General features: G+C 33.0%; 14 protein-coding genes, 2 long non-coding RNA genes and 1 other non-coding gene across 28 annotated transcripts; 9 read left to right on the top strand and 8 right to left on the bottom strand.

The window, feature by feature from the left end:
* Nucleotides 1-16,962: 16,962 nt before the first annotated feature.
* LOC118037627 (patatin-like protein 2) lies at nucleotides 16,963-19,470 on the bottom strand. The gene is made up of 7 exons (XM_035043676.2): nucleotides 19,173-19,470; nucleotides 18,590-18,771; nucleotides 18,281-18,467; nucleotides 18,011-18,172; nucleotides 17,618-17,920; nucleotides 17,335-17,507; nucleotides 16,963-17,246 (listed from the first exon to the last, which is right to left on the bottom strand). The coding sequence occupies exons 1-7, from the start codon at nucleotides 19,332-19,334 to the stop codon at nucleotides 17,174-17,176; spliced, it is 1,242 nt and encodes a 413-aa protein (XP_034899567.1). The 5' UTR covers nucleotides 19,335-19,470; the 3' UTR covers nucleotides 16,963-17,173.
* Nucleotides 19,471-27,313: 7,843 nt separating this feature from the next.
* LOC140954503 (uncharacterized) lies at nucleotides 27,314-29,555 on the top strand. The gene is made up of 2 exons (XR_012167833.1): nucleotides 27,314-27,433; nucleotides 28,463-29,555. It is a non-coding gene; the product is annotated as an uncharacterized lncRNA (long non-coding RNA).
* LOC118037617 (patatin-like protein 2) lies at nucleotides 27,803-31,538 on the bottom strand. 2 transcript variants are annotated; one of them, XM_073404320.1, is made up of 7 exons: nucleotides 31,421-31,538; nucleotides 29,420-29,601; nucleotides 29,108-29,294; nucleotides 28,830-28,991; nucleotides 28,437-28,739; nucleotides 28,154-28,326; nucleotides 27,803-28,064 (listed from the first exon to the last, which is right to left on the bottom strand). In XM_073404320.1, exons 1-7 carry the CDS (start codon nucleotides 31,487-31,489, stop codon nucleotides 27,986-27,988), a joined length of 1,155 nt encoding a protein of 384 aa, XP_073260421.1. In that variant the 5' UTR covers nucleotides 31,490-31,538; the 3' UTR covers nucleotides 27,803-27,985. The 2 variants fall into 2 exon arrangements, with proteins under 2 accessions (XP_073260421.1, XP_073260420.1); XM_073404319.1 differs by lacking the exon at nucleotides 31,421-31,538 and adding an exon at nucleotides 29,932-30,231.
* Nucleotides 31,539-37,894: 6,356 nt separating this feature from the next.
* Nucleotides 37,895-40,853, top strand: LOC118037574 (26S proteasome non-ATPase regulatory subunit 14 homolog). Its single transcript, XM_035043608.2, has 6 exons — nucleotides 37,895-38,130; nucleotides 38,334-38,511; nucleotides 38,598-38,679; nucleotides 39,578-39,754; nucleotides 39,842-40,009; nucleotides 40,472-40,853. Exons 1-6 carry the CDS (start codon nucleotides 37,989-37,991, stop codon nucleotides 40,661-40,663), a joined length of 939 nt encoding a protein of 312 aa, XP_034899499.1. The 5' UTR covers nucleotides 37,895-37,988; the 3' UTR covers nucleotides 40,664-40,853.
* Nucleotides 40,854-41,959: 1,106 nt separating this feature from the next.
* LOC118037634 (probable carboxylesterase 2) lies at nucleotides 41,960-43,211 on the bottom strand. The gene has a single exon (XM_035043687.2). The coding sequence runs from the start codon at nucleotides 43,065-43,067 to the stop codon at nucleotides 42,108-42,110; it is 960 nt and encodes a 319-aa protein (XP_034899578.1). The 5' UTR covers nucleotides 43,068-43,211; the 3' UTR covers nucleotides 41,960-42,107.
* A 7,782-nt stretch (nucleotides 43,212-50,993) lies between these two features.
* Nucleotides 50,994-52,358, bottom strand: LOC118037571 (probable carboxylesterase 2). Its single transcript, XM_035043579.2, has one exon. It carries the CDS (start codon nucleotides 52,223-52,225, stop codon nucleotides 51,251-51,253), a length of 975 nt encoding a protein of 324 aa, XP_034899470.1. The 5' UTR covers nucleotides 52,226-52,358; the 3' UTR covers nucleotides 50,994-51,250.
* A 5,080-nt stretch (nucleotides 52,359-57,438) lies between these two features.
* On the top strand, nucleotides 57,439-59,645 carry LOC118037503 (succinate dehydrogenase subunit 5, mitochondrial). The gene is made up of 4 exons (XM_035043494.2): nucleotides 57,439-57,693; nucleotides 58,287-58,597; nucleotides 58,682-58,867; nucleotides 59,296-59,645. The coding sequence occupies exons 1-4, from the start codon at nucleotides 57,528-57,530 to the stop codon at nucleotides 59,350-59,352; spliced, it is 720 nt and encodes a 239-aa protein (XP_034899385.1). The 5' UTR covers nucleotides 57,439-57,527; the 3' UTR covers nucleotides 59,353-59,645.
* Nucleotides 59,646-60,256: 611 nt separating this feature from the next.
* On the bottom strand, nucleotides 60,257-61,303 carry LOC118037511 (uncharacterized). Its single transcript, XM_035043505.2, has 2 exons — nucleotides 61,074-61,303; nucleotides 60,257-60,993 (listed from the first exon to the last, which is right to left on the bottom strand). The coding sequence occupies exons 1-2, from the start codon at nucleotides 61,239-61,241 to the stop codon at nucleotides 60,532-60,534; spliced, it is 630 nt and encodes a 209-aa protein (XP_034899396.1). The 5' UTR covers nucleotides 61,242-61,303; the 3' UTR covers nucleotides 60,257-60,531.
* A 4,138-nt stretch (nucleotides 61,304-65,441) lies between these two features.
* Nucleotides 65,442-67,234, bottom strand: LOC118037573 (uncharacterized). Its single transcript, XR_012167878.1, has 2 exons — nucleotides 66,886-67,234; nucleotides 65,442-66,158 (listed from the first exon to the last, which is right to left on the bottom strand). It is a non-coding gene; the product is annotated as an uncharacterized protein (transcript).
* A 752-nt stretch (nucleotides 67,235-67,986) lies between these two features.
* On the bottom strand, nucleotides 67,987-72,505 carry LOC118037537 (uncharacterized). 3 transcript variants are annotated; one of them, XR_004685627.2, is made up of 8 exons: nucleotides 72,004-72,505; nucleotides 71,811-71,899; nucleotides 71,565-71,703; nucleotides 69,406-69,504; nucleotides 69,136-69,318; nucleotides 68,634-68,896; nucleotides 68,303-68,543; nucleotides 67,987-68,216 (listed from the first exon to the last, which is right to left on the bottom strand). XR_004685627.2 is itself a non-coding variant. In XM_035043531.2 (7 exons), the coding sequence occupies exons 1-7, from the start codon at nucleotides 72,143-72,145 to the stop codon at nucleotides 68,433-68,435; spliced, it is 1,026 nt and encodes a 341-aa protein (XP_034899422.1). In that variant the 5' UTR covers nucleotides 72,146-72,505; the 3' UTR covers nucleotides 67,987-68,432. The 3 variants fall into 3 exon arrangements, 2 of the variants coding, with proteins under 2 accessions (XP_034899422.1, XP_034899434.1); XM_035043531.2 differs by having other exon boundaries at nucleotides 67,987-68,543; XM_035043543.2 differs by having other exon boundaries at nucleotides 67,987-68,543; nucleotides 69,136-69,258; nucleotides 72,004-72,503.
* Nucleotides 72,506-79,186: 6,681 nt separating this feature from the next.
* LOC118035526 (uncharacterized) lies at nucleotides 79,187-83,290 on the top strand. Its single transcript, XM_035041122.2, has 7 exons — nucleotides 79,187-79,602; nucleotides 80,319-80,376; nucleotides 80,668-80,748; nucleotides 80,871-80,906; nucleotides 81,049-81,288; nucleotides 81,374-81,515; nucleotides 82,233-83,290. The coding sequence occupies exons 1-7, from the start codon at nucleotides 79,430-79,432 to the stop codon at nucleotides 82,724-82,726; spliced, it is 1,224 nt and encodes a 407-aa protein (XP_034897013.1). The 5' UTR covers nucleotides 79,187-79,429; the 3' UTR covers nucleotides 82,727-83,290.
* Nucleotides 83,291-86,100: 2,810 nt separating this feature from the next.
* LOC118035557 (B3 domain-containing protein At5g42700) lies at nucleotides 86,101-88,703 on the top strand. 4 transcript variants are annotated; one of them, XM_035041163.2, is made up of 7 exons: nucleotides 86,101-86,479; nucleotides 86,560-86,655; nucleotides 86,750-86,781; nucleotides 86,872-87,034; nucleotides 87,521-87,730; nucleotides 87,865-87,953; nucleotides 88,381-88,703. In XM_035041163.2, the coding sequence occupies exons 1-6, from the start codon at nucleotides 86,345-86,347 to the stop codon at nucleotides 87,910-87,912; spliced, it is 684 nt and encodes a 227-aa protein (XP_034897054.1). In that variant the 5' UTR covers nucleotides 86,101-86,344; the 3' UTR covers nucleotides 87,913-87,953; nucleotides 88,381-88,703. The 4 variants fall into 4 exon arrangements, with proteins under 4 accessions (XP_034897054.1, XP_034897049.1, XP_034897066.1 ...); XM_035041175.2 differs by having other exon boundaries at nucleotides 86,108-86,479; nucleotides 87,521-87,727; nucleotides 88,381-88,694; XM_035041158.2 differs by lacking the exon at nucleotides 88,381-88,703 and having other exon boundaries at nucleotides 87,865-88,090.
* A 2,911-nt stretch (nucleotides 88,704-91,614) lies between these two features.
* LOC118035534 (B3 domain-containing protein At5g42700) lies at nucleotides 91,615-94,598 on the top strand. 2 transcript variants are annotated; one of them, XM_035041140.2, is made up of 7 exons: nucleotides 91,615-92,040; nucleotides 92,121-92,216; nucleotides 92,306-92,337; nucleotides 92,429-92,591; nucleotides 93,077-93,289; nucleotides 93,424-93,512; nucleotides 94,350-94,598. In XM_035041140.2, exons 1-6 carry the CDS (start codon nucleotides 91,906-91,908, stop codon nucleotides 93,469-93,471), a joined length of 687 nt encoding a protein of 228 aa, XP_034897031.1. In that variant the 5' UTR covers nucleotides 91,615-91,905; the 3' UTR covers nucleotides 93,472-93,512; nucleotides 94,350-94,598. The 2 variants fall into 2 exon arrangements, with proteins under 2 accessions (XP_034897031.1, XP_034897039.1); XM_035041148.2 differs by having other exon boundaries at nucleotides 91,616-92,040; nucleotides 93,077-93,286.
* A 3,770-nt stretch (nucleotides 94,599-98,368) lies between these two features.
* Nucleotides 98,369-103,105, top strand: LOC118035580 (probable protein phosphatase 2C 12). Its single transcript, XM_035041184.2, has 10 exons — nucleotides 98,369-98,527; nucleotides 98,673-98,986; nucleotides 99,112-99,283; nucleotides 100,191-100,344; nucleotides 100,424-100,487; nucleotides 100,834-100,941; nucleotides 101,575-101,700; nucleotides 101,866-102,101; nucleotides 102,327-102,529; nucleotides 102,622-103,105. Exons 2-10 carry the CDS (start codon nucleotides 98,786-98,788, stop codon nucleotides 102,645-102,647), a joined length of 1,290 nt encoding a protein of 429 aa, XP_034897075.1. The 5' UTR covers nucleotides 98,369-98,527; nucleotides 98,673-98,785; the 3' UTR covers nucleotides 102,648-103,105.
* A 4,560-nt stretch (nucleotides 103,106-107,665) lies between these two features.
* Nucleotides 107,666-109,066, top strand: LOC118035589 (BRI1 kinase inhibitor 1). Its single transcript, XM_035041191.2, has one exon. It carries the CDS (start codon nucleotides 107,913-107,915, stop codon nucleotides 108,876-108,878), a length of 966 nt encoding a protein of 321 aa, XP_034897082.1. The 5' UTR covers nucleotides 107,666-107,912; the 3' UTR covers nucleotides 108,879-109,066.
* An 8,876-nt stretch (nucleotides 109,067-117,942) lies between these two features.
* Nucleotides 117,943-128,232, top strand: LOC118035598 (phosphatidate phosphatase PAH2). Of its 5 annotated transcripts, none has more exons than XM_035041210.2 (14): nucleotides 117,943-118,179; nucleotides 118,357-118,435; nucleotides 118,590-120,083; nucleotides 120,557-121,496; nucleotides 122,205-122,512; nucleotides 122,642-122,715; nucleotides 123,153-123,237; nucleotides 123,599-123,685; nucleotides 123,808-123,880; nucleotides 124,094-124,137; nucleotides 124,743-124,871; nucleotides 124,967-125,065; nucleotides 125,416-125,550; nucleotides 127,198-127,482. In XM_035041210.2, the coding sequence occupies exons 3-13, from the start codon at nucleotides 118,758-118,760 to the stop codon at nucleotides 125,470-125,472; spliced, it is 3,222 nt and encodes a 1,073-aa protein (XP_034897101.1). In that variant the 5' UTR covers nucleotides 117,943-118,179; nucleotides 118,357-118,435; nucleotides 118,590-118,757; the 3' UTR covers nucleotides 125,473-125,550; nucleotides 127,198-127,482. The 5 variants fall into 5 exon arrangements, with proteins under 5 accessions (XP_034897101.1, XP_034897109.1, XP_034897125.1 ...); XM_035041218.2 differs by having other exon boundaries at nucleotides 117,944-118,109; XM_035041234.2 differs by lacking the exons at nucleotides 117,943-118,179; nucleotides 127,198-127,482 and adding an exon at nucleotides 127,560-128,232 and having other exon boundaries at nucleotides 118,232-118,435.
* Nucleotides 128,233-140,352: 12,120 nt separating this feature from the next.
* LOC118035649 (uncharacterized) lies at nucleotides 140,353-141,205 on the bottom strand. Its single transcript, XR_012167859.1, has 2 exons — nucleotides 141,090-141,205; nucleotides 140,353-140,925 (listed from the first exon to the last, which is right to left on the bottom strand). It is a non-coding gene; the product is annotated as an uncharacterized lncRNA (long non-coding RNA).
* Nucleotides 141,206-141,441: the final 236 nt, after the last annotated feature.

Genomic DNA, 141,441 nt, shown 5'->3' with positions numbered 1-141,441 from the left:
TGGGCTTTTAAATTTTGCAGCCTTAAAGGGCAACTCATAATTCCTGAGCCATTACAATATTCGATTCATCTTGCTCGAACCAAATACTAGTCTCCTTACTTAACCTTTTTACTTTCCGACAAATAAAAATGTTCAATATCAGTGCAATGTTAATTAAGGGGAAGATTCCATGTGTTGCCCTAACTCAAACATTTTGCATTTTATGATGGTAGTTGAGATAATACTCTACTTTTCAGCCAGCAAGAGAATTAAAATAGAGTAAAATATCATAAAATTATAGTGATTTTTCAAAAGTTTAATAATATTACAAAAATTCCTTCTCATATTCAAATTGTGTTTAATATTGAGGGAATAATCCACTTAAATTTGAAGAGAGATATTTTTTTATACAAAAATGGTTTTTGTAATATTATCTTAATTTAAAGAATTAGTTTATGTAATGTCTGCAACTTTTCAGATAATCACTACGATTTTGTTAATATGTTTAATAAGGTTTTGAAATTTATCTTCAGAAAATTAAAGGCTACCATTGTTACAATAAACTTTAATTTTATGGTTGTTTAAACTATAATTAGTGGATCCTATTATAGTTAATGAAAGCTCACTTTGAAAAAAAGAAAAAAGATAGACACAAGTGGTAAAATTTATGACCCACCAAAGTGATAAAAAAAAAATAATTAAAGTTGAAGGCAAAACACCATTCACTTTTTTTGGCCATAGATGGAAATTCCAAAGTCATAAAATTGAGTTGTAAAGATGAATTGGAAGGGCTACAATTTTTCTAGAAATAGAGAATTTGCAATTCCAAGTTTACTTCCTCAATTCAGCTCAAACCCATGCAAAAATACTAGCAGATAAGGAAAATAGTTCCATGTCTTAAAGGATACACTCAAGGTATATAAACTCATTATAATAAGTGCTTAGACGGGAATAAAAAAGAACAGAAACATGCTAGACACAATATTGTTATACCTATTTTCACCCACTTGTTTTTACTTAATTTTTAAGGAGGGTAAGTCTTGAAATTAAAAGATCAGGGCTTGAATTCAAATTTCGAACTTTTTAGGACCAAATTGAAAATAAGCATTTAAGGACAAAACGACGCTATTTCAAACATGCACTGTTCTTCTTCTTCTTCCTCCAAACGGCTGAAATCCGCCTGCAAAGAAGTGAAAGAAAATGAAATTCAGCATACTAGTCCTACCAAACACAAAGATTCAATCCATATCTTCATGAAGAATACAATCCGGAAGATAAGGATAGAATCTCGGTCCAAGTCCCAGCAAAAAACTAACATCCCCAAGATTTATCCTCCTACTAGGAAAGAAGAGACGTACTGGGGAACAACCATTTGTTCTGGCCCTATAAAAAGCTAGCAATAGGCAGACTAGGGATCCAGAAAAAAAAAATATTGAGAGAACAGAACAATGGAGAGAAGGGGAGAACAAAGGAGAGAATAGGGGAGAAAAACAAAACCCAAAAATAGAGAAAAACCCTGAAAGCAAAGATGAACCAGAGAAGCCATTACAAGAAACTAGAAAAGAAGAGAAGAACACAAAAGGGGGGGGTATTCCACTTTCTACTTTAATGCTTTCTCTAGCACCCTCCTTCAACTTCAAAAGCACCATAATAGGCTTTCGTTCGATGTGCAGAGAGTCCTTCATCTCCTCTTTCCCCAATCCAGCAAGAACTTCTTCTCTGCACCACAGCAACAACATCATCCCTGTCCCTCAGGGCTAAGCTCCCTTTTATGAGAAATACGGCAACAAAGCTAGTTCATGTTGACAACGCAGGGACTTCTTCTCTTGCGCTAGCTATTGTCCTGCCACCGATCGTGGAAACAATAGGCAAGTTGCACCTCCAACGAGTGATCAACCTTCTCTATACTGCACCATGAGCAAACACAATTGAAACAGCAACTCTCTCCTTAGTCGTAGCCTTCAGCAGCCATCCACCGTCCAAAGTAGCATCCTCTTCTGCGTCAGCAAAACCCAATCGAAACCAGTAGAGAGAGAGCGCTCGATCAGACAGTGTACCAGCACAATTGGCCTCGTCTCCAGTATGTAAGTTCTTCATTTCCTTCCTTTCCTTTGCATTATAATTTTACTCGCTGTCGCACCAACATACGACGACCTTAAAAATTAATCTAGTAATGAAAAAAGAATGGATTCTGGCATTGGTGATCTTTTTAGGAAAAAAAGTTTTTGTTTAAAGAGATCGTCACACTAATATTCAAGGTCATGAAACCTCTAACTAGTTAACAGAGATCCTAATGGGTAATGGGACTAGTTAACGTAAAAGAAAAGATTTAATTATTGATGATCATCATTCCCACTGTTACGGTTATTTGCCCGAGGAGACAGACCTGGGCATTGGCTCGTGAGATTTTTGTATTAATTGCTAAAATATTTATTTGGTTGTTATGCTATGGGTATCCGGTGTTTCCTTACAATTATTCCTGACGTGACCCAGAAGTGAATTATTTTCAACTAGGCGAGATTAATGTCAACTCTGACCGTTGGGTAAATATCACAGTAGCTATCAAAATAATTAGATCAGTAATTTTTTTTAATTTCCGACTACTAGAGCTAGTGAATAAATAAATAATAAAATAAATTATTTTTGACCGCATGCACATAATTTTTTTTGTTTTTGGATTCTAAATCCTGATTAAAATACAAATACAACGGAATAAAATAATATAAATTTAATACTGGTATTTTTTTATTCCTGAACGACTTGTTAGACTGCACATGCTTTGGGCGAGAGTGGGAAATTTAAACTGAATACCCAAGTTTAGAATGTGGTCGGCATTTATTTTTATTTGTGTCATAGCATATATTTTTTTAGTTGTTGTTTTCTACCCTGTTCTATTTTTCTGTATTTTTATTTTTTTTTATTTTTGGGCTAGGGCTGCGGGGGCTGGAGCTGGACCCAGCTCACACCCTGGGCCACTGCTGCCGAGGCATGCGTAGAATTACTCATACGTGATTGTGGAGTAAGTGGCAATTAGCGTCAGCCTAGTGGCAATTAAAAAAGGAACGATGGGGAAAGAGTGATGAATTGCTACTGCCACGGATTGGCACCTTCAACCTACGCAAGACTTGATAGCACGGAAGATTCTGCTGACTGAGCCCTGGCCGAGGCGACGTACCTACTTCCTTTCTTTTCTTCACGGGCTTTACTTCTCTTGCTGCTTCGGGTTGTCTGCTTCTCAGATTGCTCGTCTCTCTCTCTGTAGTGTGGATAATCTGTTTTTCGTCTTCACTTAGTAACGTTGGGTTTATTAATTTTTTTTCTCTAGTGTTTTTCTTTTGTTAGTTCCCAGTCTTCTCATTTTTAAAAACTGGTCTTGTTGGAGCAACGAAGAAGGTGCGAAGCTGAAGGGATTTGATTGATCTTAGAAAACGATTGCTGCCTAATTCTACGGAGACATGTAGAATTAGGCAACTGAGGATTGTCATTTTGGAGAACTTGAATTTTGGAAGTTTTTGATAATTTAAACTCCCTATATTAAAGTTTGTAATTGGCCCCTGCATTTCGGTGTCTTTTAAAAGTTAGTCTTTAGATTTTAATCTGTTTACAATTGTGCTCCCAATAACCCCAAAATTTGCTATTTCTCCGTTATTAAGTCTCTGCTTTATTAATTAAATTAAATCTAAGTCTAATTAAAGTCTCAATTTATCAACTTCCAATTAAACCCTTATTTTGATTATTAAATTAATTTCAAAAATCATTAGTCTCAAAACTTATCATTCTCCAATTAAGCCTGATTAATTAATTAAACTGTCAGAGTTTAATAATTTAACTTCCAATATGTTGCCTTAACCTAAATTTTCAATGTCATTCTTTCATTTATTTTAATTTTTTACTTGTTTTTTTTTCATCATTTTTTATGTAATAAAATTATTAAATAAAAAAGATCAAAATTGGGTTATGACACTCGCTACAATAGCTGTGAATTTATAATTCATTTGGTTGTTAGCAGGCTACTTTGTCACACACGCCTGTACTGTCCGGGTCACTGGTTAGCCAGTGATAAGGTAGGACTGTTTGGGTCAGCCTAGCTGTACGGGTAGAGCTAGGCTAGATCCAATCCAATAAAATAAAATAATAAACATGTTTTTTTAATCCAAAAATTTACAAATTTATTTACTGGTATCAAGAGCTAGAATACTAATACTTTTTGGGTTATTCAATATTATCAAGCCAGAATTGGAAATATTCGTAGGTAATATTCACAACGCTTAGTCATGAATATTATAGGAAGACCATAAGAACATAACAAATTAAACTAACCTTTAGCTTGGTAGAGCAAAACCGAGCACATGCAAACACTGTATTTAAGTTAGGAATACTTAAAGGGGTGCTAATAGTCTTTTCTTTTTGCGTGAACCCAATTCGTAGCGATTAGAATGTTCCGTACCAGATTAGGGTTCAAATTAGTGACTACTATATATAGGTGAGACTGACTCTTTAAAATAGAGACTTTTTCCCCCGCCCAAAGAAGAGATGTTCGAATATCGTGTTTTTTTTACCATCGCATTATAGAATAATTTTAATCGGTCGCGCCGCAATATAGTCCTATAGTGTGGACAAAGTACAATAAGACGAAGGAGCGCAAACACCTTGAAGAGAAAAAAAAAATCCAGAACAAATTTAATGCAAGTAGACAAATACCCTTTCAAGAGTCAATTTTCCTTCAAAATCTAGAGTGAATATTTTATTATCCACAATATTAATTCTTTGTAAAATTTTACGGAGAATATGTTCAAATTCTTCTAAGATTTTTTATCAGTGTAGCCTAATTATGCATCGATCATATAAATATAATCGTATTGAATTGAATATTTAGATATTTGTTGAGTATTTCTTCATGAACCTTTAAATTGGTTGTATTGCTTTCTACGCAATTACATGAATATATATTAGTTTTTGAGATATGAAGAGTGGAAAATTGTTTATTCTTTGTTTTGATATACCACAAGGAATCTAAAAGAGTAATAAATGCATATCCGAGGTGGGTTGGACGGTTTTTGAGATTTTTGGACACTCAATCAACACAAACCCCCGACCAACCCCGTATTACCCTTAATACTGCCTTTTTGTTTATATATTGTTAATTGTTTATGAAATTTGATGTTTCATAGTACGTGCAGGTATGGAAATTACACATACAATGACGGGTGTTCCCATGACCACGTGGCAGTATTGAATAAGGTCGCGTTTCTACAATAATGAATACATGACATTGCATATAAACTTAGATTCGCAGATATAATATAATACCATAAAATAATTTAGTTTTGACACGAAACATCAACTTGCTTGAGTCCAAAAAAAATTGAATAGGTTCAGTTTATAAAAAATTTGTAAAATATTATAAAGTTTGAGTTTTAATACAATTACAAGAGCTTTTAGAAGGTTTGGGTTTTCTCCGTAAATATCATTGCCAATATTATTTTGTATTAATTTTCTCATTCATGCTGAATAATAATATTGAAATTAACTGTTTATGTCTTTTTTCTTATAATATTTTATATTGAATTAAGTTTTCAACCCAAAGTTTTAACTTTGTTGTTGCTCTTTTTTGGTTTTTCACTTTGTATTTGTTCTCTGGGCTTTTGTATCTCCATCGATATTAAATTTGATGGGTGCTTGCTTTATATATAATTCTACTATTAGCTTAAAAAACACAAACAAGTTTTATTTTTAAAATGAAAATAGATCTCCTTTTTTTTAATTTTAAGGTACTTTACTCTTAATTGGTTGAATTTGAATAAACATATCCATGTCGCACCGTGGGTGGCGTCGCGGCGAAAATATAGTTCCACCGACTTTAATCAGAAGTGTATATTTATCTAAATCTCCTGGCAATGTTGGGCGAGAACAAGAGAAAATATTGGTCTTTTTGGTGGATGGAAAATGAATAGGAAGTCGCCACCGGGTGACTATAGAGCTAATTTCGTGCATTCATACGTGCGACTCGGAACTAGGACGCTATGGAGTAGAGATCGAGCAGGGCGGAAGTGTATATTATCTAGTATCTTTCTCACTAGGAACCCTAACTAGTCTTGGGGAGACAGAATCGAGCATCGGTGAAAATGGAATAGGAGTTCACTAGTATAATGGTCAATAGGATCCTAAATAGTTGGCTAAACTTTTATGAGTACATCAGATGAAATAATGAGCACGGGAAGACAGAAATCGTTGGTGGTAAAGGGATATTAAGCACGCCCCAATAATAGGAGTCGCCCTAGGGTAAGATGATGTTCTATTGGTGACTTGATTTAAAATACTAAGGTAACTTTTTCGGTGTTTGTCTTGAGCACACGGTGATCCTGATACTAATGGTATCATAGACCCAAAAGTCCACCTTTTCAAGGCTGCCATTGTTTATTGTCGTTTACATTCGAGACGGGAAATCTAGTGTTGCGTTATTTCCAAGTGTGTTGACATATGGTAAAATCAAGAATAAAGTATCCCCCTCTGGTATAGGAGATCCTTATCTATATGGAGACGCATAACCCGTTTTTTGATCAGATTAAACAAAAGATAATTTTAAATATCCGAAATACATCTTCGTATAGGATGTACCCAGTTAAAAGAAAACAAAATAATTTTTTTAGATTTTTGAAATATTGGCCTAGTTCCATGGCTTGGAATCAACTGGTTATTAAGGCCAAAATGCATGTTAATACAATTATTTGTTTTTCTCTCCTTTGTTTTTCACAGACTCCACTCTCTCTTAAACCTCAAAAAGACGCCGACCTAGTAATGGCCTTACCACCCCCAGCTGGCACCCCCATCTACCCTGCCTTGTCCCCTGACCGGACAAGGGGAGGGCATTTACCGCCTTTCTTGCTATAAATACAGAGGCAGAGAGAGGCATATAGAGAAAAAAAAGACCGAGAGGGAGGGGGGAGAACGGAGGAGAGAGGGAGGAGGAGAGAGAGAGAGAGAGAGAAACACAACAAAGAGGAAAAGGAAGAGAAGAAGAAAGAGAAAGAAAGAAGAAAAGAAAAAGAAAAACAGAAAGAAAAGAAGGCAGGAGAAGAAAAAAACAGAGGAAGAAGGGGGAGAAAACCGCCGGCCATCGTGCCTCACCGCCAGCAGCGCCACCTCGACACATACCGCAGGGTAACCTCCCCCTGCCCTGTCTCTTTCTCCTTTGCTCGGCCGCCATCTGCATCTTCTTGCAGAACGTGAATTAATTCACGTTCTGCAACTAATAGAGGGCTGGTTACTGTGCTTAGACACAGTAACCAGGGCCGGGTTTGGCCCAGCCCACTGATATGGGCTGAGTCCGACCCATTTCAAAAAAAAATATTTTTTTCCCTTCAAAATGTTATAATTTTCCAGCACATTTTCATTTATCAATCTTGCTTGATATCAGTCTGTATTTTACATCGTAAAAATATAAATCCGGTATTAAAATACCTGGTTTTCGGCAAAAACTTCCAAAAGTACAAAAAAAATAAAAAATAAAAAAGAGAAAAAAAAATGTTTTTGTGCATACGGCCAAGTGTCTCAAAGCTAAAAAATCATATTGTATTTTTCATACACCAAAAAACAGTGTTTTAGCATGCATTTTGACTTTAATAATAGTTTATTAAAGTCAAGAGAACATTGGCCAAAAATTTGAAACAACAAAAATTTTATTTGTTTGATTTTAGTATCAGGGATTATGACACTACCAGCGCTAAATACCAACGGGACACCGACGGAATTTTTTATGTCGGTATTTTTCGGTCGAAATCACCGACGGACTATTTTCATCGGTAATTTGGTCTGTAATTACCGACGGATATAGTCCGTCGGTATTTACCGACCGAATTACCGACAGAAAATTCAAAATTAATGAAAAAAGGGCGGGTAGGTGGCGCGGAGGTTTTGGCGGGTGATTTTTCCGACGGAATCACCGACGGAATGAAAACCGAGGAGCCGTACGCGTGATGGGACCTGTTCACCGTCATAATACGACGAAATCACGCGATGGATTTGAAATGCCAGATCCGTACCGGTGACGTGACCGGTGCACCCGTTAAAAATATTATTTCTCAAACAAACCTTGTAGTATATGAATGTATAATTTTATACTTGTTATGGTTTGTTTTAGATTTTGTAAGATTGTATTTGTTTGTAAATTGTTAAAACTTAATTTGTAGAATTACCGAATTACATGTTATGTTTTGAAATAATTAAGAGCTTGCTTAATGGGTCCTTTTTATAGAGGTTCGATAGAAGTCATGGATGATCGTTCATGGATGTATCTAGATTCACCCCAAGGATTGCGGAGGATGGATTATTGTAACGGGGTTCAGGGTTTTATTAATTTCGCAACATCTATTCCCAGAAATTTTACTAGAGGCGGTATTAGGTGCCCATGCAGGAAGTGTCAAAATAAAAAGTATCTGCATCCAGATGTTGTAATGATGCATCTTCTACACAAAGGGTTTGTGGAGGATTACGAGTGTTGGTATGCCATGGAGAGGTATTTGTTAGTAATAGAGATGGGAGAAACGGTGGTTGGGTCAACTTCTAGTGCTAGCAACGTGCATGAAGCAGCAAATGACAACACTAACCCTTACAAAAACATGGTTATGGATGCAATGAGAATGAATCAAGATAATGTCATCAATGTCCAATCGTAGAAGAAGCCTAATGCAGAGGCAACTAGGTTTTTTGATTTTTTTGAAAAGATTCTGACGAACCATTATGGGATGGTGCACAAACCACAGTAAATTATCGGCCGTGGCACAGGTGTTCACCATCAAGTCAGATCACGGGTTGAGTGAGGCCGGGTATGACAAAAATTATTGATTGGGCAAGAAGCATTTTACCTGAAGGGAACAAGCTCAAAGAGAACTTCTATGCTGCGAAGTCCATGATGAAACCCTCAGGTTTAGGATACCAGAAAATTGACATGTGCCCTAACTTCTGCATGTTAAACTACTTGAAAATGCTGAGATGACGAGTGCATGACATGGGGCATTCCCGTTACAACCCAGAACTGGCAGGGGGAAGACTCTGTGGCATATAAAAACTTAGATATTTCCCGAATCACACCTAGACTGCAGAGGTTATTTATGTCACCAAGGACTGCTGAGCACATGACATGGCACTAAACACACGATAACGTTGATGGTATGATGGTGCATCCTTCTGACGGCGAAGCGTGGAAACGCTTTAACAATGTGCATCCTGAATTTTCTGTTGAATCAAGGAATGTCCGACTTGGGTTGTGTACAGACGGGTTCAACCCATTTGGGTCATTTGCTGCTCTCTATTCTTATTGGCCGGTCATTCTCACAGTTTATAACTTGCCACCGGGAATGTGTATGAGGCCGGAGTTCATGTTTCTATCTACCCGGTCCAAGCAGCCCAGGGGCGGAATATAGATGTTTGTCTTTGACCGTTGATAGATGAGCTTGGCGCAGTTGTGGTCTCCGGATCTCTGACTTATGATATATCGAGGAAAACAAATTTCCCTTATGAGGGCGGCTTTGATGTGGACTATCAGTGATTTTCCAGCTTATGGAAATGCTTTCTGGTTGGCACGCATGGGAAACTCGCATGTCCATACTGCATGGAAAACAACAAGGCATTCATGCTAGCAAACGAGGTAAAGCTTCTTTTTTTTTACTGTCACCGTCGCTTTCTTACCACTTAATCACAAGTTCCGAAAGAACAGAAAAGATTGCTTTATTGGCAGAGTTGAAAAAGATGTTGCATCCCCGCGTCTTTCTGGTGAAGAATTGCATCATGTTGTATCAGAGTACGGTGACATTGTGTTTGGCCTTCAATCAGGTAAGCAAAAGTTTCCTGGTTTTGGTTTGACCCATAATTGGGTAAAGCGAAGTATCTTTTGGGAGCTTCCGTATTGGAAGATCAATCTTCTCCGCCATAACCTTGACGTCATGCACATCGAAAAGAACGTGTATGAGAATATTTTCAACACCGTCATGGATGTGAAGGGGAAGACAAAGGACAACATGAAGGCTACATTGGATATAGCTTTATACTGTAACCGTAAAAATATGGAGTTGGTTTATGAGGAGTCACGGGTTGCAAAACCAAGGGCAAGCTTCGTGTTAGAGAAAAACGCACAACTGCTAGTCTACAAATGGCTTAAGAATCTGTGTTTTTCGGATGGACATGCATCGAACATATCAAGGCTTGTTAACATAGAGGACTGCAGATTGTATGGAATGAAGAGTTATGACTGCCACGTGTTTATGCAAACACTCATCCCATTAGCTTTTCGTGATTTGTTGCCAAAGGGAATATGGGATGCACTGACGGAGATCAGTCATTTCTTCAGAGATATATGCTCCAGCAAGATGAATGTTGAGCACATTAAGAGGTTTCAAACGAATATCATCGAGACACTATGCAAACTTGAGATGATATTCCCTCCTTCATTTTTTGACTCAATGGAGCATCTCCCTATACATCTACCGTTTGAGGCAAAAGATGGAGGACCGGTCCAGTATAGATGGATGTGCCCATTCAACAGTGAGATATTACAGTTGCAAATGGATTCATATCTTAAAAATATTTTCTATGTTTTTCTTAATTGAAAATACTTGAATTGTACTTCAATGCAGATACTTGTTTAATCTAAAAAAAAAGTTAAGAACAAGGCGCATGTTGAGGCTTCGATATCTGAGGCCTATATTGTTGAAGAGATATCAACATTTATCTTGTACTATTTCGAACCTCATCTGAGAACAAGAATCAATCGCGTTCCACGGCATGACGATGGAGGTGAAGTGCCTTCCAGTGGGAACTTGTCAATATTCTTCAATACTGGACGACCCACACCTAAAAATGCTGTAAGAGGAAGATATTTGTCGGAAATAGAATTCAAACAAGCACACAACTATGTTTTATTTAACTGTGATGAGCTGAGACCATTTATTCAATAAGTCTATATATGTGTAATACTAATTAAACTTTGTCAGTAATATACTGTTAATTATATATTGTAATATCATACACTCATTATCACTTGCAGGCAACATCGACAATATTTGCTCTCCAATAACTCGCAGCTGACCGAATCCCAGATCTTTCAATTACAAGATGAACAATTTGCCACATGGTTCAGAACACATGTAAGCACTATCACAAACTCATTCTAACGTATGCATGTCATTACGAGATTCTAGTTCATTTACTGTTTATTGATGTACATTTAATTACATATATTTACAAGGTTTATCAAATTGGAAGGAGTGCGCCTAAGTCATTGTCTTCACTAAGCCTCGGCCCTGAAAGAAAAGTTAAGTGCTACAACGGGTATTTTGTCAATGGATATGTTTTCCATACTGAAGAATACGGGCAAGGAAGAAAGACATACAACTGCGGGTATTTTGTCAATGGATTGTTTTATGTGATGGACAGTTTATCAGTTAAGTTTTTGCAGAAAAGTAAACAGGCAATACAAAGACAACCTTTCCTGCATAATGCAAACTTACCGACGTTAATACCGACGGATAACCATCCGTCGGTATCGTCACAGAGAATTCGAAATTAATTAAACGCGAAATGCCATCAACACGACGACATTACCGACGGATTCTAGTCCGTTGGTATCTCACAGAGAATTCGAAAATAATTACAACAAAATGCCATATTCACCGACAGGTATACCGACGGAATTAAATCCGTCGACATTTCACAGAGAGTTCGAAAACATTTACAACAAAATGCCACAATCATCGACGGGTATACCGACGGATTCTAGTCCGTCAGTATCTCACAGAGAGTTCGAAAATATTTACAACAAAATGCCACAATCACCGACGGATTCACCGATAGATTTTTCAACGCTAATACCGACGAAATATTTCCGTCGGTAATTTGTCGGTCACACATATTACCGACAGAAATACCGACGGACCGCACGATTTCCAAAGTGTGTGAATTAATGCGCCTCTGAACTTGTCATATTACCGACGGAATCATCGACGGACGTCGAAAAATATGGAGGGCTTTTAAAAATTCAGTGTGAAATTCAAAAATTATCGATGAATTTTTGACCTGTTACCGACGGATATTAAGTCCATCGGTGATTCCGTCGGTAAAACTGCCCTATAAGTTCCAGCCCCCGCCGCTTCGCCTCATTTTTTCTTCTTCTCCCCGCGCCGCTTCTCTTCTCTTCTCCTCTGTTTTGCACCTCAGATTTTTTATTTTTTTGCCCTCAATCCTTCAAGAATTTCACCTTCAATCTCTAGCAAGATTTAGTGTTGTGAATCTTCCTCATATTAAAAGGTATGTGTTTTTTTCCAATTTATTTTATTTACTTTTAATTTATTTTTAGTTGTTTTTATTTTTTGTTATTTTGTTTGTTTTGGTGTTTTTTTTTTTTGTAATGTAGATAAAGTTTTGAATTTTTCACATTATTAAGGTATGTATATTTCGTTTCTTTTCTTGATGTAGGTTTTTTTTTTTTATTTTTTTGAATATTTTTTTATTGTTTTGTTGTCATAATAACATATTAGTTAATTTATTGAATATTTGTTGTTAAAGTTGAATTTAACTTAGAATTAGTAATTGAATATGTTAGAATAATTATTAATTTTACTCTATTATTGCATGATTTGTGTTTAATTATTTTCATTGATTTTAATTGTTAGTCTATATATTTTTTTTAATTTATTGAATATAATTTATTGTTGTATTGCCATATATAATTATTGATTAATTTGTTGAATTATAATTGTTAATGTTGAATTTACCTTAGAATTAATAATTGGATATGTTGGAATAATTAGTATTTTTTTATATATTATTGCATGATTTGTGTTTAATTGTTTCCATTGATTTTAATTGTTAGGCTATAATTCTTTTTTATTTTATTGAATATATTTTATTGTTGTATTGCCATAATTATTTAATAATTTGTTGAATTAATATTGTTAATGTTGAATTTATCTTAGATTTAATAATTGAATATGTTGGAAGAATTATTAATTTTACTCTAACTTGATGATTTGTGTTTAATTGTTTCTATTTATTTTGAATTTATAGTTTTGTTGTATTAACATAATTATTGAATAATTTGTGAATTGTAATTGTTAACGTTGAATTTATCTTAGGATTAATAGTTGAATATGTTGGAATAATTAGTATAGATTGGGTCAATTGGTTATGGCTATTGTTAATATTTACAGGTTTGTGGATTTGGGTAGTATCCAGTATAGGGGAGGTGCTGCCGATTTTTTTTAACTTTTGAATTTTTTTATACAATTATTTATATAAAATTGTTTAGATGCACAGAATGAAAACCAGAGCTAGTCGTTCACGTCCAGTCGAATCAAGTTCATCTAGCAGCGATGCTGATGTTTCCTTAGGTGCCTCTCAAGAAGAGGCACCTACACCACCTGCGTCGTCAACCGATGCTGCCTCTTCCAGCGATGTTTCACATCGCAGAAGCGGCGTGCCTTCGCAGCGGAATCAATTTACCCGCAAGTACGAGGCACAGTGGAAGGGCGATCTTTCAATGTAAGTTTGTTAAGGTTTTAGTTTTTTTTATATATAAAAAAAAAAAATTTAAAACATAATTTATGAAGTAATCACTATTTCATTAATTTCATTTCTTTTTAGGTTCACAAACATTGAGGCCGCCCGAGTAATATCATCGGCGTTTAAAGCGTCGATGGAGATTCCATTGTTTCAATGGAGTCAAATATCTTCAGGATGCCTCAAATCAATGCATGGTTTCGTAGATTTGAGGTTCGTGTTAATATATAATTTTCAGCTTATTTCTAATAAATTCTAGTTATAATTGTAAATAAATTATTAACATTTTAAAAAATTATTTTTTTATACACAGCATCGATTCAGCTGGGACGATGAACATGACACTGTTGTGAGGAGGGTGTGGGAAAATCACGCGGCAATTAGGTAACATCGAAAACAATACGACTTTTTTTTACATAATTATTTATGTTTCGAAATGTAATTTTTTCGTGCGTGAATTAGGTTGTGTGATTTTTGGTATGAAACCCAGAAAAAGGCCAAAAAAACAGCGAGGGATAAGGGGTTCCAAGGCTGGAACGATGTTGCGGTTTGAAGGGATTTCAAACCGATATACATCCCGGAAGATATATGGCCGCACTATCTTCAGCACGTGACATCTGAGCGGTTCACTCGACGCTCACAGTCCGATGCTGGCAACCGGAATCGGCCAATTCATGACTCGGTGACAATGCACACCGGCGGCTCCGTTTCGTTTGCTGCACATGCGAAACGGATGGTAAGATTAATTTAAATGAAATATATCGTTCAATTAATTTGTTGTTAATAAATTTTTTTCATTATAGGCTACATCTCTTGGACGTGAGCCGAGCCCTATGGAGCTATTTGTGGAGACGCACGTGCGGAGTCATGACCGCCAAAAGGGGATGCAATAGTTCGTTGACAACCGTGCTCAACAGTTTGTGGTATGTTTGTTCAACCATTTTATTTTGTAAGTTATTATTATGTTTATTGAATTGAATATGATTATTATTTTTATTTTTTCAGGAGACCTATAATAATCGGTTGAGGGAGAGACACGGGGACGATCCTTTAACCCATCCGGAATTCGATCCGGATTTGTGGATGGAGGCTGGATCGTCAGGTGGACCCAATAAAAATCGGGTTTACGGGCTCTCCAACACTACCGCTGCCAACTTGCGGTCGACCGGTACTGCTTCAACCATTGGGAGCTCCCAATCTGTATCGAGCTCCCAATCTAAGGAGTTCGTGGCCTTGCAGTAAAGGTGCGACCACCTATCAGAGGCGTACACACAACTCAAAGAAGAGCAAAGATTGGCGAACGAACAACACAGAGCAGAGTATGAACAACAAAGAGCGGCCTATGAAGAGCTTCGTCAAATGGTCATAAACATGACACAAGGTGGAACATGTGCGCGTAATCCTTTTTGGTCGCCTAACCCTCAGCCTCCTCCTCCTCCTCCTCCACCTTTATATTAATTTTTAATAAACATTATTTACATTTAAAATTTCGTTTAATGTTTTTTTGAAACACATTCATTTTGTAATGAATATTATTTAACTTTGAGTTTTTGTTGCTTAATATAAATTTTATTTGCATAATTGGTTTGTATTACCATTAATTTATATTATTTTTTCTAAATAATTAAAAAAAATTAAAAAAAAAAAATTACACAGGGATTTACCGACGGAATAACTCCGTCGGCATTGGACAGTGTCTGCCACCATCACCGCTGAATATTCAGACGGACAGATTCGGTCGGTATTCCATCCCATCACCGACATATTCACCGACGGAAATAATCCATCGGTATAAACTTACCGATGAATTTACAGACGAAAATATTCGGTCGGTATGAAATATCACCGACACTTTTACCGACGGATTTAGTCCGTCGGTATTTACATAACACCTACGGAATATTTTCCGTCGATATATTCCAAGCGGGAAACTTTTTTTTTTTGCGCGCACGGTCTGTCGGTAAAACCGTCAGTAAATATTTTGTTTGTATTTTCGACCGATATAGCGACGGAATGTGGAATCACCGACAAAAGGTATTCCGACGGGCGTATTCCGTCGGTAATATAGTCGATAAATAATTTACTGACAAACTTTCTGTCACACACCGACAGAATATTTCCATCGGTAAAACTGTGAAATCTTGTAGTGTGAATTTATACGTAAAATGTATTCCCGATATTAAAAATACATTTTCTTTTGACAACTTAGAATAGTTAGGTTTTTACCCGATAAGATAAGGATCTCCTTACAGAGGAGGACTTTTCTTAAACCGTAAACGGTCCGACAATTAGAAACCACAATAAGACTTTAGATTTTATCAGACAAAACAATGCAACTTACCTTAGATAGGGCGTAGTTGGGGTGCTAATACATTTCCTTTACACAATCAGTCTCCATGCCCCAATTAGGGTTCCTAGTGACCAGAATACTAGGTGGCGACTCTCAGTCTATATTTTACTAATAAGAAACAAGAATTCCTTGTCTCTACACATTTGCCAAGAATATTCCATGTTTTTCCTTGAGGGTGGACGATCACCGCGACGCCGCACACATGCGACACATTACATTGCCATCCGTTTTAGCCTCTAATAAGGTTTACCTCTTAATGATGTCGTCGACTTCCTTGCTTCATTTTGTTTGCGTCCCTACACACACAACACCATGCCTAAAAGATGCTTTCAATCGATCGATCCAGTAAAACTGTCTTAATATATATGGTCAATTGCATTTTGTTCCTTCCTCTCGTGATTACTTCACCTAGCTACTTCTTCTAAACCTACAATTCACGTGAAGTCTCACCTGCAAGTCTTTCCTACTTACATTATACTTATATTTCTATCCATTTTCTCAAGAAAACTATTTAATTTAATTTAATTTTCTCCCTCCAGGGTCTTTGCGATCTCTCTCTCACCTGTATATATGCTGCCAAAGACATCAAGGATTTTTGCCTGAACCAGTGTCCGAAGATCTTTCGACAACCCAGGTAAAATTCGTTTCTCTGGCTGGCTATCCAATTCGGAGAAACAATTTCTGGGTGAAATATGTGTTATTTTTATCTATTGGATACTAGTTGACACTTTCGCTCGTTTTCTTTTATCTTTCGGGTAGCTTCTCACTATTTCCTTATGTGACAAAGGTAATCCAAGCATTGTCGGAAAAAATACGAGGAAAATATCTACATGGTCTTGATAAGGAAAAACTAGGAAACAGCAAATTGAACCATCTAATTTCGACAAAGATTCTATGTAAGAATCAATGGATATGATCATAATTCATATCCAAGGTTAGAAAGAATAAGTAGGTTTGGATATGTGTGTGTTTTGATGTATGTATGTATAGCCAAAACAACGATTAACACGTTGAGTTGTCAGACCACAAGGCAAGAAGAACAAAAGGTAAACAAAATTATAGGAAGATAGCGAGCAAAAATATATTTAAAAGTGCAACAGCATTCTGCGATGATTCATATTTAACGACGGAAAGAATTACATATTATTCATTTCTTGTAACAAAAAAAAAAAAAAAAAAAAACAGCAGAATTACATAATGCAGATAATCTCCTTAGTGTTTCTTCCAAATTTATTAATTTGCTTCTAATTAATTTTCTGGACAATCTAGTGTACGAATCATATTCACTTCGAATTAAGTAGCAACTTTTCCAACTGGTGACCTAGAATCACGAAGATGCTTCTCCCTTGACAGTAATTTAGCCATCCTATACAGTCAAACAAAAAAAAAATCAGCAAGATGAAATAAAATGCCATAGAAATCACTATAATATATAGACTTGAGGAGATATATACTTTATGAGAGCCTCTTCATTTGTCATCTTATCAACAGGTGTAAAGACTCCAGTGCCTAAATCCACCCTTGATACTGGTTTTTTCAACAAGTTCTCACCCACTTTCACAAGATTCTCCAAATTCTCTTTCGTGGCAACATCCACGGACGAAAGTGTTGCGGTCAGCGTGTCATCCTGCATTTCACACATATCTTATAGTCAGGGTTCATCGTTTTCTAGTTTTAATGACTTCGTGGGAGAATATAATTTAGTATCTTGAATAACCACATGAGCGTGATATATACCTGAATTCGAAGATAATTTTCCTCACAGTGGAGGGCTTGGAAAACAGTGGAAATATGAAGATCAACCATGTCGCCACTAGCTTCTGTAAACACATCCACTAACGGAGTAGAATTGTCACTAGTCAACCATCCCAAGATACCCCACTTGGCCGCTTCATCTGCATCATACTTTTCTTCAGATTTTGCCGTACCAGTCCCCAAGGACAGGACTAGGAATCGACCATAATCCATAGGCGCTGTGGGGAAGAAGTCAGGATTCTTCCGAGTGATTTCCTTGGAAACTTCGCTCACGGCAACTAAAGTCTGGAAATTCAAAAGGAAATTAATGATAGGATTCATCAATATGTTACGAGTTATGCAAGTTCAAGAGCTGAAGATAAATGACGAACATACTGGATTATTTGCTGCCACACCACCATCAATCAGATTGAACTCTCTGACTTTGCCTGACGGGTCCTTGGTTTCAAAATAATGGGCAGGGAGGTATGTTGGGGCAGCTGAAGTACCGATGCATATATCATATAAAAGGGCATCCGTGGATGGGTCGTTCTTCACCTAAAGAAAAAAGCGGTACGTCTTGTAAGGACATATATTTTGCAGTGTGAAGCGATTCTTTTATCAACACATAGAATTTTAAGAGTTGTGTTTGTATATATAACGAACCTGATAGCTTGAAAAGATTGTTGGCTGAAGGCGCTTGATGTCAAAAGTTGGGATCACAATGTTTGTCATGGTCTGGTGCAGGCGTTTTTCTCCCAATTTTTCCTTCACAATGCTATGCAGAAATTTGCCATCGTATTTTGGTCCTCTCAAACTCTTTATCAGTTTTCCAGCAGAAGCCAATGGAGACCTATTGCCAGAGAGTATACAGTTAGTATCTAGACATTTGAAGGACAAAACAAAAGTAGTTTCAAAGCACTGGATATACTATATTTAACTCATTATTATGGCATTCATATATGGGATTATTACCCGTCCTGGGGAAAGATTTTAGGGCAGTTCTCAAGGTAAAAGTCATTAATGTCTTTGGCGGCAAATAAAGGCCGGTTTTGCTCATTAGGGGTAGCTAGCATAGCAGTCACGAGGCCACCCGTGCTGGTGCCTGAAATCACATCGAAGTAGTCTGCAAGTCTTGCGTCTGCACCATCCAGCTTCTACAATTTGAATAGCAAAACACACTAGTCAGTGATAGGAGATGAAATTACGGAGTATTTTATGCCTGGAGAAAGTAATTAAACATTACAATTATATACCGATAAAAATAAACTATTATCCTGCATGAGAGTGTGATGTATTGTTTTGATGAAACTATTAATAAAAAGGCAAAAGCAAAAGCATAAAACTACAAAACAAACAGCCTCCGTGGTAGGTGGGCAAAGGCTGCATGCATAATAAAATGACCTCAAGTGGACCAAGGAATCGTTCCCTGGAGTTTCTTATTCTACTCTATTTTTTTTATCATCATGAGCTAGCACAGGCATAAGAAAATGCATGATCTTGCAGGTCTATTTGACATGCAACAATACGTCCTTAAAGAGACCGATTTCTAGACTACCTGAAGCTCGGACTCTAGAAAGGCTAGGATAGTTCCTGGTATGATTCCTCTTATTCCACCTCCATCGATACTAAGAACAGTGATTTGGTTTCCAAAAGTTGGGGGTTGAATGGGTGATCTTAAAGTCTCGATATGAGAGATTGAGGAGGAGTTTAGAGGCATTGCTAGCTAGTAGTACTGATCGAGAGCCTAGAAGCGGAATTGTTAGAGGTGTTTAGCTTAAACTTTCTGAGAGCCTTGGGAGATGTATATAGCTAGTGCTGAAATCTAATCTAGTTTTGAAACTTGTAATTTCCCAAAGGGAGTGTGGAGGTATTTATAGACTTCTGTGCTTCATGAAGCATGGAATTTTCAATAAAGTTGAAAGATTTTAATCACCCAAATTTGACCTTGTGTAATTTTCCTGGACACGGTTCAAGTTGGACCATAAATTTAAGGACGAGAGATTAATAATTGAATATTTCAATTTATTAATCAAACAAAGATGACAACGAAATGGGAATGGTAGGTTTTCTTCCACACAGCGAAATAAATTAATTCAAAACCTTGTTAACAAGTCAATTACAAAGAAGCCACTCTAGTTGCTTTCATGATTGAAAGAGTCATGGAGGCATATATATATATGCCTCCATGACTCTTTCAATCATGAAAGCAACTAGAGTGGCTTATATGCATGCGTGTGTATATTATTTTCAAAAGGAAACATTTTCGAGGTGATAATCCACAATAAACATGAAATTTGAAGAAACATGTGTTTGGAAAATTTTGCAACCGAAGTTTCGTCATTATAGCTAAAGAAAAAAACAAAGAAAAAAAAACCTTTTCTTCATTTTTAATTGAAAGAAGATTGAATAATCTATGAAGAATAGCATGAAAATATAGTTTTCGTAATTGTTTTGTCAACGACAATACATGCCTTGGAAAATGGGTTATCCTTGTAATTGTTAGTTTCTTCGAAACAGAATGATATATCATTTACTTAAGAATTATTAGATGAGTTTTTAATATATAATTTATATTATTTTTTAATATATTTTTTAAATAAATATTTTTTTTGCTTAAAATTTATATATACTAATATTATTTTATATTTAATTTTTATTAAATAGAATGAAAGTGGTAGGATTTGAACTTGTAATCGCTTAGTCAATAAAACTCTGATACCAAGTGAAATGATCATCTCAACTCAATAGTTAAAACAATTAGTGAGGTTCTTATGTATGATTTATATTATTCTTTAACTTACTTCCTCAAGTAAAAACTCTTTCAGCTTGAAATTTATACGAGCACATATTACAATGTGCTTAATTTTTTATTAAATAGAATGAGATTAGTGAGATTTAAATTCGTGACCACTTGATTAATAAGGTTCTGATATCATATTAAATAATTATCTCAACCTAATAATTTAAGTTATTAAATGAAGATTTAAAATATAATTTATATTATTTTGTAACAGAAAATCATGTTGAATATCAACTTGGTTAAAGAGCTAAGAAGAAAATTGTTATTACACGGGTAATGATCTGCTAGATTCATGTTTGCTGATGTTCTTAGATAGATTGTTCACTTATGTAAATTTTTACTTTTCCTTCTTCTATGCTATTGTTTTATTTGAAATCCCTTTGTTTTTCTTTCCTGTTCATCCTCTAAATGGCTATTTTTTCATCAATAATATTTGTTGTAACCCATTTTTGGGTCCCCGCAAAAAAATAAAATAAATAGCCAAAGAAGGTTAGAAAAATAACAGGAGGCAGAAGCGCTCGGAAAATGGTCAGAAAATTGGTCAAGGAGTATAAAGATACAAAGATTGGATTTTTGACAATATATTCTTGAAGGATGAGAACCCTATTGAGAAGGAAATTTTGAATTTTGAGGAGAGAAGCCCAAATTTGGATGTTTGTGGGTTTAATTGATTTTTTAATTGGATTTATAGGGGATTTGATTGCAAAAAAAATTGATTTTTAAGTCAATTTGGGCTTTAAATTGAAGAAATTTAAGTTCTGGGGCCAAATTATAATTTTTAGGATTTTATTAAGTCAAATCAGGGGCTTAATTGCATAAATATTGAAGTTTAATGGCCAATTAGGGGTTTAATTGTGAAAATCCAAAACCAGGGACCAATTTGGAAAAGGCGCAAAGATAGGGGGGCTGTTTGGAATTGATTGAGGGACCTAATTGAAAAAATTGGAAATTTATTGATCAATTGAGGGCTAAATTGCATAAACCAGAGGCCAAGGACCAAAGTGGAAAAGGCGGACAACTAGGCGGACAAGACCGAAATTGGCAGGGACGCAATTGAAAGGAACAAAAATAATTGGGGGACTGATGTGAACGTTGGCGCGTTTCTGGCACCACATTTAAATGAAACGGCGCGTTTTCTCCAAAATGACGTCGTTTCATGCGTTTAAAAAAAAAAAAAAAAAAAGAGAAAAGACCAAACGGTGTCGTTTTGAACGGCACTGTTTCTCTTCTTCTTCCCCCCGCAGGCGTAGCAGAGAAGAGGAAAACCGGGGTTTTTGTCCCCGCCTCTCTCCTCACGTTCCATGGCCCGACGCTCCACGCCTTGGGACCCCCGAAACCGAAGCCACTGGCCGACCACCCGGCGCGCCACCGAAACCGAGAGAAGCACCTTGGCAGCGACGCCTGCCGACCGACCGACCAGCACGCCTCGCTCCCCACGCGGTCACGCCCCGATATCCCTATAAATAGAGAAGAAACAGAGTGTAAAAAAAAAAAAGGGGGAACGGAAAGAGGGACCCGAAAAAGAAAGAAAAACCGAGACAGTGAGAGAGAGAGGAAGAGAGAGAAACACCATAACAGAGGAGAGACCCAAGAAAACCGAAAGCAAAGGGAAGGTTTGAAACCGGGAAGGAAGTGAGAAAACCGAAACCAAGCAAACGAACCGAGAGGACGTCGCCGGACCACTTGGAATTCGCCGTGAGGAGCCGACGTGAGTTAGGTCACTGCCACCGCCTCCACCGCAGCACCGCCAGCAAGCCATCGTCTCCGCCGTGCCAGGTACGCCTCCTCCCCTGCACATTTTTTTGTTAATCTTGTTTAAATTCTTGCCCCCTGCATGCAGAATCGTTTCTGCATGCAGGAGGCGGGGGGGAAAATAATTCCCCCCCCCCGTTCATTTCCTTTTTTTTGTTGTTGGGCCAGACAGGGTCTGGCCCAATGATATGGGTCTGGGCCGGTCCGGCCCAGACCAAAGTAGGTTGTTGTTGGGCCGAGTCCGGCCCAACGATTTTTGGGGCTGGAGTCCGGCCCAGTTAGTTGGGCCGGCCCAGCCCATTTAATATATTAATATTATATTATATTATGCATGTGTGTGTGTGTGTATATATATGTATATATATTTTTAAAAAAATAATAAAAAAAAATTCCAAAAAGTCTAAAAAATATATTGTTGTTTGCTTTTCCTATATATATATATATATATATATATATATATATATATATATATATTGTTTTTTATATACATTGATTTTTTTTATATTATGGGGATATAATTTCAGTGTTTAAAAACACCCGTTTTCGTCAAAAAAAAATTTATTTTCTTGCGTGTTGCATACGGCCAATACTCTAACATGGTTTTGAATTTTCTTTTTATATACAAAAAATATTGGAAGCTTTGAAGGTGTGTTTTCGCATAGATTTCTTAAACACAAATCATTTTCTTGCATTTGTGGATTTTACAACATGTTTGTAAAACTCCAAAGGGTATTGGCCAATATTCCAAAAACTATAAAAATCTTATTTTGGGAGGAGAGATTGCACTTATTATTCACCACTAATGTTTGGATGAAGAAATCTTTAAAAGGATGAACATCCAAAATATTATTGGGAGTAATAAATCTGCACACATGTTTGAAAGAAGCTTTGGTTGTAATCAAAGACATTTCAAAATTCTAAATTTTTTTTTCTTACTCCACGGTTTACGAGTCGTGAAAATATAAAATTGTTTTTAAGAGTTGTGAAATTTTCTTCGTTTTTTTTTTCCTTTTCCTTGCGATTTACGAGTTGCCAACTCTTGAAATACTAAGGAAAAAATGAGTTTTTAAAGTACATGGAATCTCTTTAGGTTTCTATCCAAAATAAATTGACGGGTTTAGAAAACACCAACACACCATAGATTATAGAGCAAACCAAACATCAAGCAGCTTACCTTAGGTAGGGCGTACTAGGGGTGTTAGTACCTTCCCTTTACGCAACCAGTCCCTTGCCTTAGAATCTCTGAAAGACCAGTTAGGGTTCCTAGTGACCAAATACTAGGTGGCGACTCCAAAGAACCAAATCATTAGAACACAACGAAAATCGCCAGCCGATGCCGCGCGCCAATTTTTGTGGGGTGTGACAATATTTACCGATTACCTTAAAAAAAATATGACTATTAGAGGTCAAGGTATCGTTCCCAGCAGCCATACAGAAGGACAGACTTTGAGACCTTGAAGATAAGAACGCGAGGATATCAAGTCCTTGGCAATTTCTCAAATCAAATCTTCTGGCCGTCTAGGGGACTTAAGCAACATCGTCTCATCTTTTTTGCAAAATGGTTTTGTATTATGTGGTTATGTGTTGTTTATTTCTTTTATTTAATTAAATAGATGATAATGTTAACAGAGACCAAATAAGAAGAAATTACTGGGAATTATTGAAACAAAGGGGAGAGTTTTGCAGGGAATAAAACATCTGCTGACCTGCATGAACATTCAAGACTTTTGAATTTGAAATCAGACAGGAAAATCTTCAATTCAAACGTAATTAGTTTGTGTCCGAAGTAAGATTTTTTTTAATATTTTAATAAGATTTTTGTAATTTATCTATAGAAACTTAAAGGCTGCTATTATTAAGATAAACTTGAATTTTGTGGTGCTTAAACTTAGTTACATCCTATTAAATATTTAATGCAGCTCACTTTGAAGAAAAAAGAGAGAGAGAGAGATACAAGTGGTAATATTCATGACCCACCAGTGATAAAAAAATAATAATAATAATAATTTAAGTTGAAGCCAACACTATCTTGGTTTTTGGTCAATACATGAAATTCTAAATGTTATGAAAATGCAATACCATATGAGTTGGAAAGATGAATTGGAAGAGCTATAATTTTTCTAGAAATAGAGAATTTGTAATTCACAAGTTTACTTCTTCGAAATCAGCCCACAACCTAAGCAAAAATACCTGGCCGATAAGGAAAATGAGTTCCATGTCTTTAAAGGATATACTAAGGCTCCTTTTGTTTGCAGGAAAGTGGTTTCCTTTTGGAAAGTGAATTCCGGAGAAAGTGAATTCCGGAAAAGTATTTTCCGATGTTTGGTAGTGTTATGAAAAATAAACTGGAAAACACTTTCCAGTGTTTGGTTGTGTTATGAAAAATGAACTGGAAAATAATTTATTAATGAATTAAATTTTTTTTCAAGTTAATCTAATTTATATAAAATATTTAATCACTTACAATTGTCATAACCCAAATTTTGAACTTTTTTATTTTTATTATTTAAAAAAAAAAGATGATGAAAAATAAAAATAAAATAAATGAAGGATGAATTAAAATTTGGGTTAAGGGCAACATGATTGGAAGTTTAAAGATTTAATTAAACTCTTGACTAGTTTAATTAATTAAATCAAGGGTTTAATTGGAGAATTGATTTAATTAAATTTTAGATTATTTTAATTAATGAAATCAAGAGTTTAATTGAAGAATTAATGAGTTTGAGGACTTAATTAAACTTTGATTTAATCAAAAACCCATGACTTAAATAAAATAAACCAAGAGAACCGACTTCGTCTTCATCTTCAGAGCAGCAGACCACACCTTTGCATTTTAATTCACTGCTACAGTAGCAGTGAATTATAATTCGCTGCTACTGTAGCAAGTGAATTATAATTCGCTGCTACTGTAGCAAGTGAATAATAATTCGTTGGGCAGGCGTGCGCTACGCACGCCGAAAGGAAAGTGTTTTCCTTTCTTTAACAGAAGGAAAACACTTTCCTTTCTCAAAACAGAGATTTTATGTTGACAGGCATTAAGTTTCCGTTGACTTACTGTTTGATATTGTTATCAAACATGGGAAAGTAAGGAAAACGAATTCCAGGAATTCGTTTTCCTTGAAACAAACAAAGCATAAAGGTATATAAACTCAATTATAATGGAGAGGAGATATTTGATTATGTGAATATAATTTTTTTTTGAATTAATTTAGTATTTGTTAAGTACTCCTTTCTGAACTTAATATTGTTTGGGTACGTTTCATCACCGTTTACATGATTTGTTTTAAGATTTAGAAGTGATAATTCTTTCATCCTTTGTTTGAAATACTATAAGGAATCTAAAGGATAAAAATGGATATCATGGGTTAGGTGGTGCGGTTTGGGATTTTTAACACTCAATCAACCCGATCCGACCTGACCGTATGCCCTATACTTCTTTTGTCTTTATATTTGATGGTTTATGGATTAAGTTTAATAATAGTGCAAGGTGTACAAATTAGACCTAACATTAAAGGTGTAATAACAATTGCAGTACATGATGTAGATCCGTTTCTAAATGTGAATCCATTATAATTTGCAATATAAACTTAATCTAGGGATATATATAATAACCACAAAATATTTAGTTGACAGGATAAATCTAATAAATCTAACTTGCTCGAGTCCAAAAAAAATAAATAGGTTTGTATATAATTTGTAAATTATTAAAAGTTAAATTTGATATAATTACAAGTTTTTAGAAGGTTATGGGTTTCTTCAAAAATATTATTCAAAAGTTTTTTGAAATTAATTTTTTACTTATTTGCAATATATTTAAATAATGTTAATGTACTTTATTAAAGAGTTCAACAAAGTTTTCACTTAGTTTGCTGTCCTTTTCGCTTCACCGTTGTATTTTTCTTTTTCTTTTATCCTCCATCTATTAATTTTTTTGGAATAAGTCGATATATTGAACTTGCTTTATGGAATAAGTCCATCTATTAATTGATGGGGTTGCTTTATGTATAACTCTCACTTTTATTGTAAGAAAAAAAAAAAAAGTTTTAATTTTTAAAGTGAATGGATTCCTTTTTTTTTATTTTAAGATCTTTACTCCTTAAGTGACTGGCTGATACTAAATACAACTACTCACTAACAATTTTAAAAAATTATCATTAAAGTTATTCTGTATTTTATATATAACTTGCTTCATATTCCTTGTTATAATTTATTTTTGAGTTATTCTCTAATTTATATTTTTTCACTTTTCAAACAATACAAAAAAAATGAAAAAATAGTAGCACTGAAAAGAAGATGCAGAGTATCCTAAAAATGGTTAGAAATAGACTTTTATATTTTCCATGAGTGGTGGACGTTCATCACAATACTGTACACATGCGATATTCCTGATGAAAACCTTTATGCTTATGAATTATTTTTAACTTTTTTTGCTTAATAAATTTCCTCGTTATTTACTCCTTGTCATTTTCTCAGATTGGTTATGATCACTGCTACTGAATATTACTGCTCACCAATCATCTGAAATAATATAATCAAAGTTATTCTTATTTTTTTATATCACTTTATATTTCTAAGGAAAACCTTTATGCTTCTAACCTTTTTGCATAATAAATATGGGAAGATAAGAACAAGTGATTTGTAATTCTAACATACATACATTTCATTCTAAATAAAATAATTCTTTCAAATCAAATCTGTTACTTAAAAATCAATTCAATTAGATCAGGATTTGGTTCTGGACAGCGTAGAAAGATCATAAGAAATCATGACTGGTGATGTAAGCCGTTCATAACTCGAATATTTATTTATTTCTGGCCTTTTCCGATAGATTAAATTGATCGTTGCAAGTTGCAACTTTTCATTACATCGCCATCCGTTTTAGCCTCTAATAAGGTTTACTTCTTAATGATGCCGTCGACTTCCTTGCTTCATTTTGTTTGCGTCCCTACATACACAACACCATGCATAAGAGATGCTTTCAATCGATCGATCCAAAGTCAATTGCATTTTGTTCCTTCCACTCGTGATTACTTCACCTAGCTACTTCTTCTAAACCTACAAATATTCACGTGAAGTCTCACCTGCAAGTCTTTCTTACATATATTATACTTATATTTCGATCTATCCCTTTTCTCAAGAAAACTATTTAATTTAATTTTCTCCCTGCAGGGTCTTTGCGATCTCTCTTTCACTTGTATATATGCTGCCAAAGACATCAAGGATTTTTGCCTGAACCAGTGTCCGAAGATCTTTCCACAACCCAGGTAAAATTCGTTTCTCTGGCTGGCTATCCAATTCGGAGAAACAATTTCTGGGTGAAATATGTGTTATTTTATCTTTTGGATAGTTGACACTTTCGTTCTTTTTCTTTTTATCTTTCGGGTAGCTGCTCGTTCTTTCCTCATGTGTCAAAGGTAATCGAAGCATTGTCGGAAAAAATACGAGGAAAATATCTACATGGTCTTGCTAAGGAAAAACTAGGAAACAGCAAATTGAACCATCTAATTTCGAAAAAGATTCTATGTAACAATCAATGGATATGATCATATCCAAGCTCAGAAAGAATAAGTAGGTATGTATAGCCAAAACAACGATAAACACGTTGAGTTGTCAGACCACAAGGCAAGAAGAACTAAAGGCAAACAAAACTATAAGAAGATGAGCAAGCAAGAAGATTACATATTATTCATTTCTTGTAACAATAAAAAATAAAAACAGCAGAATTACATAATGCAGATAATCTCCTTAGTGTTTCATCCAAATTTATTAATTTGCTTCTAATTGATTTTCTGGACAATCTAGTGTACGAATCATATTCACTTCGAAGTAGCAACTTTTCCAACTGGTGACCTAGAATCACGAAGATGCTTCTCCCTTGACAGTAATTTAGCCATCCTATACAGACGTCAAAAAAAAAAAATCAGCAAGATGAAATAAGATGCCATAGAAATCAATATAATATATAGACTTGAGGAGATATATACTTTATGAGAGCCTCTTCATTTGTCATCTTATCAACAGGTGTAAAGACTCCAGTGCCTAAATCCACCCTTGATACTGGTTTTTTCAACAATTTCTCACCCACTTTCACAAGATTCTCCAAATTCTCTTTCGTGGCAACATCCACGGACGAAAGTGTTCCGGTCAGCGTGTCATCCTGCATTTCACACATATCTTATAGTCAGGGTTCATCGTTTTCTAGTTTTAATGACTTCGTGGGAGAATATAATTTAGTATCTTGAATAACCACATGAGCGTGATATACACCTGAATTCGAATATAATTTTCCTCAGAGTGGAGGGCTTGGAAAACAGTGGAAATATGAAGATCAACCATGTCGCCACTAGCTTCTGTAAACACATCCACTAACGGAGTAGAATTGTCACTAGTCAACCATCCCAAGACACCCCACTTGGCTGCTTCATCTGCATCATACTTTTCTTCAGATTTTGCTGTGCCAGTCCCCAAGGACAGGACTAGGAATCGACCATAATCCATAGGCGCTGCGGGGAAGAAGTCAGGATTCTTCCGAGTGATTTCCTTGGAAACTTCGCTCATGGCAACTAAAGTCTGGAAATTCAAAAGGAAATGAATGATAGGATTCATCAATATGTTAAGAGTTATGCAAGTTCAAGAGCTGAAGAAAAATGATGAACATACTGGATTATTTGCTGCCACACCACCATCAATCAGATTGAACTCTCTAACTTTGCCTGATGGGTCCTTGGTTTCAAAATAATGGGCAGGGAGGTAGGTTGGGGCAGCTGAAGTCCCGATGCATATATCAGATAAAAGGGCATCCGTGGATGGGTCGTTCTTCACCTAAAGAATAAAGCGGTACGTCTTGTAATTATGGACATATACTTTGCAGTGTGAAGCGATTCTTTTCTCAAGCAACACATAGAATTTTAAGAGTTGTGTTTGTATATATAACGAACCTGATAGCTTGAAAAGATCGTTGGCTGAAGGCGTTTGATGTCAAAAGTTGGGATCACAATGTTTGTCATGGTCTGGTGCAGGCGTTTATCTCCTAATTTTTCCTTGACAATGCTATGCAGAAATTTGCCATCGTATTTTGGTCCTCTCAAACTCTTTATCAGTTTTCCAGCAGAAGCCAATGGAGACCTATTGCCAGAGAGTATACAGTTAGTATCTAGACATTTGAATGAGGGAAAAAAAATAGTTTTAAAGCAGTACTTGATATACTATATTTAACTCTTTATCATGGCATTCATATATGGGATTATTACCCGTCCTGGGGAAAGATTTTAGGGCAGTTCTCAAGGTAGAAGTCATTAATGTCTTTGGCGGCAAATAAAGGGCGGTTTTGCTCGTTCGGGGCAGCTAGCATAGCAGTCACGAGGCCACCGGTGCTGGTGCCTGAAATCACATCGAAGTAGTCTGCAAGTCTTGCGTCTGCACCATCCAGCTTCTACAATTTGAATAGCAAAACATGCTAGTCAGTGATAGGAGATGCATGAAATTACGGAGTATATATTTTATACCTGGAGAAAGTAATTAAACATTACAATTATATACCGATATAAATAAAACTATTATCCTGCATGCAAGTGTGATTTATTCTTATCTACTCTTTTTTATACCTCAAGTGGACCAAGGAATCGCTCCCTTTACGTAGTTTCGTATTCTACTCTATTCTATATATCATCATGAGCTAGCACAGGCATAAGAAAATGCATGATCTTGCATGTCTATTTGACATGCATCAATACGTCCTTAAAGAGACCGATTTCTAGACTACCTGAAGCTCGGACTCTAGAAAGGCTAGGATAGTTCCCGGTATGATTCCTCTTATTCCACCTCCATCGATGCTAAGAACAGTGATTTGGTTTCCAAAAGTTGGGGGTTGAATGGGTGATCTTAAAGTCTCGATATGAGAGATTGAGGAGGAATTTATAGGCATTGCTAGCTAGTAGTACTGATCGAGAGCCTAGAAGCGGAAGAGTTAGAGGTGTTTAGCTTAAACTTTCTGACAGCCTTGGGAGATGTATATAGCTAGTGCTGAAATCCAATCAAGTTTTGAAACTTGTAATTTCCCAAAGGGAGTGTGGAGGTATTTATAGACTTCTGTGCTTCATGAAGCATGGAATTTTCAATTGAGTCGAAAGATTTTTCTCGCCCAAATTTAACCTTGTATAATTTTCTTGGACGGGGTCAAATTTTGAATGAATCCAATTATTCTGACAATTCTGAGCTGACACGGTTCAAGGAGGACCCACAACATTAAGTAAGAGAGAACAATTGAAGATTTCAAATTTATAAATCAAACAAAGATGACAATTAAACTGATTTGGTTCGTTTAATTATACAATTAACTTATTTGTTGTCATTAATCAAAGGTCATTAACTTATTAAACAAATCGATTCAGTCCGTGAATTTATAAAGAAAACTGATTAATCAATCTCTTATAGTTGAGGAATGCATCATTAACCCCAAAACTAAGCCAATGCTGTATCTTTCGTTAGGCCCAGCCTTCGCGAGAGGACAGCGAAAGGATAATGAAAAAAAACTGGATGCCATGCCGTCTAACTGGATGTGTAATCCGATTGTTATTAGTTATTAATTTATCTTTAATTTATGTAATTTTATAGATAATTTTTTTTTATTAAAATTAAAGATTAATAAAAAAAAAAGTGAATTTTAAGGATGCATGTTGTTAATATTCCAAAATAAAAATATATATATAAAAGATAAAAATATATTTGGTTAGAAAAAAAATAAAATACAAAATAAATATATTTTTAGAACAATTATAAGCAAATTTTTATTTTTTAAAAAAAATGAGTATGGATCTGGCATGGTTTTTAGCTTCAAGCGTTTGGCTCATGCCAGACCCCAACATGGGTCTGACATGTGCATGGACCTGGTTTTTTTCTTAACAATACATTAGAAGTTCATAGGGAATTATTAGTTAAATATCTTAATATCATTCAACATATTTACATGATATTTTGATTCTTGATAAATCATTATTTTTTTTGTCTCACAAAATTATAAAAATTCAAGTATTAAACTCAAGTGTTTTGGATCAAACAACTGTCAGGTCTAATTATTTTGGATCTGATAATTATACCAGACTCTACTTGGTTCTGGCAACCATCTTGGGTTGTTATTCACCTAAAGCATAAGGTGGCACGTGTTGTTAGGACATATATTTTGCAGTGTGAAACAATTCTTTTCTCAAGTAACATGTAGAATTTTAAGAGTTGTGTTTGTATATATAACGAACCTGATAGCTTGAAACGATTGTTGGCTGAAGGCGCTTGATGTCAAAAGTTGGGATCACAATGTTTGTCATGGTCTGGTACTGCAGGCGTTTATCTCCCAATTTTGTCTTCACAGTGCTTACAGTATTTTGGTACTCTCAAACTCTTGATCAGTTTTCCAGCAGAAGCCAATGGAGACCTGTTGCCAGAGAGTATACAGTTAGTATCTAGACATTTGAATGAGGAAAAAACAAAAGAGAAGCAGTACCTGGCCATTCCCGTCATGTTTCTCAAGGTAGAAGTCATTAGTGTCTTTGTCGGCAAATAAAGGGCGGTTTTGCTCATTAGGGGCAGCTAGCATAGCAAGAGGCCACCGGTGCTGGTACCTGAAATCACATGAAGTAGTCTGCAGGTCTTGCGTCTGCACCATCCAGCTTCTACAATTTGAATAGCAAAACATACTAGTCAGTGGTAGGAGATGAAATTATGGATTATTTTATACCTGGAAAAAGACATTACAATTATATACTGATATAAATAAACTATTTTCCTGCACGCAAGTGTGACTTATTCTTATTCTACTCTATTTTATACCTCAAGTGGAACAAGGAATCGTTCCCTGTAATGTCTTTTTCCAGGAATCGTTCCCTGTAAAGAAAATCTGAAGACGTGAGTAGAACAATTTGTTCTAATGGTTTGTTTACTGAAACGTGAACATACAATCTTGATTGATGCATTACACTGCCATTAGCAGAGTATTTAAAGTTTACTGAAGATGACATATACAAGGATTCAAAGAGCTAGCCAACTAAGGATTATCTTGAGTGTTTATCTTGATAAGCATGAACAAGGACATGAGGCGGCTTTCATGCATTGTCAATTCTGACTTGGAATCACAGTCCCTTTTACTTTCGGATGAATCACAGCAATCTCCTTATCTTGTTAGACTACCATTCTGACTTGAATTTGTTACCCTTGAAGACATCTTTATCTCCTGACTTTTCTCCATTAAACTCGGAAGTTTTGTAGAACAATGTGGGCAGCATCGTAGGGAGCTTTGTGAGAGAATTCTGTCTTATCACTCCACTAGCATAGACACCCTTATCTCTCCACTGAACTCTCACAAAGCTTGTTGTAAGATTGTGTTGTGCTAACACCCTGTACGTAGTTTCTTATTGTACTCTATTTTTATTATCATCATGAGCTTGCACACGCATAAAAAATGGATGATCTTGCAGGTCTATTTGACGTCATGCATCAATACGTCCTTCAAGAGACCGATTTTTAGACTGCCTGAAGCTCGGACTCTAAAAAGGCAAGGATAGTTCCTGGTATGATTCCTCTTATTCCACCTCCATCGAGATAGGAAAAGATTTTATAGTTCAAAAGGAACTTGTGTTAGTTAATTAGAAACTTGATATTATTTTTATCTTATAATCCTTTTTATAAATACAATTCAGGATTTTACATTACATGTTGAATATGAATGAAGAGAAATTTGAAAATGATATTTGCTTTTTGGTTTTTTTAATATACTCTCAATAATTATTAAAAAAAAAGTGAGTTATCAAAACTCCATTTTTTACATTTTTGATACCATTAGAAAAATCTCGACGAGATAATTATAACCACATCTTGAAAAAATATAAAAAAAAAAATCTTAATTAATTAGAGATTAATTTAAGGTTAAAGTAGTTTAAGGGTTTTGTTTAAGTTAATTTGAGGTTTGGTTAAAGTATCCAACCCTAACTCCTAAACTATATATCTTAACTCAAAATTAATTCCAAATCTTAACCTTAAATTAACCATAAACAAAATCCCTAAACTATTTTAACCCCTTCTTTTTAAAAACTTGTTATTTATCAAATATGTTTTCAATATGTTTATCAAATTGTTTAAAAATATTTTAAAAAAACGTACCTCTTAAATTTAAAGAATTGTTTTTTGTAATATTTTTAAATATTATAATGATCATTGTAACATTTTAAAAAATGATTTTATAATTTATAATTCTTAAGATTTTAAACGCTACTATCATGAGAGACCTGAAGGTCAAGATATTGTTGCCTTTTGTTTTCTTTACAGGTCAAGATATCAGCTATTGATCGTGGTTGTAGCAGGGACAAATGGGTAATAAAGGACTGAGAAATACAGGTCCTCGATCGCACCTATTTGTTAGATCAGCGCTAGCATCACATTCCGACGCGGATAATTTTTCTTTTTTGAGAATTATTTTCTCTGTGAAGAAATTCTTCAAAACAAAATGATAAACGAAATTATCAAAATCATAAACAATCATTTTATTTTTCTATAAATAGTGATTCAGATTTTTAGGGGTCAATTTTAAAATAATTACTTTATAATAAATGCACCCAATTATTAAAAAAAATATTCAAGGTCAAGCAGCAGCCACTTTGGAACTCTTGGGATATTCTTCAAAATAAAATGTTAAACGATATATAAATGCTTACGGTCAAGCAGCAGCCATAAAGGAACCCTTGGGGTATCAAAGTCTGGTCTTCATTTGCTTCAAATGAAAATGTATTTTTATTTATAGGACATAGTTGTCAAACATTCTCGTCCGTAAAAGATCAGGGTGATTAAATTATTATATCAATATGTGAAATACTAGATCAGTCTAGTCAATTGTTTTTATCGAAACAATATTTTATTTTTATTTTTATCATTTTGATTTTTTCTTGCTTAGCATATTATGTGTATAGCCATTTGTTTTAATGTGAGTTTAGTATTGTGATATAAGATATTCTTTAAAAAGATTTTTTTACTTGAAAATGTGTTAAAAATATATTGTATTTTATTTTTAATATTAAAATAAAAAAACACTAAAAAAAATTAAATTTATTCCTTTCCAAATACATTTTTAAAAAATATCTAGAAATAAAAAATACCACACCTATTTTATACCTTATCCAAGCTGTAGGTCAACAGGACAAAGAGATAAAGATAACATTGTCAATAGCCTCGTCGCGTCTTTTATCCAAAGGAGATTTTAATTTCGACAAAGAGGAGACAGTAGACCACAAATTAAAGAAAGGCTTGATTAATAGCTGGTAAGATTTTAAATTTGATATTTAAAAATTATTAATTCGAGTTTTATAAATTTTAAAGTTATTAAAAATTTATATAATTATTAATTTCAGAGCTAATAAAATTAATTAAAATGTACATAAATTGATCTGAACATCTACATTAATAAATAAAAAAATAATTAAGTGAGGAATAAATTAAACATCTATCGCCCAACATAATTTTTTTTTATTTGGAAACTAAAATGAAAGTTTTAACTCAAACATTATCATTTATAGCTTCTTTTTTATATATATTTAAAAGTATTTTTTGTAAAAACATTATTTTTTTAATTAATATTATTTTAGTATTTTTAGATAAAATATGTTCATATCAAAAATAATTTTTAAAAACTAAAAAGTTATTATTTTAATATATTAAAAAAATATTTTAAAAAACACTCATTACCATACTTTCAAACAATATTTTACAACTTGTAATAAAGATTTTTATTTTTAATGTTATTAAAAAAAATGTGTTAAGATCGTATCGCAAGAAACTTAATTAACTGTTTGCATGTTGTTAAAATCATGGAGGTTTAGAAATTGTCTGAGGCCTGCACACATAGGGAGGCTTTCCTTGTAACTTGTAGGTAATTAATGTCTGTGTTGAGTTCACATTATTACAATTGGTCAAGACTTGTCATTTTTTTTTTAATTGATATGAGTATTTGTCAGCTTTAACATATCTAAACTAATCTTATAAATTTTAAAATTAACAATCATGTAAATTTCTAGTGGCTATCATATTAGTAATCACATTACTCGAACCTAAAATCATAAGAGTAACAAATCTCATGTCTCAAGCTCTTATCTCTAAACTAGCCTATGGTTTATTTACTAACCATAAATTAAGTGAGATTTTTTATTCTCAGAATTAAGTGAGATTTTTTCTATTTTATCATAAATAAAAAATCTCACATGTTTACTTTGAACTTCGTGTTCAGATTTATTCTCAGATTTAATAAATACGATGAATTATGTTCCTAAAAACACAAATTCATAATTCGAAAAACATAATTAGGAGTCCTTAGTATGCAATTGTTGCACCTTGGCCAACTCTACGGCATGATTAAGAGTACTTCCTTTAGATGAAATTGTGCAATTGGTGTTGCTCAGGTTTTGTTTTTTCCTTCTTTTTGGAGCTAAAACTGAATGTACACACATATTGTATACTTATTCGACAGAAAACATTACAATTTCACACTTAAATTCACTATATTTATGTTCGGATCAAAGATTTTTAACGAGTTATATAATGAAATGTAAATTCTCTACCTCTTCGAAAAGCTAGTAGCAAGACTAAGGTCATGTTTGTTTTCTAGAAAGTAGTTTTCGGGAAACTATTTTTCAAACTTCCCTTTATTTGTTTGTCATTAGAAAAGTTGGTCAACGGAAAATACTTTCCAGTCAATTTCAATCAAAGAAAAATTTAACTTGATTTTCAGGAAAGTGTTTTCCCTTTAACTATGTTTGTTTTCCGGAAAGTGGTTTCCGGGACATCACTTTCCAAACTTTCTTGTGTTTGTTTGCTAGTAGGAAAGTTGGTTAATGGAAAACACTTTTCAGTAAAAGGAAAAATTTGGCTTGGTTTTCAAGGAAAGTGTTTTCCTGAAAAATTTGAGGGAAAAACACTTTCCGGAAGTTGTGAAAAATTTAAAAATATCATTATTTGCTGATTATATCAAATTTGATCCTCAAACTTTTGATTGCTATATATATTTTGTTTTGAATATTTATTTTTCAATTTCATCTCTTAAAATTTTATTTTTATATTAACTTTGATCCTTATTTTTATAATTGCTATTTGCTTTTTCCTTATCATATTTTTATTAAAAAAATTTTTTTATCTATCAAATTTGGTCCTTCATTCTTTTGATTGTTACTTATTTTATTTGAAATAATTTATGAAATGTTAATTATTATTATTTTAATTTCTTCATCTTTCATTTTTAAAAAAAAAAATTAGATTTGATCTCTATTATTTTGATTATTATTTATTTTATTTGAGATAATATATGAAATTATATTTTTTTCTCAATTTCATTATCATTCAACTTTTTAATTTTTAAGATTTGTTTCTCATTATTTTAATAAACTTGAGAAAAATAAAATATTAATAATTTATTTTCCAGCTTATTTTTCATGACATAACCAAACACTGGAAAGTGTTTTCCAATTTATTTTCCATTACATTACCAAACATCGGAAAATACTTTCTCGGAATTCACTTTCCAATTCAAAAAAAAACTACTTTCCAGCAAACAAACGGAGCCTAAAATTTTAGATTTTAGATTGAACTATTTTGTATGTCTATTTTTTTTTAATATAAACAGTACTATACAATTGATGATGTTTGGAAAATTCAAGTAGTCTAAAACAAGATTTATATATTGAATAATCAATTAATTTTTTAATTCCTGGAATTTGATTTTTTTAGCTAAAATTTTAGATTTTAGCTAAGTTTTTGTTTTTTTTTTCCTTGTTTTTGAAGCTAAAAATAGATATACATATATTGTGTATACTTATTCGACAAAAAACGTTACAATTATATACTTATATTGACTATATTTATGTTCAGATGAAAGATTTTTAAAGGGTTAATAAGAAGTAAATTTTCTACCTCTATGGAAAAGTAGCAGCAAGACTAAAATTTTATATTTTAGATTGAACTAGTTTACATGGGCGCATTATGCTTTGATTGAGAAAAATACTTTTAAATACAAAATTAAATATACAAGGAATTTAGGTGAATTTTTTAACGTTGTTATTAAAGTTGTTAAACTTGATAACATGGTTGTTTTGATTTTTTTTCCATCAAAAAATAAATTTTTTTATTAATATAATTTTTTTTTATCTTAGTGAACACAGATTTTTTTTTTATTTGAATCATTGTCATGTTAAAAAAATATATTTTATAATTATTAAAGTAATTATTTTTAAAAAATATCAAAAATACTATATCATTATTTTACGAGTGATTGAAAGCTGAAAATATTATAAATATAATAAAATTATGTTATAAATATATTTAAAAATTTGAAGAATAAAAAAAAAGATATGAATTGGATTTTCATGAACTATTATTTTTAAATCAGATATATAATATTTAAGAATCATGTAATAATAATATTTAAACCAGGTATATTTTCAGGTTAGTTCTCGAGCTCGGTCTGACAACTATAGTTGACACCGAGGCAAGCTTGAGACTTTGGTCCTTGAAACCGGGAAAAAGGAAAAAGGAAAAAACTTTCATACAGGGCCAAAAAAGCCTTACTTCTTTTCTAGCCCTTTACTTGAAAATTCAGGGCCTGATTTAAACCCGGCAAGTATTGGAGACGTAACAAGCCCGTCTAGTTTCAGGGCCCATTACCCAAAAACTATTAATTATTTAACCTTTCAAGGGCATAAGAAATTAGCAGTCTCTGTCTTGCTCACAAAGTAAAGCTCTCAAGAATAATTTGTGTTTGGCCGGAGAGAAAATAATCCCGAAAGCGAGGAAGGAATGTCAGGTATGGAGAGACTGCAAAGAATGTTTGCAGGTGCAGGAGGTGCGTTGGGCCATCCACCACCAGATTCTCCAACACTTGATTCCTCTGAGCAGGTCTACATCTCCTCTCTTGCCCTCCTCAAAATGCTTAAACACGGTACGTTTTTTTTCCAAATCCAAATCCAAAACCTATAGATATAGCATATTTCAGTTTTAGGGTTTAGTTGTTGGTTCTGTGTTGATTTGAATTTGAACCTAGAGTGTAGGGTTTTGGATCTGAAATGAATTTTGGGTTTGCGGTGTTCTTGTTGAATATTTGAGGAGTTGTTAAGAATTGGGTTTTTGTGTGTGTGGATATAGGTAGAGCTGGGGTACCGATGGAAGTTATGGGTTTGATGCTTGGAGAGTTTGTGGATGAATATACAGTTCGTGTTGTTGATGTATTCGCAATGCCACAAAGTGGTACTGGTGTGAGTGTTGAAGCTGTTGATCATGTGTTTCAGACTAATATGATTGACATGCTTAAACAGACTGGAAGGTATTATTTCTTTTTCCTGTCAATTTGATTTAGATGAAATTGTGTGGTTATTTTTGGATATATTTTTTTGTTGTTTGGTGTTGCAGGCCGGAGATGGTTGTGGGGTGGTACCATTCACATCCTGGATTTGGCTGTTGGCTTTCCGGTGTTGATATAAATACCCAGCAGGTTTGCTTTATGTTTATGCTTATAGACATAGCATTGTTATTTTTAATGCTTAGTGTCATTAGTGAACTTTACATTGATTTTACACTGTCCGAAAATGGATTGTTAGATTTAGCCATTCAGTGATTCGTTTACTTGTGGGTGTCCGGGCTTGCGAGTAGGGGATAGGATGACTGTACCTTATGATTCTGTGAACTGTCATCTGGAAAGAGAAAAAAAGTACTGCCTAAAACAGGACAGCTTGATTACAAAAGTCCATTGTGAACATGGGTTAGTAAAAAACCTTAGGAAATGGTGGATGATGCTGCTTGACATGGATATAAGAAGCTTGTTGATAAGAAATGACTGGGGACTCTTGTTTTGCGGAGTGCCTTGGTGACCTGGAAGATTGATTATTCTTCAAATGTGTAACTTTTTCTTTGTTTGTCCTAACCAATATGATTGCCCCCCTGTTTGGGATTTGAACCTCAAAACCTCCAAATGTTGATAAAATGCTTACTTTGCCATCTCATCTAACAGTTTCTCACAATTTTAGCATTTTTAAGTAGATGCTAAAAATCATAATGCCCTCTCTTGTGTTTTCTTCCAATCTTTTATGGATATATACATGTCCAATTTTGCCACAAGTTGTATCAGAACAAAATTCAGGTGCTGTTCTTTCAGAATGCTCCTTGTCTGCTTATATAATTTTGATTCAATTCAGTTTTGCCACAATGCTAAGACTGTGTTAGTGGAGGCAAGGGTTTTTAACGAATATAGCTTTTAGCCAATGCCTTGAAGTTAGTCTTTCTGAACTAGGATGAATTCTTAATTGCAGTTTTTTTTTATATATGATTGTTGCTTGTTTCAGTATTGTTGCTGCTATCTGAACTGACTGGTTTATCATCTTTGATATTAACAGAGTTTTGAAGCTCTGAATCAACGTGCTGTGGCAGTGGTCGTGGATCCAATCCAGAGTGTTAAAGGAAAGGTGGTAATTGATGCCTTCCGTTTGATTAACCCACAAACAATGATGCTTGGCCAAGAACCACGGCAGACAACTTCCAATCTTGGGCATCTGAATAAGCCATCTATTCAAGTAAGTGCATAACAAAACTGTTCTTTTTCCACAAGCTTTTTTTCTGTTGCATCAAGATCTGATATGGTTTTTACTTGAAATTTCCAGGCGTTGATCCATGGATTGAATAGACATTATTACTCAATAGCCATTAATTACAGAAAGAATGAACTTGAGGAAAAGATGCTTCTTAACCTTCACAAGAAGAAATGGACAGACGGTTTGACACTTAAGCGGTTTGATACTCATTCAAAAACCAATGAGCAGACTGTTCAGGTGAGCAAGTTTTATGGGAGTTTCTTTAATCTACGTTTTTGTTGTTTTTATTGTCTTTTCAATGTGTGGGAGAGGGTGCTCGTGATTTTCATTGTCCTATTGTAAATGATCATGCATCATGAACTCCCCATGTTGGAGGTTAATTCTAGTTGAGGACCATTGCAAGTAATTATGACTAGCATGCCATTACTCATCCAACACTAGTGCATTGCCATTACGTGGATTCATAGCTTGTATTACTCATCCCATATAGCATTCCATTCCATTACTTATCCAACATTATGGCAATTGCATCCTGATGGGGTAAACCTCTGTTAACTACCATCTTATCATCAGGGCTATGCCATTTGAATGTTTGATTGCCCTTTGAATGTTTGTAGTCTGGTAGGTATAAGTTAAATACAGTGATATCCATTTTCTGAGTCCTGTAGGGATTGATCTTGATCTGTCTTGAAATCGCAGGAAATGCTGAACTTAGCTATTAAATACAACAAGGCTGTGCAAGAGGAAGATGAGCTGCCACCTGAAAAGCTGGCAATTGCGAACGTGGGAAGGCAAGATGCGAAGAAACACCTTGAAGAACATGTCTCAAACTTAATGTCTTCCAACATAGTTCAGACATTGGGTACTATGCTCGACACAGTTGTGTTCTAGAGCTGGCCTTTCATTTCTCATTCTGTATTCTCTGTTTCAAGTCGAACAATCTTGGTTCATAGTGTACTTTTTGGTTTTTGGCCATTTCGTTTTTTGTGATGCTGTACTGGTTGAGTTGTCATTGTGGATTTATGGAAGACAGTTCAATCACTTGAGATCGCGGGGTGCTCCTTCTGGGCCCCCGTTTGCATGCTGCTGCTTTGTTATTTGGTTGTGAAAGTTATCATTAGCAAATCAAACGATGGTCCATTTCTTGGATTGTTCCTAGCTCGAACTCCTGTTAAAAGTTCACTACAGTTTAACGTTGATAAATTAATAACCTTATTTTTAACCGGTGCTGACTTTGACTTTGATCAATGTGCTAAATTAATAATAAGATGATATATTTGAAAAAAAAAACACATAGGTTACACTAGATATATAAATTAATAATCTTTTTATATAATTAAATTAATAATCTTTTTATATAATTATATATATGCATGATATGACACTAATATTATATATTTTTATATCATTTCTAATTTTTTTTAGTGCATTAAAAAGTTTAAGTGTAACATTTTTTTATCGTAAGAGAAAATATATGATATGATCATTGTTTTTGGATGCATATTTGTACGAGATAGAAACTCCATGTTCTTTGTTGTTTTGATGTTCTCAATAATTTATTATTATTTAATAACTCTAAAGTTATCTAATTTTCTCATGAAATTTTTTCATTTTTAAAAAATATTCAACATCCATTATAGTATGATATTTTATTTTAAAAAAATACATAGAATAATGATAATTAATAATACATAATTTAATGATAATTCATAATCAGTAAATAAGTAATATTTGTATAATCACAATACATAATACACATGTAGTAAGTTTAATGCTTTGAAAAAATAAAATAAAAAAATACATTGATAAATCAATTAGAGTATAAATTAATAAACTCTCATTGTTTATTGTCCTGCTTATCTTTTCATTGCCCCACCGGCCAAGATTTTATTTTTCTGACCTTCTTTGTTAAATATAGAAAGAAACCAATTGTTTTCAAATATCTATCAACCATTGGTGCTGCAGCACAAGTGGGGAAGTAATTTATGGCTTTGGTGATGCGATAAGAGAGGTCCATTTCTTTTCTATAGTCGTCGTAAGTAAATTGACAGAGCTTCAATGGCAGCCGTGCAATGAAATGCTTTTCTACGAACTGGCTGGCAGGTGGGGCATTATTTGCTTTGTTTATTTGAAGGCGCCATTAAAAACACGAGGAAGGTGACACAAAAGCACCCAAGCAGGCACTGGTGAAAGCAAACTTTTGAAAACTAGCAATTAATGGAGTGGAAATCATAATGTGAATCCAAATATAGATTTGTCTTGTTTTACAGCATAAATTAACATAAAGAGTAGTCTTTTTCCACAAGTGAGAGCTCTGCGCTCGACAGCAGGATCCCTATGTTTGGTTGATGAAAGAAGCCAGACCCTTGAACATGCTCTTTGCATTCTCGCAGTCAGGATTTTGGATATGGAAGACGTGATCCTCTCCTTGTATTTCCATAAACTCGGCTGTTCCTTGCCACTCGCTGTTCACCATTTTTTCATAATACAGCCTTCCTCTATCCCTTAATATGTCTTTCTCTGCAACAATAACAAGCAGTCTTTTACAAGCAACACTCTCTAGACTTGGGGATCCATCTGCGAATGGGTTGATTAGAGGATCATCGCATCCTTTCTCCGATGGGCACACCAACAACCACCAGTTGTCCACCATTGATTTCCTCGCCTGATCTGTTACCTCCACGCCAATTGGATCTTTCCCCCAAAAATAAGGAAAGATCATAGCGATGGCTTGAATGTTTATCTGATGACCCAGTTCACAGTCCTTAAGTTTCAATGCGAAGTGATGTGCCATGTTAGCACCACAGCTATCTCCAGCCAAGAACACCCGTCCAAAGTCGACGCAATCGTTAAGCCATGCCTCGCTGCCACCATCTTCCTTGGCATGGGCAGCCACCCACTGAAGCGCAGCCCAAGAGTCATCATACGCTGCTGGGAGAGGATTCTCTGGGGCTCTCCTATAGTCAACTGAAACAAGAAAGATGTTAGCCTCAGCGACTAGCCTGTTGAGGCTGTTGTGGTACTTGGGATCAGAAGCTGATGAAATGAAAAAGCCTCCACCGTGATAGTAGATCACGAGAGGAAGCTTCCGGTTGCCTTTTGCTGAACTGGGACGGTAGAGCCTGGCTGAGACACCAGTTTCTGGTACGATCACCGTGTCTTTAGACAAAACTCCGGTTTCAGGATCTAAGCCAGCATGAGAAACTTCTGTCCCTGCTAGTCTCTCGATGGTTCCATCTTTGTACACCCGAAGGAAAGGAAAAACGTCTCGAGCTATTTCTTTGCTCTGATCCATCTGAAAGCAAGAGAGAGAGAATGGATGCACTAAAGGAGAGCTTCTAAATTCTAATACCAAAAGACAGTGATGATTTTAACTTGACAGAGAGAATGGAGTCTGTTTATATCTGCAAAAGCTGGGACTTGACGTTGCCATGGACCACGGTGAAGTGCCCTTGTCTACAGATGAACAAAAAATTCATATTGCATTAATAATTTAAGTCACACATGGGGAAGCCAGCAGGATTCGTTGACTCATACATACATACATACATATATATATATATATATATATATATATATATATATATATATATAAGCAAGTGTAGTTGTAGTTAAGTTGTCATTGACTTGTGAATAAAGTCGGTGCTAGGGTGGCAGGTGGCTAGTTGAATAGACATTACATCTGTCATGCCACCAGCGTAACTCAATGACTTGTGAGTTCATTCTCTGATTTGAACTCGTTTCATTTTAAACTATTTTTTATTATTTTTACTTATCAAATTTAGACTAATCCCATTAATAAAGATGGGATCACCCTTTTCATCTTTTATTTTTTTCCTGCTAATATTTTATTTTACTCTTCCACCACCTCACTTACAATTTCAGCCTAGTTGTTAAAAATTATTTTTTTTTTGACATAACATAAAAAATATAATATAAACTTGAATTATAAAATCTTAAAATTATAAGTAATTTTTTTAACTAATTATACATTGATAATTTCATTAAATAAATTAAATTACATTAAAATTAAATAAAATAAGTCCGCAATATTATAATCAATGAGTGATTTAAACAAAAATAAGAGATGTAAATAATATGAATTAATAAATTAATGACATGAAGAATTAAAAAATCTCATAACAAAATTTCTTAATACAAGAAAAATCACTAAATAATAGGAAGTACACATGAACCCGGTGACAACTTGGTTGTTCCCATCATAATAAATTATAATGAATCATTTTTAGGTTGCACGGTAATGAGACTAGACTAATAATTAACCAATATAAATTTAATAATAAAATAAATCCCTAAACAATGTCTAATATGCCATAAAAAAATCAAATTAAAAATAATTATTCAAAAATAAATAAACAAATAAATAAAATTTTGTTAAAATTCCTCCATGTAGCCCGTATCTCCAAATTTCATATATTCTTTGTAGATTTAAGTCTTGATTTAAAACATGTCGTTTTCCATCGTCTAAATGCATTATAGGGCCCATGATATGTGATTGGAAAGTTTCAAATATCTAGTTTACAACCCAACTTTAATTGTGGCAAAATTCTACTAGTAGCTTTAGATATGTCTCAATCAGTACATGAAGGTTTAGTTTTACATATTTGACAAGATTTGTTTGCTAACTCTGACGCTCTAAAATATTATGTTCCCGAACTTCATTTAATCTGAACATTTACGAAAATATATTTTTATATGTCTAATATTTCTCTATAAAATTTTAAGTTTATCAAATGTAAAATTTGAAAGATATGTCCAATCTCGCAAAACTGACCAGCAAATATTTTAAGGCCAAATTTAGACCTGACTTAGTTCATATCATAAATTTAGTAAACTAGTAAAATCGGACCGAGTTTACTGATTTTACTGGTTTTTCAAGTTTTTAGTCAAATTTTGCACGTTAGATACATATTGACTCATTCAATCATGATTCTAACAACAATAATTTTAGTTATTTTTTGTTAAAAAATATATTTTTAAAAAATAAAAATAAAATTATTTTAATATATTTCTAAATGAAAAACACTTTAAAAAACGATATCTATCATACTCCCACATTAGCTTGATTTGTTTATGTGGCGCTTCCTGTAAGTGAACTGCACAAATAAATAGACATTATATATTTAGTATCGCAATGCATAATACTTTGTTAAAAGTATTTTTTAATTAAAAATATATTAAAATAAATTTTTTTGTTATTTATTTATTTTTTATTCTAACACGTCTAAATTATCTAAAACCATCTAAAAAAAATTTAAAAAAACAAATTAAAACACAAAAACAAAAATTCATTAAATATCAGCAGTACTGTTTTTGCCTTGACTTGTGTATTAGTGTTATGATCCTGTTGATTAAACAAGGCAACCAGATACTTTGTCAACAGAATGAAAAAGTCTTTTTTCTTGTTTTGGTTTTCTTTAAACAGCATGAGTTAATTTATCCGAACACTGACAAAGACAACCTGACCCTCTGTTACAACTCCCTTCACGACTATAATCTTTAATTTTATTCGGTCAAACAGTATTATAAATCAGCCGATGATATTAGCCATTTCAAGCATGAAACTGTACTCGGTCGGCTTCCCTCTATTTATTTATTTATTTTACATGTCATTATTTGATAAATATGTTAATATTTGAATAACAAACATTCATTTAAATATTTTATTATGTAAAATAAAAAAATAAACATCTACTTGAATAAGATTAAAGATTAAACACTCAATTGTGAAAATAATCAAGATCGGACACTCAAGATTGCATCAGACATGTTTTTCCTGGCATATGATGTTTTTTTCTTTTTCTTTTTCATTTAAGATGCTCGGTTTTTAAAAATTTGTGTTATCCCCAGACACACGTCTTTGACACTTTTTTTTTCTTCCTTTTTCTTTATGTATTTTTTATTCATGGCATGATATTTTTAATAAAAAAACTTATAATGATTTGAAAAATAAATTTCAATAATAAAAAAGAAAAATTATGTCTTGATAATTTTCATGCAATTACATGCAAAGATAAAAGAACAATTATTCTAAGAAAGTTATATAAAAAATAAAAAAATATATATTTTATTCTTATTGAATATTCCAAAGAAATTTTTTTTTTTAGAAAGTTATTCATATTAGATTTATATATAATTATTTGGAAAATAATCTCTAATATTATCATTAAAAAATTTCAATTTTATTTGAAAATTATATATATCATCATTTGCTTTTTAAAATAATGTATATAGAGAACATGAAAATCTAATCAAACCTTTAAACATAAAAATGATTTTCAAGAATAAAAAAATATAAAGTTTAGTGATAAAAGTGAAAAGCAAAAAATTTAGAGACCAAAAAGAAAAGGAAAAATAAATGACCAAATACATTGTGGCGAACAAACATTTTCTCTGTATGAACAGTAACCTTGCATTATTTTCTCATTTTGTTTTAGTTGTTTTTATAATATAATACAATTATAATTTATTATTTATTAATATTAATATGAATATGAATATGAATATGAATATGAATATGAATATGAATGTAAATGCTAAAGTTAATTATTTATATTTATATTTTCTCCCATTTCAAAAAGTCAATCCCACTACAAGAGAAATTATTAACTGTAACCGTTGAAATTAAAAAATTCAGATATCTGTAATGGAAATTTACTTGTAAAGGCATGATCTTTTGTTTCAAATGATTTGATACAAAACGGCCACTTGCCACCCACTTTTTACCAAGTCACATATCATTCAAGTCACATGTCACATCTAATGGTCGAAACTCGAGAGTCATGTTTTGTTAGCATTAATTATCGAGAACAGCGGGCTGTTTAAAATTGATGATTTACCGATTATTTAGTATTTAGGTAATAGTTAATCATATATTTAGGTTAATATTTCTTTATCTGGAGGGTAGAAAAGGCATGATTGGTGGCAGACTAGTCCTTTTAAATGAGATTTAATTTTTTTTTTAATAAATGACTTTAAATTTAAATAAAAGATTATAATAAATAAACACTTTTGTTTTGATGTTATAAATGCTTTAAAAAAAGAAATTGTGAATTATTTACTTGGTGGTTTATATAATATTTATAATCCATAAATTTTATTGTTATATTTAGCTTTTTTAAAAGGAATTTTTTTTAATTAAACCAAATTAATTGATTTCATTCATAAACATTAAATTAGTCAGATGTTGAGCTTTTTGATTGAAACTTAAATATTAGTCAGATATTGAGCTTTTTTATTGAAACTTAAATAATTATAGATTTGAGAGATTAACCCAAATTTAAAAGGTTTACCTATATTTGCTTGGTTTTTTTTTCTCTTTTTAAGCTCTGTTTTTTTTCATTCTCTAGCACTTTTTTTCTTTTATTTGCTCATTTTCTATGAGATTTGTTAGTCCTTTTGAAAATGACACAGGTTATGTTAATTTTTTTTTATAATCTTTATTGAGTTTAGCTTTTTAAAATAAATTTTATTTTTAAATTAAATTAAATTAATTAATTAAATATAAATATAGAATGCTCGCTTCATGAGTTTTTAATTATTTTTCTTAGCTTTGCAAGTTGCTATTATGATAACAAAAAATATTGAGTTGCATAAACATCTATTTTTTATATATAAAAAATTAATCCAGACTAGCTAGTCTTAACCACTCTTGCTTGAAGAATTAATAAAAAGAATGAAGCCTGAAGATATTGGAAAAAATAAAATGAAATGGCCACAGAAAAAGAGTGAACCACGGCGGGGTTCGGATTTGCACTGGCTATAATACCAACAGTTTACAAGTCTGTTTTCTTTACCACTTGATTGCAACATTTCTTTTGACACAATACACGTTAATAATATATAGTATACGGTTTGAAAGTAAGAAGTAATTCACTTTTCATCTATAAACAATGAAGTACTATATATAAATTTTTCTATTTCCATAAACTTTCCCAGCTGTTTTAGATGTATTTAGGTAATATATATATATATATATATATATGCCTTTTGGGTTAACTCCATGTCGACTTAATGATGGAGGATTCAAAGTTTTTGTCAAACTTTTTTCAGATTAAACCTAAATGATTTTATGAGTTAATCTAATAAGTTGATGAGATGATATATGATTTGATTGATTCAACGTTGATTTGTAATCTCATTCATTCAACTAAACTCAACCAATATTTATTTTAACATTGAGTAATTCTTTTCATAACACGTATAAAATAAAATTCAATATAGCACTTGAGGTCTTGGCCCAGCGGTTGAAGGGACTTGTTCCCTTCCTCTGCATTCTGGTTTCAAATCTCACCATGTACGCCTGTCATTCTCGCGGTGTCTTACATGCTCACTGGGTTTGCAGGATGTTCAGTGAGCCGTGGGATTAGTCGTGGTGCGCGTAAGCTGGCCTAGACACCCACGTAAATCAAAAAAAAAATTTAATAATATATATATATATATATATATATATATATATATATAACATTTTTTAAGAGGTGAACAAGCATTTTTTTTTTTTTGCGTGAGTAGTAACCGCAATTCATTTTCCTATTTTATGTTATTTTTTTATTTTTTTTTAGTTAATGGTTACTTGTTAATTTTATTTTAGGTCTCGTTTATTTGCTCAAAAGTATTTTTTTTTTTAAATGGTTTCTTTGAAAAGTGAATTTCTAAAAAATAAATTATTTTTCTATGTTTGGTAATGTTATAGAAAATAAGTTGAAAAATATTTTTCAATGTTTGATTATATCATGAAAAATGAACTGAAAAATAACTTATTGATAATTTTTTCAAGTTTATTAAAAAATAAGAAATAAATATTACAAATTAAAAAGATAAATGTAAATGAAATTGAAAAAAAAATAATAATTTCATAAATTATCTCAAATAAAATAAATAATAATCAAAATAATAGAGATTAAATCTAACAAATAAAAAAAATTGAAAGATAATCAAATTAAAATAATAATAATTACAATTTCATAAATTATTTCAAATAAAATAAGTAACAATCAAAAGAATGAGGACCAAATTTGATAGATAAAAAAATTTCAATTTAAAAAATAATAAGAGAAAAACAAATCATAATCATGAAAATGAGAACCAAAATTAATATAAAAATCAAATTAAATCAAATTATAAGAGTTGAAATTAAAAAAAAAAAATCAAAACAAAATATATAGAAATCAAAAGTTTGAGCACCAAATTTGTTATAATCAACAAAAACTATGATATTTCTAAATTTTTCATAATTTCTGAAAAGTGTTTTTTACCGAAAATAAAAAGAAAATACTTTCTTGGAAACTAAATCAAATTTTTCTTTGACCGTAAATTATTTTTTTTAACTAATTTTTATAATGACAAACAAACACATAAAAATTTAAAAAATAATTTTTAAAAAACACTTTTCACTAAACAAACATGCCTTCATCTCAATCCAAAATGGTAACTCCCACTACAAAAGCAAATTATTAATTGGAGACGGTGAAATTAAAAAAAAAAACAAGAAGAAGAAGAAGAAGAAGGAAGAAACTCTGATAATCTGCATCGGAAATCTACTTGTGAAGGCTTGGTCTTTTGTTTAAATATCTAAATGATTTTTGTAGGTTACTCCAGGATATTTTGTGCATCAAACATTCAATTAGTGTATAAATGAATAGTTATGTTGACCCAAACTTTTTATTTAATATAAAACAATTCATTGATTCTATTATTATTGTTATTATTATATTGGTTAAATTTGTGAATTAAATGAACCAATGTAGTTAAAGAATTTCCTCCTCCATCCTTTGCATTCTTTTTAATCAAATTCATAATTTAAATGGTAACTACTTTGTCCCACGAGAAAAATGAAAGTGAAATTCATTTTCAAGCCGTACTAGAAGTCTTAACAAAATTCATTTGATTTGTCTTTGAAAACAAATTATAAAGAATACAAAAGGTTTGGACAATCCAATTCATTTAATTTGTTAATGCAATTTGTCATTTTATCATGCACGATGTTTTTATCATTTACAAAAAGCTATTGAATTTGGTTTGACCGTTAAACCTAAAATTTTGGGTTTGGAATTGCTGCGAGATTCAAAGTCTTGGGTTTGGAGTTACAGTCAAACCAAAAACTATTAGGACCCAAGACATTTAAATAATTCTATATATTCTTAAAATTTTTTTTTACATTTGATTTTTTTTTGTTATTGACTAGTTGCAGAGCGCAGACCAATATACTAGTTAAGATTAATAGAGTATTTGATATTGAGAATTTTTTTTTTTCTTTTAAATTATTTTTTATCTTAAAAAATGAAATAAAATAAATATTTTTTTAATTTTTTTTAAGATTTTGATATGTTGATGTCAAATATTAAAAAAAAATATGAAAAAACTTATGTTTGGAATTGCGATACAAAATGCTTTTCAAAATAGTTTTTCGTTTGAAAATGTATCAAAATAATATTTTTTTCATATTTATTTTTATTTTTGATATCAACACATCAAAATCATTAGAAAGTACTAAAAAAAACATCGATTTAATATATTTTTAAGCCAAAAAACTTTTTAAAATTATCTAAAAACAGAAACAAAAACACTATCAAACACACATTTAATATGTTTTTAATTAAAAAATACTCTTAAAAAATATCATACATCACATTACTTTTACTTTTAATTGAACACATTTAAAATACAACTTCACCTTTTTATCTCCACAACTCCTTTTTTATAGCCACCTATTTTTTACCGATTATCTATGAGAGTTATTAGTTGTTTAGAATTAATTCGATTTTATAAATGATTTTAATTATCCAAGTAGATCTAATTGATTTCATTTGATAATTGAGTGTTTTTGTTTGGAATATATATATTAAATTTATGGAATTCTTTTGATTTAAGTATCATCATTCACCGAATTTATTCTCGATTTTAAAAAAACCTATTCAAAGCATATGCGAAAGAGAAATGCGTTGATGATATTAATTTTGAATCAGTCAATTTTGAAGCAAATCACACCATTTTTAGAGTGATTATAAATATATAAAAATCTATAATTTTAATGGATTATAGAACTCGATTATATCACTCTAAACTTGTCGAACACTAGAATCGAGTAAATAATGTTGAGATAATTTTATTTTTACTGAAATCTGAAATCTTCAAACAGCACGTGAAAGAATTACGACAATATATGCCAATAATAATAAAAATAATAATTTTGCTAGGCAAGTAAAACATGACAAATTTCGGCAGTTTTTTTCCCCCTCGAACTTCACTTTATTATATATTAATAGTACTTGATTACCGAATAACATGAATTTATTACAGCGTGAAACACGCTTAGAGCAAACTAATTAACAATCAACAGAAACTGCAACAACATGAGATTTGCTGAATACAAATCAAGTAGGAGACGATATCGCAAATTAATAAGATCATAACAAGAGCAAGAGCAGGAAGTCCTCCCTCTATCGAAACGGAGGCGCATCAATCAGTCTTGTAGAAAGCAGCCAGTCTCTGTATCAACTGTTTAGATTTCTCATGTTCCAGGTCATAACAATGGAATCCATGGTGCTCTCCTTGTGTCTCAAATATCTCAACCACACCCTTCCATCCACTTCTGCCCAATGCCTCGTAATAAAGCCAGCCTCTATCTTTCATCACATCATGCTCGGCCACGCAAACCAGCACCCTCTTACACCCCAGGCCCACTAGGCGTGGTGCACCTTCTGCCACCGGATTAACCCGTGGATCGTCGTTATCCGGGTTAGATGGACAAATAAATGGCCAAACTCGATCCACGTAGTCTCGATTAATTATAGACTTGTCATCTGGATAATCCGCCTCCGATCCAACAGGCACCGACCCCCAAAAATAAGGGTGTACCAAAGCAATCCCAAGAAGCCCAATGCTAAGCCCCGTCTCAGGATTCCCAGCAGCCATAGCCAAATTGTGAGCAATATTAGCACCAGAACTGTCACCACCCAAAAAAACACGTTGAAAATCAGCATGGTTATTTAACCAGGGCTCAGGTCCATCTCCATTAGAATGGGAAGCAACCCATTTGAGTGCAGCCATTGAGTCTTCGTATGCAGCTGGGATAGGGTGCTCCGGAGCTTTCCTGTAGTCAACAGAAACAGCAGCAACATTGGCTTCAGAGACAAGGTTGGTTACGAGTTTATGGAACGGAGCAATGAATGGCGTGTTGATAACAAAGGCTCCTCCGTGGAAAAAAACAAGTAGAGCAAGTTTTTTGTTCGGATCTGTGATTTTAGGTAGGAATAGGCGAGCAGTGATGTTGAATTCTGGGACTACTACAATATCTTTCGATGAAACTCCGGTAATGGGATCGGTTGAAGGAGGGGTAAAATCTGTGGGTATTAATCTCTCCACATGACCATCCTTGTGAACTCGGAGAGTCATTGGCAGCTCAAAGACTACTTCTTGTCTGCTGGACTCCATGGAATTTGGAGAGTGATTGAGAATTTGAGAGGGAGGCTATGGTTGTTCTTTGTATTCTTGAAATCGTGTTTTATACAGTAGAGTTGATTATAATTCTAAAATACCCGAGGTAAATTTGGTTTTTTTGTTTTAAAAATATTTTGAAATATTTTAATTTTAAATTAATATATTTTTTAATAATTTTAGATTATTTTAACTATGTTCTATTATTAAAAATAATTTTTTAAAAATAAAAAAATATTATTTTAATGTATTTTAAAATAAAATATACTTTAAAAACAACTACAATTATATTTACTGAAATTTAATAATAAATAACCGTTATATGGTTGTTGAGATTTATTCTCGACCTCATGAGCAGTGGTGGAGACAGGGGCTGCCAGGGCCCTGGCCCCTGATTGTTTTTCCAGCCCCTGGGTCCTTCAAATATTTAAAAGTTCAAAATATTTATTTCCAAATATATTTTGTACCCAGCTCAAAGGAGACCTAAAAAGAAGTGCCCTGAGTTTCGGTGCTTATCACGTTTTGCCCTTTATTCCTCTCGACAAAAATTCTCATTGCAAATTACCAAGTAGTTTGATATCAAAAACATATTAAAAAAATGGAGAAGATAGGAGCACCGAGAACAGGGCAGCCTGCTTTAGTGGGCGTTTGGCTATGCAGCAATTGCTGCGTTTTTATTCAAACTCAATAATTTAGTGTTAGGTTATAAGTAATAATTGTGGTTTAGCTTATGAAATCCATAAAAAATAAGATTTAATTATAAGTCAGCTGAAGTAATTTTTTTATGCTTCTTTTTGCTATGTTTTTGTACAGTGGAGAGCACTCTCCCCTCTTCACTTAATTAAGTGAACAGTTGAGTTGAACTCCACTATTCCAGTCATTGTTCTAGCCAGTTTGGATCTAATCTAAAGCTAAATATATTAAATCGGGTCCAACCTAGTTAAAAAAAAAATTATTTTTATTATTTTTAATTGTGTTTTATTTAAAGAATTAGAAGAAGATCGTTTGATAATGTAACATTTGCAGAATTTGATCGCAATCCCAATTTTATTCTTGCAAGGTCCAACTCAGTTAAAAAAAATTCAATTTTTATTTTTATTTTTAATTGTGTTTTATTAAAAAAAAATTAGAAAGAAATCACTTGATGATATAGCATTTGCAAAATTTAATCGCAACCTCAAATTTTGTTCTTAATGATATTTTACTTGATGTTGCGCACTTAAGAAACCATGAAAAATATAATCCTTGTTGAATAGATTTTGTACATTATGAAATTGCACATAGTTTAATGGAACAATAAAAAATATTTGATATCAATATTATTTATTTCATGATGTAATGATAGTAGTTAAATCTACAATATTTAAATTAAAAACCATCAATATTAATATATGTGTGTGTGTATTTAATTATTTTATAACCTCAATGTGAAAAACATTTTTTTAAACAAACACATTAAACTATTTTTTGTTCAACCTTAATTTTAACCACAGTTTTAACCAAACACATATTTTTTCAAACCAGCCTCTACTAAAAATACTTTTTATAAAACAATTTTTTTCAAACTACAACTATTAAACCTTTAAGTTCGGCTGCTATTAAACCTGAACTAGCTATGTACTAGGGGTGAGCAAAAAAACCGAGAAAACCGGAAAAAAAAAAAACAGAAAAAACTGAATCGAAAAAAAAAAACCGAATTAACCGATTAAAAAATTACAAAATTACAAAAAAATTCCGGTTCGGTTCGGTTTCGGTTTCTAAAGTCTGAAACCGATTGAACCGAACCGAACCGAACTGGTTCAACCAGGCCACCATTTAAAAAAAAAAAGTATAAATAGAAAGTTTTTAACCCTAAACCTACATTCAACCGCCCCCCCTCCTTTGCCCCCCTTCCTTTGCTCTCTGCATCTCCCCCTCATCTCTCCTCTTTTATTTTTCTTCATGCTTTTTTAACCCTAAACCTACATTCAGCCACCCCCCCTCCTCCTTTGCTCCCCCCTCCCTTTGCTCTCTGCATCTCCCCCTCATCTCTCCTCTCTTATTTTTTTTCATGCTCGACTCCATGATTGTTGCTTATTAGTTGTTGAGCTCCTACTTCATGCTCCTTTGCTTAAGCTCCATCTCTTTCAGCCGCCCCCTCTCCTTGTTCAGCCGCCCCCACAAATGATTTGAGTCAAATTTGTCTTATTCTCTTCCATGCTCTTTATCTCTGTCTCTCATCTCTCAGATCTGCATGTTCTTACCCCAAATGTTGTGGTGCTTGATAGTTTTAGTAGGTTCATCTCTCAGATCATGCTTTTGTTCAATTCTTTCCCTGCGATAATGTTTGGTAATTGTGTTTTGGAAATGCTTTTGGTTGAATCAGTAATCATGGACTCGATCTAATCTTTTGTTACCTTAATATGATGAGATTTGGGTGCTGGGAATTGTTGGGAATTGATTTCTATTTGTTTGCAATTGGTAGGCCTTGTAACATTCCCTGGAGAAGGAGTGAATTGAATCTGAAATTTGTTTGAGTATCATAATTTCGGTTTAACCGGTTTGGAAGGGGAAAAAACAGAACCGACCCGAACCGAAATTAATTGGTTTGAACCGGTTTTCGATTCGGTTCGGTACGGTTCAAGACCTTAAAAAAAAATATTTCGGTTTGGTTGTTAATTTTGATCAAAAACCGGAACCGACCGAAAATGCTCAGCCCTACTATGTACTATAGTCATAATTTTGCTTCTAGTGGGTTGTAGTTGTTTTTATTTTATTTTATTTTTTTAAAGTATATTTTACTTAAAAATATAAAATTAATATTTTTTAATATTATAAAAATTTATTTTAATATATATTTAAATAAAAAATACTCCTAATTACATTAACAAAACATTCAAACTTTCAATTTCAACCACTCCAAAATATATTCTTTGCAATAATTAATTTCTTGTACATTGCATTTTCATATTTTTCTATTACTTAGCATTAATAGTTTCTAGCATCATTAAAAATTTACATATTCGTTAATTTTAGGACCCGTAAAATTAATCAAGGTATACATAAATTGACTCGAGAACCCATATTATCAATATTATTTATTTCATGATGTAATAATAGTAGTTAAATCTACAATATTTAAATTAAAAACCATATATATATATATATATATTATACCCTCAATATGAAAAATATTTTTTTAACCAAACACATTAAACTATTTTTTGTTCAACCTTAATTTTAATCACAATTTTAACCAAACATATATTTTTTCAAACTAGCCTCAACTAAAAGTATTTTTTATAAAATAATTTTTTTTCAAACCACAACAACTACCACAATATCTTTAAGTTTGGCTGCTATTAAACCTGAAACCAGCTATGTACTATAGTCATAATTTTGCTTCTAGTGGGTTGTAGATTTTTTTATTTTATTTTATTTTTTAAAAGTATATTTTACTTAAAAAATATAAAATTAATATTTTTTAATGTTATAAAAAATTTATTTTAATATATTTTTAAATAACAAAATACTCCTAGTTACATTAACAAAACATTCAAACTTTCAATTTCAACCTAGCATCATTAAAAATTTACATATTCATTAATTTCAGGACCCATAAAATTAATCAAGATATACAAAAACTGACTCGAGAACCCATATTAATATATATAAAAAATAACACATATCATGTTTCTATAATATGAAATTTTTATTAGCAGATATTATGATACTTGTAATTTTTTTAAAAAAAATTTACTTTGATCTCTATATTTTATTTTATTTTTTTAAAAAGTCCTTAATTAAAAAAAAAAATCTTATTCTCATATCTTACAATAAATAAATTTCATTCCCTAATGTTTTTAATCAAATGGACTCAACCGTGTGAATCATTATTATTCGGGTCGGATAGACAAACAAAATTCTATTTGTTTTTATATTTTAAAAATATTTTTTAAAAATTATATATATATATATATATATATATATTCAAATTTAATGTTAAAAATAATTTTTTTAAAATATAAAAATATTATTTTAAAATATTTTAAAATAAAAAATAATTATTACAAAAGTTCAAAACCAAACCTGCTGCACGAAGCCCTGGTTAATTAAAACCATGTCATCTGGATAAATCGCCGATCCAAAAGGCACCGACCCCCAAAAATAAGGGTGTGCCAAAGCAATCCTAAGAAGCCCAATACTAAGCCCCGGCTCCGGGTTCCCAGCAACCATGGCCAGATTGTGAGCAATATCAACACCAGAGCTGCTACCACCCAAAAAAACAAGTTGAAAATCAGCAACAACGTTAGCTTGGTTTTGAATAATCAACAGAAACAGTACGATGACATCGTGCTCCGGAGCTTTCCTATAATCAACAGAAACAGCAACAACGTTAGCTTCAGAAACAATGATGGTTACCAAGTTATGGAACCGAGTAGTGGATGGTGTGTTTACAACAAAGGCTCCTCCGCGGAAATAAACAAGGACGGCAAGTTTTTTGTTCGGATCTGTGATTTTAGGTAGGAATAGGCGAGCAGTGATGTTGGATTCTGGGACTACTACAATATCTTTCGATGAAACTCCTGTAATGGGATCGGATAAAATCTTCGGGTCTTGGTCTCTCTACATGGCCATCTTTGTGAACTCGGAGACGCACTGGTAGCTCAAAGACTACTTCTTGTTTGCTTGACTCCATCATTTGGAGAGAGATTGAGAAGAGGCTATGACTAATCTTTGTATTTTTTAAAACTTGTGTTATACAGTAGAGTTAATTATAAATGAGTCCTCGTAGTTTAGTAAACTTAATTAATTAATTTGCCTTTATATTTTCAGAAATTATACATTTAATCTTTCTATTTTTAAATCCATTTATTATTTTCGTTTACTACATGTTATTTTTTCGATTACTTTTTATTTTTTATTCTAGAAATAGAAAAGAGAGAGAAAATAAATGAGATACAAAGATCGATCAGAAGGAAAAAAAGATATTTTTTTGAAATAAAGTACTAAACATAAAAATATTCAAATGATTATTTAATTATTTCTATACTACAATAATTACTATAAATTAGAGGGACTAATTGATAATTAACTCCTAAATGGTAGTTGAGATCTCTCCTCCGCCTCCGGATTGTAAAGTAATTTGATCTGATTAAGGGCCATGATTGTATTCCAAAAATATTTGGGCCCAGCCCATAGGAGACCCAAAAAAGTGCCCGAAGTTTCAGTGCTTTTCACATTTTGCCCTTCAAATTTTCCTCAACAAAAATTCTCACTGCAAATCACCGAAGAGCTTGATATCAAAAAAGAAGAAAAAATGGAGAAGATGGGAGCACTGAGAACAATATACAGGGCAGCCTGCCTTGGATCTTCGCGTTCTGCTGCTATTAGTCAAAGCCAGCTCCGTTACCACTTGGCTTCTCGATCTCTTTTCACTGTCTCTGCGCCTTCAGTTTCAACTACTCCCAAATGCATCCCTTGCGGTACTTCTTTTTGCCTTCTCTTTTAGATTCCATTTGAAGTTATGGATTTTTACTTCGTGTTGCTGTATTTTATTCTGGGGTTCTCTTTTTGAGGTCGAATTTGATTAGTTTCTGCTTTAATTTTATTGGTTTTTGAGCCTGCTTAGATAAAGGGGTTCTCTTTGAAACATCTACTTGTGCAGCCTTGAAGGTTTAACAAGTTGTGTGTGCTGTTGTTTTTTCTTTGTTTTTATGTTATTTACTGATGCACAATTGTGGACTGACAACTTCAAGCAATCACGTATGTTTTGCTGTTAAATCATGTTTTTATTGGTTTGTTTTCTTGGGATTGTTTTTCGTGCCATTTTTCTGTGTAGATGTTGGATTGGAAAAGATGTGCTTGACACTAGAAGTAATTGAGCCTTGACACGATTAAGAAAAGGAGCTTGCTTTGGGGTTCAAATGCTACCATATCTGTGTTTATGCATCTGGATAGATTGAATGCTGCTGTTTTTTTTTTTTAATGTAGAAAACGTTGTGAGATGTGGTGGATTTCTTAGTTTGATAGTTTGTTTATGCTTTGAACTTGTATTTTGTGTTGCAAACCAACGCAGATTTCAGGTCTCCTTTTGCGATGAGCCTAGGAAGTTCACGATCTTTTAGCGAGGACGTAACTCACTTTCCTGACATTAAAGATCCTGAAATTTTAAATGTTTTCAAGGACTTGATGGCTACAAATTGGGATGAGCTCCCTAATGCAGTTGTAAGTGATGCAAAGAAAGCATTGTCTAAAAACACTGATGACAAGGCTGGCCAGGAGATCCTGAAGAATGTTTTCCGTGCAGCTGAAGCTGTTGAAGAATTTGGTGGTAAGATCATGTCTCTGAAAATGGAACTTGATGACATCATTGGAATGAGTGGCGAGGTAAATTTTTATGGGATTTTCATGACTTCTTGCTTTCAGCTATCTCAGTAGTTCATGTAGTTTGATGGCTGTATTATTCTGCAGAATGTAAAACCTTTGCCGGAGTTGCATGCTAATGCAATTCGTACATTTTATCAACGGTATGCTGCGTATTTGGACTCATTTGGGCCTGGTGAAGGTTATTTGAGGAAGAAAGTAGAGACAGAGTTGGGATCAAGGATGATATACTTAAAGATGAGATGCTGTGGCCTTGGTGCTGAGTGGGGGAAGGTACTGAAACTTGTTGCACTTTTTTGAATGCCAGAAACTTTGATGCGTGATCTAGCTGAATTATATTATTGTATGCTAGCAAAACTATGTACTTTACAGCACTTGATCTGTCCATGATCTGCTACAAAATGCATCATATTGGGTATATGTTATAAATATGGCCCAGTTCATCTCACAAAACAAACATGTAACAAGCATCCAAGATCTTTACAAGTTATATGCAGCTGACCTTTCTTCTTTCTTGACAAATAGCGTATATCTAGCAATAACCTAGTAGTGCTGACCACATAGGACAACCTGGATTTGAAGTTTGGATGACCACTCAAAGGATGTCCAGCCTTGAGCTTTTTCCTTCTGCATTTGCAGTGATCCTACAAATGATTCAAAGTCAGGTGTCCATCTTTCTAAATTATTATGTTTTGATGCAGGTTACGGTTCTTGGCACTTCTGGGCTTGCTGGCTCTTATGTTGAGCAAAGAGCTTAGGGTTGCAGTTTGGAAAGATTTGAGCTTTCAGAATTTTGAACCATGTTTTTGAATAGTTGGAGAGAGAACGTGGTATTCCTCTGAAAAAAATCTTCCAAGTTGAAGTTCTTGGTTGTTAAATAATAGCTTATCTATGTTGACAATTTAAAGCTGTTGTTTCGTCCAGTTGTTAAGTTTCGTCTTACAAATTTCCTTCCTTGTGATGGTTAATAACTCTCTTCCAAAATAAGGTACTGTTGCAATGGTTTGGCCATGGGCAAGTAAATAAGTGGAAGTTTTTCCCTTGGTTTGAACTTTTAACTGGTTCGATTATCTCTTTAATTGGGTGGCTATAATTTACTCACCGACATGAAGATCAGTGGTGTAAAATGATAAGTGAAGTGGCTGGATGTTGCTTGCTTTACAGCTCTCTACAACGAATAGAATGCTTATTGATATAAAACAACTCAGAATCAGATTTTGTTGACAGCATAATTGTGATTGATACTTTTCAAATCTGTTGTAAAGGTTTTTTCTCAAAGATAGGAATTGATCTAGTTATTATTTTCATGACAAGAATGGTTTTTTCTTCTCTGATTCCAGCAGATGCAGATGAGTACGATTGAACTGTCTAGCACTTCCTTTTGTTAAGAAGAGGACTGGTTTTTAGTTTTTAGCCAACAGCAAGCTCGCCGAGGGGGTATCATTTAAAAGAGAAGGTGTTATTTGTTTCTCTTGCTAATAGGTTAGGTAGTTTTTGCCAATTTCATAAACTTCGACACAGCAAATGAGAGCATGACTTGTGAATTAGGCAATCAGCTGTTCGTTTGGTATTGTGGTTGAAATTATATTTTCTTCTGATTAAAATTTATTAGTTGTTTGGTTAAACAATTGAACGCAGATTTTAAAGATAATCCTACTAAAATTGAGTTCACACCACCGATTTTACTAAAACAAAAAATTACTGCCTTTCATGGCACATCCCATTGCGATATGTACAGAGTAAATTAGCACATTAATTCATTCCCCACTGTTGACTCCAATAAGTGAAGACTGCCAAGTGAATTAATAATGTAGAGGGGTGGGTATACAGAGGGTTTGTCGTAACCGAGATCTTATTATTAACTATTTAATCTTGATTTGCATGCGTGCTTTCCATTACCAACGAGCCCAAAAAAAGGATGAAGGATGCTCCAACTCTTAAGCTATCTTGACAGTCCTTGCACCCTTACGCCAGGACCAAGATTCAGAAGGGGATTTGGGCAAAGGTGGAAGTAACACAGCCTTCCTGCATAGACCAAATGGCCATCCCTGACAGTGACAGCAGAACTCCTGGAGTATCGAACGCTTTGGAAAATCTGGAAACTCAAACCCGTTGAGGCTTGAACATGGAGAGGAGATTGTCTTGGCAGAAACAAATACTTCCCTGCTCAAAGCACTCGAGCAACAGGATAAACAACTCCCTACAGAGAAAAATTCCTCTCTTGCATCATCATTTTCATCCTCGCTGCTGTCATCCTCCTCCGTTTGTTGAACAGCCTTCGGAGTTACAAACAATTCTCCTGTCATCGGAGAGTATACCCAGGAAAAGCTGTCAGTGAAAACAAAGGGTTTGTGCCTCAACTTCTCCATTGCCCGGCTTCGAATTTCTGAAACAATAATCTGAAGAAGGCAAACACTTAGATTAACAAGGAAGATAGGAAGTTAAAACATGAAATTTGCGATTATGAAAACGTGAGTACTTCCTGGTCTTCATCAACGTCAGTAGTTGGATACTCTTCCTCCGGGCCTGGAGTTGAAATCTGTCCACCACAAGCGCTGCAATTCGAAAACACATCCTTTAAAGTTGCAGCAAGGAACTTGCACTTCTTAGAATGATTTGGTGGCTCTTCATGGTAAAAGACACTCATCTTGGCGAAGACAGTTTGGTTGGATTTCCAACTTTAATGATACGGTACAGAAAATACACACAGCACTAACATTTATAAGTCAAGAGTTTATGTTGATGTCCACATTGACTTGCTCCACTGATAGTGGCCTTGCATCTTCTTGACAATACTGGCGTTCTATCCTTTGGGGTGAAGACTAAGTTAAAAAAGTAGAAAGACATATTAACAAATTAGTCACAAATCCCATTAAGTTTCTCGTTGCCATTTGTCTGCTAAAAATCCTTATGGGGACCCTCGATTGTCAATTCATGTGGATGTCTTAAACGAGTGTTCATTGTCTTTCTCGAGAAATCACTTTATGCAGAAGTTACAGTGAAGAGAGACATGATACCCAACTTCGAATGCTTTTTATTTGATACGACCTGAGAATGGTGCACCGCCGTATAAGTTATTACAGGCAACCAGAAACGTCCTTTCAATTCATTTAAGTGTTACAGAAACTAAGAACAGAGCATGACCACTGATTTTGATCCCATTTCTGTATTAATTGATTGCTATGTGACTAGACATATAAAATTTAATGAGATGCTACATGAAAGCAGTTGATGTAATATTTATTAATCCCGATCAGGATTGGGATTCATTTCGAAACATGAACATGAGATTTGATAAGTCAACTCTAATATAAAAAAAATAAAGTTTTTTTCACAAATAATATTATTGTAGTTATTTTAATTTTTATTCAAAACAATATCATCATTTGGATTAACCCGATAATTTTAGGCCTTGGATTGGATGGATCCAGTCTAGGTTTTACGCATTCAATCCGTTACATAATGTTCCTGAAAATATATTGAAGAGAAGCAACAGAATTTAGAAAGAAATGGGAGTCTGTCTGCAATCTTTTAGGGTGTTTGAATGGGATGTAGTTTGTGTTTTTTTAAGTAAAAAACATGTTTTTATAGCTTTTAGAAATGTGGTGTGTGCTTAAAAGGTATTGTACCTTTAACAAAAAGCCACCACACCTCCAAACCAAACACACATCCACAGCCAGCCCAGAAGTAAAACACACTAGGACTAAATCCAGGAGAAGCTATTTCTAATCCAAGCTATTTACTGATAATGACACGTTCATCGCAGGCAACCTAACCAGGCCTAGATTTGTCACTGAGTTGACAGAGTTATAGAATTGATATGTGATCATAATTCATATCCACTCCATCGAGGGCATCTCATGGCCATGTAAAGAGCAAAGCAGTCCATTCTCAAAAAGAAGAAAAAAGAAAAAAGAAAAAAGCAAAGCCATTGAGTTGACAAACTGAATAGTAAAATGTAGAGACTGGCCACCAACAGAATATCATCGTTACCCTCCAAAGAGCACATTTTACCTACTTTCAGCATGATAAAAAAAAAAAAATCTGTCTCATGCTGCTACATCTACATCAGAGAAAAAGTTGAACTAATGTGGGATCATAAGAAGGGCAACCACAAAGCAATGAAAGAGCAAAGTACTTGAATTGACAAACAAAGTTGTAAAATGTATAAACTAGGGTAGATGCCACCCAAAAAATAGAAGAAAACTGTCATCTTTCAACTTCCACACAAACACTCCGAAACGCACATCTTACCATCTTTTAGCAGTGAATAGAAGGAAAATCCATCTGATGTTGCTACCTACGCCTACATCAGAGATGATTTTCTTTTTGGTGTGATCAAATATAGATTATTGTTCACTCACAAAAAAATCAACTCAGGTTACATCTGAAAGTTCCAGTAAGACTAGTTCCTTCACTTGCTTACGTTCCTTAAAGGTAAATGGTCAGAATAGTTAATACTTCTTGCAAAATAAACATTGAAACTGACTCAAACATACAATTTCACTGTGCAAATGAAAACATCTCTACTGAAGGTGGTAGAAAATACACATCTCAACACAAAAGATTTGGGTAAAAAGGAATTTTACAACAGACAGCTGCTAGAAATGATACATCACAACAAATATTAAATCATATAGACTCATGATCACGATACAAAACTATACATCTAAATGGATCCATCATTTCATTTAAGTTCCATATACAGAACAATTCCAAAGCTAATTCAATGTCTGGTCCTGACGTCGAAACCACTAATAAGCTAAGTGCAAGTGAGAAGAACATGGCACACACTGCATTGATAAAGATCACACTCAACTATTGGAAATGTTGATGGCTCCTTGCTTCTCCCATTTCCTCTGTTCTCTACCTCTTGTTCCCACATCACCAAGTAGATTAGGCCAAATAATAGCACGGGAAGTTGGGAAAGCATTCAGACAGCCAACTGCTCCAAATACCAAGTTAAGAAAGGAAAAGGCAGTTAGAGAATGTTTCCATGTGTGAATAGGTACTAATGATTCAAAACCCATTGGTTTCTAATGCCCACATAAGTTATTATAGTTAGTTCTTATGAGTTTATTTCGAACTAAAGGAAAGTAAACACAACCTTAACCTCAAAACCAGAATCTTTAATGTCAACAATTTTGTTCCAAACTGGCCTCCCAAAAAAGGTCATGCAACCTCATCATTTTGACACTCGAAAGTTAAAATTACTTCGCTTTAGCATGACCCCATGTTGTGATTTGTTTCATCTCTTTTATTGCAAAATAAATAATAAATATAAGAAAAAAATAGGGCCAAAAGAGCTGAGCTGACCTCTAAGAGAGAATTTTTGAAGCAATAAAAAACATGAATTAAGAAGAATTGAAGGAAGAATTGCAGATCAAGACTATTAAAATACTTCACTACTGATCATCAAATTGTAGCGCAATCAAAGGGTATTCAAAGAAGTAAAGCATACCAAAAATGAAAGAGTCAAGTGGGCAATTTCTGGAGTTGCTGTGAAGTAAGAGAAATAAGAGACTGAAGCTTGGCAACAGCAGAGGTTTTATCAGGAGGACATTTCGAGAGAGAGACGTTCAAATATTGAAGAGCCTCATCAAGTTTCCCTGCAGCCAAGGATGCACAGCCTGCCCTGTAAGCCCCATCTGCCATTTTGACATCGTATTGAGGATTTGCACCTGAATCGGAGCTCATGCTAGTCTTTGATGTGTTGGTGGGTGTTGGTGATAGAGAGTCGAGAAATGCAGTGGCACGGCTGTATTCCAATTTACCGATAGCAGTGTCGATTTCAGCCATGAGAGTTTCTGGGGTTGATGAGGCGATGCTTCTCAATCCCTCAAAAACGGTCCAGTGAGTTCTCCCTTCTCCGGAACCCATCGAATGGATTTTGGATCAAATCAATCTGTAAATTTTCATTGCTCGCCGGCTTTATGTTTTCGTAATTTCATTGGAGTTTCTTGATGGATTTGCCTTCTTTGATTGCAACCCAAAAGGCCTTGTTCTTCCTACAGTGGAGCCCAGCCCACAAGGTCAGCATCCAAAGAGGGTGCTCGTCCTGTCTCGGTTTTTGGTTTAAAATTTTACTTCCCTGCTCCAATGGTAAAAGCAGGAGTTTTATAGGGAGTATTTAGCGATAATGTTCTTTTCTATTCTTAATTTTTTTTTTAATAAAAAATGAAAATTTGTTTATTTACTGAGAACGGAGACAATTTTTTTCATCGAACAAACAAGAAATTCATCAAGATTAAAACATTTTTTTTATAAAAAATCAAAACCATAATTTATAATAGTTATCTTAATGTTTTATGTTGGTAATGATCTAATTATAAAATTTTTATTTTATTTTATTTAAATTAACAAAAATTCATTTTGTTAAATAAAAATAATTCAATTTATAGCTAAAATTAAATTTGTGACATTAACATATAAAGATACAAAAAAATAATTTTATTCTTTCATCTAGCTAAAAATTACTTGTAGATAACAAAACTATACTGTTGAAAAACTTATAGAAAACCTCTCAAATATTTTTTTAAACTCAACACAAATTTAAGAAACTAAAATACTAATTTTTCAATTTTCTAGATAGAAAAATATCACATTCAGATTTTCTTCTTCTTGACTTCAATTTTTTTTTTTAAATCGAAGCATTACTCTATTTCTAAGCACTTCTCGTAAATTAGTTTCCCTCTCAATTTTCACCCTTACTTAGTGGTATCAGGAGCTGACATTAGCATGCTGCAGAACAACCACTTTAAATTCTCAGTTAACAAACATGACCACGTTCCTGTCTGTAAATGTCCACTTCGTCACTTGCACATTCTTTCCTTCTCGAGCATTTAGCTTACAAGGGAACAAAAATGGAGGAATATCATCGAGCTGATTTGAATGTTCCCGTGTTTCTTGCAACAATCATGCAAAATCAGACTAAGGGAAGAACCATCAGCCAAAGAAAATCTACTGCGAGATACATTACAAATTATCACCGATCGGTACCTTAATGTCTGCATTAATCAAAAGACGAACTTGTAGTGAACAAGAACCACAAGGAAGAACAACTGATGCTGGTAAAGCATCGGGTTTCTCGATTGATATCTGGCACACATCCCTCGATAACGTGTATCCCATTTTCTCAAACTCTGATGAATCAATGGAAAAATAATCACCACATTGGCACTGGTAAAACATCTCAAAGATTTCTCCGTTGTCTTCAACCATCATTTCCTCTAAACTGATATCTTCTGAAACTTCAGTGTCTTGCCTCAAAGCTCGCAGCTTGCTATCATAAACTGCACGGGACATGGAGTTCCCAAGGATTTCCCAAGCCTTCTGCACCTTCATAAATCTATCATCCAATTCATCTTCAGGATCAGATGCCTGACGAGAATTTTGCAATTTATCAGGATGATAATTGAGTATGGCAGATCGGTAGCTTGCCCGGATTTCTACATAACTGGCATCTTCTTTTACAGACAGAACATCATAGTAGGTTTCTCGGATTGAATTCTTCCAATGAAGCATGGTTCAATACTGCTATTTATGCGATCCGAAACTCTACAAGCTGCAAATAGATGATTTAACACGAGTCATCTATTTGTTGGTAATCTCAACATTATTATGGAAAAAATTGGGAGGCAGTGTACGGATCTAATAAATAAAGCCTACTCTGTTAGTAATAGAGCATCTTACTTTAAGAATTCAATCCTCTGAATTCAATTCAATGGTTTTAATGATATCTCATGTCTGTAACCATTTTGAATGTCAAGAATTGAATTTCAAATGGAATTCAGTATCTAAGAATAATACAAAAGTAAATCACCGGCCAAACACTCTGATTTACTGCACTAAACTAAGCAGGATAGATTAATATTAAAACTAGTTTCCCCAAAATAAATATTTTTTAGAGATCTTTGATGGAAATGAAGGTGGTGATGATAATATAAGAAATAAAATGAATTTAATTTTTTTTCTAAACATATGAATTCAACTTATATATCTATTGAATTCAAGTTGAACACTCTCTGGTTTCAAAAACAGAAAACAAAAGACCTTGCTCCCTGCAGATTTTTTTTTTTTTTTAAAAAAATAGTCTACTACTAAAACAGCAACATGCTTGAATTCCTAACCTTCGATCTTCTAGTTATTTTCGGTAATTAAGATTAACAAAAAAAATATTTAATTAATTAAAAGATCGAAAATATAAATTGAAGGAAAAATGAAAAACCCTAGAATGTAGAAATAAAAGATACTGATCATGGGAGAAGGCAAAGTGGAGAAAGAAACCGTACCAATTTCTTATGCTCTGATTTGATTTCAAAACCCTGGCCGCCGCTAATCGTCACAGATTGGATTGCTTCTTCTTCGTTGCCTCCATATTTGCACATGAGTGGTTTGAAGCACGACGTCGTTTTCGGGTAGGCGATTTCGTTTTCTATAAAACGGATATCGCGGTGGGAATCGGGGAGATTTGTAATGGGCTGGGCCCGTTTATTTATTGTTTTGTTTGATTGGTTTAATCCATGTGGGCTAATCCGATTTGAGCTAGGCCCGACAGTTTGATGCACTTGAGTATTACATTTCCTCGGTAAGGACCGCCCCAAGAAAACAGCTTGGTTATTGGGACAATTATTTTTAATATTATATTATTTTATAGAATTTTTTTTATATTTTTTTTTAGTATTGACCAGGACTAGATGAATCGAACTACTAAGAGTATATTTGAAAATATGGTTGTAAATTATATTTTTAAAGTATTTTTATTTAAAAATATATCAAAATAATTTTTTTTATTTTTTAAAAATTATTTTTAAAACCAACACATCAAAATAATCTAAAACCACCAAAAAAATTTAATTTGAAACAAATAAAAAAAATATATTTTTAAAAAATATATTTTTGAGATGCAAAAACAAACATGAACTAAAAATCTGATAAGTTCTATCAAATAAATATCTCATTCAAATTAACTTAAAACTCAGCCTTGAACCCACTCCTGATTTTATAGAATATCTTTCCCTAAATTCAACAGCTATTAAATCCATGTAACCTGCAAATCACTAGTTAAAAAATCACAACTAATAAATCTATGGAACCTGCTAGTAATTTTATTCAAATCTTGAAATTTTAATTATAAAAACATTAAAATTTATAGTTTCTTTTTTAAAATTTATATTTTCAAACCCCGTAACTATAAAAAAGTATACAGTGTCAAATGAGCAATCTCCTCGCTCCAAGGTAAGGCCCCCCTGTGAGTTGGACAGCATGAAACGATTCGCAACTATAAACCAAGAAAATGGCAAGGTGCACTGCACTTCAAGTCCAATCCAGAGAAGCAGGGATACGAGACCGCAGAGAAACCAGACTCTAATCCATGGCTCAGCTCGTGCGTGTACAAGAGGCTAATCCAATAGTAAGCGATGGGTTGCAAATTCGCATCCCATTTCAATTACTCAATTTTTCCATCCCTTTTACAAACAACCGAACCAATCTTCTAAGGCTAATATCCAGAATGGAAGTTCTTGATGTCTAACTGTAAAAGAGGCTGCCTTGCCCGGGCACCAGATCCTAGCTTTCAAATCATCAGCGCCGGGACCATGGAACCCCGTGTTACAAAATGGTTCTGGCATTTAAACCAAGGATCATAATCCTCGCCATTTTCTCTTTTCCAAAAAAAAAAAAAAACAAAGAAATAAAACCAAAATTCACCAGATCTGGGTGTGAGTGCCTAATCAAAGGTATCAGCAGTGGCAGCTTCACGTCTTTTTGGAGCTGTGACAGGACGATAGACTGCAGCTCAAGCAGTTTAGCATCGACCTATTTGGGTTGTAACATCCAATCACGCACTAACAACACCAGAAACCCAGGGAACAATCATCGGCGCATTCGGGTGGGAATCTCTAAATGAGTCAGAATACTTATCCTTGAAATTCAGTTTAGGCTTTTCGGCCTGCAATTTGATAAAACAAAACATCATCATTAGATTGGTTAGAATCGTGATGAAAATTGGCTCATGATGAAACAGTTAGCTAATTCTTACATGTTTTAGCCAGCACTCCTGATTTTTATGTTGATAGATATCTGGTGAATAGCACCCCGTCTCTGATGGGCAATAGACCCATATGTTGCATTTCTTTTCACCAGGCTTAGCATGTTTTGCCTGATCTAAGCAAGCTTGACAGCAGTCAGCTGCACTTTCCTTATGGTGGGTAAGGCCCCATCTAACAGCAACACCACCATAATCAGTATGAAGCTGAGCATGGCATTCAGGTGACAACGGCCTGCCAGGCAGAACCTCTTCCTCTGTAAAATAAATAAATAGACAAGCATGCATAAACTTGTTTTCATCAGTAAATGCCTAAATGGGAGATGAACTTCATCATGTTTTCTTATTTCAAGTAAAAGGAGAGTTGGGGTGGTAGCTGATACAGCAGTGGGTTCAAATTGATTGCAGGTTCCTATAAACTTGTTTCTGCTCTGGAGGAGACACTAGCAACATTAAATTATAATTTTTTTACCCAAAGAAACCTCAGTTTAATTACCAGGCTCTTCTTCACCCTCAGGCTTATCATTGTGTTCCTGGTGAATTATTTCGGCAGGTACCCAAAGGCCAATGTTTTCTGACAGCACAGCCCAATCAGACTCCAAGGCTCTTTCTAGCATACCTACAGAACATTCAGTCATAAGAGGAGCAGGGTCTGGAAAACAAGCATTCATAGTGCTTCCTACAGACAAAAATATGAATGGTCCTTGAGGGCATCAGAGAAATTTAACTGCTATAAAACCACACCCTTCCAAGGACAAAAGCATACCAGCTTCCTGTTTCAGAATAGATGAGTTCAGCCCCCCTGTTCCATGGACCAACTGTTTGACCTCTTGCAGTTTTTCTTTGCGCCAGCTTTCAATGGCATCTGTTTATCAAAAGAAGAGCAGAACAAAGATAAGTTGCAAGATACCAACGTACACAAGGTCAAAAGTCATAGCTACCATGTAAAATGGCCTATTCATATCCTTTTACATTGCTTAGATGACCCTATGGTAGACAAGAAAGCGATCACTTTCTTGATATCATACCTTTAATGTTGCTAAAAATTGTGAAATGTTGAAAATGAGAACAGAAATACAATTAAAAAGCAGTAATCAAATTCTCAAACAACCAGGACTGGGATGTTATCAGCTGAGTAAATTAGTAACTGTTCAAGAAGATGATGTCAGTCCAAAATAACCCAGACAGTACACTTAGACCTTCCTGAGGTAGGAGGTCACCATATCAAGAGTAGAGAAGTGTTCATCAGTGAAAAAATTTGTCAACTTCCAAAGAATGCTTTTAGATAAATTCTAAGACAGGGAGATTAAATATGGCATACATTAAGAAATAGAAGGAAAATTTCACAGCTTTCAGAACAAAGAATGGCTGAAATTTTCCATGCCAAAGATGCTCTCTGTCAAATAATATCAGTTAACAAAATGGAAATTCCACATAGTAGCTTCCGAAAAAGTTTCTCTCTTTTAATCCATTTTCCAAGCTAACCATGAAGGTGATAAAATAAAAGGAGGTATAACAGACTATCCCCACAAATATCATGCAGCTCCATTATAGATTCCTTCTTTCTTTATACATGAAATCATATAGTGCATGATGAGCAAGGTTGCAAACAGAACCTTGAGAACAAGATTCAAAGCATAACATCAACACTAAAATACCACAATCTCAATGCATTATCAATTTTTTTATTTGAAATAAATAAAAATGAATCGGATGTTCAGTTTAATTTCATACCAAGCAATATCTGATTGATTATGAAAACTTTATAGCTAACAAACAATGTACAGCATTTTATGAGGAGTTTACTTTTCCAGTTGGCTATTTGACAGCCACATGAAAAAAATTAGCCACAAATTCTGTAAGCATTTACAACATAGTAGTTTGGGGCTGAAGTAGGAAAAAAAAAAAGAGCTATAAGAGGATGCTGGTGATAGCAAAACCAAGGCCACAAATCCTTAAATCATCAAGAAGGGCAGCACGGTAATAATGCAAATAGAGGTCATAAAGCTTGCAATGGTGAGACATGCGACATGGAAAAGCTATGGTAGCACCAATTATGATGACAAGTATGAGATCACAATCAGTAAAAATGTCAGTAGTGGCATGGAGCTAATGATAGAGGTGGTGGATTCATTGCATGAAGGTGAGTGTGGCGTAAGCAGCAGGTGCTGGTGATGTTAATATTAGTACCAAACGGGGGGGAAATTGCAATGTGTCATGAAAGCAAACAAATGTAGCTGTGACTTCATAACATATAGAGCAGGGTCGGAGGTAGACATGGCAAGAAAATGGAAAAAGCATGTTGTAATTGATGAAGGAGATGGTGTTTAAAGCCACAATCCATCCATGTTTAAGCACTTCATAATAAAACAAAACCAGATAATTCGATGTGTGCGTGTGTGTGGTGGTGATAATGAATTCCATTGAATTCTACACTCCTTATACAACAGTAATAGAATCTGCTTGAAATCAAAATAAAAAAAGGCATTATATCAAAGAAAAAAGAATACCTGCTCACGTTCATTCTCCAGCATGTGATACAAATATAGGGTAGGGGGCATAGGCCCCAGACAATAACTAAGGTTCAATATATTCTATCGCTCATCTTTGGTTCAGTTATACATAATGAAGTCAAGCATAACATGTATAGAAAGAGTAGACAACTAAAATGAAACACCACACTTTATCATTCACTAATCCAGCGAGCGAACACAAATAAAAAAGAAGAATTCTTTCTATTTCTCTACGCCTCCCACGCATTATACCAAATAGGTTGTTCTTTGATGAATAATATACTTAAAATCAGCTGAGCATTCAAGAACCCAACAAACCAAGTGTCCATGCCTATCCTAATTGCATTAACCAATCTGTCATAACATAGGCAATTGTATAATGAAACGACATGGAATTGAAAGATAAACCTGCCTCTCTGCTCACTGATATTAGCATTTGAATTCAAGCTTCTCAATCTCTGAAGAATCTCATCAGTTATCCTGTTCATAACCTCTTTTGGTAATCCAGCCACCATTTCCCCTCTGCTAAACTCCTCCTTGAGTTCCCTCACCTTTTCTCAACCAAAAAAATAAAAAACACTTCATTAAATTAAACTTCCAACATCGAATTAAGGAATCTAAACCTCAAATTAATCACACAATAAATAAAAATGCTTACAATTTTAACAAGCTCTATAGGTTCTTTCGCTCTTCGAATCCGAATTGATTCCTCCATTTTCCTAACCTGATCTGGCGTATACTTTACAACTACAACACGCAAAAAAAAAAAAAATGCACATGTACATATCTCCAAACACATGTACATATCTCCAAAATTCAAATTAAAAAAAAGAAGAAGAAGATTTATTTACCTTTGTTAAAATCACTATTGGAGTAAAGATAAAGGGAAGCATAGAGAGACCGAAGAACATAGAGAGCAACAACAATGTTAATAGAACAAACAATGAGCGTGCTTCTCTTATACGAACATCCCCATTTCACTCCTCTTGCCATTTCCTCCTCCTCATCCCACCATAATATCCACTAATTTCTCTATCAAATTCTTCTTTATTGCATTACATACATCGATAGATCGCTGTGATCACGAAGGGCGGTGATGAGTCAGTGCTATCGTGCGCTTGCTGCCGGGGTGGAGGGCGGTGATGAGAGTGGATCGGGACTTGATTATGACGAATTAATGTAAGTAATGATTGTTGTCTTCTTTGTTTAATTTTAATGACTGCAGGAGGGTTGGTTTTATTAGGTAGCTTGCAAATGAGCTTTGCGTTTGCTGACTCGGGGCTAACGTGCGCCCTTGTGGTTAGGTTATCGGCCGAAAGAGGATGCCTGTTGATGCGGTATAAAAATCATGTGTGATTAGCGCGTGATGTTGCTGTTTAAATATCCCTGCCGTGCGTGAAATAATTTTTTGCATGTGCCCTTTCTTGCGCATAGAAAAATAGAAAAAACTTGCTTATCCAATGAAATGACTTTGTTGACCCCGGCCTCATCCGGTCTGGTCAGGAGTTTACTATTAACTTGTTAAGTTTTTTTTATAAAAAATCAAAACAATATTAATTTAATTTTAAAAAAAAATGAATGAAATAATAGATAATAATATTTGTAATAATGATTAAGGATAATAGCCGTAATGGACGGCCTCAAGCTTGTCGGATGTCCGCATGCCTATGCATAATAAAACTACTAGTGATTTAGACCTGTATATTTTTACTTTGAAACATCAACAATTGTTCGTTAATTTCCAGAGCATTAAAAGAAGTTTATGTTTTGTTGACTTTCTCGGAATCTTCATTAACTCCAATAACTTCGGATTTGAGATTAAATTTATTTTTTTATTAAATTGTTTTAAGAACATTGTTTTAAATTATGTTTATATTTTTCAAATTATTTTAATATATTGATATAAAAATATATTTTTAAATAAAAAATAATTTAAAAAATAATTTTTTTTTTTTCAGATGCCTCTCTTGTCATGAAATGTAGGCAGGTGCGCAATAGGTGGTCCAAGTTCATGAAGATGCATAAAAATTGCTAACGCGCGTGCCATCATCAACTATTTGCCACAATTTACCATCTTTATAGCACTATATATATGAATTTTGTCTTTGAAGTTTTTAAAAATTATAATTCTAGCCATTAAATTTTTTAATTTTTCATAAAAGTGATGCATTTAGTTCCTAAAAATATAAAATATTTGCTCTCCAACTTTATAGTTTTTATGACAACACTCTCAGTTATAATTTTATAATTTTACCCCTGACGGCAATGAGTATAACACAAATAATAAGGCTGTGACATGATCATGATGATTAAAATAATTAGATAGTAATGTAAGTGCATAATTGTTCATATAATATTGAATGATACTATATGAGGTGAGTATATTTTATAGTAAAAAATCCGTTATTAAATACTTGACATTAACTTACTTTACTATAAATATTCATAGGGAATTAAAAAATCACAAAAACAACACATATTTATATATAATTGAGTTCTGGTTCTTGGTGTACTGAGTCTCCCAGTTTGCGTGTGAGGTAAGCAACGCCTCTTGCCAATTGGATGGAGTTTTGCTGAGTGCTGGTTCGAGTGGATAACTGAGCCATGCCTATGCAAGGAGCACGACCGCTCAACTACATATTACCACTTTAGTACGATAACTCCTTTGTTTCCATAGTTGTGTAGCCTTGAATATTAATTAATTAATACCGTTAGGGGAAACGGCTCTTTTGCCTAGTGAACTCAATACTTATATAAAAAAAAGATATTATTTTAATATATTTTTAAATAAAAAATACTTTAAAAAATAATCATAACTACATTTTCAAATACAAAACATTTAATCATGTCAAAATTTAAGCTACAAAAACATGCAATCATTAATCAAATTAAATTAGAAAATATCAAATACACCATCAAATTATTGGAGAATTATCAATTTTCTACTTAAAACTGTTTTTTTATTATTAATTTTACTATTTAACCATGTTAATTTTTCAATCAAGAACTTTTGTTTACATCATTAAAAAACATTAAATTTTATAAAATGACATCGTAACTTAATGCAAATTTGGGCATAATATCTTAAAAATTAACAAAAATTCTCAATTGAGAGTTTTAAAAAATTCAAAGATAAAATTCAAGAGTTTACTATTAACTTGTTAAGTTTTTTTTTTGAAAAAATCAAAATAATATTAATTTAATTTAAAAAATAAATAAATAAATGAAATAATAGATAATAATATTTGTAATAATGATTAAATAGCCGTAATGGACGGCCTCAAGCTTGTCGGATGTCCGCATGCCTGTGCATAATAAAACTACTAGTGATTTAGACCTGTATATTTTTTACTTTGAAACATCAACATTTGTTCGTTAACTTCCAGAGCATTAAAAGAAGTTTATGCTTTTTTGACTTACTTGGAATATTCATTAACTCCTATAACTTTGGATTTGAGATTAAATTTATTTTTTTATTAAATGTTTTTTAAAAAAATTGTTTTAAATTATTTTTATATTTTTAAAAAATATTTTAATATAAAAGATATTATTTAGTATATTTTTAAATAAAAAATATTTTAAAAATTAATCTTCTTTTTTTTTCACATGTCTCTCTTGTCATGAAAAGTAGGCAGGTGCGCAATAGGTGGTCCAAGTTCATAAAGATGCATAAAAATTCCTAACGCCGTGGGCCATCATCAACTATTTGCCACAATTTACCATATTTATAGCACTATATAGTATATATGAATTTTGTCTTTGAGGTTTTTTTAAAATCTAATTCTAGTCCTTAAATTTTTTAATTTTTCATAAAAGTTGTGCATTTAGTTCCTAACGATATAAAATATTTGATCTCCAACTTTATAGTTTTTATGATGACACTCTCAATTATAATTTTATAATTCTATCCCTGAGGGCAATGACTATAACACAAATAATAAGGCTGTGACATGATCATGATGATTAAAATAATTAGATAGTAATGTAAGTGAATAGTTGTTCATAGAATATTTAATGATACTATACAGGGTGAGTATATTTTATAGTAAAAATTCAATTATTAAATACTTTACATTAACTAATTTTACTATAAATATTCACTGGAAATTAAAAAAATAACAACAACAACACATATTTATTATATATAATTGAGTTCTAGTTCCTGGTGTGTTGAGTATCCCAGTTTGCGTGTGAGGTGAGAAACGCCTCTTGCCCCAATTGGATTGAGTTTTGCTGAGTGCCAGTTTGAGTGGATAATTGAGCCATGCTCATGCAAGGAGCACGACCGCTCACTACATATTACCACTTCAGTATGATAACTCCTTTGTTTCCATAGCTGCGTAGCCCTGAATATTAATTAATTAATACTGTTAGGGGCAACGACTCTTTTTCCTAGTGAACTATATACTCATGTAAGAAAAAAATTTTAGAAAATAAAAATAAAATTTTATTTTAATATATTTTTAAATAAAAAATACTTTAAAAAGCAATCATAATTACATTTTCAAATACAAAATATTTAGTCATATCAAAATTTAAGCTACAAAAATATGCGATCATTAATTAAATTAAATTAGAGAATAATACACCATCATATTATCGAAATAATATCAATTTTCTACTTAAAACTTTTTTTTTATCAATTTAATTACTTAACTATGTTAATTTTTCAATCAAGAACTTTTGTTTAAATAGTTAAAAAACATTAAATTTTATAAAATGACATCATTTCCCGATGTAACTTGAATGCAAACTTGGGCATAATATCTTAAAAATGAACAAAATTTTTCGATTGAGAGTTTTAAAAAATTTTAAAATAAAATTGATATAAGAAATTACTTGATGATTACATTGAGACTATCCATGTGGTATTTTCTAGGTTTGTTATTTTTTCTAACACAAACACAATTAGATTGGTTTTTGTATTTTTTTTTCCCTTGACTAGTCAAGAGTTGTCATTGCTTTGAAATTAAAATTCAAAAAAAAAAAAAAACAAAGGCATAAATTCTTTTTGAAAATTAAACTAGTTTGTTGAAGATGTGCGTTCACATTTGAACATAATAGACTTTTCAAGAGGTATTGTAGTAGCTGACAAGTCATAGTCATGAATTTTATTACTGATAAGCTAACTTCTAGAGAAAGAGAGAGGGATAATTAACCCTTGTGTTGCCCGTGATGTTGACCTGCTAAACTATATTATTTATGTGATTTATAATTTAACTAGATATAGCTTTTCCATATGCTGGAATTTTTTATGTACCCAAGGAAGATGCACTTGAATGAACTTTGTTAGCAGGGATTTCCTGGTGGCCTTCTAGCAAGGTTTTTTTTTTTTTTTTTCTTTATTTTTTTATTTTGGGATTTGAACTACGCCCACAAACTTTTAAAATATATAATAAAAGGTTAGAAGAATGAAAGTCATGTTTTCAAGGACCAAGGACATTGTTGTTTTGTCACCTATTTTATTTTCCTTCATCGCGTTTCCCACTCCTCGTATTGGTAAACACGACATGAAGGACCATCAAATGGAAGTTGAAGAAAGTCTAGCTAATTATTCTTGTAAGGTAAAGCTTGATTAGTTAAAGTTAGATTTTAAGTATGTTTTATAGAAATTATTAGTATGAGTCTTATAAATTTTAAAATTATTAGAGATTTATATAATTGTTAATTTTAAATCTTGTGAAATTAGTTAATATATACATAAACTGGATTGAACACCATAGTAATAATAATTAAAATAAATCTAGTTGATTGATTTTGACAAGGTTGAAAAAAACATTACAATGAGATGGAGAATGATGAAGAATAATGATACGAGACAAATTTGTTATTGCTTGTGTTGTTGTGCAATGTATAATGTTTTTATAAATGTATTTTTCAATTAAAAATAATTGTTTTGAATTTTTTTACTGGTGGCATTAACAAATTAAAATTAATAAAAACACTTGAAAATCATTAAATTAATGATCTTTTAGGTAAAAAATATTTTTAAAAATAAATTAAACTGCATTATTAAATAAAGATTTAGTTTAATAGAAACTCTAGAATGATTAGGTGAACAGAAGAGGGAATACGAGCCTAAGACCGAATGGGTGCAGGCATCAAAAGATAGTAGGAGAGGTGAAAAAACTGAACAAAAGGCTCGTGGTGGCTGCCAACTTGCATCGAGCGAGTGACAAACGTATCAATTCTTTCCTTTGCCACCTCCTGCTTCAAAGTCTAGTTAGGGGATAAGTGTTTGAAATTAAGGATTATTAGCGAGTATGGATGATAAAGTCATAGGTATATATTTTCACTTCACAAGGATGATATATATATATATATATATATATATATATATATATATATATATAATATATATATATATATATATATAATGCATGTATGACTTGTCCTTGTAGGAGATAGATTTGGTTGACTTGGCTGTTTAAGATAAATATGGTTTTTTAAAATTAATATTTTTAGATATTTTAATATACTAAATTTAAAAATAAAAAATATTATTTTAAATTTGAATCAAACCACACACAACCGGTTGTCAAACTATTCAGAAGACCCCATCATCCAAGGGCGGTTTTTTTTTTTTAATCTATTTGCTGGGTTCAGCAAATATTGCTCAAAAATTGTTTCAAAAGTAACATTTCAAGATTTGATTAAGAGCTTGATTGTAACGTATTTGAATTTAAAATTATAATTTTTAAAAATTTTGATTTTTTTATATTAAATTTTATATATATATATATATTTTTTTTTTTTAATTTTAAAAAATTATTTGTTATAAACATATCAAAACGATCTATATATATATATATATATAAATAAAGGATTAAGACATTAAAAACAAGCTCTAATCTAATCGTTGCCCATCAAACCTAAGCAAATTAGCATAAAAAAAAATTAATGACTCGTTGACATTAGGGAAAACTGGCAACTCAACAACCGAGATCATTTTCCGAGAGGATCCCGAACCAAATTTCAGGCGTATATCGCGTCTTTTTAACAAAAAAACATGTCTCTTGCGAGCCGTGCACTCTTTCTCCACGGCCCACCGCGTCTCAAATCCTTAAATATAGTAAGGAACAAGAGCAATGTAGTTTGCAGAATTGGTAAAATCTCAAATAACAAACAAGCTGTTTTTTCGTTTCGTTAGATCAATTATATGGCAACACCAGACTGCTTCCACCCTCACCCTCTCACCAATTGGATGGGCTATGATCACGTCTTCGAATCATAGTTTCGAAACCCGACTTAAAATTTAGTTAAGCTTAAATTAAAATCCGGTCAAGTTTAAAAAAAAATAAAAGAAATCACAACATGGGATTGTCTGATCAGTTAACCCGGTTAAAAACTTGATTGTAAACAATTGACTCTATTTTTTTTGTTTTTATCAAAATAATATTGTTTTGATTTATAAAAAAAAACAAAATTGACCCAAATGACCCGATTAAAATCCAGTAATCAGGAAAAAAACTATAATTTAGACTTTAGACCAAATCAATTACCAAACCAGGTTTCCAAACTCTCAAATATTATGCGGCCGCCTGCTTGTACATAATTTTCCCGGGCACAGCTTAACAAGAAATTTATTAAATTTATTGGAGTTTACAATTAAAATCATGGATGAGATTGATAATTGAAGTAGTTTTTAGATTTTAAAAACCCATTGAAATTTGGATGGTAAGCTGAAATTGTTGATCAAGGTAAATTAAAACTATATTGTTTCTATATTTAAAAATTTTAAAACAATATTATTTTTAAAAAAATTAATTCAAATTAGATCTTATTGCTAGTATTTGATTGGATAAATTCTTATTTAATTTCCTTTTAAGTTTATCGAGGAGGCTAGATCAGTTTTAATAACATCATTTTTACAAATATACCCGCCCCAACCAATTATAAATTGACACCACACAACACAAGGGTATATCAGTAATATCAAAGTACCAGATTGAAAACGTGGCAAAAGAATTAATGTGACATCTGGCAGTTTCAGATAAAAGAGATAGCGGAATATACAGGGTACGCCGTCTACCCTTCCATATCTCCGAGCATTATTTGAAAGTTGCAAGTAGAAAGGAAGAAAGAGAAGGTAAAGAAAGTATCAGTGTGGAGACAACTTACAGAACCTTATGATTACGTCTACTTTTGTTTCTCTTAGATTGGATCTTTGCTGTCTTTAATTCTCTGTTTCCTAAAAGCTAATTAGCTGGGCACAGTAATCATCAAAGTCCATTGATAAAGAGCTGGAAAGCTGTTTCTGGAGGGGGGAGGAAGAAAATGTGGGGATTTGGAGGTAAGTGCTATTGGGGGAGGAGGGAAATGAATAGAGAAGGGATAGTGGTGGTTTTCCCTTGGATGTCTAGTCGAGAAAGACATGTGAAAACTTATGTTGACCTTTATGGGTCTCTTGGTTGGAATTCCCTTATTTGTCACTCCCAGTTCTTCAATATGTAAGTTTGTTTTTTTCCCCTTTGAATCGTTTTTTTTTTGTCTTGGTTAAGAATTGGTTTCTGGGCTTGATTGGATTTGACTGGGTTTTCAAGATTTCGGTGTCTTGGGTTTGGTTGCTGGATATGCTGAAACAAGGGTTTGGGTTGAATTTTTTTTCTTGATTGGTGCTCGTGTGTTTTTGGATGATGCTTAATTGTAGTTTTTGATGAATTTTGTTACGTTGTATGTTGAAGTATCAGGTTAGAAATGGAAAACAGCTTAGCTAGATAGGTGGAGTTGAAGATGAAGTGAGTCAAGTTTTTTGTCCTTCTTTATGGGTCATAACATCTCTGATAACGGATGATAGCTTTATCTAAAAGTATTAGATGGGATCTGGTTGTTGAAACAGGTGCAGATTGAAAAGCAACCTAAGCCTGTTTGATTTGTATACTAGGAATGGATAGATTCTTTATCAAAGGATTCGAATTCATTGTGCATTTAACATGAATAGATGATAGGAATAATTTAGAAGTGCAGGCCTAGGTGACCAAGCTAGATTTTCAGTTTTTTCCTGAAACAGTTTCCATATATTGTGCTGATTACTTCACGGGATATCGACACTTACTGTAAATGGGAATTATGTGCATTTCTCGCATTTACTTGCAAGTTTCATGACTTTGACATTGGTGATTGTGTTTTATCAGTGGTTTGATTTCTGCATGTTACTGCTGCACAGGTTCTTTCCGGAGAAGGCTGAAACTTTAGCATTTGACATGCTCAACGGACTTCTTGAGGTCAGTGTAATTCTACTTAAAATCTTTCTCTGATGCATTTATTTAATATACCTGTTAGATTTTATACGGCTATGATCTAGTGCCACTTCACCTGCCTCACAGAATTTTGAATGAGATCTCGTGTTGCCTTTGTACTACACATATCCTTTTACTTGCCAAAGCATTTGATCATGGATTGAAATATGGCACTCTCCCTGAGGACTAAACCACAACTTTTGTACTACTCTAGCTCAAAGTCTTTTGAGTTTAATTGTCTTGTAATTTGCTTGCTTCATTTTTTTTTATGTGTAGGAGCTAAAGATAAGGCCATGCCCTATAGTCCTTGCATCCTTTTCTGGTGGTCCCAAAGCTTGCATGTACAAGGTTCTCCAGGTAAACTACCTCATATACCTTTGGGTAACTGTCAGTGATGGATAATATCGCCTCTGTTTGAGTAAGAAGCAACCCAGGCAGTTTGTGTGGATGAGTGAATTCGTTTTCTTTTTCCATATCAGATCATTGAGGGAAAGTGTGAAGTACAACTAAATCCGGTATGCCATTTTTCTGCACGAATTTGATGTCCTCTTTGTATATGTGGTCAAAGCTACATGTTTCACTAATAATTTATGCACATCACGCTCATTTCTATTTCTGTCTTGTTTTGGTACTTTTTTTCCTTTTCTCCATCAATAGGATGACCATCAGCTGGTCAGAGATTGTATCTCAGGCCATATCTATGATTCTAGTCCAGTGGATTTTACGAGTGATATGGGGAGACGATTTGTTGTTCACCCATCTGTTCTCAAAATGTCTCATCCACCAAGAATGCTGTCTTGGATGACAAATGGAATTAGTAGCAGTCTTGATGCTCTCTTCCTCAACAGATTTGAATCACAGCGTGCTGAGTATTGGCAGACTCTCTACTCCTCTGTTGTAAGTACATAATAGCATGTTTCTATAAATATGCTGCGCTGCTGTTGTTTTCTCTCTATTTAAATTGAGCATCATTTTATTGCAGAGCATGGGGGGTCCATATCTAATTTTGTGCTCAGAGAATGATGATCTTGCTCCTTATCAAGTCATTTGCAATTTCGCTCAAAGACTAAAAGAACTTGGTGGTGATGTAAAGCTTCTGAAAATGAATGACTCTCCGCATGTAGGTCTGTTTCTAACTACGATTACTATGTTCAACCAGGACCATATTACATGCCATGTTACTGCTGAAACTATTATGGCGCGCTGCTCTGAATAGCACTCACGTATTAAAACCAAAGGGGGTTGTGTCATTTGTTTTCTCTTGTTTTAGGCACCCATGCATTAGGATGCATAATTTGGTCTCAAGCATTTGTAGCCTGGGAGGAGGAATTATTTAGTATACTGGATTTGCACTCTTCTCTCTCACATAAATGTTGGATCCATGAATAATTGTCATGGTGGGTCCTGTGTATATGTGGGTGGAGGGAGTCTCCGTAGCTTGATGCTCTGGGTTATGCCACTTGTATCTTTTTCACGTGTGGTAAAACTTTTGAAAACCCCTTGGATTCCCATTAAAGTCAATGTTGTGATGGACAAGCTCCTTTGTCTAATTTTATATGCTACACAATCAACATAAAATTAATGTATATTCTGTTATTGGAGCAAGTGCTGTCTTTTTACAGAATTGCATAATTTAGTTATAATTGAATGTGGCTACCAAGTAAAGGTTTACTATGTTAAAACTTGATGTGTTAGTTTGATTGCCAATCTTTATTTACCATCTTGATACTTGATGTTTGAAATTTTGATCACCAGCCTTTTAAGAGTTCTTAGATTGCCGCTATGCTTCTCTTCTCCTTTGCACTAGCATATTCCAATTCTCTCCATATGAATTACTGTAGGTCATTATCGATCCTATCCTGTTGACTACAACGCTGCTGTGACTGAGCTCCTTGGTAAGGCAGCTGCAATTTATTCCCAAAGAATTCAACGACTTGAAGGAGAAAGGATGGGCTTTGAGGGGACACATGATGAGATATCTGAGCCAATCAGTGACCTGAGGAAAGCAGCTGCCAATCCACACCATAGTTTTCGGGGAGTTAGTATTGCACCAAGTGATCATTTCTTTATGCCAAGCTCAGTAGAGTATTATGAGGGTAGAGATGTTGGGTCGTTGCAAGATGAGCACAAGGAGAATTTGGTTCATCTGCAAACCCCTCCAACTATCAATCCGGATGGAGTTCTTGGTCAAATCCTTTTCGACGTCTGCATTCCCAAGAATGTTGAAGGTTGGGATTTAAGGTCTTCAGCTTCCTTGAGCAGACACCCATTTAATCCCACCCGAAGGTATGCTCCATTTAATCCAATGAAATGCATACGCCGTTCAAGACTGTAACAGCTCTCCAATGAAATGCATACGCAGTTCATGATCATAACAGTTCTCACTGACAACCTAGAGGCGAGATTGCTTGTGTGAATGTGCAAGATTCAAATTAGGTGTCAAGCCTTGGCTTTGAGGTTTCCAAAGAGGCAATGCTTTCTTCATCCTAAAAGAATAAACGTGGGAGCCAGGGGGTTTGAGCTTTGAGGTGTACAGTAATTTTATTTGCAACACTTACTTTGGAGTCTCCTGTGGAAACAAGTAGATTTTGTGAAATGTAAATCCACTGATTCACGAAGCCAACATTCCTCGTATATTTCTGTGGTGGAGTTCCCCCCTTGCAAACTACCGAAAAAGAATAGAATAATAAGGTGAGTTGCTACTCTGGTTAAAGAGCTTAGGGCAATGACATACTGAGTAAAGAGTGCCTTCTGATGAACTAGGGTTTGCTGCCTTGAGGTGTTTCCTCGTCTCATAATAGATTAGTTGTTGATATCACACTCGCATGTTCATTACTAAATCACTTCTTCTAAGCATAATTATAATTGAGAAGGTAAAGGATTTGTTGCAGTTAAATTATATTTTGCCCTGACTATAAATTTAAAAATGTTTGAGTAATTAAGACACTATAAATTCAATATTCATTATAAAAAAACTATAATTTATAATTTTTTTTAAAAATCTATATTTTCAAATTATAACCACAGTAACAATCACAATACCCAATAATATGCTAATAAATCTATTTCCACCCCTTACTTTTCCCCTTCCTTCTTTTGAAGTCAATGGAAAAGCTGAAGCCATATAAGCCGTCGTGACTCAAATCTGCCGAGTCCAGCTGGTTATTCATCTGAAGTGGAGATTAATCATGCATGTGCTAAAGGATGTGAAGGAAACCATGTGCGCTAAAACTAGATAAATGTCACGCTGAATGCTGTGGGCTGAGTTAATTTATTAATAGTATAAAAAAATATTCATGTAATATTAATATTTTAAAAGAAATAATAAAAAAAATTAAGGTTTTTATATTTAAAAAACCGCACATACTGTTAAAATAATGACTCAAAAAGCAAATAAAAACAAAAAAAACCATGAATCAAGAATCTCATGCTTACTGTAATGCAATTAATTTAATTTAATTAAAAAATAAAATTCTTTTCAAAAAAGCTAGATTCAACAAAGATCAGGAAAAAAAATCCGAGTTGACCTTTGTTATTTTCAAAACCATAAAAAAATCTCATAGAAAGTAAATAAATAAATAAAATAAAATATTGGTAGATGAAACTACAAAAAAAAAAATCAATCAAGCCCAAGTGAATTTTATAAACCCGGGTTAGTCTTTTAAATTTATAACCCATTAAATTGCATACCTGAGCTAAACAAAAAATTTCAACACTCGTCAAATTAAATGTTGGGGGATGAAATCAATAAATTTAATTTAATTAAAAAAAATTCATTTAAAAAAAGCTAAATTTAACAAAGATCTAAAAAAAATACTTAAGGCAACCTTTTTTATTTTAAAAAGAAAGATAAATACCATAAAAAGCAAATAAAAAAAGTGTTAAACGGATGAAATCGCAAAAAAAAAAAAAAAAAACTCAAGCAAGCCCGAGTGAACTTCATAAAGTCGGGTTAAACTCTCAAACTTGCAATTCATTAAATTCTCAATCCAAGTTCAACCATAAGTTTAACACATGAAAAATTAAATATTGGAGAATGAAATTAATTAATTTAATTTAATTCAAAGATAAAATTCATTAAGAAAAGGTGGATTTAACAAAGAAAAAAAAACAAAAACCAAAACAACTCATACTATTTTCAAAATGACTAAACAACCTCATGGAAAGTGACGAAAAAAATGTTGGGTGATGGAAAAAAAAGATAAAAAAAAAAAAAAAAAAAAACTCGTGTCAATTTTACAAATCGAGATTAATCTTTTAAACTTGCAATCCCATTAAATTCTAGATTTAGATCTAACCAAGAAGATAAATAAATGACTAATTAAATGTTGGAAGATGAAATAATAATAATAATAAATTAATCTAAAAAAATCTTGTAATAAAATATAATAAAAAGTATTAGAGTTGATAGAAAAAACTCAAGAATGATGAAAAAGCAAAAAAATATCTAAAATAAAATAAATAATAATCAAAAGAATGTAAACCAATTCTAACAAATGAAAATATCTATTAGGGATGAAATTTTAAAAAAATCCTTAACTTCATAAATTATTCAAAATAAACAAAATTATAATAAAGAGAATAGGGATGAAATTGAAAAAATACTTAATTTTAAAAATTATTCTAAATAAAAAAACTGCAATAAAGAGAACATGAACCGAATCTTTAGAACAAGAAATCTTAAGGGTTGATTTGAATTTTTTTAAGGCTAGCTTGAAAATCAAGTATGAGAAAGGGTAAAAGAAAAACAAAATAAAAGGTTACATGTGTCATTCCGTAAACAATTATGCCGCATGCAATGCCTAAACGTGGAGGGAACATTGAGACAATTTAGTTGCCGCCTTTTGGAAAGTAAGGTTTTTGACTACTAAACAACGTTACACATGCTATCCGAACCCATGGATATTGTTCATGCACTTCTAGACTTTTTTTTTATTTATTTATTTATGAAATTATCTTGTAAGAACTATCAAATAACTAAATATAAAAGTCAAAAAAACACCTCCATTGAAGGCAAAGTATTTTACATACCGAGGAAAATGATGTAATTAATTATTTAAAAATTAAGTCGAAAACTAAAAAGCTATAGAGCAAAGCTTAATGTTTTTTTTTTTTTTTTTATCAATAGTAATAATATAATTATACTGTGTAATAAAAATATAAAAATACAATCTAATCATGTTTTTTCTTATAATAACTATTGGGTCCGATAAGAAAAACCACCATGCCCTAAAACAAAACCAACTAATTTTGCCAACAAAGAACAAAATTATAGTTTCACCGTGAAATTTGCACAATTATTTACAAAGCAAGCACCTTATCTGTGCTTGTAATTATTCGCATAAATACCAAAGCAAAATTGCAAGATAGGACTTAGACAACTAATCTATAATTTGGGTCTTCAAGTTAGTCAAATCTATAAAAAAAAAATACAATCACTTTAAAGAAAACTATACTGAAACATGAGAGGTATAGTTTAATTAGTTATTTTTTTAATTTAATTTTTAAAAATTATCAGTTTAATTGAGTGTTGTAAACTATAAAATTATTAGAGATTTATTTAATTATTAATTTTAAAATTTCAAAGAATAATCATTAATTTTACGTATAAGCTAGTTAGATAACCCACAATTAAAAGGAAAAAAAAAAAAACTATACTGCTTGCAAGGGTGCCAAAAGAGTTTGTGGCTGCACGGTTTTTCAAGTCCAAAAATTAGATTCTACCTGTGAACTAGCAGCCTAGCAGGCTCCCCGGCACTGACACTATCATTACTCATAATGGGTGGGAACTCAACGGTCGACTTCTCTTGCCCTAATTGACACAGTACAGGAGTCCCCCAATTTCAAATTTCTCCTTTTCTCTCTCCCTCCCTCTCACACACACTGCTCCCCAGACTACAAGAAGGGAGGGCTAACATACTAGCAATCGAAACCTTTTGATTCTGCAGTAAAAATGGTGGCAAAGATATCAGCATATGAAGAAAGTCGCCGAAAGAGAATGGAAGAGAACAAGAAAAGAATGGAAGCCCTCAATCTCCACAAACTTTCTCAAGCTCTTAAAATTTCCACCCCTACCAAATCCTCTCCGGTTATTAATTAATCTCCTCTATAACTCCCTCTCCCTTTATATGTGTGATGATGCTCATTCTATTTTTGTTTGATTAACAGATGAAACGCTCAAAACCTCGAGTAGTCGAGAAACAAGTGGTTGTGGTTAGGAGGTCCAGTCGTGTCGCGAACAAGCCTGCTCCTTTCTTTAAAGAAGTAAGCCGTTAGTTTCATTTGGGCTTATGAAATTTTGGGATTTTGTTTATTTTTGCTGGATGTTGTGTATAATGGGTTTTTTTTTTTCTCACAGGTTGTTCTTGATCGAGTGGTGATACCAAGAAGGTATTTTGATTCAAATTTCTTAAACCAATTATAGCTTTCTGCGTTGAAACATATAAAGCTAATATTTTAGTGTGATACTGTGTTGCTCAGGATTTCCAAGGCAAGAGATTTGTCAAACCGGGTGTATGCTACTGATGAAGCCAGGGCAAAGGCTATGGAGAAAGCAGAAAAGTTACAATCTGATTTAGGATCTGACTATCCGATCTTTATAAAATCAATGCTTCAATCCCATGTTACTGGTGGATTTTGGCTGGTCAGATAAATCTATCCTCTCCACCCTATGTTTCAATCTCTTTTCCTTTCTATATGGATGGACTGTGTTGTCAATTTTTTAGATTCGCACTGTTTTTTAATCCTACAATTTGTCATGTTCAATCAAGGGAAAGTAACATTAAAATTATTTACATGAGCCACATAATTTTCTGTAAGATAACTGCAGACAGACAATCTAAGGAGCTTCTCAAGCTTGCAAGCCACGTCCATGGATGGACTAATTCATTCTGTGCGTGTGCACACACACGTCTTTCTTTTCCCACTTGTTTTTTGTTAAATTTTTTAGCCACTAATATGTATCTAATTATCTGTTAGGTTTAAAACAATTTGCCTTCTGTTTATGCCCTGGCTTCAGATGTACTGTAATTCGTTCTAATTCCACAGCATTTTGGCGTGCAAAACATCATATAGGTTTTTTTAACTGTGGATTGCAATGATATAGATCATGAGGGAAATTTTGGTGCAGGGTCTTCCAGTCGACTTCTGCAGAAGGAACCTTCCAAGGCGAGACGATGTCATCACTTTGATAGATGAAGAGGCAGATGAGTATCAAGTTATATATTTAGCACGAAAGAATGGACTAAGTGGTGGATGGAAAGGGTTTGCCGTTGCTCATGGACTGCTAGATGGAGATGCTGTGGTTTTCCAGTTAATCAAGCCTACAGCATGCAAGGTGGTTGTTAATATGCATCAATGTTATTGACTCTACTTGAAACATGGCAAATCAGTTTGCTTATTCTCATTTTTCATTTTTACCTTGCAACTTGAGTTCCATTGATACTTGATACACAGTTCCTATCTTTTTGCCAGGTATATATCATAAGGGTGAATGGTTCGGAACAGGGCAACAGTCTTTGAGTTTTCTTAATGTGGTATCGGATGCAGCCAAATTAATCTAGGTAACTGTCTTGGAATGCATGTCGAAATTTGATTTCTTTATTGTTGCTCCACTTTATTTTTGTTCATCAAGCATGTGACAATGGATGCCAAATAATTGGCCACTTGTTTAGACGAAATCTTGAGGAGGATTTATATATTTCTATTATAATAGTACTGAAGGTTTAGAGTAGAGTATTTGCAATTAGAAATTTGGTTAAGTGTCTCAATATAGAAAGGACAAACAAAAGATAGAAACGTTTTGGTTTAAGAGACAGTCATGAACATAAAATAAATGTTTCTATGATAGCTTTGGAATGAATTTCTATGTTTCCAAAATAAAAGATATAGAGAAACGTGTCTCTTTTGTCCCTATTATCTTCGTTTCAAGTTAGCACCCAAACATGACGCTAAATCACTCATAAAATTTCTATGTTGGGTCCTTGCAAGATGAGCACAAGGAGGCTTTGGTTCATTTGCGAACCCCTCCAACTATCAATCCGGATGGAGTTCTTGGTCAAATCCTTTTCGACGTCTGCATTCCCAAGAACGTTGAAGGTTGGGATTTAAGGTCATCAGCTTCCTTGAGCAGACACCCATTTAATCCCACCCGAAGGTATGCTCCATTTAATCCAATGAAATGCCCACGCCGTTCAAGACTGTAACAGCTCTCCAATGAAATGCATACGCAGTTCATGACCGTAACATTTCTCACTAACATACTGAGTAAAGAGTGCCTTCTGATGAACTAGGGTTTGCTGCCTTAAGCTGTTTCCTTGTCGCATAATTATAATTGAGAAGGTAAAGGATTTGTTGCAGTTAAATTATATTTTTCCCTAACTATTTCATACACACCATAAATTCAATATTCATTATAAAAAAACTATAATTTATAATCTTTTTAAAAAATCTATATTTTCAAATTATAACCACAGTAACAATCAAAATACCCAATAATATGCTAATAAATCTATTACCACCCCTCTTCCTTTTCCCCTTCCTTCTTGTGAAGTCAATGGAGAAGCAGAAGCCATATAAGCCGTCGTGACGCTAATCTGCGTGGTCCAGCTGGTTGTTCATCTGAAGTGGAGATGAATCATGCATGTGCTAAAGGATGTGAAGGAAACCAAGTGCGCTAAAACTAGATAAATGTCACGCTGAATGCTGTGGGCTGAGTTAATTTATTAATAGTATAAAAAAATATTCATCTGATGCTAATATTTTTTTTTTAAAAAGGGGAAAATTTAAGATTTTTGTATTTAAAAATGTTGCACATATGGGTAGAGGAATGACTTAAAAAGCAAAAAAAAAAAAAAAAAAAACATCATGAATCAAGAATTTCATGCTTACTGTAATGCAATTAATTTAATTTAATTAAAAAACAAAACTCATTTAAAAAAAGACTAGATTCAACAAAGACGAGGAAAAAAAATCCGAGTTAATCTTTGTTATTTTCAAAACCATAGAACAATTCTATAGAAAACAAATAAATAAAAATAATAAAATGTTGGTTGATGAAAATAAAATAAAAAATAAAAAAATCAAGCAATCCTAAGTAAACTTTGTATACCTAGATTAATCTTTTAAATTTATAACTCAATAAATTATAGACCTGAGCTAAACTAAAAAGCTCATCACTTGTCAAATTAAATGTTGGGGGATGAAGTCAATAAATTTATTTTAATTAAAAAAATTCATTTTAAAAATTTAACAAAGATCTAAAAAAATACTCAAGGTAATCTTTTTTTTATTATTTTAAAAGGAAAGATAAATACCATAGAAAGAGAATAAAATAAGTGTTGGAGGATGAAATTGCAAAAAACATATAGCCTAAAAAGAAAAAAGAAAAAAACTCAAGCAAATCTAAGTGAACTTTATGAAGCTGGGTTAAATTCTCAACTCAAGTTCAACCTATAAGCTTAACACATGAAAAATTAAATATTGAAGAATTAAATTAATTAATTTAATTTAATTTAAAAACAAAATTTCTTTAGAAAAGCTAAATTTAACAAAGAAAAAAAAAACTAAAGCAACCCGTACTATTTTCACAATGACTAAACAACATCATGGAAAGTGAAGAAAAAAAATAAAAAAAAAGTTGGATAATGAAAAAAAAAGATTAAAAAAGGGGGGGCATGTGTCAACTTTATAAATCGGGGTTAATCTTTTAAATTTACAATTCATTAAATTCTATATTCAGATTTGACTAAGAAAATAAATAACTGAATAATTAAATGTTGGAGGATAAAAAAAAATAAATCTAAAAAAATCTTGCAAGGAAAAAAAATACAATAATAAAAAAAGTATTAGATTTAATAGGAAAAAAACTAAAAAAATATGAAAAAGCAAAAACAAAATTGCAAAAAGGTATCTAAAATAAAATAAATAGTAATCAAAAGAATGTAAACTAACAGATGAAAATATCTATTGGGGATGAAATTTAAAAAAATCCTTAACTTCATAAATTATTCTAAATAAACAAAATTACAATAAAGAGAATATATGGAATACTTAATTTTAAAAATTATTCTAAATAAAAAAAACTACAATAAAGAGAATATGGAAAAAATCTTAAATGTTGATTTGAATTTTTTTTCCAGGCCAGCTCGAAAATCAAGTATGAAAAAAGGGAAAGGAAAAGAAAAATAAAAGGCTACATACACCACTCTAGAAACAATTATGCCTAATAATTATGTCTCACACATTGCCTGTACATGGAGGGAATGTTGAGATAATTCAGTCGCTAATAAGCAAGGTTTTGACCACTAAATAACATCATATATGATGTTTGAACCCACTAGATATTGTTTACACACTTCTAAACCTTTTTCTTTCTTTTTTGTTTATTTATGAAATTATTTTATTGTCTCTAATGACACTCAATAACTATTAAATAACTTAAAGTAAAAGATAAAAGAACACCTTCATTAAAGGCAAAGTATTTTACATTTCAAGGGTAATGATGTAATTTAATTATTAAAAAATTAAATCAAGTACTAAAAATCTCCTAGACCAAAGCTTATTGTTTTTTTTTGTTGTCAATAATAATAATATAATTATACTGTGTAATAAAAATACAAAAATACAATGTAATCATGTTTTTTCTTATAACAACTAATGGGTTAGATAAAAGAAGGTCTTGGCCTAGCGGTGAAAGGGGTTTGTTCCTTTCTTTTGCACCTGGGTTCAAATCTTATTGTGCATGCCTGTCACCCCCGCGGTGCCTTACATTCTCACTAGGTTTGCAGGATGTTCAGTGGACCGTAGGGATTAGTCGTGGTACAAGCAAACTGACTTGAATACCCACGTAAATAAAAAAAAACAACAACTAATTTTGTTAATAAAGAACAAATTTATAATTTTATTGTGAAATTTGCACAATTATTTTACCTTTTGTTACAATGTACTAAAGCAAGCACGCAAGATAGGATTTTGATAACTAATTTATAATTCAAATCATAAAACTAGTTAAATTTTAAAGAAAATACAATTATGATAAAAAAAATTTATACTAAATTATTATTTAATTAGTCAAATTTTAAATTTATTATTTAAAAATTATTAATTTAAATGTTACATATATTAGAGTTAATCTTATCTGATTATTAATTTTAAAATCTCAAAAAATTAATTAAAATATAAATAAACTATTCGAACAGGCAAAAAAAAAAAAAAAAAACTATACTGCTTGCAAGGGTGCCCAAAGAGTTTGCGGCAGCACGGTTTTTCAAGTCCAGAAATTGGATTCTACCTGTAAACTAGCAGGCTCCCCGGCACTGAGACTATCATTACTCATAATGGGTGGGAACTCAACGGTCGACTTCTCTTGCCCTAATTGACACAGTACAGGAGTCCCCCAATTTCAAATTTCTCTTTTTCCTCTCTCCCTCCCTCTCACACACCCTGCTCCCCAGACTTCAAGAAGGGAGGGGCTAACATCCTAGCAATCGAAACCTTTTGATTCTGCAGTAAAAAATGGTGGCAAAGATAACAGCATATGAAGAAAGTCGCCGAAAGAGAATGGAAGAGAACAAGAAAAGAATGGAAGCCCTCAATCTCCACAAGCTTACTCAAGCTCTTAAAATTTCCAACCCTACCAAATCCTCTCCGGTTATTAATTAATCTCCTCTATAACTCCCTCTCCCTTTATATGTGTGATGATGCTCATTCTATTTTTGTTTGATTAACAGATGAAACGCTCAAAACCTCGAGTAGTCGAGAAACAAGCGGTTGTGGTTAGGAGGTCCAATCGTGTCGCGAACAAGCCTGCTCCTTTCTTTAATGAAGTAAGCCGTTAGTTTCATTTGGGCTTATGAAATTTTGTTTATTTTTGCTGGATGTTGTGTATAATGGGTTTTTTTTTTTTCTCTCACAGGCTATTATTGATCGAGTGGTGATACCAAGAAGGTATTTTGATTCAAATTTCTTAAACCAATTATAGCTCTCTGCATTGAAACATATAAAGCTAATATTTTAGTGTGATACTGATGTTGCTCAGGATTCCCAAGGAAATAGATTTGTCAGACCGGGTGTTTGCTACTGATGAAGCCAGGGCAAAGGCTATGGAGAAAGCAGAAAAGTTACAATCTGATTTAGGATCTGACTATCCGATCTTTATAAAATCAATGCTTCAATCCAATGTTAATGATGGATTTACGCTGGTGAGATAAATCTATCACCTCCCAACCTATGTTTCAATCTCTTTTCCTTTCTATATGGATGGACTGTGTTGTCAATTTTTTAGATTCGCACTGTTTTTTAATCCTACTATTTCTCATGTTCAGTCAAGGGAAAGCAACATTAAAACTAAATACATGAGCCACATGATTTTCTGTAAGATAACTGTAGACAGACAATCTAAGGAGCTTCTCAAGTTTGCAAGCCACGTCCATGGATGGACTAATTCACTCTGTGCGTGTGCACACATGTCTTTCTTTTCCCACTTGTTTTTTGTTAATTGTTTTAGCCACTAACATGTATCTAATTATCTGCTAGCTTTAAAACAACTTGCTTTCTGTGTAAAACCTGGCTTCAGATGTACTGCACTTCGCTCTAATTCCACTGCATTTTGGCGTGCAAAACATCATATAAGTTTATTTAACTGTGGATGGCAATGATATAGATCATGAGGGAAATTTTGGTGCAGGGTGGTCTTCCAGTCGACTTCTGCAGAAAGAACCTTCCAAGGCGAGGCGATGTCCTCACTTTGATAGATGAAGATGCAGATGAGTATCAAGTTACATATGTAGCACGAGATAATAGACTAAGTGGTGGATGGAAAGGGTTTGCCGTTGCTCATGGACTGCTAGATGGAGATGCTGTGGTTTTTCAGTTAATCAAGCCTACAACATGCAAGGTGGTTGTTAATATGCATCAATGCTATTGACTCTACCTGAAACATGGCAAATCAGTTTGCTTATTCTCATTTTTCATTTTTACCTTGCAAATTGAGTTCCATTGATACTTGATACAAAGTTCCTATCTTTTTGCCAGGTATATATCATAAGGGTGAATGGTTCGGAACAGGGCAACAGTCTTTGAGTTTTCTTAATGTGGTATCGGATGCAGCCAAATTAATTTAGGTAACTGTCTTGGAATGCATGCCAAAATTTGATTTCCTTATTGTTGCTCCACTTTATTTTTGTTCATCAAGCATGTGGCAATGGATGCCAAATAATTGGCCACTTGTTTAGACGAAATCTTGATGAGGATTTATAGATTTCTCTTATAATAGTACTGAAGGCTTAGAGTAGAGAATTTGCAATTAGAAATTTGGTTGAGTGTCCCAAGATAGAAAGGACAAACAAAAGAGATAGAAACGTATTTGGTTTAAGAGACAGACATGAACATAAAATAAATGTTTCTGTGATAGCTTCGGAATGAATTTCTATGATCTCAAAATAAAAAATATAGAGAAACGTGTCTCTTTGGTCCCTATTATCTTCGTTTCAAGTTAGCACCCAAACACGACGCTAGATCACTCATAAAATTACATGATCTGTTTTTCACGGAGGCTGTGGATTCTTCCTGTACTCTTGCTACTTACGAATTCAGTGACTGTTTTATGAATCAGTTGCATCAACTTGCACTCTTTTGACATTAATGTGGCTGGCACATGGTCCACGAGACAAGAAATATGACAGTGAAAAGGGAGTCAATTGCTTGTTCCTAATTTCTTTTCCTAGTGATGTGCTTATCTAAAGAAAATGCATGCAATACAGCTAGCTATATTATGTCCTTGTCCTGCACAAGTCAAACTTGGACAATTTGATATCTTCAGTGTATTCGAGAGATCGCAATGGTGACGAAATATTGACAACTAAAAGAGTAAATGCATACAAATATTTCACTTTATCAGATTGCAATCTCTGAACTTTCGCAAACATATTTTACGTTCTTTTAATTTCTTTTGGTTGCAGGTAAAACGGCTTGTGGTAGATTGCCCTAGAAAGTAATTTCTCTGTTTATAAAAAATCTCAGGGTCTGTCATTTTGTAGTCTTGAGCTGTTGGCTGATTTATCAAACAATTAGTAGTATTTGATTACTTAATCCTTATTTTCAGTTCTCTGCCGCTGCTTTTATTTCTTTTCTTTTTCTTTGATGATGAGTAACTCGAATCCACACCTTTTGATGCATGTTAGAGCAGCTCAGCATGACCACCGCTTGAATATTCGAGGCCCACTGACCCAGCAAATAATAACCTCCGAGGATAGGTGAAGTGAGGGTGTTTCGAACCACAGAGTCTCGAGAAATCTTTATCCCACCCCTCCAACTAATGTGACACCTTCGTGGTTTTTACTCTTAGTTATTAAACTTTGGACTGACTGATTTATTAGGTTAACTTAAAATTTGATTGATTTAAACCGATCCAGATAAGATGAAAAACAAATAAAAGTAAAAAAATGTCAGACCTGGCCAACCTAGTAAAGATTTTTTTTAAAATTTGTTTTTTCTCTTGGCTAATTTTTTTTTTTTAATATTGTTTAGTTGGTTACTAACTCTTTTTAAAATTTATTATATAAATACTTAAATTTTTTTTTTTATTTTTTTAATGTAAATTTTGAGACCTTTTAGTGTGTCTGTGTTTCTGTTGGCTAAAAATCTTTTGCTACTCTTTCCCTTCATGATTTTGGTAGTAAATTCAGACCATGGAAAATATATGTGGATGAACTCCATCTTAGGGCATGACATGTCTACTTTTTCCCGTCGACGGAGACATTTTGTCAGTTCACATGGCAGTTGGAATAGGGCTGCAACTATTCACGAGGTTTACAATAATTGACCTGGCCTTAACCCTATAGAGGCACTAGTCTGGAAGGTCAGGTGACGAACGTGCCTAGAAGCTGCTGCTAGGGGGCAAACACCTCAGGATCCCCATGTGTCCAAGCGTGCTGCAAACTCAGGTATGGGAAATTTGATGGTGCAAATAATTGCTGCAAAGGTTTCCAAACAGCGGCGCCACCGATTTCCTGGAGTCGAAATGGTCGTCAGAAACCATAAACTATTGCAAATATTGTATTTGATGTGTGGTGCATTGACTCCACCATCATGGCTGATGAGCTGTAATGGGGATGAACTATGAGCTCTGTAGTTGTCGACAGGAACACTGCTTGGCAAGCTGGACCCACCTGTCCAGCTACCGTTCTTGCTCTGCAAAATAAATTGAATATGCTTTTAATCAGCTTGTCAACACCAAAATTTGAGGAACTAAGAAAATGCGTGTTCTGCACTATCTCATTTTATTCTCTATAGCTACACGATAATATTATAGCTATTAAAATCACCTCCCTTTATTTTAATGGGCGACTCGATAATTCCAAATCTAATTCAGTTTTAGATTATTTAGAACATTAACCTTATTTAAAATATTAATCTGATTAAATCTGGATAATTCAATAAGTTAGCTCATAACCTAGTAAATCCAACTGGATTAATTTTAATTTTTTTTAAAAAAATACTTTAATAATATCGTTTTGAATAAAATAATTAACTTGAATTAACTTAGTGATATATAGATTAACCTAATTATCCAATTTCAAACCAAATTAGATTGCAGATTAGATAGACTATGGAACATCAATTGTGCCTTCCAATAAACACTGTTATTGGTAGTTTATTAAATGTCTATTTAGTATTGCAGTTCAAGCTGTGATTTATATAAAAAAAATATTATTTTATGTTTTTCCATGCCAGAAATAATTTGAAACATTCTAAAATACAAAGCTAAATAAATATTTTGTTTGGTTGTGCGACCAATGCACTATATTACTAAATGATCATTAAGCTCTTTTGATTTTGTTGTTAGAGGCGGTTTATTTTTGTATTTAAAAATATATTTAATTACATTTTAAAAATGTATTTTTTTTAAAAAAATATTAAAATAATGTTTTTAGTGTCTTATAATTTTTAGTTGTTGAAGTAAAATATATATATATATATATTAAAAAAAGTTATATATATGAAAAAAAAGTATTTAAGAAAATCTAACACCACCATGCAAAAACACACATTAATTATTGATTTTATGCTTTGAAGCGGATTGCTTGATTACAGGAAAAAAAAAAAAATAGAGATAAACTGGCGCCGAGGATTCCGGGGTCGCCGAGTGGAAGTCAAAGGGTTAGGTTGCAAAGACAGAGAAAAACGAGGCTGCCCAGTCTCGTGGGTCCCATTGGCTCCATGTCCATACAAGTAGAGAAAGACACTCTCCCAACTACGTGACATTAAAAATTTAAAACAATGTCACTGTTCTCAACCTTTATTTTTAAAGAATATAATAAGTTTTAGGGCAGGTAGAATTCATCAATTTACGTGTCAACATATACGTAAATTTGCCCAAATATCATGTTAATAAAAAAAAATATAACAAGCACTCACAAAATAATTAATTAACATCTTTCCTTAAAAAGTCTAAGCAATAAATAATTTTGTTTTTACAATTTTAACATTTCGTTTCAAATTGAAGAATACATTAAATTCAATGATGATAAAAAAAAAAAAGCTTGTGCGTTAATTATAGTTATTTTTTAAAATATAATTTTGTATAGATTTAATGTATTCAGAAGAATTAAATTATTCTTTAATTGTAATGTTCAAATTTGAAAATCAAGAAATAAAATATGTTCTATAAATATATTAAAAAAAACCCTTTAAAGGAACGCATGAATTTACTGGTTGTGAATTGATCCCAGAAAGTAAAAAGCAATTCAAAGGAATCTTCAATGTAAAAAAAAATGTTACTTACTGGACCGTTAATTAATGGGAAATAAATAGATACTATAATGTCATATTGGCAGTCAAGCATTTCTTGGTTTTGTGTATTTTTTTTCTCTTGATTTTCTTAACCGGGTCCATTCTTGATTTTCTTGACGGGGTCCGTTTTGCGCGTTTCCCCCCTAACCGGCTTCCAAATATAGAAATACAAACCAATCAACATCAATTGAAGCAACTTTGTCCTCGTATAGATCGGCTTAATCTCGATATACAAGATGGATGCTTGGGAGAGTCGTATTAATTATTTTTAAAATTTTATTTTTAAAAATATATTAAAATAATATTTTTAAATTTTTTTTTTACCACCAATATAACAAAACAATAACAAAATACATAAAAAATATTTAAACAATTTTTCTTTTTAAGTTTTGATGAAAAGCAGGTTGAATTAATTAGCCAAATACTTCCTTAATACATGAATTGAAAATTAAGTATTTGTTTTGTATCGTGATCTCTATGACAATTTTTATAATTATAATTTGAAAATTTAAATTTATAAAAATATATAAATTATAGGTTTTTAATAACAAAAGTCTAAAAAGAAAGTTTTAATGAAATTCATCAATTGATTAACTAAATAATTTATTACAGTATCAAATGAACCTTAAGATAAATATTTTAGAGATAAAAGAAACATGTTTGTTATTATTTTTTGTTTTGAAATGATATAAATTTATTTTATATTTATATCTTTATTCCTTTAATAAATTTTTTTTTATCTTTTATGTTTATCACGAATATTAAAATTGTGTTCGGTTAATGTCACATTACATAAATAATGAAGATATCATGGTGAAAACTTACTTGATAAAAAAAAAAACACAAATAATATATAAAATAAACCTATTTACATGTGTTTTTAAAATAAGAAATAAATAATAAAAACATGTATTATATTTTCTATTCCAAAACAGTAATAAAAACCAACTAAACCTAATAAATAACTAAATTAATTCACATTAACATAACGAGACCCCACGTTATTTGTCCCTTAGTGGGCAATCTTTACTCAATCAAAACGAATCCAACGGTCCTGATAGCGTCCATAAGCGCAAAGGTAGTGTTTCTGACTCACAAGCCGCACAAAAAACGGCTTTCCTTGTTGCGCCGAGCGGACCGAATGGCGATATTTGCCACGTCAGCAGAGAAAACAAAGCTCCTTTTGCGCGATGCTATATTGTTAATGGAACGATCTCTCTCTCTCCCTCCTTTCAACAATGGAATTTTTGCAGGTTGCTGGGATCCGCAAATCTCGATCACTGAAACGCCAACAGCAAAAATGACGATTTCTCTCTCATTCTCGCCGCTAGAAACTTCTTTCCTTGTAAATTTTCTCCTCTTTTCTCTTCTCCAATTTCTTATGTTAGTTTTTTCTTGATTTTATAATAATTACAATATCAATTTTTATGTTTTTGTTATTATTATTATTTTGATCCGATGATTAATGATTAAACCTAAATTCATAACAGAGTTATTTGAAGAAATGAAGAATTAGAGATTCCGGCGGTGGTGGTGATTATTGTCGTTTACGGTGGTGGTGGGAAATTTAGCTGTGAGGGGGAGAATATAAAATATAATAAGAATGATGGCTGCTGCGAGGGAGCATCAAACGGTGCCGCTTTCGGTGCTGTTAAAGCGAGAATTGGCGAACGAGAGGGTAGAGAAGCCGGAGATTTTATACGGTCAGGCTAGTCATAGCAAGAAAGGGGAGGATTTTACTTTGTTAAAAACTGAATGCCAGAGAATCGTCGGTGACGGGATCACTACTTATTCTGTTTTCGGGGTAACGTCTTTGAATTTCGATGCTATTTAACAGATCATTGATCAGTTGAAGTCAAATTGGCTTAGATGATTGATGTTTTGATTAGTTTCGATAGGTTTCTTGTTAATATAAACCTTGTTTTGCAGTTATTTGATGGACATAACGGGTCTGCAGCAGCAATATACACTAAGGAGAATCTGCTCAATAACATTATAGCCGCCATGCCTCCGGATCTCAACAGAGATGAATGGGTAGCAGCATTGCCAAGAGCTTTAGTTGCAGGGTTCGTCAAAACTGATAAAGATTTTCAAGAGAGAGGTATGGGTATTTTTCTTAAAAAAAGTAGAATTTTATTTGAAATTGAAGGAGATTAATATTATCGTGGTGTATAAACTCAAAGACCTTTACTCACAGCTTATGATCCGAAGACTTTCTTGAATTGGTCAGCATCCCCTTTAGCGTTTCCACTATTGTTCTGAAAGATGTTTACAACTGTAAATTGCATCTTTGTTATTAATGGATAGTGTACCTGACTCTTGTTGGGGACACTAATTTCCATTCATTTATTTGTTTTATGAGATTCAGAAATGGGGACGTTGTATCGATAGAAAGTACAAAGTACTATGATTTCCACACAATTCGCATATTCCCAAGAAATGTCTTGATGCCTCCAGGCTCACGAAGCATTTTACTTATTCATCATAACATCGCGCATCTACTGATGATAAATACATTTACCGACTACAGTTAATGATTCATCAGGGTATTTCAAGGTGCTTCTGTTTCTTTACATGGAGGGCATAAAGTGATGTTCGTTTCACATAAATTAGAAAATGGTTGATTTAACAGGATGTTTTACGAGACAGCATTTTTTTAAAAAAAATTGTTTAGACTTCTGTAATCGCTTCATGCATGGAACAAGTTCATGTTATTGATTTTTTTTTTAGCACTCATTTGATTTGCAGGACCTAAGGGGCCAACCTGAATATGATTGATAAACATAATTTTATCCTGTCCCTATAGTTTACTACATGGACCAATTGATATGCATCTTTTGTCTTGGCCATACCATCCTGCATGGTTTAGCCGCACTACTTTTAGTGATTGGTTATATGTATTTGGTCATATCTTATCAGAAATTTATACCATTTTTAAGTTCTGTGCTGTGAGCTTTATATGTGAATAATGTTTAGTGTTCACAATTTTGATGTTTTTGACTTTTCAGCTCGAACATCAGGAACAACTGTCACCTTTGCAATAATAGAAGGATTGTTCATAACTGTGGCATCTGTTGGTGATTCCCGTTGCATTCTTGAATCTGCTGAAGGTGATATCTATTACTTGTCAGCAGATCATAGACTCGAGTGCAATGAAGAGGAGTAAGTCAGATATATAGTGTCTCTATACCCATTTAACAGATCCTATTAATACCGAGGCCTTAAATTTTTAATTTAACAGGAGGGAGCGCATTACTGCAAGTGGGGGTGAGGTGGGACGGCTAAATACTGGTGGTGGTGCGGAGGTACCTTCCCTGTTTTACATTTTTGTTGTTTTCAAATATCAATTTCTGTCATTTTAAATCAACTTCTCTGCTTTGGTGAAACCTAATACACTCAATGATATTCACCTTAAAGTTCATTGGTCTAAATTAGGACAGCTACCAGAACATGGAAATAAGCCATTATTTAGCTTATGAATTTTTAAGTTTTCATAAATAGAATTGTAAACAATGACAAGTTTGTGGAATAAATGGCTTGTATGATATTTTGAATGGTATCTTCTTATGATTGTATTCAATGGAAATTGTATGGAACTTTGATTTATGGATTGAAGTAGATTATATAACTTGGGTGGTAGTTGCATTTCAGATTGGCCCTTTGAGATGTTGGCCTGGTGGCTTATGTCTTTCACGATCCATTGGGGATGTGGATGTTGGCGAGTACATTGTTCCTGTTCCTTATGTGAAGCAAATTAAGGTTTGTTCTTGAGATGTAATATGTCCATTTTGATGTATATGTATTGATAGTTTTATTTGTATTGCTCGCTTCCCACCGTGGGCTTTGAGTACTGTTGGTGAACTCCATGCTTGTCCTACACACTACCTTTCTGTTTCTCATATTCTTTAACACTGTTTATCCATTAACCTGATGAGTTTTATTTCTGAAATAAGTTAACAGCACTGATTTAATTGATAATTTGCTGTGAAATGGATACTGATTATAATCTCAATGTTTGTTTTATTATGGCTCTTTCAAAATAAGTGGTGTTTATTATCTTTTATGCCACTTTATTCACGGTTCATACATCTTACATTTTATTTTGTGGGTCATAGTTCATCTTTTTGAGTCATGATTATTTTTCTCAACATAGCTTCCCCCTTGATCCCCCCAGAGAACAAAGGTTATATGGACTGAGGTCATATTGGCAACATCTTCCAAAATTATGTGGTCTGCTTGTAGCTTCTTGTGACATGATTTGTTGATTTGAACTTTGAAGTAACATTACCTCATTCTGCATGCTTTGCACATCACTTGATTCATACTGAAACACAGTGTGCTGTTACTCGCTTCTTTTCTCTTTAAAGAGCTTCAAATCTTTGTGATTTGTAGTTGTCTACTGCGGGTGGTAGGCTTGTTATCTCAAGTGATGGTGTCTGGGATGCTTTATCTGCGGAAGAGGCTCTTGATTGTTGCCGTGGGATGGCAGCAGAAACTGCAGCTGCACAAATTGTTAAGGTGTAGTGTTACATGGTTTTTTTTTTTTTTTTTTTTTTTTAATATGGAAACATCACCTGAAATTGCCCCCGGTTTAATATCCTATGGCTTCTCTACAATGTCACATTATGTGACACCATCCATGATAACCTTTACTTGGTCTTACTCTCTGCATTCCATTTGCAGGAAGCAGTGCAGGTGAAAGGACTTCGAGATGATACAACCTGCATTGTGATTGATATAGTACCACCAGAGAAACCAGCTGCCCCTTTGCCACAACCAAAAAAGCTTGGAAGAGGAGTGTTTAAGTCCATGTTTCGCAGAAAGTCCTCTGAATCTTCTTCTCAAATTGATAAAGAATATCTAGAACCAGATGTGGTTGAGGAACTATACGAGGAAGGATCAGCTATGCTTTCTGAGAGGTTTGTGCTGTGAAGATCATCATTGTTGGCTAATATTTGATAGTTTGATCTCCTTATTGGGCATTGATTACAGATTTGTACTCTGTGTGCTCCTGGTTGCCTTTTCCCTCCCTGTGTGACAGTGTTTTACACTATCTGTTATGGGTGGTTTGGCTTCCTGTCTTTGTGGAACAGTCACTCTAGTTTTTAGTGTTTTGACACAATGCATGTTTGTGTGGACTGCAGGTTAGATACGAAATACCCGCTTTGCAACATGTTTAAGTTGTTCATGTGTGCAGTCTGTCAAGTAGAGATAAAACCTGACGAGGGTATTTCAGTACATGCTGGTTCATCTGATTTTGGAAAATTGCGTCCCTGGGATGGCCCTTTCCTTTGCTTAAGTTGCCAAGAGAAGAAAGAAGCAATGGAAGGGAAAAGACCATCAGGAGGTACAAACAACAACTCTCTATGGTTTTATCTCTCTCTCCCCCAACTTTCATGTTGACTGATTTTATATTTTCATTTGTGTTCAATTTTACAGATAGGCATAGCAGTGATAGTGACTAGCCATACATCCTTGATTGTATTTGCTTTCGGCAAGCACTAACAATTGTTTCAGAGATCAAGACAAATTGAAAGAACTTCCTCACAATATTTTGCCTGCTCAAACTTCTCATGGGTGTCTTGAGCATTTTGACTTGTTTGTGTTATACCTAACGGATGCATTTGGCTCTATCCCAATTGCTTCTGAGCTCGAAGTTCGAAGATCAAATTAGAGCTGTTTGCTTTTTACGAATCTGTTTCTGACTTCAAAATAACAGTTGTGCTCACATACCAGCTTAAAGATCTCCCAAAGGCTTTGATAAACTTGTTGGTACCTGATACATGGCATCCTTTTCAGGATCATTTGTTTTTCTGTCCGAATCTGTTCCTTTGTGGTTCGTAGAGCTAACATCAAATGACAGTGTCCTTATGTAATATTATTGTTGTTGTTATATAGAAAATTTGACGAAGTACTTGAGACAGATCCATTCCAGGTCAGGTAGAAGTTTGTGTGATTGGCTTGATAGATGAATTTGTTCATGTAAACATTAAACTGAACCTTCCTCGGTCAAGTAAGAAGATTAACTTTTAGAAATAGAAACCAGCAATTAATTTATTTTCTTCAACAATTGTCTCTATTCTCCCAATCAGAGTCTCACTTTTCGTCGGTGCTGTGCATGACCATGGAGACCGTATAACTTTATTTTTTCAGTTTTGCAACTTGGCCCTACTTGGTGAAGAAGGCCCTCGAATTGTTGAATGTATCCAAAGAATCATGTGCTAGCAGCAAGCTTCTTCAAATTCTCGTTCTATGCTGCCATTCCTTCTGTTTAAAGCTTGCTTTGGTTCGATGGATGTGGTGCTTGGAGTACCCATAAATGGGACCATCTTTCAGCGGGACAACATGTGGACACTCTTGGCTGGAGGTTTGTGAGGTGAGTCAAATAACATGTGAACTCTCTGTTTCACCAATTAGGACATCTCTGTATTCTTCTCTTTGTTTCATCCTCCGATGCTTCCTTCGAGACTTTTCAAGATGGAAGCATATCCCAAGACATAACTGTCAAGAATTTCATCTCAAACGTACTAATGATCTTCCGGAGTGAGGAATCCAAGTCTGCTCGGGGAAGATTTTCATCGGCCCGAGAGGCCTGGTGGTTGTGGTGGTGGCGAGGCCGCCTTCTGTCATCGACATTACATACTATCTTGCTATCCTAGTTCGTGGGACCGTGAAGCGAAAAAGCAGTGATTGGTGTCCCTTTGCCCGCTCGAAAAAGGGAGAAAAAAAATAATCGAAACGACTTTAGGAATCAAACAAATATCGTAATGTCCAAGCCTTTTTGTGCATTAAATTTCAATGGTCTTATTGGGCTGTTACCTCCATCATTCAGAATAACTTACCACGTGTGTGTGCATGTGTGCTTGAAAGAGAGAGTTTTTGTCTGGTCATTGCTTTTCCCATGACTGCTTCTTTCTACTGAAAGAAAGAATAAGATATTGAGTGGCCAAAGGCAAAAGCAAGAAATAGCAAAAGTTTTTTCTGCACCGAAGGATCTTATGGAGTTTGAGTGTGAAATCTTTGTTTTATACCATTTCATGTTTTTTTTTTTTTATCCTCTCATAATACTCTCTCTCTCTCACAGATTTGTATATAGAATATGATTTCGAGTGGTTAAGTGTTGGAGATGAGTCAGTCCACCAAAATAATGCCTGCATGATTGAGATGTTGACCTTAACTAAACGAACAAAATTCTCCTTCTGGATTTGGACCACTTTGTACACGAGTGTGTGGGGTCTATCTTCATACCTAACTATGAACCTTTTATTTTTGTCTTTGAAAATGTTTACCATTCTTTCATTTTATCACGGTCCGATCGATCTAAAGTTTGTGTCACTAGTCACATGATTATCAAAAAGTTATTAAATCCGTCTCTATCAAAACATTATTATTATTATTTTTAAATAGCAAAATAAAATTGTTTTATAATTTTTTATAAAACAATTCAAACTGATCTTTGATTAAGGTGAACATATCACACTCAAGTTGAATTTTTTACAGTTGGCTTGGATTAAAATAAAATTATTTTATAATTTTTTTTTTAAAATTCAAACTAAATTTTGATTAGTTGATTATGTCATATTCTAGTTGAATTTTTTACATTTGATTTGGATCAACCTGTCATATCAAACTAGATTTAATAAATATAATTTATCTATAAAAAAGCTTCTGAATCTTTTTGTTCTACGTCTTTGATCGGTGATGATGAATAATTATATAAATCCCAACATTTGGTTTGCATGAGGTGATACGGTTGAAAGTTCATTCAAGGTGGGGTTGTCTTTCTCAGTTTGGACAAATCATACTCTTGCTTTGATGTGGAACCTGCATTGCTCAGTATCTTCTTGTAATTTGTAATATTCAAGCTCTCTCTTCCATAACATAAATAGTAAGATAATCAATATTTGGATTTTTTTTACCTTTGTAACACAGCTTCACAAAAAAATTGAAAAACAGCTCATGTAAAAGATTATTTAAAAAATAACACAGTTTGAATATAATTATGTTTTATATATATATATATATTGATTTCATATACAATTGGTATTGAAAATAATAATTATTTAAAAATTTATGTTTCGTGTAAAATAATTAGCATGTGTAAAAGTTAACTCCAAATTTTACAAGGATCTAATGATAAAAAAATGAAAATTCAAGATCTAATAGTCAAGAAATAAAAAGTACATCAGTTGATAAGGCATAAGAGGAAAATTAAAAAAAAAAAAAAAGAAGGAAAAGAAAGAATGGGTCATCAAGACTTTGTTTTCAACATATCACTTGCCGTTATAAAAATCTTAAAGAAGAAAATTTTAACCATATCTTAAAAGACCACCAAACAAGGTCATAATGGGTTAGAAGTTTTATTTGAGGTTAATTACAATATCAATTGGTGGTCTTCTAAAGTGTTGTTAAAATTATTTTGTCAAGATCTTTTAACAATACCAGATATGTTGAAAATGGAGTCCTTGTGTGTCATCAGTGACCCATTCTTTCTTTTTCTTCCTTTATTTCTTTATCCTGCCATAGCAACTTATCTACTTTCTATTTCTTAATAATTAAATCTAAAATCTCAAAATTTTGAATTGATTTTTGTATATATTAATTAATTTGTATAAGACATGAATTTTAAAACGACAATCATTGTAAAAAACAATTGTTTACAAAAAATCAATATTTAGAAAATAGTTGTGTTCAAACTTTGTTATTTATCAAATATTTTTTTAACCCGTCTCATTTTTCTAAAACTTTTATCAAGGTGTTATTTTTCAAAAAAAAAAAAAAAATACTCAATGTTAATGATTCATCACGACAACTATTTCATCCTTTTCTTATAAATGTATCGATTTCGTGGGTAAGTTATTGAGTTTTTTCCTTTTCAATTTATTATAGAATTCTCATACTGGGTGTTGTTCTGCGTGCCATGACTAAAATCCTTTTTTTCGTTTTATCTAAGATTTAAGTATATCACTAGAATTTGAATCGACGTGTTCATTAAACATTATCTTCAAAAAACTTTTCTAAATTTGAACTAAAAAATGATAATATGAACAGCAAACCCTTTTTCCTGTCCAAGTAGAGAATTTAAACTTGACAATGCGAGAGACATGTATCGATACAGGTTGTCTTAATCGTCAACTCAAGTGGGAGAAGGGAGTCAGGATTGATTTTAGGCTCGAGTCTTCCAGGATTGGCTTTAGGTTAAATATAAATCGGTGATCACAAATACAGACAATATTAGAGAAAGATAAGTAAGCCTAAAAGCCTAAAGCAGAAGGTCTTTGACACGTTATATGTTGTCTTGAAATGGATTGTGATTTTCACCAAACTAGCAGGAGATCATAGCAAGAAAATTGAGGAAAATCCACGCAGAAAGTAACAAAACATTGTTCCTATCTCATGACTTCTCAAGAAACCAGATGAAACAAAGGTTTAATGATTAACTACATGACTTATCTTGTTTAAATTGATACTGCTCAAATTATAACTATTAATAGTCATAATATAGGAGAAAAAACGATATATATTTAAAAGGGAATTGAAAAAGAATAAAGATATTTTTATCTTTTTTTTTTAATCATGGTGTCCGGAACAACTTATACGCAGCTCAACTAATTCTCCAAGATCCTGAAATCAACTATTATATGAGTAACCACAAGATTTAAATATAAAACTACAAATAAATAAATAAACCTTTTAATATCAAATTTTTATCACTAGTCATCTCCTGGTGTCTATATTTATTTTGTTAATATTATAAGTATTGGTAATTATAATTTAAATACCATGAAATTTTATCGTACAGGCTGACATTGACATGAAAGAAAATCTAGGAAGATTTTTCATTCCCCAGTATACTTGCGTGCAAAAAGAAAATAAATAATACAGTAAGAACGAAGGAGAGAGGCATAAATGTGTTGTGTTAGTTAATAGTTACTCCTTCAAAGATTCCTCTCGAAACAGGTGCACATTAATCCCTGTGCATATGAGCATGACATCTCTCTCGAGTCTCCCTCCTCGACCTCTACATTATAATTCATCTCGTTGGGTTCTGTAATTATTAGAGTTTTGATATATTCTTTATATTTCACTCTTTTTTTTTATTTTTTCTTTCCTCTCCTCTTGTTTTTTTATGTTATCTTTTTTTTTTCTAGTCATTAAATTATTGTTTTCTTATGTCATTAGATCTTTATAAAACATGGATAATAACTTCGAAGCATTTAAATACTTCGAGGGGAATTAATTTGAATGAGAATGCTAGTATTTACTGGCATGGATTTAATTTATACTGTATTAATTTAGAAGTTATTTTTTCAACAATACCAGTTTAGTAAAAGAAAAAATTCCCAGGAAAAACTCTAGCAATAGCTGTTAGATTTTGACGAGGACCCACCAACCTTCAACACGCATAATGCTAAATGTTGTATCATCTCATATCTTATAGTGCCATGACCACCACACCCTCTCTCCATATGAAAGAATAATGCAAAAGGATAAAGCTAGTTATGGGTTGCAATTTGTGCACTAAAGACATTATAAGCCCAGCTACACATTGACGATAGTTCTCTCTCTCTCTCTCTCTCTCTCTCTCCCCACTGCTTTCTGATACCCTTATCCCCCATCCTCGAAGGTTTGGCAATATTCCTCCTTTATTGGCCCAAAAAAGAAGAAAGTGTTGGAGCTCCACATACTGAATCAGATCTTATTAGTCTTTCAGTGTAATTCTGTGAATTATGGACACCCAACCGCAAAGAAACTCCAGAGAAAAAGTTGTGGACAAGCCTCGAGAAGGGAAGTTAAAGCAAGAGGCAAAAGAAGGGATGCAGGCAAAGCAACAGGCACTGCCAACATCCCCTGCCTCGCCACCTTCAGCTTCCTCCTCCCCTTCTCATGAATTCTCCTTCACAATCTCTCTCCACTCTTCCTCGGCGCCAGTACCTGATAAGGCCAAAACCCCTCCTAATTCTTTTGCTATTGATTTGTCTCCGGCGGATGACATTTTCTTCCATGGCCACCTGCTTCCTCTCCATCTCCTCTCACACCTTCCTGTATCCCCTCGCTCGTCCATAAATTCCTTTGACAGCTTTACCCTCCCTATCAAGGAATTATTAGATGATCAAAGACCCAACCAAATTAGCAACAACTATTGCAGCACCAGCAACGGAAATAGCAATAGCGGTAGCGGTGGCAGTAGCAACCACGTCAACAACAGCAATAACTGCAGTCACCATCAAAGCAGTAACTATAGCGATACAAGGGGAAGGAGCAAGCCCAGGTCTTTCTCTTTATTCGGTTGGCGAAAAGGGTGTGAAGTTAAAGAGAAGGAGGAGGACAAGGATAAGCACAAAAAAAATCAAAGGTTCGACATGAGTCAGGTGCTGAAGAGGTATGCCAAAATGGTTAGGCCACTGATGTTCTTCAAAGGAAGGAAAGAAAATCTCCAATCCCACAGGCAACCTTATTCATTTTCAGGTAATTTGAGTTGGAGAAACAAGCAGGAGTTGCGAGGAAGGAGAGGAGAATACTCAGCACCGGCATCGATGAGGACATCTCCCTCGAACAGCGGCCTCCTTGTTGCAACTACAACTCTTCCTTCTTCTACTAGTGATAGTACCATGGAAGAGTTGCAGGCTGCTATTCAAGCAGCAATTGCTCATTGCAAGAACTCAATTGCTACAGAAGAAAAGATCAAATGTTAAATGTTATATATAACTTATTTTGGACTTCCAGTTTTCCCCTCATTCAACTTCTATCACTATTCCTTGTATACCTGTGTATAAATCAAGGTGATACATATAGAGAGAGAGCTTTGAAATCTCAACTAAGATGGTATCCAAATTAAGATCACAACATTCAAGAATCGAGTTTCATGTTTTCTTGTCCTTCAGCTGGCTTGGTTTCAAGTATTGGGGTCCTTAAAATTTCTAACAAGAAAGGAACTTCGTTCGTTATGCATATGTTCGTTCTATACAGAGGAGATATCCATAATCACAAGTTAGTTTTTTATTTCTTTGATACTCCTTTTCAACAAGTATAGCAATTCGACGAGCCTATATGTTAGCTAAGCTCATCGTGTCATATCATTGCCGACTATTTGACAAATGGTTCTAGCTTGTTTCTTAGCCATCTTTATGCCCCGAATATAATTTAATGCAACTCTACCAGGTATTGATTTCAAATTAATTGGTGTCGGCTACATGGCAATTTATGTAGACTATACCCACTACCAGGCTATAGATTTGTTTTGATTTTCATAAGACGTCCCAAAAATTCCTAGGATACATTTTATTACTGTCTCTTGGAATATAAGAGGCATAGATATATTTGATTAAAAAAATAAAAACAAACATAAAAATAAATCTGCATTTAATGTGATAATTTTAGTACAAACTTTTATACTTTTTAAGGAAAAAGTGTAGAGAAGACATGACTGTCTCTATCTTTTTTATACCAGACAATAACTATACATGTATGCAGCTAGTATTTTCTCAGTATCATGTGGGTATTGCTGGCCTTAGCAAATCAATGGCAGCAAGCTGGTAGTGTGTGGTCATCTCATGACATGTATATTTTCCATGTGAATTAATTATACCCAGCCATTCCTGAAAGAACCTAACAACTGGATCTAGTAGGGTAACAAATTGATTAGCATCACCCGAAGAAGCAAGCAGGTCCATCACCGACTTGTTATTACAGGAACCTAAAATGCAGATGGAAATTACAGATATCTCTGCCCTACTAATTATTAAAACCGCATGATGATGTTATGATAAAATCATAACATCAGTACCAATTCCACAAGTGGATGCATATCCGGTGAAGAAAAGCTGAAAAGGGCGCAACAAAAGTCTCCAATCCCACAGGAAAAAGGCAGCAATGAAACAATAAGCAAGACCCGAATTCGGCCATAATTCAGAGTGGTAGGTGTTGTGACAAGAGAGATGGCATCATTGGGGCTCGACGACTGTGGGTCTCGAGAGTCCATGGTTTCAGAATTCATGAAAAAGAGGGTACCAAGTACAGCAATAATACCACAAAAATAATGCTGGGAGGTTCTTGGCCAAGATTGGCACGTCAAAGGTGATTCCAATTTATAATCACCACACCATGAACTATGAGGTCGCTGATACGTTGCAATGATGTAGGCAATTGACTGATCAGGTGTTAGCTTTGATTCATGAGGAGCATCTTTATGATTATTATATCTGTTATCCAAAAGAACCAGCCCCACTCACATGAAAGCTCCATCATGCCTTTTAATCATCATTCTAAAGGCTAAAGCTACGAAAATAGGGGGGGAAAGGAACAGCAAGAACACGTTGAACCAGCGAGAACTTATCCAATGGGAGCTACTGTGTACTGTGTAATGTGCGTCTACGCGCACGAATGGATGCGCTCATAAATTTAACTATCGAAACTCGAAAGGCGAACCCATAGATTGACTCGGTTTGTGACCATAAAAATTTGAGAATCTCGTGTTTCCCTTTTAAACCCCACCAAGGAAACCCCACATAAAGGGCAATGGCTGTTGGGCTCAAGGAGAAACTCCCATGATTAAAACTGATATGCAACAGAGGCAGTCACATGATTTTGCTCAAAAGTGTTGTTGCCTGCAAAAGAAGACGAGCTCTTTTTCTAAAGAGAGAAGTCTGGAAAAGAAGAGCTGGCAATGAGCACCATATCATGGATGCATTCAGCAGTCCTCGGATTCCAAAATCTTTCTTAAACTTTTCAAAAAGAAAGGCTTGAATCTCTTAAACTGGTCTTAAAATCCAAAGCTGCGCGCACTTCTACGACCTTGGGCTGAGACAGAAGATTCATTTGTAAAACAGTTTGGACACTTTTAAGGATTTTTTTTTTACCACAAGACTCCCTTTATTGTTCGAAAGCCACAACCGGCTACAACGTTGCTTCAACAAAATCTTCTTAATTTTTAATTTTTTTTTCCAAATATCCCATCAGGATATGCATGAATTTGGTAGTTTCGAATCACTAGATACTTCAATCCGTAAAATCCCTTCGTTAGATTGAATGTTGGCAACAATTACATTCGTGGATGATTGAAAAAAAAATATATACACACAATACTTGAAACAATTAAAAAAAAATAAAGAATTTTATTAGATAATTATAATTACAAGAAAAGAAATATATTCTCTGGGGTAGCTTTGGATTTCATGCTTTCTTGATATATAAAAGATGGAGACAGTTGAGATGAAAAAAAAAAAAACTTGATCTTTATGTACCTGATGAAAGCACAAAAATTTACTATAAAATTTTTTAAATACATATTTATTTTATATTTTTATCTTTTTAACTATATATATTTCTATCTCTAATAAATTCATATTTTTTTTTATAGGATAGTAGTTAAACACAACCTAAAACTACAGATTAATCTTTATTTTAAAACTCGGACTAGTTTTTCAAGTTGACATGGGATTCAGTAGACATAGGATCTTAAATTAATCTTCCAGCTTGAAAAAAAAATTAAAACAAATATGGTTATTTTTCGTCAAAAACTTAGTTGAATTGATGACTCAGGTCAAGCTGTTAAATTTTAAATTATGTTTATCAAAATATCATCGTTTGATTCTTTTTTATAAAAGATAAAATTAGGATGTGACACGGGGTCGGGTTTAATGGTTACTGCTTAGCCTATAAAATATATTTCTTTAATTTTAAGGCCTGTTAATTAGCTAACTTGTAAGCCCAATGGCTATACGACGTGAAAAAGACCCTGGCAGTGAGCTCTCCAGGGGAGGCCTCTCCACCGGATGCCGGAGCAATACCTTCTAATTCTATAGCCATTCTTTTTTCTTTTTCTTCTTTTTGGATTTTAGTTTGCTTGATAAGATTTGATAAATGAACACAAGGACTAAAATTAATTTGTAGTTTATCTGTGTTTGTTTATATCGTTTCAACGCTACTACAATAAACTCTATACATGACAATGGGATTAGAGTTTGATTAGGGGTCTCTGCTCTAATTTTATCGATTTATAGCATAGTTATTAAACCCGCTTGCTGGAGTGCTGGAGTGAGTTGATTCCAGAAACTCGTGACCACGAGTTTTTTTTTTTTTTTTTAATTTCAATTTGAACAGGAAAGTTATTGATTTTGATAATTTTAATGTACTCGGTAGTGAACTTATAACTCGATCAAATCCAGTTTAAACCTGGCATAACTCAACACCATGTGAATTGTTTATTTAAAAAAGAATAATATTATTTTAATAAATAAAAAAATAATTCTAGTGGGAAATGGGTCAAACCTCTAGCTGGGTTCGACAACCGGTTCATACTTCATAGGATGGAACTTGGACCGTATCTAGAAATCCTATTATTAGCTGGATCCTTGACAGGGGGCCTGTTAAATTAGCTGGCATGTTAGCTAGCCCCTTAGCTTAAGTGAATCAAGCCTAGCTGAAGCACAGCCACTCTTAAGCCCAATTTATCTGGACATTGGCCGAGGTTGTCCTTGTTCAGTCGTGCCGATTCGTTGGGGTTTTTTTTTTTTTTTTTTTCTGAAAACAAAATTAGTTAACGGAGTGCGTGCATTTTTTTTAGTGAATTATAAATTACTTTTTCTAGTTTTACAAAACGAGTTAAATAATCTCTCCAGTTTTAAAAACTAATTAATTAATTCCTTGATCAGTGATGACCATATTTAGTTTAATATTAATTTGGTATTAAAAAGTGTATTTTTCTCGTCAATATTTTTGTATTATCTGTTTTTTCTTTAATTCCATTTCTTAAAAAACAAGATAAATTGAAAACAAAAGCATGAAAGGGATAAAAACGATTAATTAATTAGTTTTTTGAAATTAGAGGGGCTATTCAGTTTATTTTACAAAACTAGAGAGACTAATTGTTTGATTTACTCCTTTTTTTTGTTTTTTTCTAGCCGGTGCAACATCCATTTTTAAAGAGAAAAAAACAGAGAGTTAAGTTTTATTGGTGAGTGTTTAAAAATATGGTGTAAATGATGTTTTTTTAAAATTTTAATTTTTTTTATTTAAAATTAAGTTTTTTTATGTTTTTGAATTGTTCTATGTGATTATATTAAAAATAATTTTTTTAAAAAATAAAATATTTTATATTAATATATTTTTAAATAAAAAAACACTTTAAATTGTTATCATTAATACAATCCTAAACATACCGGGTAAACTAAAGAAAAAAAAGACTCGCTTATTAATTACAGTGGTACTTGCCTTGACTCTTACAATCACATCAATGGAGAGTTGGATCTAGGCTATGTACTTACTCTAGGCACAGAGCCTATGGGCAGGTTTACCAATAAATTGTTGAAAACTGGTACCAAATGCCATGGTTTTCGATTCCTTTCCGTGGGTTTGGTAAAAAAAAATTAGTGAAAAATAAATCAAAATCATGAGGATTTTTTTATATAAATTATTATTAGTCTTAGTTGAGTGGCCAGACTTGTATGCTTGGATAAGAGATAATTTATATTTTTTTTTAAATAAAAAACATGTTTTTATAGATTTTAAAGATGTAATTTGTGGTTAAAAGATGTTATATATATTTTTTGAAAAAATTACCATACCTCCAAATCAAACACATTAAAAATCTTATCAATTTTTTGCCTGGCCTGATATTCAAAGTGTTTGGGCATTTGTTATGTTTTTTTTTTTTTTTTTACAATGGAAGATAAATTATAGTATTTTGAAATGTATATGGATAAATGCCAAAACACATTGAAGTTTCAATTGTAAAAAAAAAAAAAAACATAATAAATGCCCAAACACTTTGAAGTTCTATATGTGTGTGTGTGTATACACGTGGTAGTTAAACATGAGGACAGCAATATTTTAAGGTGCGAGTATATTTTTGCTCTTTTACTTTGTTCAATCAGGCTGCACTTATGGTCTGTTGGTGTGGCCATTTTGTTTTGTTTTTTTTGTTTTCTTCACGTAACATTGTCTCTCCCCAGCTGAGTCTTTATTGGGCTAAGCAAGTGCCCAGTTGGGATAAACTTTAACATTAGATTGAATATATATATAAAAAATTATAGATAAAATTAAATAAAATGGGAAAAAAAAAATGTTTGACATGTGTAGCACATGTATTAGCATGTGAGTAAAAGCTGCCACATAGTGGTGGCTTATGTGGTATCCTCTGAGCTCCAATAAAGGCTATTATTGGTGCTGTTGTTATCATCTTGCGAGCGCTTCCCTTCATAACAGCGCGTCGTGCAGGGAGTGTCTCCATCAATTTTTTTCTCTTCTTTTTTCTTTTTCCTTTTCCATATCGATCTGTGTGCTTTGATATGTAAAAAATATAGAAGGGGGTAAACTTTGGTAAATATTTTTTTAATAGTTATTTTTAACAATAATTATAGTTTAATTTTATAAAATTAATGATTAGTAGACAATAGGACAATGTCAAAAACTATGAACACGCTAAGAAATGCAAAATGAAATAATTTTTTGGAAAAAAAAAGTTAAAAATATGATATAAATATATGAAATTAAAAAAATAAAAACTTTAAGAGCAGAAACAAAAAAGCAAATGAGAAGACTACAAAAAAACTACATGGAAGCATCCATAAAAAAAAAAAAAAACTGAAAATTTAACAACACATGCCGCATTTATACAGTGAAAATCAACGCAGAAAAAACCATTATGTTTTAGTATTTTTGTTGATTTTGTATTTCCCTAAAAAAACAAAACAAAATAAAACAAAACAAATTCCACCTCGTTTTATAATATCGGCTAATCTCGTACCAAATATTGACTGTGATGTTTCAAGTAAACCTATTCCGTCTGGAACAAAACAAGGACAATATTAAAATTTTGATGGTTTTCATTATAATTAGAATTGTCTTTTTTTAACAATATCTTTAATCTATAATCAAATTTTCTAATCTATTTATTTTCTACAAGATTAATATTTATTTTTTGACATTTTACTTGTGTTGGACACATGTTATTTTTTCTTAAATATTTAATAATGTTGTAAGACCTTGAAATTTATTTTTAGACGGTGTCCAATTTATTTATATTTTACTTTTTTAAGCTGGAAATTATGAATTTTGAGATATTATTTTGACCTTTTTGTATTATATCTCGCACCAATAAGGAAACAAAATGATATCCATGACAAAATTGACAATGAGATTATCCTATATAATGAAATGATAAAAATTAAAATAATGACACAAATAAGTTTATATATATATATATATTGTCAAAAAGTTATTAATAGTATATTAGGTTAAATGTTGAAATAGATAAAAAAAAAAAAAAGATTTAATTTATTTTAAGCTATACAATCAAAATTAATCTGAAAGCAGAAATGTGACATTAAACAAGCGTGCCAACACGTCACATCATGTTTGATTTTAATTATATCCCATGCGTCCTGCCAAAATATTTTTAGATTGTGTATGGAAATAAAGTACTAGTATTTTTTAAATGTTTTTTTATATATAAATATATAAAATATATATATTTTTATTTTTAATATCAGTATATTAAAATTACTAAAAAAACATAATTTAATATTTTTTATATTAAATATATTTTTAAAATGTATATAGCCACAATTTGAAAAAAAAAATTAATTTTTTTTTATTTTCAACACCAACACATTAAAATTAAAAAAAAATTATTAATTTAATATTTTTTATATCAAATATATTTTTTAAAATGTATATAACCACAGTTTTTTTTTTTTTTTTAAAAAAAAAACTGACTTCCCATGTCAAACTTTCTAGGAGACGTATGAAGTCACTTTCGTCTCGCCTTCAATTACCGTGCCATGCCCTGATCAAAAGGTGAAAATACAAAAATATACGATTATATCTCCATAGATATTTCCAGAGATAGAGATAAATGTTGACTTGTAGCTGTTGAGATTTAGTTTCTTTTGTTTTATATGAAATACTTTGTAAGAAAACTGACTGATTTAATATACTTTATCGTTAATTCATAAATTCAATTCATACAGTAAAAAACATAAAATAGTTTATAAATAAATATCAACTTACAATATTATTTAACCATTTTAACCACGTCATTATCATTGTTTATGTCGCCGGTATTATTTATTACTTTGTATTTCTTTTGTCACCGCAACACGCTATTATCATCTTTTCTTGCTACCCGAACACCCACCATTGGCTCTTTTACCAACCACCCTAATGACCACGTTAGACATTATAGAAGCCAAAAGTGACTCGACAAAGGAATATACTAATTTGAATATAGATTATTCATCTTAAATCAGTTGAAAAGGGGAGAATTAGTTGGAGAATTTTATAGTAAATAGAGAATAATTAATGGTATCTTATTGATTATTTTTTAGATTTTTTTAAAAAATAAATATAAAAACAAGAGAGAAAATAAAATTAATGACTCCCTACAAGTTATAGAAATATAATCACTTAGAAATTTTCTATCCTGCTTGAGTATACTGATAAATTTCATGGCAATCAATGAGCAGCTGGGAGCATAAATTAGTTAATCATTGAAACCACTTTAAAAAATAAATAAAAGAGTAATTTTAAGTATAAATATTCTTATTATTTTATGTGTGTCATGTGTTTCATTTTTTTTCTTCTTCTTGTGCCCTCTATTTCTTCTTCAATATGTGTGAGAGAATAATTAATAAATTGTTATTAGTTATTTTCTAAGAACCATAAATTTTTTCATATCTATTTATTTTCTTATAATAAGTTCAAAAAGTACAGGAATCTATTTACTCTTTTTATAAAGAGTCCAAAGAGTGCAATAACATCGTAAATTAGTTTGATGGTATGTATTAATTTTTTATTATTATTATTGAATATAACTAATAAAATAAAATAAAACAAAATAAAATAAAATAAAGAGTTGATTTCCATAACATGGAGTAATAATCTTTAAATTAAAGCCCGAAGAAGGTGTGTGTGTGTATATATAACTTGCATCGTGTTGCCACATATCTACGTACAAGTCACATGGGCTGCATTTCATGTCCCACAAACGTATATACCAATCCACACGACGCATCAATATTCTACAACGTGTTTTTTTTTCTTTTATATAACATAATAGCTTTAAATTACTGATTTAAGACAGAAAATATGAAAATAGAGGGATACATTAATTTTTTTATATTTAAAATACAAAATTCATTAATTATTTATATTTTTACCTTCTTACATGTAATTTTATTTTATTAAAATAGATATTCGGGTTAGCTTATATGTACCTCGATTAATTTTATGAGTTCTAAAATTAATGATTATATAAGTTTTTAATGATTATTATATAAAAACTACCATATTTAAATTTGAGACAATATAAGGCTATAAACATAAACAGTTAGTGTAGCACTAAAAAATTATATATTATGATTTTTTATGGATAAAAAAATAAGTATTGATCTAAAGATAAAGAAAATTACCAAGTTATAGTTTAGTAGTTTTTATATTTAATTTTGTTATATTTTAAATTATTTTATTATTTACTTTTATTTTACATCCATACAAAAAATAAACTATAATCTTTTAAATAATTTTTTCCAAACTAAAAAAATGATGAAATGGAAAAAATTTGATGAAACAACGACCTGATCTTTAGAATTAGATAAGCTTGCGTGCGTGAAAACAGTGTCTTGTCCTCTTTTGTTGTCTTGGAAGAATTAGATTTTGGACCAAACACGAGTCATTCCATTCTATGCACGTGTCTCGTGATCAGTTCAGGATTTCAGAGACAAATAAAAATATAAAATAACTGCCAAAGGCGTTGCAGTAAAACCCGGGCCATGAGTTCCCCACCTAAAATAACACACAACACCACACCTGAACTCTTAAAAATCCAGATGCCAGACATCTGTCTCCAAGCTCTCTCTCTTTCTCTCATGTAGAGATCGCCAAGCCTGATGGCCCTTGTGGGATTTGACCCTTTCTCTCATCTCCTGGTATTTTTTTAAAATTTATTTCTAGGAATGTTGAATAGTTGTTGTAAAACTGGGGAAAAAAAAAAGACTGGTAAGTAAAATATATGTATGATTTTTTGTGTCTTTTATCTGCCTGTAATGTTAGTTACAGTTTGGCACATTCGAATAATTATTTAAGAATATGCTTTTATTACGCCACCTGCTTTTCTTTTATGTGGCTTCTTGACTTCCATCTTATTCTGGGTTTTTCTTTCCATTTCTTGTGCAGTTTTTGCAGCTAGCTTTGATATCTGGATTCGTTGGACCACTTTCTTGTTCATCTGATGGTTAGACTGTTGATGGATTTGGTAGGTTTTTAATGTTTTCTTTGATGCTTTTGAGGGTTTCTTGTTTGATTTGCGAGTCACGGTATTGTGCTAGGGAAACAATAGAAATTTCAATTTTTTTTTATGAATTGGGTTATTGGTGATTGATTCTTGGTTTTCAATCTGGTTCTATCAGAATTGAAGTTCTGCTGATACTTGAAGGTTCATAAGGGTGTCAAGTTTTGAGCTCTATAACAATAAGAAGCCTCACAATTTTTCGGGGCTCATCACTCAGGGTCACGAGTTATGATTGAGTGTTGTGTTGAGAATTCGTGATCTAGGTGGAATACAAAAATATCATAAGATGAATGCCGTGGAGAGACTAGGAAGGTATATCACTCGAGGGGTGTACACAGTCTCTGGACCATTCCACCCATTTGGTGGAGCTGTGGATATAATTGTAGTGGAACAGCCAGATGGGAGCTTCAAGTCATCTCCTTGGTATGTCCGGTTTGGTAAATTTCAAGGGGTTTTAAAGGCGCGAGAGAAAGTAGTGAATGTTGGTGTGAATGAAGTTGAAGCAGATTTTCACATGTATCTTGATAGGAGAGGGGAAGCTTTTTTTCTCAGAGAGGTAGAAGGAGATGAAGAGGAATCTGTTTTATATCCTTTGTCCTCTAGTGATGAGACGGATGAGAAATCTCAAAAAATTAGGAGGCCAGTGAAGACAAAAAGTTGCAATTATGATGCCTACCAGTTGAATTCTGGCGACCAGCTTGATGGAACCAATGGGAGTATTGTGGCTAGGACTAATTCCCGCCGTTCAAGGATATTAGGGCTTGTTTTTGGACGTGGCTCATTGAAGGAGGATAGTTGCCGAGAGGGAGATGATGGTGCTGGCAAGGCAAGGACTTCACTGGAGCGTGCTGAGATTGCAGCTGATCTGTTGGAGGTGAGGTGGTCTACTAATCTTGACCCCACTAAGCCTAGGAAAGATAATGATTCAAGGTTTTCTGCTTCAGATGCATTGGAGGGTAATGGAGATAATATGCCCACTATTGACGACAAAAGCCAGAAGGAGTCATCTTTGCACGATGCCATTGAAACCAATGCTGACCGCTGTATGTTGGCTGAGGAAACTGTTTCCTACAATGTAGAGACGGGAAACGACTTGCAACCTGGCTTCATGAGCCTCGAGTGTTCTGCTGTGGAAGCTAGTGTAGAAATGTTAACTTTAGGTAGCATGGATCAAGTTGCTGAAACTTCCACAATGGCTGAAAGTGTTTTGGGTGAAAAATGTGGGGTAGTATCTGGATTATCAAGAGATATTGATGAGCCTAGTCCCCAAAATGCTGATCCTGATGTTAAAGCTAAGGGTGTCATCTCTGTGGTCTCTGCTCCCGAGTCAAAAATTTCGGGCGTCCCTGAAGCGTGTCCAGGCGAGAATGTTGGTGACAAACAGCCTTGTGATGAAAAAGATGCTTCTTTACCAGATCATGCCACTTCCGAGGAGGAGAGTGAATCCAGAGCTCAATCCTTCATTTATTGTGAGACATCAGAGAGCTCAATAATGAGGCTGAACTGTTATGCTGAACAAACTCATGAAACACTGTACCTGGCTAGTGGAGGACCCAGGGAAGCACACTTTTCTGCCAAAACTTTGCATTTGACAGCTGAGCCACTACCTGAGGTAATCTTCTTCCATAATCCATTTATTTCTTGTAAAGAACTCTTGGAAAAATGTGAATATTATTAGTTTTCTTAATAAATATTTCAAAGAAATGGGGATTTTGCAACTTATTTAAATGATGCTTAAATTTTCTAAAGCTTAGGGAAGAAGGAACTGCTGTGAGCATTAGGAAATAGCACCTGCAGCTTTGCCAGTAGCTAGCCTTTAAAGGTCAATTCAATTCATTTGATTTTTTAACAATCCAAGCATTACAAGCTTTGACTCACAGGCTTGCGAGCCCATGAGTTCCATGAAGCTTTAGCCAAGCTTGTGCTCATGCATTTCTTTGCTGAGCTCATTCCAAACACCACAATTGTTTGCCTCAGCCCAACTCATCCCCATACTTGAACTGTATCTTAATCTATTTTTGTAATTGATATAAACCCATAACTTCTGATTTTGTTGACACTGAGGTATTAGTAGTTTTCCATCAGGACACGCTCAATCAGCAAACTGAGGACATTGAGTTGGAGACAGAACACATTGATGCTAGCAACAGTTTTTCTAATCAAACAAATCCATCTTCTTGCGTGCATATCCATGATAAGGTGAACCTTGAAGTGCCAATGATAATGTCAAAATCCGATGCTCAAATGGTTGGTGCTGACCCTATACTTGGTTCGGCTGAAGAATTAGAGTCAATGAGCACTGGTACCATTTTGAGTTTTAGCAACACAGGCCAAAAAACACAAGATGTGAAAAATAACAGCAAGGAAATTATCAGGAATGAACCCCAATCTGCAGTGGATTCATTTGGGGGTTCAGAGCACTTTTATGGTAGTTGTGGTCCAACGAAAACAGCTATCATTCCTGCCCTAGAGAGTTCAGAGGAAGAGCAGTTCATTTTCAGTGACCTTGATGAACTCAAACCAAGCAGGACTCAGTGCGAGTCGAATTTTCTTGGTGAAAAGGATGAAGAAAATGATCCTGCATTCTGTTTGGAAAGAAATGAAGAAATGGATGGGTCTCTTGATACAAGTGATGTATCCTGTTCATCCCCGGACCAGTTTGTTCAAGAGAGTAAACTGGCTGATCTTGAAACCTCGAAAGAAAATTCAAAGCTAACATCAAGTCCCATTGGCATTCCCAAAGTTCATAGTGTTATTGATGCTGAAGTCTCAAGGCTGGTTGAATCATTACCCAACATGAGGTCTCGTTTTGACAACATGGATGCAAATGATATCCATTTTCCCTTAAGCCACTCGCTAGACTCCATTTCCAAATCCTTGGAGGAGACATTATGTAGAACAAATGAGTCAGAGTGTGTGAAGTTAGATACAGAAAATGAAATCCAATCAGCAAAGGAGCATTCTAATATTGAAGGTATTCACAATTCAGAAGATCTTGAAAATGCTGTTTCCAGCTCTACTTTTGGTAAGAGAACTTGGATATTCATGTTTATATCATTTCTATGTGTTTCCATTAATTGCAAGTTGTTTGGACACTGCTCTGAAATGAAAACGTTTTATTTATTTTTTAAATTTCTACTATGGGGTCTCAGTTGTTATATTAAGCACATGTGATGTTACAGAGAGAGAAAATGACATTATTACATTCTATAGCAATTCAACAACCTCTTTAACTTTGCTTTTGCTTGGGAATTGTTCACTTTCAGTTTAACAATGACATTCTCTTCAACTTCCAAAAACGAAAAAAACCCCCTCTTTAATTATAGGTGTATTTCTATAGTTCCAATAAAAAACAAATTCCAAAACAAATTAGAGTGCTTTCATTTGGTAATTACTTGAGGCATTCAGGGTTCTGTATGCAGCAATCATTAGAGAGTTACATGCCTTGTGTTTTATGCAGAGATATTTATTTGCAAACACTTGTTATATGAAGGGGTAGGGGCTGAAGAAGCTGCTTCTCTAGCATTTGATTCTCAAAAGCTGGGCATAGAAAAATTTTCTATAGGTCCTGCAGCTGTGAAGAATGATATGCTTCTTGTTAGATTTGGTGTTCTTTACTTTCAATGTGATGTAGCTGCTCCCACTGTTATGGGGATCGTTCTATTTGATGTTGAAAACATATAAGAACAAAAAGGCATGATACCTGTTGACTGAGTTGAGAAATCTCTTGTAGGGGATTCATCGAAAGTGATTGTTGCTTCTGGCGGAAGCTGGAGAATTTGGCCTTTCTCTTTCAAAAGATCAAGGTCTAGGAAGATTCCACAGCAAGCTCTAAATGATACCAGAAGTTCTGACTCTGAGAACATGTCAGATTGCAACCTTCACACAGATAAAGATTACGGTGCAATTAATCCTAAGGTCACCAAAAAAATGGTAAGAGCGAATACTCCAACATCTGAACAACTGACATCCTTGAATCTGAAGGAAGGGAGGAATGTGGTGACCTTCACGTTTTCCACTGCAATGCTGGGGAAGCAGCAGGTGATTCTTCATTCCATTAATACTCACATTTTTTCAAGCTGCAATTTTTAAGGCCTTTTAAATTTCTTTTTCCAATTTCCTTCCTTCTATTTTCAAGTGGTGATTGCTTGAAATTATGCTGCTTAACAGGTTGATGCGAGAATTTATCTTTGGAAATGGAACACTCACATAGTGATCTCCGATGTTGATGGGACGATTACAAGGCAAGTTTAATAAGATTTCTTACATCTTTTGCATTTCCAAATAATAATAAGTTGAAGTTTCATGTTTAAGTTCTGAATCTTTCTCTTTAATGTTTATGAAATGGTGCTTACATGAACACCGTCGAATTAAGGTTTATAGCTTCTGTAGCATGAACTGGGAAGTAACTACTTTGAGATATTTACCAAATTTATCCACAAACTAATTCACATGCAATATAAAGTAGTATCACATGCATTCTTTAACATTAATTTATTAGTTGCAAACTTCTCTCTCAAGAACCCCCTCCCTTTTCTTTTCATTTCCTACTATAACTTTTGTACATTCTCACTAGTCTTGAAGTCAAGTTGCATTACATAAATGCTTCCTTGAAACTGTCACTGGTGCTGGTGATTTTTTGGGCGCACCTGACTCACTTTATTTTACATTGTTATCACAGATCGGATGTTCTAGGTCAGTTCATGCCTATGGTTGGAGTAGACTGGTCACAAATTGGCGTTGCACATTTGTTTGGTGCTATTAAGGTTTGTAATATCTCGTCTTATGTGTCTGGAGTGCATAGCATTCATATTATGTTAATTGGTTGAGGCAGTGTTCGATATTGCATCTCATCACTCATCACTGTTAATATAGGAAACACTGGTGGCTGGCTTCTTACAGTCTAAACTGGAGATCCATCTTTTATCCCTCAAGTTTATTTTTTTCAGCATTCTGGATTGGTTTTGCTGGTTCCTTATCTGGCAGCGTGAATACAAAATTGCCAACTTTCCTTTTAGCAACCAAAACTTGGCAAAATGTCACATACAACTTGGTTAATGATTAGTGAAAGCATTGTTGTAAATTGTATCCGTACGTGGACCAAAATTGTTTTCTTGTTTGTTACAGGAAAACGGCTATCAATTACTTTTTCTAAGTGCACGTGCAATTTCTCAAGCCTATCATACTAGACAATTTCTAGTCAACCTTAAGCAGGTGAATTGACTGTTAGCTCGCATTTTGAAATTAGAAATCAGGACCAAGAAAGTGTGACTGAAATGTCTTTTGTTTTAACAACTCATTTCCCCCCTTAGATAATTTTTACCCCTGATTTTCAGGATGGGAAGGCTTTACCAGATGGTCCTATTGTTATATCTCCCGATGGAGTTTTTCCTTCTCTATTTCGTGAAGGTAACTGGGTTCCATTGGCATTATTTTCTTAAGAACTGGGCAAAGATGGTTCTTGAATGTGCTATGCACGTCTTGTTCTTATTTCTGGGCTTCAGTTGTACTCATCCAACAATGCAACTTTCATTAGTTCTATGAGCATATATTGATTTTTCTGGTGATGAATTAGTTTCTTGATTATAATGTGTGAACTAAGTATATTTTCTGCTTTCTCAGTCATTAGAAGGGCTCCTCATGAATTCAAGATCGCATGTTTGGAGGTTAGTTCTCCTCAATTCATATTTATCATGATGTATTCAAATCCTCATGTCTGTTACTTGCAGCTGTGTTGGTCTACAAAGCATTTCATACTTAAGCTTTGTGTTTCTGATGGATTTCTTTTGGATGTTTCACAGTAAATTAAAGGAATCTATTTGTGTTTTTTTAATTTGAACAAATTAATGAAGTTTTTGCTCTATGGAAAGTCTTTTGTTCTATGGAAAGTCTTTTGTTCTTCTTTCCAACTGTTCAAAGCAAGACGGCCTTACAGTAATGAACTGAGAAGCCTTTTCTTCTAGATGGTATATTTGTTATTTCATTTTGTTACAAACATCACAGCTAGTTTTTAGCTTAAATTTTCTAGGCATTTATGTCAAGTAACATAAAATCTGCATAGATTTTTCTTTTCTCTCCTTTGCTTTTTCTTGTTATAGTACATTCTATCTTGTCTTCGTGTGTGCGCGTGAGAGAGAGAGAGAGAGGTCCTACTTACATTATAGTTAACTTCCTGCTAGTCCTGAGAAACTTTTTGAAATCTTTACTGGCACCTGATAGGCTACAGAGTTTCACTGAAGTGGGTGAATTTATGCTTTCTTCCTTGTTGCAGGATATCAGGGCTTTGTTTCCTTCTGATTGCAATCCTTTCTATGCTGGTTTTGGAAATAGAGACACTGATGAGATAAGCTACCTCAAGGTTGGAATCCCGAAGGGAAAAATCTTCATCATTAATCCGAAGGTAATTCAAGGCCTTTGAGCTTGGAAGATGGCACTGTAAGTGCTATTGATTCTATGATGACAAAGTTTCCTTCTGATGGTTTTTACATTTTGCAGGGTGAAGTTGCTGTGAACCGCCGTGTTGACACAAAATCATATACTTCACTTCATGCTCTTGTGAATGGCATGTTTCCACCCATGACATCATTTGAGCAGGTTTAGTTCCGTGTCCCTTTTCTACTCGATGATCATCATAATTATGGAGCTATTGTGCATACCAAGCTAATTAGTCAGGCATTGAGCTTTGTACTATTGGGCTATTTTTGCACATCAGTTGCCATTGGAGGGGTGGCTAAGTTTTCTTAGTGTTTGTTTCCTGGGAAAATTGATATAAATTCTTTTCTTCCCAGCTTACAATGAGCACAACTAATCTGAGTTGAATTTTAGCTTAAGCAATCTCAAATAACTCAGATAACATCACATAGGCTGTGCCTGCATTTCCAGGCTTGGTTATCTTCCATGGAGTGACTAATTTTCTGTCTCGTTTTTTTCTCCATTGGGAACAGGAGGATTTTAATTCATGGAATTACTGGAGATTGCCTCCTCCAGTTATTGACATATGATGGCGTCAGTTGGAGATACTTTACCCGTCTTCTGACTATTGATATGGGTTTTGGCCATGTTTATTATGGAGTGTTCAGGTAATTTACATGAAATCTCTTTTTTGATGAATGAGAGAATTTAATTAATCAAAAGGATACTAAGAAGGAGCTTAACCTCAACAAAACTTTACAACGTGTTAAGAAAACAGAGAACCATGCAGAAGTCAAGAAAGAGAACAACTATTACATAAAGCGATATGCTTATACTGCTTACTATTCTTCTGGAGCAAAGCTGTGTAAAATAATCTGCTATGAACAACCTGATTAACCCATCTTATAACAACAGCAGGATTAGAGCAAGTTCCACCATATGTTCTACTATTTATTTCCCTCTCTATATTCCATATACCGTAGCATTCTAAGCCAAACTAGCCAACACAGCAGGGAAGATCGTTTTAGGTTGATTGCATCTGGCCCAATTAAATTCAAATCTACAGTCCACACTCTCTGTTCATGCCACATTTCTGCAAAATTGAAGCCCAGACTTCTTTAGAGAACTAGCAACAAAAAAGTAAGTGATCTTTGTCTTCATCACCATCTCCACAGAACAAGTTGGGCTAATGTTTCTCCCCATCAAGACTTGCCTTGCTCTAGTCGACAATCTATTATGAATAGCCACCAAGAGATAAACGAATGTCTTGGTATTGAAAGGGACCACCGGATTAGATTTGTGCCAACTCACTCTGCTGCTCTTAAATCTATTAAGTTCCCCACTGTATCCAGAAGAGAACTCCACTTGGACTGCGTTTCAGTAGATTACCATCACCACTAGAAGTATCAGGATCACTGTGTCATTAAAGGGGTGTTTGGCGGGCATGGTACAGTTGTTCTTTCAATTTTGATTTTTTTGGTTTTAAAATTAATTTTTTTTTTAGTGTTTTTGGATCGTTTTTATATATTGATGTTAAAAATAAATTCTAAAAAATAAAAAATATATTTTTTAATATATTTTTTTTTTTTTTTTAAGCAAAAATAAGTATTTTTAAAAAATAACTAGAATACAATGAGCAGCCATCATTGCACCAGATCTGTTTCTAGGCCCACGGGGACGCCAGTTGTCCCCTAGATGTGAATCGAATTACCATTTCCTACTGTGAACTCTAGTTGATCCCGAGCAAAACTTTCTTAGCTTAAAAATCTTTCTCCTGCTCCAAGTATAATTATTAGGAGGCTTCAAACTCTCTTCTGCCCTTACCCAGGCAACCTACAAAGATCCTGATTTCTGGTTCCATATACATTTTAGGATGCATGCATTGCTGTACTCTTGCTTTGTCAAAGTGACAGCAGACCAAGCAATTTTTACCGCAAGGAGCTACGCCTCCTTTGTTGCTAAAGCTGTCAGTACAGTTCATCTGGAAGAATTTCAGGAAACTGAAATGTGTTGCTTAGGATTAGTCTTTTAAGGAGGAATGAAAGGATTTAAACCGTCTTACCAGGACCCACTTGTTTATTCTGTTGAAACTTTAAACCACCATTGATCCTCACATTTCAAGCTTCCAAATCCTGGCTTGGTACTAGACCACAGCAGGGTGTCTGAAGCCTTCTTGTCTAGAAAGTGAGAGCCTGCTCCTAGCTAATAGACCTGGTTTTCTGAGATTTAAAGATGCTTTGCTTTGGCAGACATTTCATTGTCAGGCCATGTGTTTCTATATTTTCTTATAATCTCTTCATACTTGAAAATTACAGGTGCCCAAGACCGATCCCAAAGGCGGCTCCCTGTAATGCTTTTGTGCTGGGCTCGCCTAGTTAGTGTTGACCTGAAAGGGATTTATGGAGGATCTACAGAGTTGAAATGGGTGCTGTTATACCTATTATCCTGTTTCAACTAGGGTAAATTTAGAATTTTGTATAGTAGTATTAATGTAATCCAATCAACGTACATGTTTACTGGAATCCCAAGGGGAGGGTAGGCAATGACTGGAAACTTAAATGTAAAATCTTCAATTTTTCAATGGATAGCATCATTCGTCATCACTGGTTCAGATCTGATACCTAGTTGCCTGCATGCAGCATGCGTTTTCTCTTCAACTTCTTGCTTGCTTTTTCAGGTGTCAAGCTTAACGTACGTGCCCGTTTATGGAATGCTCAAGCTTTAACTGATGAATGTAACTCTGTTCGTTTTACATTTATAGTCCATTGAGACCCCAGAATAGTTATTACAGGGGAGAGGTAAAAAATTAAGCCGGAGCTACAAGGCGTACTAAAACTGCAGTATCTTTACACCCAGGTATTTTTGAGCAAACTCCACCAGATTGTCGATTTCACTTTCGTCAATAAAGCCATTGCCATTGGAGTCTGCAGAGCGTATCACTGCCTTGCCTTTCCACCTTGTAAACCACCCTCCAGGTATGGCATCTTCAAGTTCTTTTCTGCTTATCTTGCCATCTTTGTCAGCATCAAATTTTCTTAACCACCGCTTGAAGTCCTCGATGTTCATGACTCGTTTTCCATCCACCGAAAAGCAACAAGTCTTGATCGCCATTTTAGCAATAACAAGTGTTTTCCTGGGACTTCACACTCTGTTTGTCGAATGGCGAAGATCCTTGAAGGTTTGTTCCATTATATACAATCCATCCCGCACGTTTTGAATAAACAAAGTCCTCAGGATGAATTAATTATAAAAGTGTGAACGCGCCTACCTTCATTTAGAATGAGAATCTCTTTAAAGTAATCTTAAACGTGTTTCTGCTTAGCTTACAGTGGATAAAGTAGGAACTTTTAGCGATTGCTTATTACATGGGACAAAAGTACTGGAGATAAAGAAGAAGTGTCTTTTTATATTCACTCCAAAACTATAAATGAGACAAATTTACTTGTTTTTATATCTGTTTCTATGATTAAGTATATTTTTTTTTTCTAACCAAACACAACTTAATAGAATTACCATTTTTTTTTTTTATCATAACCTATCACCTTCCAATTTTTTTTCCGGCAGTCAGGTACCCTCTAGCCACCTTTAGCATTCCTTTTTTTAGGAGGATTTTAATTTTAATCCGTTCATCTACGACGGCATTACTATGCTTATTTTAGCTATTATTCCCGACAAAGGCTTGACAGGTATTGTTCCCTGCTAGTTCCCCACCTCTAGTATACTCCATATTCTTGTAGGATTATTCCAAGATATAAAATGGGTAAAGCAAGCAATACAACGAAGCAAGAGGGCCATTTACAGATTAGCCATGGAATATAAAACTAGGTTTAGGATGGGATAATGAATAAAGATACCTATGAGCACAACACCATGCCAATATATTTTCCTCTCCCAAAACCTTCAAGTCCCATCAATCTCATCAGGGAACCTTTTGCTTCAATATAATGGTATAATATTTTATTATTTTTATATTTGTAAACAATAATATATTAATAAAATACTTTAAATTATAGTATTAATTGAAAATAATAAATTATTAATATATTTATATAAAAACTAATATATCAATTTGATATCTTTGTGCATATAATACTTTAATTTAAATAATATTGCTAGGAAATACATTGAGTACAAAATATGTTATATTATACAATAATAATACATTTTAAATCATATCAATTGAGTTATAAAATTAGGATATCATAAAAAATAATTAATTTATTTTCAATGTTTTCCGAAACACCAAAAAATATCTGATAAAAAAAATTCTACTATTTAAAAAAAAAAAATCTCAAAATGTATTATATATCTTCTAACTCATTTTCTTTTATATACAAGGATCAGAAAATGATTTCAAGCTTATTTTTCATTATAAAACATATTAATATATCTTCACTTAAAAAAATATTTAATAAGGTTGTATGTCTATAATATTATATTGAAAATATTTATATTACACACATACTTTTTATATCTCATTTTTTTTTATTGTAAATAGTCAAATAATTACATTTAATGTTTTATATATATTAGATAAACTTGAAAAAAAAATTAATAAGTAATTTTTTAACTTATTTTTCATGGCATAGTCAAATATTGAGAAAGTATTTTTCAACTCATTTTAAATAGCACTATTAAACATAAAAAGTTAATCCAATTTTTAAAAATTAATTTTTTCTAAAAACCATTTTTTATTATAAAAAAACTACTTTCCAGCCTTGATTTATTATCATCGTGTTCATCCCATGAATAACTTGCGAGGATCATTTGTTTTTGCTTTAATGAATTCAATTTTTTTTTTATTTTTTTTTATTTTGCAAAGGTGGCATATATGTTGGCAAAGCATATTTTGTTAAAGAGAGGTAAGGGGGATGAATCTCAAACCTTGTGAATTTTCTTTAGAGCAATATTTGTCTTCACGGGAAAAAGTAAAGGATAATTTATTAGCCTTCTTTCTTTCTTTCTTTTTAATCAAAATTTATTAGTCTTGGCTACCTCCATTGTGTTCGCCTTTTCCATCCTTTGAAAAAGAAGTAAAATTTCCTTTACTATTTTGAGAATAAACGTGGCATGTGAATAGAGATTATAAATACTTCACCCGGTTTCTATTATATTGTACGTATTATCTATAAATTTATATATCTATACCATATCTAAATACAATTTATTGTTATAAAATATATATATATACTTGTATATATATCGGAATGAATTTAAATCGAGTCTCGGGATTGATAATATTTATAAATTAGATTTGACTCAGTTTTTATCGAGTAAAAATGCTTTTAAAAATTTAATTTTTTTTATTTTTTTATTAACTTCAGTGTTTTCAAATAATTTTAATTGTGCTGATGTGAAAAGTAATATGTATTTTGACATGAAAAAGCAATCTCTCTCTCTCCTCTTATTTTGCCTTCTTTCTACTTCTGTTTGGGTTGAGTCTTTCACTTTTGGGCTAAGCCTTTAAAACGGCTATTTGGTCTCTTTATGCTTAATATTTTATTAGTCTCAGCTCAAATATCTGAATCTTATATCCCAAAACCCACCTCGAATTTGGTAGGTCTATAATCTCATGCTGGACCCATCAATTAAAACGGAGAACACTGATTCGATGAATTTAACAGTTTAATGCTCTCAGAGTCTCAGATGTTCTTGCTTGGAGAAGAACCCTTTCCTTTTTTTAGGTTAGAAATCTATTGAAAAAGGAAGATTTTCCAACGTTTTAACGCTCTCGTATGCTCAACTTCACTATTATGCTTGAATTAAAAGAGGTAGATTATCTGGAGAAAAAAAAAGGGTTAAGTTGTTGATATGTTTATCAATTAAATTGAATCCAAGTCATAATTGGTTCAATGGATAGCATCATTCATCATCATTAATGGGTTCAGATCTGATAGCTAGTTGCTTGCATGCAGCATGCCTGTTCTCTTCAACTTCTTGCTTGCTTTTCTGGTGTCAAGCTTAACGAACGTGCCTTTTTATGGAATGCTCAAGCATTAACTGATGAATGCAACCGATCAGTTCGTTTTACATTTATTGTCCACTGAGACCCCAGCATATATAGTTATTACAGAGGAGAGGGAAAATCTTGTTAGGCACTTTGATTATCCTAATATTCAACTTGTGTATTCCGCTTGTTTTCTAACTTGGAAAAGTAAAGGAAACTTATCGGGTAAGAAAAACACTTAGTTACTAGTCAAATACAAATGAAATTGGTGAAAGAAGGCTGAGTGTAGTAGGAAACTAGGCTGCCGCACGAGTTTATTTGTGTAGCGAAATTTGACCCCGTGACCGGATGTATGAAGACAGTGGTTGCTAACTACACTATGGTTAATAGAGCGAAGGAGATCCTGTCAAGGAAATGGAAAGTTAGAGTTCAACACACATTTATAAAGGCCAATACAGCAGCAGCAGATTGGTTATCAGACTTCGGTTCGATGACCATAAAGGAGGGACAATTGGATCATAGATGACCCACCGATAGGTTTATTTTCAAATTTGTATCATAACCTTATTGGGTCCATCTTACCTCGATTATTCTATTTCTTGGGCGATCAGCCTTGATTTTCTAGAGAGAAGAAAAAAAACCCAAACTAAACGTTCTTTAACTGCACTATCTTTACACCCAGGTATTTTTGAGCGAACTCCACGAGATTGTTGATTTCGCTTTCGTCAATAAAGCCATTGCCATTGGTGTCTGCAGAGCGTATTCTTCGCTTGCCTTTCCACCTTGTAAACCATCCTCCAGGTATGGCATCTTCAAGTTCTTTTCTGCTTATCTTGCCATCTTTGTCAGCATCAAATTTTCTTAACCACCGCTTGAACTGCTCGATGCTCATGACTCGTTTGCCATCCACCGAAATGCAACAAGTCTTGATCGCCATTTTAGCAATAACAAGTGTTTTCCTGGGACTTCACACTCTGTTTGTCGAATGGCGAAGATCCTTGAAGGTTTGTTCTATTTTATATACAATCCATCCCTAACGTTTTCCTTACATAAAATCATTAGCATGATTTTTCTTATAAAAATATGAACGCTCCTAACTTCATACCTTTATTTAGAATGAGAATATCATAAAGCCAATCTTTATCGTGTTTCTGGACGGCGTATATTAATTGTCTTGTTTGTTTGTGTTTTAAAAGTATTTTAAAAAAAAATTTAAAATTTTTTTATTTTTTTTCTTCAAATTAATATATATTTTTAATGTTTTTAGATCATTTTAAAGTGTTGATTTCAAAAATAATTTTTTTAAAAAATAAAAAAAATATATTTTGATACATTTCTAAAATAAAAAACACTTTAAAAAACAACCATAACCACTCTACCAGGAATCTAAAGTGCATAAAGTAGAAACTATATAATAATCGGATCTTCATCTTATCACTTTGCATATATTTTTTTCAGCAATTAGGCATTCTCTAGCCACCTTTAGCATTCCTTTTTTTATTAGGATCTTAAGCAGTTAATCTACTAAACTAAGCACTGCTACGCTTAGTTTGGTTATTATGCTCGACAAAGGCTAGATAGGTATTATTCCATGCTTGTACCCCAGCACTAGTATGCTCGGTGCAAGAGGGCCATTTCCGAATTAGCCGAAGGAGTAGAAAATTAGGTTTAGAATGGGGTAATGAATAAAGATGCAATATATTTTTCCCTCCCGAAACCTCGAAGTCCCATCGATCTGATCAGACAATCTTTTGATTTAGTTTATTCTCATCGTATTATTTGATATATCAAGGAATCATCACCTGTCAAACTTGTAAGAATCATTTACTTTCATGGACTTGATAATTTTTTTTTTTTTGCAAAGGTGGTATGCTGGCAAAGCATATTTTGTTAAAGAGAGGTAAGGGGATGAATCTCAAACCTTGTGAATTTTTTTAGAGCAATTAATTTATTTAATCACAATTTATTGGTCGCTGTGATTGTGATTGTCTTTTTCATTTTTTAAAAAAAAACAAAATTGACATTTATTATATATATATATATATTTATTATTTTTTATTCATTGATTTGTGTGTGTGTATTAGATAACTGAAGTTAAGTTTAAAAATATAAATATTTTTTTCTATTATTCAAATTCGCATCTACATGTAAACGTGAACCAATCTTTCTCCCCTAATTTTATCTTTTTTTTTTTTTTAATTGAGCTGGGTCTTTCACTTTCTGTTGAGACATAACTTTCCAAGAGTCCATGAAACATTTAAATGGGCTATTAGGCCTTTATGCTTAATATTGCTACAAGAAAGCCCAAATATCTAAATCTTATATTCCCAAACCCACCTGGAATTATTTGGTAGGCTCTATAATCTCATGTTGGGCCCATAAATTAGATGGTATGTAATTTTCATAAACTACTGATTCGATGAATTTAATATTGTAATGCTCTCATATGTTGCTTGGAGAAGAACCCTTTCCTTTTTTAGGTTAGAAATCTACTGAGAAGGGAAAATATTTTTGTGATCTAATTTTTTTTTGTTAACATTTTAATGCTCTCATGTGTTCCAAACATCACTACTATATTTGAATTAAAAGAGGCGATTAGGTGGAGAGAGAGAAAAAATTAATTAAGTTGTTGATATGTTTATCAAATTAAATCATATTCAATTAGTTTGAATATAATAATTTATATTTAAATAATATAATGAAATATATATAAAAAAAAAACATGATATGATTCAATTTCATCTTGATTATGTAATCCTCTCTCTCTCTCTCTCTCTCTCTCTCTCTCTCTCTATATATATATATATATATATATATATATATATATATATATATATATATATATATGATAACTCGTTTGAAAACAGACTGTTATCATGTAAAAGCTTCGATGCTCCATCCAAATATAGGACTGGACGATGATAAAGTCTTGCTTCCATAAACTGAATGCATTCTCGTTAATTTGAAGCAAGAACATCGATAATTAGTAGAGAATACATATTATTCAATTTTTTCTTTTTATCACACACTGACAATACAAAGGCACCATAATAGCAGAGTACTGACAATATAAAAGGCACATGCAATATCAAAAGATAATTTTGATACCCAAGTTCTTGTGAGCAAAATCCACCAGGTTACTTATTTCACTGTCATCAACGACGCCATTGCCATTGGAGTCAGCTGCCCATACCCCCCACTTGGCCTTCCAATTAGCGAACCATCCTCCGTGGCGACGGACAGCGGCGGCGAGTTCATGCTTGTTTATCTTGCCATCTTTATTGTCGTCAATTTCTTTCAGGATCCAGTTCTTGAACTCCTCCAAGGTCATTATATTCTTATTAACTTCACGAAGCTTGATTCCCATTATATTTAGAAATGACGACGACTAAGCGTATACTTGTATCTTTTGGAGAGTACAATTTTTTGCTGCATGCAAGTTTATGAAGGCTTTCTCGTATTTATACTACTCAATCTCCCTTCCCCCTCCACATTTTTTGGAAATATAGAATATATATATAAACTAATATCTCATGTCTTAATCGATCATGCTTTCTTCCAGGATAAGAATATATCTTATTAAAGTGATCGAAACGTGTATTTGAAGAGCCTTACAAAGAAATGAGAATTACTATTTATTTCTTGAAGCCGAAGACGGCATTTATACTAGTTAATTTCATGGAAAAAAGAAGGAAATACTTAGTTAATTGTAAACTTGACATGTATCTTCCGAGCTGGTAAACAAGTATCTAGTACTTCCCTACGTTCTTCTCAGTCACTTTCAAATTATCACCTGATATTCCTCCCTATCCTTACTATATTCCATAAAGAATAAGAGACTTTTATCATGCTGGAAAGAATTCGAAAGTGATTCATGATTCGGTGATATCTTAATCGATTAATTCGCTTAATTATCAAGTGGATCCTCGATCGCGTCTTTAATTTATTCTAATTTAAAAGGCCAATTGGTGAAATGACACACGAAGGTCGGTCGATCTCTATTTATTACTTTTATGAAAAAAAGTTTAACGCGCATCACAGGATAGTTTATGCAGCCAATTCAGAAATCATTTTATCAATTAACATATTTATTCCTTCTTAAGAAAAGAAGACCATAGTTTAATGTTCCTATCTTTTCAAAAAGTGGAAGGGAGGTTTGTTAATTACACATTCCATTTATGTCTCATCGTTAACATGTCATATGTGGTTAGAGTCGAATAAAGCTATTTAAATCTTATGATCAATCCTTGAAATGTGTGCGTCTATAAAAAAAAATAGATTATGACTAAAGAATATTTTTTTTTCAATTTACTTTTGAGTATTTTTTAACTGATTTAAGAGTATTTTGAGATCAAAATAGATTTATATAGGTATCTAAGATGATTTTTAGATGTTTTCAGATGAAAATAATTATTGAAAAATAGATTTTTGAGGTTCAAAAAACTCTTCAATCTTGATTTATAATCAACATAAACCTTATTAGAATACAGTGCATTGTTTATTTATTTAAAAATAATAACTCGATGTGTCATCCTCTCCATTAACATATATATTCATTCTTGAGCAAAGGAGACCATAGTTTAATAAATTCTGTCCCTATCTTTTTGAAAAGTGCAAGGGGGGGTTTGTTAATTACACATTCCACCCATGTCTCATCGTCAACATGTCACATGTGGTTAGAGTCGAATAAAGCTATTTAAATCTTATGATCGATCCTTGAAATATGTGTGTGTGTGTGTGCATAGAAAAAATAGACGATGACTAAAGAATATTTTTTTTTCAATTTACTTTTGAGTATTTTTTGACTGATTTAAGAGTATTTTGAGATCAAAATAGATTTATATAGGTGTTTAAGATGATTCTTAGATGTTTTCAGATGAAAATAATTATTGAAAAATAGATTTTTGAGGTTCAAAAACTCTTCAATCTTGATTTATAATCAACATAAACCTTATTAGAACACAGTGCATTGTTTATTTATTTAAAAATAATAACTCGATGTGTCATCCTCTCCATTAACATATATATTCATTCTTGAGCAAAGGAGACCATAGTTTAATAAATTTTGTCCTTATCTTTTTGAAAAGTGCAAGGGGGGGTTTGTTAATTACGCATTACACCCATGTCTCATCGTCAACATGTCACATGTGGTTAGAGTCGAATAAAGCTATTTAAATCTTATGATCGATCCTTGAAATATGTGTGTGTGTGTGTGTGTGTGTAGAAAAAATAGACTATGACTAAAGAATATTTTTGTTTCAATTTACTTTTGAGTATTGTTTGACTGATTTAAGAGTATTTTGAGATCAAAATAGATTTATATAGGTGTTTAAGATGATTCTTAAATGTTTTCAGATGAAAATAATTATTGAAAAATAGATTTTTGAGGTTCAAAAACTCTTGAATCTTGATTTTATAATCAACATAAACCTTATTAGCACATAGTGCATTGTTTATTTATTTAAAAATAATAACTCGATGTGTCATCCTCTCCATTAACATATATATTCCTTCTTGATCAAAGGAGACCATAGTTTAATAAATTTTGTCCCTATCTTTTTGAAAAGTGCAAGGGGGGGGGTTTGTTAATTACGCATTACACCCATGTCTCACGTCAGTCAAACAGGTTCGCATTCCGCTTCCCGTTTGATGAGAATGAGATGGATGCTCTGGTGGACACCAGGGTTACAAAATTAACGACATTATTACTTAATCACACGTACAGTCACCTTCTTAATTCTCATTGAATTCCTGGCACAGTGTTAGTGACGCCTTCCTTCGAATAATTTTTAAAATTTTAGAGCCAAAACTCTACATCTTGTTAGTTTCATTGAATAAATTTAAGTTTTGATATCTTTTTTAAAAAGTGCATTTGTGCATTTGGTCACATGTGGTTAGAGTCGAATAATAGATCAATCCTTGAAATGTGTGTGTGTGTGTAGAAAAATAGACTATGACTAAAGAATATTTTTGTTTCAATTTACTTTTGAGTATTTTTTGACTAATTTAAGAGTATTTTGAGATCAAAATAGATTTATATAGGTGTTTAAGATGATTCTTAGATGTTTTCAGATGAAAATAATTATTGAAAAATAGATTTTTAAGGTTCAAAAACTCTTGAATCTTGATTTTATAATCAACATAAACCTTATTAGCACACAGTGCATTGTTTATTTATTTAAAAATAATAACTCGATGTGTCATCCTCTCCATTAACATATATATTCATTCTTGAGCAAAGGAGACCATAGTTTACTAAATTCTGTCCCTATCTTTTTGAAAATTGCAAGGGGGGGTTTGTTAATTACACATTCCACCCATGTCTCATCGTCAACATGTCACATGTGGTTAGAGTCGAATAAAGCTATTTAAATCTTATGATCGATCCTTGAAATGTGTGTGTGTGTGTGTAGAAAAAATAGACTATGACTAAAGAATATTTTTGTTTCAATTTACTTTTGAGTATTTTTTGACTAATTTAAGAGTATTTTGAGATCAAAATAGATTTATATAGATGTTTAAGATGATTCTTAGATGTTTTCATATAAAAATAATTATTTAAAAATAGATTTTTGAGGTTCAAAAACTCTTGAATCTTGATTTTATAATCAACATAAACCTTATTAGCACATAGTGCATTGTTTATTTATTTAAAAAATAATAACTCGATGTGTCATCCTCTCCATTAAAATATAAAAAAAAGGCTAGAAGGCCAGACACTTCTACTTGGCTTTGCAAACTTTTGTGCATCACCTTCTTTATATATGGTTAGGGACATGATCTCTTTGTATCTTGTCCTTTAGCTTTTTTTAAAAAAAAAATTCAATTAAAACTACTTATAAATAAAATAAACAAAATAATATTTAAATATTATTTCATTAACTACATTCAATATTGTCTTTGTTTTTAAATAAGATTGTAGCATTCTTTTGTATAATATTAGCAATTATTTAGTTAATTATTATATATATATGAATTTAATATGTAGCTGTTTTTAAAATATATGATGATGAATATTCAATATTCAATAATCAATAAAATTAATATATATAATTGTTATTCTTTATTGTATTTTTTTACAACTTTTTATAAAATTCATAATTTTTTTTCTTAAATTAATTACAAAATATCAAGACATGATTTTCAATGCTTTATTATTGAATTTGGCTTTCGAGAACATGATAGTTTTTTTTTATTTAAAAAACAATGTTCATGAAAAAAAATATTTTTTTAAAAATATATTAATAAGGAAACATTGTGTAGATGAAGAAATATAATATTTCCTACTTATTTTAAATTATTAAATTTTTTCAACAAAAAAATATTTTAACTATCTTTACTTTTTAATTTAAAAAACATGTTACTGATAATGGTAAAGAAAACGCAACAATAAAAAGATAATTTTTTTATAAGATGTATTTTTTTCGTAGATTTTTGTATAAACATCTATTTAATTGTAAAACAAATTAAATAAAAATAATTTTTCAAAACTACCCCACAACATTGCTCACTGAGTAGAGGTATATTCTAGGTTTGCAAAAGATGTGGAGCTAGGGAGAGCACGTGGTTAGAATTTGAGAAGCCACAGACTTCTATAATTATATATAATCAACTAATTTCTTTTTTTGAATATGTCATTTTGTTTTTGAAATGGTAATTAAGAACACTTATGAATTTGTCGTTTTTTTTTAAATGGTAATAAAGAATTATAGCGCTTATGTTGCTGGCAATTGCGCATTTACCATCGAAGAATTCAAGACTTCGTTGCAAGAACTTGATGCTGCTGGAGATGGCCAGACAAGCAAACGTGTTTTCGCCGACGCTGCCCGTTCGATCAGCGGCGAACAGTTTGCAAACAGGTTCGCGGTGGGCGCGGCCTGCTGATTCCGGTAGCTGGGATCCCGTTGATGAGAATGAGATGGATGCTCTGGTGGATTTTGCTCGGAAGCACCAGGGTTACAAAATTAACGACAGGTTATTACTTAATCACACGACCAGGCCTACAGTCACCTTCTTAATTTCTCATTGAATTCCTGACCCACATGAAGATATAAGAAGGAGAAAGATAATGAATATTAGCCCTAAGAGAAAACCCCCTTCCTTAAGCACAGTACATCTTGTTAGTTATTTTAACTCACACACCCAGACGCCTAGCAGGGAGGCTGGTAGGGTTTCCTTCGAATAATTTACAATTTTAGAGCCAAAACTAGTTTTAGCCATGATTTAGTTTGTCAAAAGCACAGTACATCTTGTTAGTTTCCTTTGAATATATTTAAGTTTTGATTCTCCTATAAAAAATTTCCAAATCTTGACCCCGCAAACAACTTCTGCTTCGCCCCTGGACTCGATGCAGAGAACCACCGAAGCCGTGTGGAAACAGCGTATCGGGTCAGTCTTTGAGGTGATTTCTGTTTTATTTAACTTTGTTTGAGCGATGATCAATGATCCTAATTCCTCTACTCTTTTGCTGCCGCTTGCCATCTCCGGACACCAGAAACAGGTCAGCCTTTTTTTATAATTTTGATTTTAGATTTGATTATATACTTGTAGTTGTGAAATCTGTCTTAACAAAAATCCATGTGAAGATGAATACAGAAATTGATGGGAACAATACAAATATTGTGTGCATATATAGAAGATAGAAGAGACTACAGCGTGGACGTGAAAACTACCTATTCGAAAGGTAGTGGTGAATCTGAGAATCGACTATATATGCAATCTAGTGGCTGTGGTGAAGCACACCTCAGTAAAGACTCAAAAGGAGTCGAAGAAAATATATCATTCCTAGAAAAAGGTTCTTCCATTTGACAAGCCAGCGAAACTTCACTTTAAAAAAGAAAACAGTAAATCCAAAAAGATAGAACATGTATAGATCTAAGAAAAAAAACAGTAACGGAGTAAGAGACACGGAGCAAGGGCTTGCCATTGATTATGGTTGTAGATTTAACCAGCGGCAGCTCGAGATAAGAATTTGCTTATTTTTTATATTTTTAATTTTTTTTTTAATTTTTTTTTCTTTAAACTAATATTTTTTTTATATTTTCAAATTATTTTAATATGCTAATATAAAAAATAATTTTTAAAAAAATAAAAAATATTATTTTAATACATTTATAAAATTAAAAAATAAAAAAATAATTATTACCATATTTTCAAACAATCATTTAGTTCAAAAGAGCAGTACTGAAAGGGAAAAAAAAAATTATCATGTTATAAGAACTAAAAAAAAGTTATTAGTCGGGTTATAAGAACTCAGGAAATAAAAAGAAAGTTAGCAGGTGATAAGAATTAAAAAGAAAGTTTTAAGATTGCAAATAAATTAAATATACAATATTTAAATAGATTTTAAACTTATCTAACTAATTAAAATTATAAAATCTATAATACAAATATAACTAGAAAAATCTTAAATAATAACTTTTAGATCTAATTTGAGCTGGTAATAGTTAGTTGATATTTTATAAAACCAGACATGTAGAATATACAAATCAAATTTCAGACTGGTCTAACACAAAGATGTCACTTGTTTGAAAACAGATTGTAATGATATAAATTCTTCATCTTTTCTTCTTATTACACACCAGCCTGCAGGCAGGCACGATAATAATAATAATAATATTCATTTTTTTCTTCTTATTACACACAAGCCAGGCACGATAATAATAATAATAATATAAAGGCATATGCAATTTTAAATGGTTAAATAATTTTGATACCGAGGTGCTTCTGAGCAAACTCCACTAGGTTACCGATTTCACTCTCATCGACGAAGCCATTGCCGTTGGAGTCAGCTGACCCTACCCCCCTCCTGGCCTTCCAGCCAGCAAACCATCCTCCGTTGCCACGGACGGCGTCGGAGAGTTCATCCTTGCTTATCTTGCCATCTTTATCACCGTCGATTGTTTTCATCCAAGCCCTGAACTGCCCCATGGTCATTGCACGTTCGCCATCTACAGTAACATTACGATTCTTGATTGCCATTAATTTTAGAAATAATGACAACTACGTGCTGTATAATTACCTGTAGCTTTTGGAGAATGCAATGTTTTGTTGTGAAGCCTTCTCATATTTATACTGCTCAATATCCCTCCCTCCACTGCAAATATATATATATAAATTAATACCTGATGTCTCAATTATGCTCTTACAGAATAAGAATATGTTGTCAAAGTGATCTAAACGTGTACTGAAGGGCCATATAAAGATATAAAAATTGAACATTTCTTTCATGAAGCCGAAAACAACATACTAATTACTTACTTTTCTTTAAAAAGGGTATTACTTAGTTCGTTGTAAACTTGTCATACATACTTTCAAGTTGCTTTTCATAAACCACCCAACCCATACAAAGATTAAATGCATAGTGTTCCTTTAAATTTTGATTTTGATTTTTTGTTAAAAATTATTTTTTTTTGTTTTTAAATTATTTTGATGTGTTGATCTTAAAAATAATTTTTAAAAAATAAAAAAATAAATTTTAATGTATTTCTAAACAAAATTCACTTTAAATCACAATTATTATCACAATTTCAACCACTCAAAATATAAAAAATCAATTTAAATTATGGTTTTAGGAGTGCAACCACAATTAATTAGAATCGCTGTCTCCCGT

This window comes from Populus alba, chromosome 14, assembly GCF_005239225.2.
Source record: "Populus alba chromosome 14, ASM523922v2, whole genome shotgun sequence".
Taxonomy (NCBI): domain Eukaryota; kingdom Viridiplantae; phylum Streptophyta; class Magnoliopsida; order Malpighiales; family Salicaceae; genus Populus; species Populus alba.
Note: the sequence above shows the minus strand (reverse complement) of the source record. Positions and strands in the feature narration are given on the sequence as shown.

Bases quoted from the DNA above. Each gene is read 5' to 3' on its own strand.
- LOC118037627 (XM_035043676.2), bottom strand. From the start codon at position 19,334: ATGCCTCTAAACTCCTCCTCAATCTCTCATATCGAGACTTTAAGATCA. The intron at 18,468-18,589 runs GTAATAATCCCA...CTCTGGCAATAG, and splicing joins AAAATCTTTCCCCAGGACGG to GTCTCCATTGGCTTCTGCTG. The intron at 17,508-17,617 runs GTATATATCACG...TGTGAAATGCAG, and splicing joins AAAATTATCTTCGAATTCAG to GATGACACGCTGACCGCAAC.
- LOC118037617 (XM_073404319.1), bottom strand. From the start codon at position 30,093: ATGCCTATAAATTCCTCCTCAATCTCTCATATCGAGACTTTAAGATCA. The intron at 29,602-29,931 runs GTAGTCTAGAAA...TTCAAATTGTAG, and splicing joins TTCTAGAGTCCGAGCTTCAG to AAGCTGGATGGTGCAGACGC. The intron at 29,295-29,419 runs GTAATAATCCCA...CTCTGGCAATAG, and splicing joins AAAATCTTTCCCCAGGACGG to GTCTCCATTGGCTTCTGCTG.
- LOC118037574 (XM_035043608.2), top strand. From the start codon at position 37,989: ATGTCAGGTATGGAGAGACTGCAAAGAATGTTTGCAGGTGCAGGAGGT. The intron at 38,512-38,597 runs GTATTATTTCTT...TTGGTGTTGCAG, and splicing joins ATGCTTAAACAGACTGGAAG to GCCGGAGATGGTTGTGGGGT. The intron at 40,010-40,471 runs GTGAGCAAGTTT...TTGAAATCGCAG, and splicing joins CCAATGAGCAGACTGTTCAG to GAAATGCTGAACTTAGCTAT.
- LOC118037634 (XM_035043687.2), bottom strand. From the start codon at position 43,067: ATGGATCAGAGCAAAGAAATAGCTCGAGACGTTTTTCCTTTCCTTCGG.
- LOC118037571 (XM_035043579.2), bottom strand. From the start codon at position 52,225: ATGGAGTCCAGCAGACAAGAAGTAGTCTTTGAGCTGCCAATGACTCTC.
- LOC118037503 (XM_035043494.2), top strand. From the start codon at position 57,528: ATGGAGAAGATGGGAGCACTGAGAACAATATACAGGGCAGCCTGCCTT. The intron at 58,598-58,681 runs GTAAATTTTTAT...ATTATTCTGCAG, and splicing joins TCATTGGAATGAGTGGCGAG to AATGTAAAACCTTTGCCGGA. The intron at 58,868-59,295 runs GTACTGAAACTT...GTTTTGATGCAG, and splicing joins TTGGTGCTGAGTGGGGGAAG to GTTACGGTTCTTGGCACTTC.
- LOC118037511 (XM_035043505.2), bottom strand. From the start codon at position 61,241: ATGAGTGTCTTTTACCATGAAGAGCCACCAAATCATTCTAAGAAGTGC. The intron at 60,994-61,073 runs GTACTCACGTTT...TGCCTTCTTCAG, and splicing joins ACGTTGATGAAGACCAGGAA to ATTATTGTTTCAGAAATTCG.
- LOC118037537 (XM_035043531.2), bottom strand. From the start codon at position 72,145: ATGGCAAGAGGAGTGAAATGGGGATGTTCGTATAAGAGAAGCACGCTC. The intron at 71,900-72,003 runs GTAAATAAATCT...TGCGTGTTGTAG, and splicing joins CAATAGTGATTTTAACAAAG to TTGTAAAGTATACGCCAGAT. The intron at 68,897-69,135 runs GTAATTAAACTG...TTTATTTTACAG, and splicing joins TGAGGGTGAAGAAGAGCCTG to AGGAAGAGGTTCTGCCTGGC.
- LOC118035526 (XM_035041122.2), top strand. From the start codon at position 79,430: ATGTGGGGATTTGGAGGTAAGTGCTATTGGGGGAGGAGGGAAATGAAT. The intron at 80,749-80,870 runs GTAAACTACCTC...TTTCCATATCAG, and splicing joins GCATGTACAAGGTTCTCCAG to ATCATTGAGGGAAAGTGTGA. The intron at 81,289-81,373 runs GTAAGTACATAA...ATTTTATTGCAG, and splicing joins AGACTCTCTACTCCTCTGTT to AGCATGGGGGGTCCATATCT.
- LOC118035557 (XM_035041163.2), top strand. From the start codon at position 86,345: ATGGTGGCAAAGATATCAGCATATGAAGAAAGTCGCCGAAAGAGAATG. The intron at 87,035-87,520 runs GTCAGATAAATC...ATTTTGGTGCAG, and splicing joins TTACTGGTGGATTTTGGCTG to GGTCTTCCAGTCGACTTCTG. The intron at 87,731-87,864 runs GTTGTTAATATG...TCTTTTTGCCAG, and splicing joins AGCCTACAGCATGCAAGGTG to GTATATATCATAAGGGTGAA.
- LOC118035534 (XM_035041140.2), top strand. From the start codon at position 91,906: ATGGTGGCAAAGATAACAGCATATGAAGAAAGTCGCCGAAAGAGAATG. The intron at 92,217-92,305 runs GTAAGCCGTTAG...TTTCTCTCACAG, and splicing joins CTGCTCCTTTCTTTAATGAA to GCTATTATTGATCGAGTGGT. The intron at 93,290-93,423 runs GTTGTTAATATG...TCTTTTTGCCAG, and splicing joins AGCCTACAACATGCAAGGTG to GTATATATCATAAGGGTGAA.
- LOC118035580 (XM_035041184.2), top strand. From the start codon at position 98,786: ATGATGGCTGCTGCGAGGGAGCATCAAACGGTGCCGCTTTCGGTGCTG. The intron at 98,987-99,111 runs GTAACGTCTTTG...CTTGTTTTGCAG, and splicing joins CTACTTATTCTGTTTTCGGG to TTATTTGATGGACATAACGG. The intron at 99,284-100,190 runs GTATGGGTATTT...TTGACTTTTCAG, and splicing joins TAAAGATTTTCAAGAGAGAG to CTCGAACATCAGGAACAACT.
- LOC118035589 (XM_035041191.2), top strand. From the start codon at position 107,913: ATGGACACCCAACCGCAAAGAAACTCCAGAGAAAAAGTTGTGGACAAG.
- LOC118035598 (XM_035041234.2), top strand. From the start codon at position 118,758: ATGAATGCCGTGGAGAGACTAGGAAGGTATATCACTCGAGGGGTGTAC. The intron at 122,716-123,152 runs GCAAGTTTAATA...TTGTTATCACAG, and splicing joins GTTGATGGGACGATTACAAG to ATCGGATGTTCTAGGTCAGT. The intron at 124,872-124,966 runs GTAATTCAAGGC...TACATTTTGCAG, and splicing joins TCTTCATCATTAATCCGAAG to GGTGAAGTTGCTGTGAACCG.